A 121,896-nucleotide genomic window follows, 5' to 3' on the forward strand; every position below is an offset into this window, starting at 1 on the left:
TTATGGAACATGGCTGGAGATATGGCTACTGGGCAGAAGTCTTTGTCTGCAAGCCCAGATCCTTGTGCAAGCATGTTTGCAATCACCTCTGGCAACAGTGAGGAAGTACCTGTTGTGCCTGCAGGGGGTGCTAAGGAGTCAGCAGTGGCTTCTGCAGTTTCATCCCATGGCCACCAGGGAGAGTTGGCCAGTGAAAGACAATGTACTCAAATGAACATGGCAGTCCCTGTTACAGTGATTGGTAAGACTGTTGCTGGTAAATGCATGGAAATGATTGACTATGTGAATGTGCACACTGGAGTTGCAGTGACCCCAAATGGGAGATCCACTGTCTGTGTGGAAAAGGACTTGCCTTGCTGCAGTGCCCTGTTCAGTGGGGAGGCAAGTGGTAAACTTGAATATGACAATGTGATGGGTAAAACTGACAATATTGTGTTGGCTAAAGTTGATGGCCCAGCTGCTAATGGGCTAGTGCAGCTCACTAGAGATATAAATGTTGCTATGAATACAGATAAAGATGTGTTATCTCCCCTAGCAACTGTAATGAATGCCACAGAGGTGTCCCTAGAAACCCCCAGGGAGCTCTGCGTTTTGGAGCCGGAGGTTGCCTGGGACAGCTATGGTGCCATTCTGAAGGATAAGACGGTACCTGAACATAGTAATAATGAAATGTTAAATGCTAAAACTAATATGTTTGAAAACACTCATGATGGAAGTGTCTTAATGCAGTCTGGCAATGACAGGTGTGAAGGTCTTCATGCATTTAATGAAGCGCCACCAGAAGGTGAGAGTGTGGTATTGCAGCCTGCTTTGGTTCAAAATGTATTGCCTCAGTCTGGTTTAAACAAAAGTGACACGCACAAGGTGTCTGATGCTGTGCCACTCTGTACCTCTGATAGCGCAGAAATAATAGACTGGGACAGATGGGCAAAAAGCGTGTTGGCTTTGTTGGAAAAGGCCTCTGTTGGTAAGAGTGGAGCAGACATGATTTCTGCAGTGCCAGATGAAGGACCTGCAGAGCAACTTGTATGCAATGGTGCATTTGCTGCTGCAGATAATGTTGCTCACAAGATGGTAACGCCAAGTAACGGCGAACGCACAGAAGAGGTCATGTCTGTGATCCACAAAGGGCCTAATGATATGGTAATGGATGATGCCGCACCAAATGAGCTGGTATTGGTGGAAATGCCAGATGGCACAGCAATAAATGAAGTGATTGTAATCAAAGGTCCAAATGTTGTGTTATGCGATGTTCAGCGGTCAGGACAGTTGCTGGCAGAGGATCTCATGCCAATGGAGTTGGTGTATACTGAAGCTGCCGGAGACAACCACACCGTTGGGTGCAGTTCCTCTCCAGACACTGCCCTGCCAAACATGGGTGAAATGAAACATGACCATTGCATTGATATTTTTGACCATGATGAAAAATGCAGCATGTTGGCTATTTTTGATGGTTTGGTTGCCATGGGTGACATCAAAAATAATGGTAGACCTGATGGTCTTGGTCAAGTTGATCTGGTTGTAGCAAACCCTGAAAATTGTAGCAAGACAGGAAATGATAGGTTTGACACAGAGGTAAAAGGTAAAGCAGAATTAGGCCCCCTACAGGTTCAGAAGGGTAATTCTGGGGAAGGTTTCCTGAGGTTCGAGGAACTTCTAGGATCTGAGAAGGATCCTGGTAAAAAATGGTTGGAGGGAAAAAGCCCAAAACTTAGCAAGCTGTCACATGACTTAAAAACCTCAGAGTGGCGAGATAGTCAGGATGTCCTTCAAAGGGAGACTAGGACAAGGCTGCAGTCTTATGAGGATGTTGGTGATGAAACTGACAGAATGAAGCATGCAGTGTACATGGGGAAACAAGTGACGCCAAGTTTGGACAGTAAGGGGGTGCCCGTACATAGAGCTCAGAGAGGGACCAGTGTCGCCCCAATAAAAGAGCCCCCACTTATCGCTAAACAAGTGTTTGAAAATTTTATCCCTTCCAAATTAAATAAAGGGAAAAGGGGTGGTCTATCGGAAATTGAGGGAGACTTTGGTAGCCTTAATGGTATCGGACCCTCAAAGCTCAGAAATCAGCCTTGGGTGCAAAAAGGTGCCAAGAGTAGTAAACTCCCTACTGATAAGGTGGCTAGTGTAGGTCCAAGGGAAATGGGAAGACAGCGCTTTTGGAAGCGTACACGTAAAAAGGCATGGGAGTGTCTTTGCAGACCCCGAGTAAATGTAGCAGGGGGACGCGGAGAAAGTCACCGGATAGGAAAAGGTTTGGCCCATGTGGGTGGTAGCTTGCATGGTCATGCCAAAGTGAGGAGGTTGTACTGGTGTGTTCCGCCCTCTGGGTCGAAACAAGGGGGGGGGAGATATGTAGTAGTATGGTACCCCAGGGGTGTGGTGACCCAGGATTCTCAACCAGACAGGTTGAGGGGCTCCAGGGTATTTGCTGGTTTAAGAGGAAACTGGCTTTTCAGTTTCCTCTGTATTTACTAAAATCCACTTTGGGACCTGGAGCCCGGGGATTTCATAGAGATCCGGGTGGGATGAAATCCCCAGTCCTGAGTTCAGGCTTTAGAGCTAATCAGCACACTGATTGTGCAGGTGTGTGTGGGCCTGATAGCAGACTCAGGACCAGCATTCTGGGCTCCACCCTCCCGAGGAGTCCAGGCTTGCAAGGGAGAACTCAGAGAGTGCAGGTGTGCACTGTGAAGTGGCTAGAGAAGCTGGAGAGTGCAGGCTGCACTGTGAAACCCCAGAGACCTGAGTCTAAGGTTGCTGACAGGAGTCAGGAGAGCTCCATGCTGGAGCCTGAGCAGTTGTGCTACTGCTGACAAGAGCCAGATGGCTTGGTATTTTCTTTGGCACGTATAAGCCAGGAGGCTGAAGGTACCGTTCTGTGTGGACAGTGAAAACCCCCTGCGTGGGAAACCTATGTTTGGATTTTGTTTATTTTTGCCTTTTCAATAAAAGTGGGCCAACAAGCCCTTAAACATAGTTCCGGACTGGCGTGAATCGCTTAAAATCGCATATCCCACTTTTTGTTATGCAGTTTGTTAGATCTTTGTTAGATCAGGTTAGATCAATCATTGTTTGCGTTAGATCACACACAGAAGAAGCAATATTAACAGTTATTTGCTGGGGGGGCTAACCCATCATCAGCCCCCCCTTATCAAATTTTCTGGCCAAAAATCATTCAGGCTAATAGATATTCGTTAGATCCGGTAAGATCAAGTGTTTTTAACGTTAGATCTCATATAATTAGGGACTTATTAAGTGATTAATGAGGGGGGGCTGGCCCCCCCTTATAATTTTTTTTAACCAAAAATCATTCAGGCTAATAGATATTCGTTAGATCCGGTAAGATCAAGTGGTTTTAACGTTAGATCTCACATCGTTTCCGAGATATTCCACATAAAAAAATAGATTTTAGGTGGTACATATGCATGGACATATGGACGGGTTGGCCCCCCCTTATCAAATTTTCTGGCTGAAAATCATTTAGGCTAATAGATATTCGTTAGATCCGGTAAGATCAAGTGGTTTTAACGTTAGATCTCACATCATTTCAGAGATATTCCACATACAAATACAGATATTGGGTGTATACAAGGACTAATGAGGGGGGCTGGCCCCCCCTTATCAATATTTTGGGCCAAAAATCATTCAGGCTAATAGATATTCGTTAGATCCGGTAAGATCAAGTGTTTTTAACGTTAGATCTCATATAATTAGGGACTTATTAAGTGATTAATGAGGGGGGGCTGGCCCCCCCTTATCATTTTTTTTGGCCAAAAATCATTCAGGCTAATAGATATTCGTTAGATCCGGTAAGATCAAGTGGTTTTAACGTTAGATCTCACATAATTAGAGACTTATTAAGTGATTAATGAGGGGGGGCTGGCCCCCCCTTATCATTTTTTTTTACCAAAAATCATTCAGGCTAATAGATATTCGTTAGATCCGGTAAGATCAAGTGGTTTTAACGTTAGATCTAATATAATTAGGGACTTATTAAGTGATTAATGAGGGGGGGCTGGCCCCCCCTTATCATTTTTTTTGGCCAAAAATCATTCAGGCTAATAGATATTCGTTAGATCCGGTAAAATCAAGTGGTTTTAACGTTAGATCTCACATAATTTCCGAGATATTCCACATAAAAAAATAGATTTTAGGTGGTACATATGCATGGACATATGGACGGGTTGGCCCCCCCTTATCAAATTTTCTGGCCAAAAATCATTCAGGCTAATAGATATTCGGCTAGAATAAGGCTTACCTATAGGCAGTGGAAATATCTCCTAAACGTGCGCCGTTTAGGAGTTATTTCACTTGTAGTCCGCCGCAAATGTTAACGGTGCATGCGTGGGGAAGAAACTAAACTTAAGCCTCGTACACACGCACGGTTTTCTCAGCAAGAACCAGCAAGAAAACTGCTGGTAGAGCTTTCTTGCCGAGTAAACCGAACGTGTGTACGAGGCTTAGAGGTTTCTCGTCAAGAAAACTGCCCAGAATCTAGACGAGAAAAATAGAGAACCTGCTCTCTCGTCGTGAGATTCTCTGCAGTGTTTTCCTGCCCAGAAACCCAAGCGTGTGTATACTTACCTCTCCATGGAATCCCGCCCATGCTCGAAATGACTTTGACGCATGCGTGTTAGCTTCCAAGGCATAGGCAGGGTGAAGCAAGATGGTGGCAACGGCATCGAATGTGACGAGTGCATGCTCATCGTAGTCGATGACGTCACCGCGTTCGTGCCATTCAAAAGAACGGCGGTTCTTTTGAATGATGTCTGTACACTCGAATCTCTTGCCAGGAATCTCTTTAGGAAAAACAATGTTTTCCATGTGTACAGGACTTAAGTGCCGTTTCTTCCCTAGCCTGTGCTGTGAATTGCAGCTCTCGTGCGCATGCGTGGCAGTGACATCATGCAGCTCCGGCGAATCACAGCGCCAGAGTCCGCAGCCCGGAAGTAAGAGGAGACAGAAGACGGGCGCTAGCTGCAGTGGGGACATCGCTGGATTCTTTTGCAAGTAAGTGTCACATAATGGGCTGATATGCTTTACATTTGCAGGATGTTCATGTAGCAAAAGAGGAAGTAAAACCCATCAGGGTTTACTTCCTCTTTAAGTGACCCTTCTCTACAGAGACTTCTATGACAGGCACCTCAAGCACCTGCCATTGCAGAAGTTATAAGAGCTGGAGATATGGAGCATTGTGACTCAGAACTCCCCCTATGATGGCTATCTACTGGACAAGCTGACCTTCGATCCCTCCGTGGCTGGGAAAGCCAAGACTTTTGACACACTGGCAGTGGTCTGTCCTCGCCCACCAGGGGCCAGTAAGAGTTCTCTTGTCATAGGGACCAATACTGATCTTCTCAGAAGGCTGTTGACACCTCTTTGTCTGGAGCCGAGCACTTCAACTACAAGTGTGCACCCCATGCTGAGACAAGCCTACCAGCGCCTGGTACAAGAACAGAAGTCCCCAGCTAAAGGAGTGGGAAAGATCTGGCGCTTGGACCGGTGTGAGAAAGTGTTAGAGCCTGGTAAAGTGGCCTGTTTACTAGCATCTGTCAAGCTAAATTGGACACAACAAGGCTCTTTCATTGTCCTTGAAGTGGACAGACAGAGAGAAAACATGGGAGTGGAGATAATTCCGAGGTGGTTTCAACCAAAGGGTTGCAAAGAAGTCTCTCCAGTGAAGATGCCGGCTCAGATGTTGCTGGGACAAGTGAATTCAGACACCCCAGCCCTGCCGTCTGATTTGGTGGGGGGAGCAAAGGATGGGATCTCTGTGGAAGAGTTCTATCCAAAGAATTGCCTAAATGGAAAGAAAGGGCCAAGACTCAGCTCCTGAGATGGCAGGCTGCATTCTCCAAGAGTGAATTTGATGTGGGGTGTGCAAAAAGTGCTTAATACCGGATCCATCTCTTCAAGTGCAATTAGCTGTTCAGAGAAAGAGTTTGATGTATTCCTTTAGGGGACTTGGAGGATCTGCGTGAACAACTGGCAGAGTCGAAGAGGGCAGGTATCATCTGAGAGTCCCAGAGTCCATACGCTTCCCCAATAGTGGTGGTACGGAGGAAGAATGGGTCACTGAGGCTGTGTATTGACTACCGGACGCTAAACTAAAGGCCCATTCATGACCAATATACCACCCCAAGGATAGAAGATGCCTTGCAGAGCCTGTCAGGAGCGATATGGTTCAGCATGCTGGATTCAAAGAGTCGGTATTACCAAACTCCCATGCACCCTGAGGAGACCATTTTCATTACCCCGGAGGGGATCTTTAAATTCTACCGTATGCAACAAGGCCTGTTTGGTGCCCCAGCCACCTTCCAAAGGCTAATGGAGAAGACTGTGGGTGACATGAAACTGATCGAGGTGTTGGTGTACTTAGACGACATCATCGTTTTCGGCAAGACCCTGGAAGAGCACGAAGAGCATCTGGAGAAGGTCCTGAAGAGGGGGTTGAAGCTGTCTTCACCCCAACATATGTGGAATATCTTGGAAATTATGTGAGATCTAACGTTAAAACCACTTGATCTTGCGAATATCTATTAGCCGGAATGATTTTTGGTAAAAAAAAATGATAAGGGGGGGCCAGCCCCCCCTCATTAATCACTTAATAAGTCCCTAATTATATGAGATCTAACGTTAAAACCACTTGATCTTACCGGATCTAACGAATATCTATTAGCCTGAATGATTTTCGGCCAGAAAATTTGATAAGGGGGGGCCAACCCGTCCATATGTCCATGCATATGTACCACCTAAAATCTATTTTTTTATGTGGAATATCTCGGAAACGATGTGAGATCTAACGTTAAAACCACTTGATCTTACCGGATCTAACGAATATCTATTAGCCTGAATGATTTTTGGTCAAAAAAAATGGTAAGGGGGGGGGCCAGCCCCCCCTCATTAATCACTTAATAAGTCCCTAATTATATGAGATCTAACGTTAAAAACACTTGATCTTACCGGATCTAACGAATATCTATTAGCCTGAATGATTTTTGGCCCAAAATATTGATAAGGGGGGCCAGCCCCCCTCATTAGTCCTTGTATACACCCAATATCTGTATTTGTATGTGGAATATGTCTGAAATGATGTGAGATCTAACGTTAAAACCACTTGATCTTACCGGATCTAACGAATATCTATTAGCCTGAATAATTTTCGGCCAGAAAATTTGATAAGGGGGGGCCAACCCGTCCATATGTCCATGCATATGTACCACCTAAAATCTATTTTTTTATGTGGAATATCTCGGAAACGATTTGAGATCTAACATTAAAACCACTTGATCTTACCGGATCTAACGAATATCTATTAGCCTGAATGATTTTTGGTTAAAAAAAATTATAAGGGGGGGGCAGCCCCCCCTCATTAATCACTTAATAAGTCCCTAATTATATGAGATCTAACGTTAAAAACACTTGATCTTACCGGATCTAACGAATATCTATTAGCCTGAATGATTTTTGGCCAGAAAATTTGATAAGGGGGGGCTGATGACGGGTTAGCCCCCCCAGCAAATAACTGTTAATATTGTTTCTTCTGTGTGAGATCTAACGCAAACAATGATTGATCTAACCTGATCTAACAAAGATCTAACAAACTGCATAAAAAAAAGTAAATTTTTTTTATATGGGGGGGCTACCCCGGCAGAGGTTAATGCATTAGACTGGAGCAAGGTCAGATAAACAGGCAGAGGTTTGGCAACAGGGTATCAAGCAAAGATATAAGCAGGGTCAAAGGCAAGCCGAGGTCAGGATTGGAGATAACGGGTAGGTCAACAGAGGTGGGTCGGTACAGGTTATCAGATACGGGTTACAAGGCACAGAAGCTGCAGATCAAACAGCACTGCACAAGTGAAGCTGCTGTCCTTATAAAGGCCCATCTGTCCAGTGACTTGTGTGCGCATATGCGCACGCGTGTTCCTACTTCCCGTCATGGCAAGTCCCTGACACCCCCTTGATCTGTTTTATTTGGGGTGGCCTTATTTTGGGTGCTAGTGCTAGGTGTGGGTTCTGATGTTTTATTTTTACTGATAGTGGGCATACAGGCCCCTGCGGTATTTGCTCCTTCTACTTCGGGCCCTCTTACTTCCATGTCTTCATTCAGGGAATTATTATTTGAATTAATTAATACAGTAAAACCTTGGTTTGAGAGTAACTTGGTTTGAGAGTGTTTTTTTTTAGAGCATGTGCAGTAGGAAACGGGGAGAGAAGCAGCAAGCTTTACTGTTTCCCTTACTGAGGATGGCGGCGCGGGACCTGCAATAATCCGGATCAGCATCGGGGGGGCTGAAATGGCGGGCGCCTAGGACAGTTAAGTCTCCTTATTAAAAGTCAGCAGCTACAGTGTTTGTAGCTGCTGACTTTAAAAAAAAAAAAATTGCGGGTGGAATCCCGCTTTAAAGCAGAGTTCCACCCAAAAGTGGAACTTCCGCTTAAACCACTCCTCGCCCCTTTACATGCCACATTTGGCATGTAATTTTTTTTGGGGGGGGGAGTGGGGGCTTTGGTAGGAGTGGGGCTTCCTGTCCCACTTCCTCCTCCCCCCCCTGGGACAGCCTCTGCGATTTCTCTTATCGCCTTAGTCAGCCCCTTCCTCTAAGCGATCTCTAGGGACATGTGACAGGTCACAGGCAATCGACTGTCCACTCCTAGAGCGCAGCGTGGCTCGCGCATGAGCAGTGAGTCCCCGGCCGCAAAGTCGAAAGCTGTCACGGCCAGGTGCCCACAGTCTGAATGGAGGTGCTGGCGGAGAGGGGGGAGAGGAGCAACGCTCCAGACGGCCGTGTCGCTGGACAGTGGAGCAGGTAAGTGTCTGTTTATTGAAAGCCAGCAGCTACACTTTTTGTAGCTGCTGACTTTTAATAAACATAAAAAAGTCTGGAACTCCGCTTTAACTAAATACTCTTGTAGTTTGTTGGTCCTCCTGGTTTTGTAATCATCGATGGTGTTGATGCTGCTCTCTATTTTGGTTAATTTTATCCTTCTCCTATCAATGATGATATCTAGTAGTCTGTTCTCACATCCATTGAAGAAATCATACCACACCATGGTCAGTTCTTCACCCACTAGCCCATCATTAGGTCCCACATCCCACCTTAATCTCCTCGGTGTAATCTTAGCATCTCTGTCTCTCTCCAATGTGATGATGTCCCACCTAACTTTCATGCCGCGTACACACGATCATTTTTCGGCATGAAAAAAACGACGTTTTCGGCATGTAGAAAAAACATTGTTTTTTCCAACTTCATCATTAACCTCCCTGGCGGTATCCCCGAGCGTGACTCGGGGTTGGTTTTCAATGCTAAGATCGGTATCCCCGAGTCACGCTCGGGGTGGACGTGCAGCGGCGCGGCTTACCTTTCGCTGGATCCACAGGCAAGTTACTCACCTTGTCCCTGGATCCAGCGATGCCACCCCGCTGTGTGAGCGAGCGGGTCCTCCTCGCTCGATTCACAGTGTCCCCGTGTGCCGCCGATCTCCGCTCCCTGCGACGTTACGACGCACGGGGGCGGAGAACGGCACCAAATTCAAAAAAGTAAACAAACACTTTACATACAGTATACTGTAATCTTATAGATTACAGTACTGTATGTAAAAAATACACACCCCCCCTAGTGGTCTGCCCAGTGCCCTGCATGTACTTTTATATAATAAAAAATGTTCTTTCTGCCTAAAAACTGTAGATTGTCCAAAAGTGTCCCTTTATGTCAAAAATGGTTTTAGATCAGCTAGAAAACAGCGATAATAAATTATAATCACTTGCAGAAATGTGCGATAGCGATTTGCGGGGAAATTCGTCATAAAAAAAATAAAATAATGACAGCGACAATTCTGCAACTGCAAATTTCAGTGATTTTGAGTTGATTACATTATTGAATAATTTTTATTATAATTATATTATTATTTGTTATAATTATTTATAATTATTTATTATATTATAATTTATAATTTTGTTTTTAAAAAAAAATCATACCCGGGATGCCTACAAGACTCTTGCTTGGTCAGATTTACAGTGAGGAAAATAAGTATTTGAACACCCTGCTATTTTGCAAGTTCTCCCACTTGGAAATCATGGAGGGGTCTGAAATTGTTATCGTAGGTGCATGTCCACTGTGAGAGACATAATAAAATAAAAAAAATCCAGAAATCACAATGTATGATTTTTTTAACTATTTATTTGTATGATACAGCTGCAAATAAGTATTTGAACACCTGAGAAAATCAATGTTAATATTTGGTACAGTAGCCTTTGTTTGCAATTACAGCGGTCAAACGTTTCTTGTAGTTTTTCACCAGGTTTGCACACACTGGAGGAGGGATTTTGGCCCACTCCTCCACACAGATCTTCTCTAGATCAGTCAGGTTTCTTGGCTGTCGCTGAGAAACACGGAGTATGAGCTCCCTCCAAAGATTCTCTATTGGGTTTAGGTCTGGAGACTGGATAGGCCATGCCAGAACCTTGATATGCTTCTTACAGAGCCACTCCTTGGTTATCCTGGCTGTGTGCTTCGGGTCATTGTCATGTTGGAAGACCCAGCCTCGACCCATCTTCAAAGCTCTAACTGAGGGAAGGAGGTTGTTGCCCAAAATCTCGCAATACATGGCCCCGGTCATCCTCTCCTTAATACAGTGCAGTCGCCCTGTCCCATGTGCAGAAAAACACCCCCAAAGCATGATGCTACCACCCCCATGCTTCACAGTAGGGATGGTGTTCTTGGGATGGTACTCATCATTCTTCTTCCTCCAAACACGGTTAGTGGAATTATGACCAAAAAGTTATATTTTGGTCTCATCTGACCACATGACTTTCTCCCATGACTCCTCTGGATCATCCAAATGGTCATTGGCAAACTTAAGACGGGCCTTGACATGTGCTGGTTTAAGCAGGGGAACCTTCCATGCCATGCATGATTTCAAACCATGACGTCTTAGTGTATTACCAACAGTAACCTTGGAAACGGTGGTCCCAGCTCTTTTCAGGTCATTGACCAGCTCCTCCAGTGTAGTCCTGGGCTGATTTCTCACCTTTCTTAGGATCATTGAGACCCCACGAGGTGAGATTTTGCATGGAGCCCCAGTCCGAGGGAGATTGACAGTCATGTTTAGCTTCTTCCATTTTCTAATGATTGCTCCAACAGTGGACCTTTTTTCACCAAGCTGCTTGGCAATTTCCCCGTAGCCCTTTCCAGCCTTGTGGAGGTTTACAATTTTGTCTCTAGTGTCTTTGGACAGCTCTTTGGTCTTGGCCATGTTAGTAGTTGGATTCTTACTGATTGTATGGGGTGGACAGGTGTCTTTATGCAGCTAATGACCTCAAACAGGTGCTTCTAATTTAGGATAATAAATGGAGTGGAGGTGGACATTTTAAAGGCAGACAAAAGCCCCTCGGACTTTTGCCCAACCAACTTCAAAATCCGGCACTTTTCGTATTTGTCCGACCGTGTGTACGTTCCATCGGACCAACTTTTTTGGCTTCAATCGGACAAAAAGTTGGGTCTGTGAACGGACCAACTTTCTGTTCCGAAAAGTCCGATTGTGCAAAGTGCGACCGTGTGTACAGCAAACCATCGGACTTTTGGACAAAGTACAAATGCGCATGCTCAGAACCAATGTCAAAATCAACCAACAATAGCAGAAGTTAACCAAAGGGTGGCGGTAAAGAGCAAGTAAAACCACGTGATGTTGGGAAAGTGTTAGAAAAGTTTGCAGAAAAGTCCGAGCGTGTGTATGCTATGGGTGTGATCGGACAAATCAATTAAGACAAAAATCCAAGGGAAATTTTGTTGGATGTCCGACCGTGTGTACGAGCCTTAACAGGTCTTTGAGGGTCAGAATTCTAGCTGATAGACATGTGTTCAAATACTTATTTGCAGCTGTATCATACAAATAAATAGTTAAAAAATCATAAATTGTGATTTCTGGAATTTTTTTTTTGATTATGTCTCTCACAGTGGACATGCACCTACGATGACAATTTCAGACCCCTCCATGATTTCCAAGTGGGAGAACTTGCAAAATAGCAGGGTGTTCAAATACTTATTTTCCTCACTGTAAGTGAGTTATTTCTAAAAATTACAGGCCTACAGTATAAAACGCCAAATTTCCTTGCAAAATAATTGTACCGCTTTTGGTACGTAATTCCAGACAGAATCATACCGCCAGGGAGGTTAAAACAACGTTGCCTACACACCATCGTTTTTAAAAAATGCTCTAGCAAAGCGCGGTGACGTACAACACGTACGACGGCACTATAAAGGGGAAGTTCCATGCGGATGGCGCCACCCTTTGGGCTGCTTTAGCTGATTCCGTGTTAGTAAAAGACGATTCACGCTTTTCTGTCTGTTACAGCGTGATGAATGTGCTTACTCCATTATGAACGGTAGTTTTACCAGAACGAGCGCTCCCGTCTGATAACTTGCTTCTGAGCATGCGCTTGTTTTTCACGTCGTTTTAGCCCACACACGATCATTTTTTACAACCCGAAAAACGACATCATTTAAAACGTCGTTAAAAAATGCAGCATGTTCGGGGAAAAAATTGACGTTTTTCAGAACCCAAAAAATGATGTGAAGCCCACACACCATTTTAAATTACATTTTTTAAAAACTTTGTTTTTTTCATGCCGAAAAATGCTTGTGTGTACGTGGCATCACTTGTTTGTCCGTAGCATTTATTTAGATGTTTAAACCCTTGTTCTAAATTCGCTGAAAAAACCTCCATTAGTGCTGCCCGTGAAGTGTTTACCAATGTTAACGAGTGAATATGTGATATGTGTGTCATTTTAAACAATGAATCTTCTGCAGTTAAGTGTTTCCCACCAATATCATGGGGTAATTAATGCCACAAGAAAAAGGTGATAACTGCGCCAACCCTATATTACAATATATATAACTAATCGTTCAACAGTGAATGTTCAGTATTAATAAAATGGAAATCACGTGCATAGTCTAAGTGAACAGTAATAGAAAATAAAATATTAAAACGAGTGATATAAGTGACCATATGTTTCAAACATAATAAAAAATTTGAAAAATGAAATAGCAAAAATAAAAATATATAGTCCCAGTGTTGCTCTTCAAAGCCGATCAACTACAGTAAAACCTTTGTTTGAGAGCGTTTTGCAAGACAAGCAAAATGTTTTAATACATTTTGCCTTGGTATGCAAGCGATGTCTTGATATAAGAGTAGCGTCATGTCACAACTGAGTATAAAAAAGAAGAGAGGAGCCTCTTCTACATTAAACCTCTTGCTTACTGGGCACATATACCCCCTTCCTGCCCAGGCGAAATTTCAGCTTTCATCGCTATCACGCTTTGAATGACAATTGCGCGGTCGTGCGACGTGGCTCCCTAACAAAATTGACGTCCTTTTTTCTCCACAAATAGAGCTTTCTTTTGGTGTTATTTGATCATCTCTGCGGTTTTTGTTTTTTGCACTATAAACAAAAATAGAGCGTCAATTTTGAAAAAAAAAACACAATATTTTTTACTTTTTGCTATAATAAATATCCCATGTTTTTAAAAAAAAAAACGTTTATTTTCCTCAGTTTAGGCCGATACGTATTCTTCTACATATTTTTGGTAAAAAACAAAAAATCGCAATAAGCGTATAGTGATTGGTTTGTGCAAAAGTTATAGCGCCTACAAAATAGGGGATAGAATTATGAATTTTTTTTTTATATAATTTTTTTTTACTAGTAATGGCAGTTATCTGCAAAATTATCAGGACTGCGAGATTACGGCGGACAAATTTTGGCAAATTTTTGGGACCATTCATATTTATACAGCGAACAGTGCTATAAAACTGCACTTATTACAGTATAAATAAGTAATCAGTGCAGACCATTGGTCTCCTTTCCCTGACAGGACGTGGATCTCTGTGTTTACACACAAAGATCCACGTCCCTGGCTCTGTGACTGCCGATCGCGAGCACCTGGCAGGCATCGTGGCCGCCAGGCACGCGCATAGGCACCTGAGTGACACGGCGGGCACGTGCGCGCCCCCCAGCGGCCTGAGGCCCAAGTACGTCATAAGACGGCTTCCCGGCCCTGTAGAGCCACCTTGTGGCCGTCATTCGACAATGTCCCGGGTCCCAAGTGGTTAATAAATAGGGATGAGCCGAACACCCCCCATTCGGTTCGCACCAGAACCTTCGAATGGACCGAACGTTCGCACAAACATTTAGAACCCCATTGACGTCTATGGGACTCGAACATTCGAATTCAAAAGTGCTAATTTTAAAGCCTAATATGCAAGTTATTGTCGTAAAATGTCTTTGAGAACCCGGGTCTTGCCCCAGGGAACATGTATCAATGGAAAAAAAAGTTTAAAAAAAAAAAAAGGACTCCTGAAAAAACGATTGTTTTTTAAACTTTTTGTTCCATTAATATACTGTATGTTCCCTCGGGCAAGACCCGGGTTCTCAAAGACGTTTTCACAGGCATACTATAGACACCCAGCAGGTACAATATTTAAAGGAATTTTTCATTTTTTTTCATTTTTTTTACGGCCAGTACACACCAAGTAGCTTTAGGTGAAAACTACAGAGCACACAGGCAATAAACCACGGAAGAATATTGCAGCTAGCACAATCTCCTGCCTGCCAGTAAATTAGGAAGAACTGATCTAGCTAAACTATACAGTGTATAAATATATGTACAACACCTGGGATGTATATATATCCTCTACACAGAACCTTTCTCCTGTCAGCAGTGCGGGAGGAGAGACAGCGGCTCTCTCATTACTTTCGCCGCGTTGTAATCTTCTGGAACTACATGTCCCATGATGCTCCAGACTAGTGGAGCATCATGGGACATGTAGTTCCAGAAGATCAACAACGCGGGGGAGTCAATAAGTGAAGCGCGGTGAAAGTAATGAGAGAGCCGCTGTCTCTCCTCCCGCACTGCTGACAGGAGAAAGGGGGGGGGCGAAACATTCTGAGATCCTGTAGCTCGCCTCTCCCCCGCTCACACTGCCGCTATCACAGCTTCAATGATGGGGGTGGAGGGAGGGGGGCTTGACAGCACCCACTACAACTGCCAGCTTTCTTTATGGTGTGACCTGGGTGCCGTCCGCCACCCCTCCTCGCACTGTTCCCATCCCGCCTCCGGCCAGCCTCTCAGGAAAGAGACTACAGCTCCCAGCATGCACTCTGCTGGGGGAAAAAAAGAGAGAGAAAGAGATCCCATAACCCAGAAACAAGCCGGGGAAATGAATGATATACTTAACTGCTCCAAAAGACAGAAACAGAAAGAGAGGAGTGTACCGAGGGAGCCATGCTGCTGCTGCTAACCAGAACCACCAGAGAGTTCCACGCTGCTAACCAGCACCACCAGAGAGAGCCACGCTGCTAACCAGCACCACCAGAGAGAGCCACGCTGCTAACCAGCACCACCAGAGAGAGCCACGCTGCTAACCAGAACCACCAGAGAGAGCCACGCTGCTAACCAGCACCACCAGAAAGAGCCACGCTGCTAACCAGCACCACCAGAGAGAGCCACTCTGCTAACCAGCACCACCAGAGAGAGCCACGCTGCTAACCAGCACCACCAGAGAGAGCCACGCTGCTAACCAGAACCACCAGAGAGAGCCACGCTGCTAACCAGCACCACCAGAGAGAGCCACGCTGCTAACCAGCACCACCAGAGAGAGCCACGCTGCTAACCAGCACCACCAGAGAGAGCCACGCTGCTAACCAGCACCACCAGAGAGAGCCACGCTGCTAACCAGAACCACCAGAGAGAGCCACGCTGCTAACCAGCACCACCAGAGAGAGCCACGCTGCTAACCAGAACCACCAGAGAGAGCCACGCTGCTAACCAGAACCACCAGAGAGAGCCACGCTGCTAACCAGCACCACCAGAGAGAGCCACGCTGCTAACCAGCACCTGCTAACTGTAGCATTAACTGACTAGCCTGCCTGCTCTATCTACCTGCAAAAAATGACACTCTCTCTGTCTCTCTCTGTCCTCTCTTAACCACTGCAACACACTACACAAGGCCAACCTGCAGGCGGCCTTTTATAGTGTGGGGCGTGTACTAAACCCCCTGAGCCATAATTGGCCAAAGCCAACCTGGCTTTGGCCAATTATGGCTCTCCGTTTTTTGCAAGCTGTGATTGGCCAAGCATGCGGGTCGTAGTGTATGCGTGGCCAATCATCAGCCAGCGATGCCGCAGTGAATTATGGTCTGTGAAACATAACTCGAATTTGGCGCGAACGCCCCGTTTTGTTTGTATTTTGACGAACGATCGAACATACGATGTTCGAGTCGAACATGAGTTCGACTCGAATACGAAGCTCATCCCTATTAATGAAGTTACAGCATTTAGCAACTTATTGCTACACTTAGAGGCGCCTCTCTTCTCTTTTATACCCTGTAAAAAAAATGCTTTGATATACAAGTGCTTTGGATTACAAGCATGTTTCTGGAACGAATTATCCTCGCAACCCAAGGTTTTACTGTACTTCCCATGTGCTCAAATCCACATCAGTGACTGCGGAAAAAAAAATGTTTGCGCTGGTGACACACACATCACATAGATGTGCCACCTCAGGTGTTCTGTACCGGAACAGTAGGATTTTAAAAGCTGCCTCTCTCTGCGCCACACATCTGGAAACATCAGATGAGGTGGACCATACCTTGACAACCATTTTCGCAAATTGTTGTGCAAGTCTTCAGCGAGCGGGGGTGTTTCCCCCCTTTGACACAAAAAATGAGGCACCATTCCTCCCATTGACACCAATGTTGGGGCACTATTCTTACCATTGACACCAATGATGTGGCACTATTCCTCCTACTGACAGCAATGATAGGACACTATCCCTCCCATTGACACCAATGATGGGGCACTATCCCTCCCATTGACACCAATGATGGGACACTATCCCTCCCATTGACACAAATGATGGGACACTATCCCTCCCATTGACACCAATGATGGGACACTATTCCTTCCATTGACACCAGTGATGGAGCATTATTCCTCTTATTGACACTAATAATGGGGTACTATTACTCCCATTGACAATGATGGGGCACTATTCCTTCCACTGACACCAATGCTGGAGCACTAGTTCTTCCATTGACAGAAATGATGGGGCACTATTCCTTCCACTGACACCAATGTTGGAGCACTAGTTCTTCCATTGACAGAAATGATGGGGCACTATTCCTTTCATTTACATCAATGATGGGGCACTATTCATTTTATTGACACCAGTGATGGGGCACTATTCCTCCTTCTGACACCAATTATGAGGCACTACTCTTCCCACTTTAATCCTTCTGCTCACCAATCCTGGGGTACTTTTTAATCCCATTGACCAGCAATCCTGGGACAGTGTTTACTACCATTGGCCTCAGTCCAGTCCTAAAGTCTAATGGACAGTAAACTGGTGGGTGCTGTTTTTTTAGAAATGTTGAAAACCCCAGTTGTAAACCTTCTTCTCTGTTCGAAACCCATAGGGAAGTTGATTTATTTCACATAAAAAATAATAATAATTATGTAAAAATAAAGTCTACAATTTCCAGTTTAATGGTTATCACGGAGAACACCGTATGACCCAAATAGAAGAATTATAAGAGGTCATTACGCAAGCATGACATTTATACCAAAGTCTTATGATTGTTAAAAAAAGATCATACTAATTGTAATAAAAGAAGATCACGTTACCCGCCAGTATGGTGGCCATGAGTCATTCTACGCACAGCTGTATTGTGGTGAAACTTGGACGTCACCCAAATTTTTGGGGAAATCAGAAGATGGATATTCGTCCTTTGGAGGGCCCTTGACAGAAAACATGTCACCACAAAAAATATGCCTGGCTGTCGGATTGATGCCCGGATTGCAAAAGTACGGAGGTATTAAAGGCTGACAATGGCATGAAACAGCATGGGAGTCCCCATTGAACTCTCATGACGGTGCACTTTCCTTGTTCATGACCAGGGCCCATGAGTCAGTTGACCTATAGATCGATTTTTTTTTTAATATATACTTATTTCGTATTATTTTTTTAAACAATGTAGTTCCCTTCAACAGCAAAAGCCTGCCATCATACTGTGAGAGGCACTGTGGTGGCATGAGTAGACGAGTTTGTTGGTCCTGGACAGAAAAAAGACTTCCTGTCGTCAATGGTTGTTAAGGAAGCAGCAACCATTTTGTGACCCAGCCCATTCACTTACATGACCGGTGATCCCTGGCCACGTAAACAAAGGAACCAGGTGATGATAGGCAATAATATTGGCCAAATTTGACCATGGCCATCGTTGAGCAATGATGTCATTAAAGGGGAGTTCCACCCACAATTTCACTTTTTAAATATGAATACCCCTGTAATACACAAGCTTAATGTATTCTAGTAAAGTTAGTCTGTAAACTAAGGTCCGTTTTGTTAGGTTGTTACAGCATTTAAATAGTTTATAATCTAGAAATAGACCGTGGCCATCTTAAGTGTGGGCATCATGAAGCCAGACTGTATGACTTCCTGGATTTCAGCTTTGCATATCTCGCACATGCTCAGTGCACAAGCAATGTAATAGGTTTCAGTCAGGTTTGCAAGGACTACTGGGAAACATGATGCCTATCCCAGAAACCCTTGCAAATAGCCTAGGCAAATAAGGAGGAGGAAGTAATGAAGCACTACAAAATAAAGGTATTTACAAGCAACAAATTAAAAAAAATTGTCCATTCTGAACACTATGAGATTAGAGCATGCAGCACAGACAAACATAAAAAAATGGGTGGAACTCCACTTTAATATTCTTGCCTTTTCTATTGACGGTCATTGTTTTTCCTTTTCAACCGCTTGCCGAATGCCCCGATAAGGGAAACATTTCACTACTACAGGGCAGCAGCTGTGCGCCAGATCATGTATATATGTGCACTGATAATTTACAGTAGAAGCCAATCTGCGGGTGCCGGCCACTCTATGTCCTCAGGCATCCGCCAATTGTTGGTAAATTACACAGAGCGGAGATCTGCCTATGTAAACAAGGCAGATCCCTGTTCTGACCGGGGAGTTCCTGGCACTTGAATCCATCTCTTCTCCTAGTAAAAGCAGCACATATAGTCAACACAAACTCTGGCTAGGCACTGGCTAACCCCTTGATTGCACTAGATGTAAAATTGTTAACCCTTTTCCCACTGGTGTCATTAACACAGTGGCAGTGCATATTTTTAGCACTGATCACTGTATTAGTGTCACTGCTTGCCACATAGTGTCAAACGTGTTAGGCCTCGTACACACGATGGTTAATCAGAGGACAATGGTCTGAAGGACGGTTTTCATTGGTCCAAAACGATCGTGTGTGGGCCCCATAGGTTATTTAACCATAGGTTAAAAAAAAGCCAACTTGCTTTAAAATTAACCTATGGATTCCTAACCGATGGAAAAAAACGATCGTCTGTAGGCACGTCCATCGGTTAAAAATCCACGCATGCTCAGAATCAAGTCGACGCATGCTTGGAAGCATTGAACTTTGTTTTTTTCAGCACGTCGTTATGTTTTACGTCACCGCGTTCTGACACGATCGGCTATTTAACTGTCAGCTTCATAGGTTAACCTAGGACAATGGTCCTTCAGACCGTTGTCCTCTGGTTAACCTATCATGTGTACGAGGCCTTAGTGTCAGATTGTCCGTCACAATATCGCAGTCCGGCTAAAAGTCGCTAATCTCTGCCATATTAAAATATTAAAAAAAATCCATAAATTGATCCCATAGATTGTGAAAGCTATAATTTTTGCGTAAACTAATCAATAAACGCTTATCTTTATTTGTTTTACTAAAAACGTAGCAGAATACATATTAGCCTAAATTGATGAAGAAATTCTATTTTTTTTGTATGTGTTTTATAGAAGACAGTAAATTTTTTTTATTTTTTTTTCAAAATTGTCGCTCTTTTTTTGTTTATAGCGCAAGTAATAAAAATCAAATACCACCAAAAGAAAGCTCTATTTGTGGGAAAAAATTATATAAATGTTATCTGGGTACAGCGTCACATGACTGCACAATTGTCAGTTAAAATAAAGCATTGCCGTATCACAAAAAATGGCCTGGCCATGAAAGGGGGTAAATCTTCTGGAGGCCAATAAACGCTAATTGGGATATTTTTTTACCAGAAACATGTAGCAGAATACGTATTGGCCTAAATTGATGAAGATTTTTTTTTTTTTATTATTATTGAATGTGTTTTATAGCATAAAGAAAAACATTTTTTTTTTTCAAAATCATCTGCCTTTTTTTGTTTATAGTGCAAGAAATAAAAACCACAGAGGTGATCAAAATGTTATTTATAGTAAAAAAAAAATGTAATGAATGATTACTAAATTTGAGGTGCATATACTGAACAAGCGAGGGGACCCTAAAATGCACTTCCGGCGCCAAAGATCAATGAGTCAACTGATCCCAAGTGAAGAAAAGGATGTATAACATGTGACGGAGATATCAATAGTGATTAAAATTGATAAAACATCCAAAGAGCAGCTATTTTAAAAATGGGTGAAACCCACTAAAAATGTAAAACAAAGTATCAAGTGTACAAAGAACCGTGGTTCAAATGATAAACAGCGCTGAATAAATATTGTTAGATAGCCCCAGATGGGAGCTTAAAATCAAAAAACAGGGGTGGTGTGCTAGGTGATCATAAAACAAGACGTAAGTGCACCCTATATCTTATTCAAGATTCACCAAAATAAAGTGATGTAGTAAAGGCTGAAGTAAAGGCTTACCACAACCTGTCAGAGGATTTGCGTTTTTACTGCCTATCCTCTCAGGCACAACATCCACTGTTCTTAGAATCCGCAACGGTCATTTCTCATTAGGGGTACATAGAAGCAAAGGGGAGACACTCAATAGTGAAATACCGCTAAAAAAGTGACCCGCACAATGTAAAGAAAAGTAATCCCCATATGTGTATGCCCGTACAGATAAATCAAAAGGAATGAACAAAATAAAGCAAGCCTGTGGTTTCTGCCGTCACCGCCGTCCTCTGAGCACCAGGGGCCGCACAAGTGCTTCTAACGCTGGTATGCCAGTGGTCAGCTGTGGAACGCAGGAAGGCTTCTGTGTTGCGCTGTTGTAGCCACGTACTGACGCGTTTCGTCACTTCCGACTTCAACAGAGGGCGTGATTACTGTAGGTGTACAGTGTAGGTGTACAGTACCCATTACTCATTTACATGGAGGGGCTAGTATCTGGGTGCCCCATAATTTGCTATAAGAGATAAGCCCCTACCAAATACTACCAGGCCTGGGTTGTAGGGAAAAGGCCCTTGTCCTCATCAACATAGGGACAAGGGGCCAGATCCACAGTCAGCCGGTGTAACTTAAATATTCGGATTTAAGTTACACCGCCGGAAAATTTCTACCTAAGTGCCCGATACACAAAGCACTTACCTAGAAATTTTCGGCTGTGTAACTTAAATCCGGCCGGCGCAAGGCATTCCTAATTTAATGGGGCGAGTCCCATTTAAATTAGGCGCGCTCCCACGCCGGCCGTACTGCGCATGCTCACAACGTCATTTTCCTGACGTGCTTTGCGCGGTTTTACGTTGCGCCGGGTTTTGAGAACCCAAATTGCAAAAAGTGGCCCGGTCATTGGGCAGCCAAATCCTCCGGGGCTGAAGTGGTTAATGTTTATAGCATATATTGGTTGTTCCTTAGTTATGTTAATTATATTTTTGTTTACAGTTTGTATTATTAGGTTAATATGACCAGGAGGGAATATCCTCCTGTGGGGTATAAAGTATGGCCCGGATTCACGTAACACTTACGCCGACGTATCTCGAGATACGCCGCGTAAGTATAAATGTGCGCCGTGCCCACAGAACTAGATACGCCTGAAAATAGGCTTCCTACGAGCGACGTAACTTTCCTACGCCGTCGTATCCTAGGCGCATATTTACGCTGTCCGCAAGGGGTGCTTCCATTGATTTACGATTCGATTATGCAAATGAGTGAGATACGCCGATTCATGAAAGTACTTGCGCCCGGCGCATTAAGATACACGGTTTACGTAAGGCTTACGTCCGGCGTAAAGTTATTCCCCATCTATGAGGCGCAACTTATGCAAAGGTATGGACCAGGGAACAGCCGTCGTATTTTACGTTGTTTACGTAGTAGTACATGAATATGGATGGGCGTAGGTTACGTTCATGTCGTAGGCAGTGATTCAACGTATCTTAGGGAGTATTTCCGACGTGATTCTGAGCATGCGCACTGGGTTGCGTCCACAGGACGGCGCATGTGCCGTTCGTTCGGCCCATTATTTGCATGGGGTCACGCTTCATTTAAATGGATCACGCCCACTTCCACCTACTTTGAATTAGGCCAGCTTACGCCTACAAATTTACGTTACGCCGGCGCAACGTTGGGAGCATTTCCTTTGTGAATACTGTGCTCGCCGCTCTGTGCTACGTCGGCGTAGCATAGATTCGATACGCTACGCTGGCATAATTATGCGCCAATGTCTCTGAATCCGGGCCATTGGCGCATAGTTATGCCGGCGTAGCGTATCGAATATACGCTACGCCGACGTAACGCAGAGCGCATGCGCCGTCCCGTGGCCACAACCCAGTGCGCATTCTCAGAATCACGTCGGAAATAATCCCTAAGATACGCCGAATCACTGCCTACGACGTGAACGTAACCTACGCCGACGTAGCGCAGAGCGGCGAGCACAGTATTCACAAAGCACTTGCTCCCAATGTTGCGCCAGCGTAACGTAAATTCGTAGGCGTAAGCCGGCCTAATTCAAAGTAGGTGGAAGTGGGCATGATCCATTTAAATGAAGCGTGACCCCATGCAAATGAACGAACGGCGCATGCGCTGTCCCGTGGACGCAACCCAGTGCGCATGCTCAGAATCAGAAAATACTCCCTAAGATACGTCAAATCACTGCCTACGACGTGAACGTAACCTACGCCCATCCCTATTCACGTACTACGTAAACTACGTAAAATACGACGGCTGTTCCCTGATCCATACCTTTGCATGAGTTGCGCCTCATAGATGGGGAATAACTTTTTTGCCGGACGTAAGCCTTACGTAAACCGCGTATATTAATGCGCCGGGTGCAGTTCGAGAATCGGCGTATCTCACTCATTTAAATATTTGAATCGTAAATCAATGGGAGCGCCCCTTGCGGCCAGCGTAAATATGCGCCCATGATACGACGGCGTAGGAAAGTTACGTCGGTCAGATGAAGCCTATTTTCAGGCGTATCTAGTTCTGTGGGCACAGCGCACAGATACGACGGTGCACATTTACACTTACGCGGCGTATCTCGAGATACGTCGGGGTAAGTGCTACGTGAATCTGGGCCAATGTCTGTGAATCCGGGCCTATGTGTCTAAGTTTCAATAAAGAGTAATTTCTTTGGTTTTTACCTCACATCTTGTCTGTGTACAATGTTTGAGTTAAAGGCTGGTATTAGCTCTCAATCTGCTTGGAACGATTTGGAGGGGAGGAAACGCTGGTTGGTGGAAGGAAGCATATAGTCAGGGTGCCAAGTGGTTCCATCACAAGCCAGAAAACTGACCTCGCTGAGCTCTCATGCTTAGTGTGATCAGTTTTTATTAGAACGCAAAGGGACTGGCAGGAACATCAGGAAATTCACATAAAGGAAGAAATACAAAGAGAAGAGGATACTTTCTCATACAAGTACATGATACAGCAGGCACATATCAGGAATATGAGGTGTTGCGTTAATACAGAGCCTTGAAAAAGTATTCATACCCCTTGAAAATTTCCTCATGTTGCAACCAAAAGCGTAAATGTATTTTATTGGGATTTTATGTGATAGACCAACACAAAGTGGCACATAATACCCACACTCCAAAGACATGCTGATAAGTTAATTGGCTTCTGTCTAAAATTGGCCCTAGTATATGAATGTGAGTCAGGGACCTTAGATTGTAAGCTCCTTGAGGGTAGGGACTGATGTGAATGTACATTGTGTATGTAAAGCGCTGTGTAAATTGACAGTGCTATACCCTGTTTACCCGAAAATAAGCCCTACCCCGAAAATAAGACCTAGCGTTATTTTTGGGGATGGCTGCAATATAAGCCCTACCCCGAAAATAAACCCTAGTTAAAGTCGTCGTAAAAACATGTAATTCGTTTTGTAAAAAGATTATATAATGTGCAGTGTGTCTCCTTTTTGTAACTTTGTTTTGAAAAATACCTTACTTACAGTGCCGCTGGGCGCTCACGTGACCGGCTGGAGATCTTCTCCTCTCCAACGTCAGCGGTCCCTTCCTCTGCAGTGCTCAGAGTGGAGTAGAAGAGCTACGGCGGGTCACTGTGCTGGCTATCATGCTTTAAAGGATCAGGATATATTTTTTTCTTTTTGGGGTTACAACCACTCTAAGATCGTCATGATGACATGACTGTATTTGAATAAATGTAGATTATTGTACATACCGTAAATAAATAAGACATCCCCTGAAAATAAGCCCTAGTGTGAATTTTGTAGCCAAAATTAATATAAGACCCGGTCTTATTTTCGGGGGAAACACGGTATAAGTATCTAAATAATAATAATAATAATAATAATTCAGTGTAAGGAAAATTATAAATGGTTTACATTTTTTTTTTACAAATATATGAAAAGTGTGGGGGGCATTTGTATGGTGCCCCCCCGGAGTCAATACTTTGTAGAACCTCCTTTCTCTGCAATTACAGCTACAAGTCTTTTTGGGGGTGTCTCTACCAGCTTTGCACATCTAGAGAGGGACATTTCTGCCCATTCTTCTTCTTTGTAAAATATCTCAAGCTCTGTCAGATTGGATGGAGAGCGTCTGTGATCAGCAATTTTCAAGTCTTGCCACAGATTCTCAATGGGATTTAGGTCTGGACTGTGACTGGGCCATTCTAACACATGAATATGCTTTGATCTAAACCATTCCATTGTAGCTCTGGCTGTATGTTTCAGGTTGTTGTCCTGCTGGAAGGTGAACCTCCCCCCAGTCTCAAGTCTTTTGCAGATTCTAACAGGTTTTCTTCTAAGATTGTCCTGTATTTGTCTCCATCCATCTTCCCATCAACTCTGACCAGCTTCCCTGTCCCTGCTGAAGAAAAGCATCCCCACACCATGATGCTGCCACCACCATGTTTCACGGTGGGGATGGTGTGTTCAGGGTGATGTGCAGTGTAATGCCCTGTACACACGATCAGTCCATCTGATGAGAACGGACCGATAGACTGTTTTCATCGGTTAACCGATGAAGCTGACTGATGGTCCGTCACGCCTACACACCATCGGTTAAAAAAACAATCGTGTCAGGACGCGGTGGCGTAAAACACAACGACGTGCTGAAAAAAACAAAGTTCAATGCTTCCAAGCATGCGTCGACTTGATTCCAAGCATGCGTGGATTTTTATCCAATGGTTGTGCCTACTAACGATCGGTTTTGTTCTATCGGTTAGGAATCCATCGGTTAAATTTAAAACAAGTTGGCTTTTTTTTAACCTATGGATAAATAACCTATGGGGCCCACACACACGATCAGTTTTGACCGATGAAAACGGTCCATCAGACCATTCTCATCGGTTTAACCGATCGTGTGTACGCGGCATTAGTTTTTCGCCCACACACAGCGTTTTGCTTTTAGGCCAAAAATTACAATTTTGGTCTCATCTGACCAGAGCACCTTCTTCCATGTTTGCTGTGTCCCCTCCCCCACATGTTTGCTGTGTTCCCTCCCCCACATGGCTTCTCACAAACTGCAAACAGGACTTCTTACGTCTTTCTTTCACCAATGTCTTTCTTCTTGTCACTCTTCCATAAAGGGCAGATTTGTGGAGAGACGACTAATAGTTGTCCTGTGGACAGATTCTCCCCCCTGAGCTGTGGATCTCTGCAGCTCCTCCACAGTTACCATGGACCTCTTGGCTGCTTCTCTGATGAATGCTCTCCTTGCCCGGCCCGGTCAGTTTAGGTGGACGACCATGTCTTGGTAGGTTTGCAGTTGTGCCATACTCTTTACATTCTCAGATGATGGATTGAACAGAGCTCTGTGAGATGTTCAAAGCTTGGGAGATTTTTTTATAACCTAACCCTGCTTTACACTACTTTATCCCTGACCAGTCTGGTGTGTTCCTTGGCCTTCATGATGCTGTTTGTTCACTAAGATTCTCTAACAAACCTCTGAGGGCTTCACAGAACATCTGTATTTATACTGAGATTAAATTACACACAGGTGGACTCTATTAAGTAATTAGGTGACTTCTGAAGGCTATTGGTTCCACTAGATTTTAGTTAGGAGTGTCAGAGTAAAGGGGGCTGAATACAAATGCCCCCCCCCCCCACTTTTCACATATTTATTTGTAAAAAAATGTTGAAAACCATTTATCATTTTCCTTCCACCTCACAATTATGTGCCACTTTGTGTTGGTCTATCACATAAAATCCCAATAAAATACATTTACGTTTTTGGTTGTAACATGAAAAAATGTGGAAAATATCCAGGGGGTATGAATATTTTTCAAGGCACTGTGTTCTTCTATAAATATGAGTGTGACCTTTTACATCCACTAAAAAAAATAACATTGTGTCACGGTCACGCCACGATGATTTATTTCACCCTCTTCATCTCGTGGTTTTCTTGTTCCGCTATCTTCAACTTCTAAGCCACCAACTCTCTGGGTGATGATTTAACTCTTATAAAAGACGCAAATTATAGACCCCCCCCCCCCGCATCTCTCCATAAAGAGGACCTGTCATTCACTATTCCTATTACAAGGGATGTTTACAAAAAGTCATATGATGGCTATAATCTGATATTTTTGGAATGCATATATTAAAAAAATGATAAAAGGCCATTTATACCTTTTAAAAAAAATTCTCTGTGCTGGATCACAGGCACCTCTTCCTGGTCTTATGTTCCAGTCGCTGCGCTCCTCACCTCCAATGCATCCTATACATATGGTGTCTGCTCCTCTGCTGTCTGTGACACATTCATAACTTGTTCGGTTCGTTCTGGTTCGTTTTGTTCTCATTACAATAGTAACGCATTTAACCAATTAGCTGCTTGCCGACCTGCCGCCGTCGTTTTACGGCGGCAGGTCGGCTCCCCTGCGCGAGAGCCCGTAGCTCTACGTCGGCTCTCGCGCTGGCCACTAGGGGCAAGTGCGTGTGCCCGGCGGGCGCGATCGCCGCCGGGCACACGCGATCGCTCGTTACAGAGCGGGGACCGGGAGCTGTGTGTGTAAACACACAGCTCTTGGTCCTGTCAGGGAGAGAAATGCCTGACCGTCTGTTCATACAATGTATGAACAGAAGATCGGTCATTTCCCCTAGTGAGGCCACCCCCCCCTACAGTTAGAACACACCCAGGGAACATACTTAACCCCTTCCCCACCCCCTAGTGTTAACCCCTTCACTGCCAGTGGCATTTTTATAGTAATCCAATGCATTTTTATAGCACTGATCGCTATAAAAATGCCAATGGTCCCAAAAATGGGTCAAAAGTGTCCGAAGTGTCCGCCATAATGTCGCAGTACCGAAAACAAATCTCTGATCGCCGCCATTACTAGTAAAAAAAATATATTAATAAAAATGCCATAAAAATACCCCCTATTTTGTACATGCCATAGCTTTTGCGCAAACCAATCAATAAACGCTTATTGCGATTTTTTTTTACGAATAATTTATGTAGAAGAATACGTATCGGCCTAAACTGAGGAATTTTTTTTTTTATATATATTTTTGGGAGATATTTATTATAGTAAAAAGTAAAAAATATATATTTTTTTTCAAAATTGTCGCTCTATTTTTGTTTATAGCGCAAAAAATAAAAACCGCAGAGGTGATCAAATACAACCAAAAGAAAGCTCTATTTGTGGGAAAAAACGGATGCCAATTTTGTTTGGGAGCCACGTCGCACGACCGCGCAATTGTCAGTTAAAGCGACGCAGTGCCGAATCGCAAAAAGTGCTCTGGTCTTTGACCAGCAATATGGTCCGGGGGTTAAGTGGTTAAGGACCAGCCCCTTTAGATACACGTCGGCAGAATGGCACGGACAGGCAAAGGCACGTACAGGTACATCGCCTTTAAGATGACACGCGTGGCGCTCGCAACCCTGCCGCCTTCCCCGTGAGTCGGACCGCGGGTCCCACAGACTCGATCGCCGCGGGGATCCCCAGGATCGTCTCACGGAGGTATGGAGCGGGGAGATGCTTGTGTAAACAAGCATCTCCTTGCTCTGCCTAATGACACTGATCTCCGCTCCGTGTACTCGGCGCAGAGATCTGTGTCATGTGACATACAGCCCACCCCCCATACACTCAATAGGGAACACGTAAAGGTGTTGTAAAGGTTTGTTTTTTATTCTCTAAATTGGTTCCTTTAAGCTAGTGCATTGTTGGTTCACTTACCTTTTCCTTCCATTTCCATTCTAAATGTTTTTTTTCTTTGTCTGAAAACAAAGAAAAAAAACATTTATGCCGCGTACACACGATCGGTCAAACCGATGAGAACGGTCTGATGGACCGCTTTCATCGGACCAAACCGATCGTGTGTGGGCCCCATCGGTTAATTATCCATCGGTTAAAAAAAAAAGCCAACTTGTTTTAAATTTAACCCACGCATGCTCAGAATCAAGTTGACGCATGCTTGGAAGCATTGAACTTCATTTTTTTCAGCACGTCGTTGTGTTTTACGTCACCGCGTTCTGACACGATCGTTTTTTTAACCAATGGTGTGTAGGCGCGACGGACCATCAGTCAGCTTCATCAGTTAACCTATGAAAACAGTCCATCAGACCGTTCTCATCGGATGGACTGATCGTGTGTACAGGGCATTAGAAGGGAAATCGAAGGAAAAGGTAAGTGAACTGACAATGCACTAGCTTAAAGTAACCTATTTAGAAATTCAAAAACTAACCTTTACAACCCCTTTAACCCCTACAGCGCCACCTAGTGGTTAACCCCTTCACTGCCAGTGTCATTTTCACAGTTACCAGTGCATTTTTATAGCACTGATCGCTGTAAAAATGCACTGCATCCAATGATTTGGAGGGCCATCCCAATACTTTTGGCAATATATTGTTAGTAATTAATTTTAACCAATCTAGTGCAGCGCTTCCTAAACATCAACCAATATGTACATGGGATTGTGATATTGGTTGATGTTTAGGAAGCGTGGCATCGTAGTGGTTAAATCTGGTTATTAACAAATATTAAGGCCTATAGATGGTGCGGAATATCATAAGTAGCAAGTATGCTAACTCGGCTCCATCTAGTGGCCAAAGTGTGGTATTTTCCCTAGTTACACATTAAACTGCAGATAATGTAGCCTGAGAAACATTACTAATTACTAGGAACAGACAATCACTCTCTACTCCCCTGACAGGAGATCTGTCTGTTTACATTGGCTGTAATGCCGTGTGCGTGGTCACGCTCCATGCCTATATAAGTTGTTGCACAACGCGCACACAGCTTTACAGCGGGGGAGAGCGTTGCGTCAACATCAGAAGAAGAGAAGAGGGACGAAGACGATGGAGAAGACCGGGCAACTGCTAGTAAAAGAGCGGGCAAAAGAGCAGAAGATAGCGGAGGAGCCCAGTAGAAGGCAGAAGACTCCGGAGAGCGCAAAAAGAACCGGAGAGCGAGAGAAGAGGCTGAAGAGAGTGGAGAAGTCGGAAGGGACCCTCGAAGACGGAAGAGACCCAGAGCTGCTTAAAAATTACTTTAAGAACATTTGTAGTGTGTTTTTTATTGACAGGTGAATAGGTAGGGGTACGATGTACCACATACTCATTCACATAGGGTGGGGGTCCGGGATATGGGGGCCCCCTTAATAGATTCCGATAAAATATTGTTTTTTTTTCAAAATTGTCGGTCTTTTTTGTTTATAGCGCAAAAAATAAAAACCGCAGAGGTGATCAAATACCACCAAAAGAAAGCTCTATTTGTGGGGAAAAAAGGACGTCAATTTTGTTTGGGAGGCACGTCGCACGACCGCGAAATTGTCATTCAGCCCTGGTTCACACTGGGTACGATTTGGAACGATTTGAGATGCGATTTGACATGTCAAATCGCATCTCAAATCGGCGGCAATTGTCGGCAATGGCACTGTCCTAATCAGTGCGACGCCGCAACTGCAATTTCAAAAAGTAGTTCCTGTACTACTTTTTGCGATTTTGGGCCGCGATTTACATTAAATTGCGGCCGAAATCGCGGCAAAACCGCGGCAAATCGCAGCAAAATCGCGGTAAAATCGCGCATTTTACCGCGATTTTGAATTGACAGCAGTGTGAACCTAGACTCAAAGTGTGAATGACAATTGGCCTGGGCAGGAAGGGGGTGAAAATGCGCGGTATTTAAGAGGTTAAAGTTAAAGGGACGCACTGGACACCGAGCAAATGCACAAAGGCAGCTGAAGATATCCAGTGCATTGCCGCATGTTCATTGGCATGTCATTTCATTTCCATGCCCATCAGAGACCTGAACAGTAAAATGCAAAACATATTTTTATTTTAGGGCCCGTTCACACCACATGCAGAAACGCATGCAAAGTAGGTCATATGGTTTCCAATATGGTGGTCAAATGCATCAAAAATGCAACGGGCCCCAGTACAGAAAAAAAGCATCTGGAAAGTCATCAAAAACGCACTGGGACCTGTTAAAAACGCTCATGCAGAAAGGCATCCAGAACGGACCTGGCCTTTAGAGAATGTAGAGAGATTATAACCCCTGCCTTTTATTGCTGTCTATGTCCCCATTTAGTTGACCATACACAAATAGAATTTCAATGGAAACTGGTAGTTTTCGGAGAGATCATTCAACATTCACGCCGTTAGTGGACCCAACTTTACCGATGATTTCGACCGTGGGCCCAGCTAATGTCTATGGATCAGAAGCAAAAACTTTTACAGTTTCAACTAAAGTGTATACGTGTATGTTATAATCTAAACAAAAAGAATGTTCTGTCTTGTATAATTTATATGTTTTTATTGTTATGGAATGATCATGAAAACGAGTTTATTCTATCAGTTAGTGGACAATTCGCTTTTGGCACGACGAATAATAGTTAAGTCTGCAAGCGGCTGAAATACTATACATACTGCATATGGCTAGCACAAAGAGTAGGTGTGCGCCGGGGCTGATGCAGCACAGATTTCCCCTGCTGACGTTTCACCAAACCTCCCAATTAGGGATGAGCTTTGTATTAGAGTCAAACTCATGTTCGACTCGAACATCGTATGTTCGATCGTTCGTCTAATTCCGAACGTTTCGGGACGTTCGTGCCAAATTCGAGTTGCGTTTTACAGCCCATAATTCACTGCGGCATCGCAGTGCATTGCTAGCTGATGATTAGCCAAGCATGCACTATGACCCGCATGCTTGGCCAATCACAGCTTGCAAAAAACGGAGAGCCATAATTGGCCAAAGCCAGGGTGGCTTTGGCCAATTATGGCTATGGGGGTTTAGGACACGCCCCACACTATAAAAGGCCGCCTGCAGGTCGGCCTTGTATAGTGTGTTGCAGTGGTTAAGAAGGAACAGAGAGAGAGTGTCATTTTTTGCAGGTAGATAGAGCAGGCAGGCTGGCTAGTCAGTTAAAGTTACAGTGTGTAGAGGATATATATACATCCCAGGTGTTGTACATATATTTATACACTGTATAGTTTAGCTAGATCAGCTCTTCCTAATTTACTGGCAGGCAGGTGATTGTGCTAGCTGCAGTATTCTTATGTGGTTTATTGCCTGTGTCCTCTGTAGTTTGCACCTAAAGCAACTTGGTGTGTACTGCACGTGTGCTCTGTAGTTTGCACCTAAAGCTATGTAGTGTGTGTGTACTGTCTGTGTCTGTGCTATTTTTCTCAATGATTTTCATCCATATTGCAGGGACCAGACATTACATTAAAGCCGCAAGCAGTTTTAAATTACTTTTTTCTTATAGTAATCTCATTTTGTGTAGGGACAGTTCTAAACACGTGCCACTTCACAGGCATACTATAGACCAGTGTTTCTCAACTCCAGTCCTCGGGGCGCACCAACAGGTCATGTTTTCAGGATTTCCCTCAGATCAAACTGCTGTGGTAATTACTAAGGCAGTGAAACTGATAAAATCACCTGTGCACAATAATGGAAAGCCTGAAAACATGACCTGTTGGTGCGCCCCGAGGACTGGAGTTGAGAAACACTGCTATAGACACCCAGCAGGTACAATATTTAAAGGAATTTTTCATTTATTTTATTTTTTTATTTAAGCATCATTAAAATCACTGCTCCTGAAAAAAATACTGTTTTTAAAACTTTTTTTCCATTGATACATGTTCCCTGGGGCAAAACCCGGGTTCTCAAAGACGTTTTCCGACAATAACTTGCATATTGGGCTTTAAAATTAGCACTTTTGAATTCGAACGTTCAAGTACCATAGATGTCAATGGAGTTCTAAATGTTCGCGCGAGCGGTCAGCCCGTTCGCAGGTTCTGGTGCGAACCAAATGGGGGGGTGTTCGGCTCATCCCTACTCCCAATGGGGCTCTCAAAAAAATAATACAAAAATGAAATAATAAATATAAAAAAACTACTGGCACCAACCTCTGCCCTACTAAAAATGTCCATGTTTTAATATATTTTAAAATGTTTTTTACATTTATTTATAACAGTGTGTGTGTGTATATATATTACACATGAATACATACGTACAGACACACATGCACATAAACGCACGTTTGAGCTTTGGGGTGCACACCCTAATGCAATAGGCTGCGCACACCTTTGCTGTGGAGCAGCATTAGGGAGATTCAACTTCTCTCTTCATCCTGATGACCATTATCACCAAGAGTGAGAGAAAATGTTGGGTTGTCACCAGGATCAGTGGGGTAAATCTTCCAATGGGGACACTAAAGGCCCGTACACACGATACAAAAGTCAAAAGTAACATTTTGACTGACGAACAATCTGTCCATTTTCGGATCGTTAGCATGGTGCTGCCGACTCCTGTTTTTCGTCATACAAAAGCTGGATGTGCAGACTATAACATTTTTGTCATACGTGAACTCAACGTCCGATTTTCATTTACCGTATATACTCTAGTATAAGCCGAGTTTTTCAGCACATTTGTTTGTGCTGAAAACGCCCCCCTCGGCTTATACTCGAGTCTGTGCCTGCATACATAATGAGAGCCGTGTCATGCATACAGTCAGATGGCGGCCATCCATCCAGTGTTCAAAAGCCGCGCCTCCTCCACGTTCTCATCTGTGATAGGGGAACACTCAGTTTCCCAGCAGTGAGTTAGTGCTCAGTGTCCCGCCTATCACGGAGACGAGAACGAGGAGGAGGCACGGCTTTTGAACACTGGATGGATGGCCGCCGTCTGACTGTATGCATGACACGGCTCTCATTAGGTGTGCAGATCGGCACAGTGAGGCTGTAATGGGCACAGTAATGTTTGTAATGGGCACAGTGATCAGTAATGTTTGTAATGGGCACAGTAATGTTTGTAATGGGCACAGTGATCAGTAATGTTTGTAATTTGCACAGTAATGTTTGTAATGGGCACAGTAATGTTTGTAATGGGCACAGTAATGTTTGTAATGGGCACAGTGATCAGTAATGTTTGTAATGGGCACAGTAATGTTTGTAATGGGCACAGTGGTGTTTGTAATGGGCACAGTGATCAGTAATGTTTTTTAATGGGCACAGTGATGTTTGCATGGGCACAGTAATGTTTGCAATGGGCACAGTGAGGCTTGCAATGAGCACAGTAATGTTTGTAATGGGCACAGTGGTGTTTGTAATGGGCACAGTGATAAGTAATGTTTGTAATGGGCACAGTAATGTTTGTAATGGGCACAGTGGTGTTGGTAATGGGCACAGTGATCAGTAATGTTTGTAATGGGCACAGTGATGTTTGCATGGGCACAGTAATGTTTGCAATGGGCACAGTGAGGCTTGCAATGGGCACAGTAATGTTTGTAATTTGCACAGTAATGTTTGTAATGGGCACAGTAATGTTTGTAATGGGCACAGTGGTGTTTGTAATGGGCACAGTGATCAGTAATGTTTGTAATGGGCACAGTAATGTTTGTAATGGGCACAGTGATGTTTGTAATGGGCACAGTGATGTTTGTAATGGGCACAGTGATCAGTAATGTTTGTAATGGGCACAGTGATGTTTGCATGGGCACAGTAATGTTTGCAATGGGCACAGTGAGGCTTGCAATGGGCACAGGGGTGTTTGTAATGGGCACAGTGATCAGTAATGTTTGTAATGGGCACAGTAATGTTTGTAATGGGCACAGTGGTGTTTGTAATGGGCACAGTGATCAGTAATGTTTGTAATGGGCACAGTGATGTTTGCATGGGCACAGTAATGTTTGCAATGGGCACAGTGAGGCTTGCAATGGGCACAGAAATGTTTGTAATGGGCACAGTGGTGTTTGTAATGGGCACAGTGATCAGTAATGTTTGTAATGGGCACAGTGATGTTTGTATTGGGCACAGTGATGTTTGTAATGGGCACAGTGATGTTTGTAATGGGCACAGTGATGTTTGTAATGGGCACAGTGATGTTTGCAATGGGACTGTGAGGCCTGCAATGACCCTCTTATCCACTTACAGTAGCTGCTGCATTTCTCACCCTAGGCTTATACTTGAGTCAATAAGTTTTCTAATTTTTTTGTAGTAAAATTAAGTACCTCGGCTTATACTCGGGTCGGTTTATATTTGAGTATATACGGTAATTAGTACGATTTTCGTCCGAAAAAAATCGTAAGAGCAAGACTACGCATGCTCAGAAATGAAAGAATACATACACAACTATTCAACACATTACATCACTTCTGACGTTGTATTCTGTCGTACGAGAATTTTCGTATGATAGATCAGACAAAAGAAATACAGAAACTGTGCATTACCACAAAAGGTCACTAGATGGCAGCATGTAAACAAAACATAAGTTATATGGAAAATGGTTGAGAAACAATATTATATAACAAATCTATGCCCATTGGGCGGCACATGGTGCTTGTAATGGGCACAGTAATGTTTGTAATGGGCACAGTGGTGTTTGTAATGGGCACAGTGATCAGTAATGTTTTTTAATGGGCACAGTGATGTTTGCATGGGCACAGTAATGTTTGCAATGGGCACAGTGAGGCTTGCAATGAGCACAGTAATGTTTGTAATGGGCACAGTGGTGTTTGTAATGGGCACAGTGATAAGTAATGTTTGTAATGGGCACAGTAATGTTTGTAATGGGCACAGTGGTGTTGGTAATGGGCACAGTGATCAGTAATGTTTGTAATGGGCACAGTGATGTTTGCATGGGCACAGTAATGTTTGCAATGGGCACAGTGAGGCTTGCAATGGGCACAGTAATGTTTGTAATTTGCACAGTAATGTTTGTAATGGGCACAGTAATGTTTGTAATGGGCACAGTGGTGTTTGTAATGGGCACAGTGATCAGTAATGTTTGTAATGGGCACAGTAATGTTTGTAATGGGCACAGTGATGTTTGTAATGGGCACAGTGATGTTTGTAATGGGCACAGTGATCAGTAATGTTTGTAATGGGCACAGTGATGTTTGCATGGGCACAGTAATGTTTGCAATGGGCACAGTGAGGCTTGCAATGGGCACAGGGGTGTTTGTAATGGGCACAGTGATCAGTAATGTTTGTAATGGGCACAGTAATGTTTGTAATGGGCACAGTGGTGTTTGTAATGGGCACAGTGATCAGTAATGTTTGTAATGGGCACAGTGATGTTTGCATGGGCACAGTAATGTTTGCAATGGGCACAGTGAGGCTTGCAATGGGCACAGAAATGTTTGTAATGGGCACAGTGGTGTTTGTAATGGGCACAGTGATCAGTAATGTTTGTAATGGGCACAGTGATGTTTGTATTGGGCACAGTGATGTTTGTAATGGGCACAGTGATGTTTGTAATGGGCACAGTGATGTTTGTAATGGGCACAGTGATGTTTGCAATGGGACTGTGAGGCCTGCAATGACCCTCTTATCCACTTACAGTAGCTGCTGCATTTCTCACCCTAGGCTTATACTTGAGTCAATAAGTTTTCTAATTTTTTTGTAGTAAAATTAAGTACCTCGGCTTATACTCGGGTCGGTTTATATTTGAGTATATACGGTAATTAGTACGATTTTCGTCCGAAAAAAATCGTAAGAGCAAGACTACGCATGCTCAGAAATGAAAGAATACATACACAACTATTCAACACATTACATCACTTCTGACGTTGTATTCTGTCGTACGAGAATTTTCGTATGATAGATCAGACAAAAGAAATACAGAAACTGTGCATTACCACAAAAGGTCACTAGATGGCAGCATGTAAACAAAACATAAGTTATATGGAAAATGGTTGAGAAACAATATTATATAACAAATCTATGCCCATTGGGCGGCACATGGTGAGTAAACACTTCACTTTCGACATGAGACTAGCATGCAACAAAAAACGACCTAACGATCGTCCGAAAATCTGAATGTGTGTCTTTATTCTAAAGACAGATGTCTAAGGCCACTTTCACACAGGAGGCAGGCTCTACTGCCCCTCTGGTAAATGATTCATGGTGGATTGCCGTTCAGAGGCAGATGTGAGTGGTTCTTCCCAAAGTAATTTTCTAGCAAAACATTTTTTTTAACTTGTAAACAACAAATGTCAGAAAGAGGCTCGGTCCTCAAGTGGTTAAAGAAGAATTTGGCTATACAATACATAGTTACATTGTTCCAGAATCTGCTTCTAATTTACATAATTGTTTCAGATGGATGACTTCAAAGCACTGAAGCTTTTGGATCAACATGCCAGCCAGAGAATCAGCATTTTTAAAAAGATGGCGTCAGCAATGGCAGCCTCCATACTATGCCAGCACAGGTTTTCCTAAACATACAGAAGTTTGTCTGACTGCATTACTGAAAACTTACCACAAGATGGCAGCATGTAGCCAAGCAGGAAAGCTGAAACCAATGAATGTGGGAATTTTTACCATTAATATTTCTTATGACGCGTACAGACGATCGGACATTCCAGAATTAAAACCGTGGATTTTTTTCCGACGGATGTTGGCTCAAACTTGTCTTGCATACACACGGTCACACAAATGTTGTCGAAAATTGCAAACATCAAGAACGCGGTGACATACAAAACTACGACGACCCGAGAAAAAAGAAGTTCAATCAATGATTCCGAGTATGCGTCAAATTGATTCCGAGCATGCGTAGAATTTTTGTGTTGAATTGTGTACACACGGTCGGCACCTCTCTGGTTGCATCTAAAAGTGATCCTGCGGGGAATCCGCCACAGGAATCACTTTTATCTGAAAGACCGGCGCTTAAGGGTCCTTTCACACCAGCGGACCGTTCGTCCGTTCATTACAAGTCCGTTAACGGACTTGTAATGAATCCCTATGGGAACACGTCCGTTAGCGGATGAAGCGTCCGCGTCAGTCGGGTTCCGCTTTTCCGAACGGAGGAAACCCTATTTTTCTTCCGTTCGGCGGAACGGACCGGATGCAGACGGACAGACGGTCCGTCTGCATCCTGTCCCCCTCAGGGGACAGCGGAGCAGAGACAGGGCGGTCCCTGCACTGTGTGCGGGGACCGCCCTATCCGCCGACAGCTCAGCGGGGATCCCCGCTGAGCTTTGGCGGACACACGGAGCGGACCCAGAAACGGTCCGCTCCGTGTGAAAGAGCCCTAAGGGAAAAGAAAACACCGGGGTGAGATGGCATCTGGCTGCAGCCATAACTCCAGTATTTAACCACTTGCCGACCAGCCGCTGTCGTTTGACTGCGGCAAGTTGGCTCCCCTGCGCAAATCACTGTAGCTGTATGGCGGTCCGCATGACTAGGGTTCCCACCTTTTCATCAAGCCAAACCCGAACACTTTAGCGGCGCACAGTATATATTTTTTGTTTTAGTATACACTATAGGATTGTAATAGATGTGGGACACCTTAAAAAAGTGGTATTGGGACAACCCTAATTTGAAGTGACTCTGCATATGGACAAGAAGAAAGGAAAGTAGCGCCATCTAAGTGTAGCAGCAAGATATTACATAAAATTGGCAACTCTCATAAAAAAAAGTAGCCAAAGCGCTCATCAAGCATAGGTCATCACTGTAAAGATACCGATCCGGTCCCGCTGAGTATCTGTGCCTCTAATACTGTGGCTCCCAGCCATTCCTGTTCGGCGTGGGTACACGAGCAGGTGGGGATGATGTCACTCCCGGAGATGACAGTGTTGGGTGGGGCACACATTCAGGGCATGCGTGCTCCTTATTTAGGCCTGATGACAAAAAAAAAACAACACTAAGACCCCTTTCACACTGAAGCGTTTAAGCGTTAAAAATAGCGCTATTAAAACGCTCATAAAATGCTCTCCATGCAACTCAATGGACCCTTTCACACTGAGTCCAGCATCTTTGGAGCAGCTTTTGGGCGTTGAAAAAAAACGCTCCAAAAACGCCCCTTTCCATTGAAATGAATTGAAAGCGCTGTAAAAAAACGCCTTGTCCTTTCACACTGAGGCGTTGCACTGGCGGGGCGTTGAGAAAAGTCCTGCAAGCAGCATCTTTGGAGCAGCTTTTGGGCGCTGAAAAAAAAAAGCTCCAAAAACGCCCCTCTCCATTGAAATGAATTGAAAGCGCTGTAAAAAACGCCTTGTCCTTTCACACTGAGGCGTTGCGCTGGCGGGGCGTTGAGAAAAGTCCTGCAAGCAGCATCTTTGGAGCAGCTTTTGGGCGCTGAAAAAAACCGCTCCAAAAACGCCCCTCTCCATTGAAATGAATTGAAAGCGCTGTAAAAACGCCTTACCATTTCACACTGAGGCGCTGCAAAAACGCTCTAAAACGTTAGGGTCTTAGCGGTGCTTTACCAGCACATTGGGATTGCAGATGAGGCTTCGCTCGAAAAACGCTCGAAAAACTCCCCAGTGTGAAAGGGGCCTAAAACATGGAGGGTTGGGAGGGGAAAGCGATGTGGTGGTCAGATGAAGCAGTAGGACGATCCTGAAGTAACTGCTGGAAGCTGCCTTAGGGACAGGACATATAAAGGCTAAATACACAGAGATTGGATAGTTGTTTTCCCTCCAAAACATGAATCACCAATCTACCAGTAGCTCTGCTTGGTGATAGTCCGAGATCTGCCTGGTGACAGCACTTCTGCCCAGTAACTCCAAGCAGTTGGTTACCTGAGAGAAAAACAGAAGGAGCCAGAACATCTACACTCACCAGCCACTGTATTAGGTACACCTGTTCAATTGCTTGGTAACACAAATTGCTAAGTAATCAGCCAATCACGTTTTTATCTTAATAGCTTCCTTTACCTTAATGCAGTGCTGTTTTCATGTCCTCATTGTTCGTTTTTGCCTTCAAGTTGCTGTAATTCTTCTCTGATCTCCACACTTCCTGGTTGTCTGTTTCCTGATAACCACAGTGCTGGGAGCTTTCTCTCTGTGGTCACTAATCAAGGAGGTGTGATTACTGTGGCCCAGATTCTCGTAGATCGTTACGCCGCTGCAAGTTTTTCCGGCAAGTGCTTTATTCACAAAGCACTTGCGTGTAAAGTTGCGGCGGCATAACGTAAATCACCCAGGGGAATTCAAATTCGGCGGGTAGGGGGGCTTGTAGCATTTAAATGAAGTGCGTTCCCGCGCCGAACGAACTGCGCATGCGCCGTCCGTAAAATATCCGAGGGTGCATTGCTCCAAATGACGTCGCAAGGACGTCATTGGTTTCGACGTGAACGTAAATGGTGTCCAGCCCCATTCACGGACGACTTACGCAAAAGACGTAACTTTTCAAATTTCGACGCAGGAACGACGGCCATACTTAACATTGGTTGCGCCTCATAGACCCAGGGGCAACTTTTCGCCGGGAAAAGCCTAACGTAAATGTTGCAACTTTACTGCGTCGGCCGCGCGTACGTTTGGGAATTCGCCTATCTAGCTAATTTGCATACTCGACGGGGAAATCGACGGAAGCACCACCTAGCAGGCCAAAAAAAAATTGCAGTTAAGATCCGACGGCGTAAGAGACTTACGCCTGTCGGATCTTATGGATATCTATACATAACTGATTCTAAGAATCAGTCGCATAGATACGACGGGCCAGATTAGGACTTACGACGGCGTACATGGTGCTGCGCCGTCGTAAGCCCTTTGAGAATCTGGGCCTTTGTGTCTAAAACTCCTCAGTAGACTGGAATATTTTGTTTAGTTTTTTCGTTTCCGTTTGGAAAATAAATTTATTTCGTTACTCCCGAAAATCGTTTTGATTTATTTCGTTTTTCGTTGGGGAATAGCTTTCGTCCGAAAATCCAATAATACTTGGTTTCTGTCGAATGGTCAAAAGAATATTCGCCTGAACGTCGAATCTTTTTGATGTCTGTCGATTGGTCAGAAAATATTCGACGGAACGTCGAATCTTTACGTCGAATCGTACATCTCCGTTCGAATATTCCGCCTACAAGAATTCGAATGTTGTATGACTAGTAATAATGGCAAATCTATTCTCTATAATGTCGAATCTATTTTCTCATAAATCGAAATCTATTCTCTGTAATGTCGAATCTATTATTTCTATAGTGTCGAATCTTTTCTCTATAATGTCGAATCTTTTCTCTATGATGTCGAATCTTTTCCCTATAATGTCGAATCTCTCCTTATCAAATTTTTACCGCAACGAAAACGAAAATAAAGCATTTTTTATGTCGGATCTTTCAGTTTTTCGTTTCTTGCACTTTCGTTATCGTTTGTTAAAATGGTAATGAAAAAAACTGATTTTCGGACGAAAATGCATTCTAACGAAAACAAATGCACATGTCTACTCCTCAGCACCAATCAGTTTCGTTTTCCAAACCATCACTGCCTTGTATTGGCTCTGTGGCTCTGTACATCACAGAAGCAGGAAACAACATGCAAAAACCAAACTAGAAACTACAGGTACATTATATGATTGATTTTTATCTATTTTTAAAAGGAATCAGTTAACTATTATGTCTCTATACCATGTAAACAGACATTTCAGCATAACAATTTTTTTTATTTACAACTCCTTTAAGGCAGATGGGCTACAGCAGCAGAAGACCATATTGGGTGGGACTCCTGTCAGCTAAGAACAGGAAACTGAGGCTACAATTCACACAGGATCAAAATTATATAATAGAAGATTGGAAAAACGTTACCTGGTCTGATGAGTCTCGATTTCAGATGTGGCATTCAGATGGTCGGGTCAGAATTTGGCGCATGGATCCATCCTGCCTTGTATCACTGGTTCAGGCTGGTGGTGGGGGTGTAATGGTGTGAGGGGGGGGGGGGGGGTTGGCACACTTTGGGCCCCTTAGTACTAATTGAGCCTCGTTTAAACACCACGGCCTACCTGAGTATTGTTGCTGACCATGTCCATCCCTTTATGACTACAGTGTCCCCGTCTTCTGATGGCTCCTTCCAGCAGGATAATGTCACCATGTCACAAAGAGCCAATCATCTCATCACTGGACAATGAGGTCCCTGTACTCCAATGGCCTCCACACTCACCACATCTCACCCAATAGAGACCCTTTGGGATGTGGTGGTCCAACCTGGTACTAAGAAGGTGTACCTAATAAAGTGGCCAGTAAATTATATACCTAAGAATAACTAATCTGCTGTCCATTTCCCTGGTTCCTATATATTCATACAATGTCTCTCACCTTCATATTATTTCTGGTGATTGATGCCACTGATAAGTAGTGGCATTTTTTTCCACCAATGCAGGGGCATTTTTTTTACTTCCAGTGACACCACTGATAAAGGGCCTGCGAAGTGTGGTGCTTACATCAGTGCGATATGACATGCCCAAATTGCATGACAAGTCACACCTTATTGTCAGCAATGGAACTGTTTAACCACTTAAGCCCCGGACCTTTAGGCAGCTAAATGCCCAGGCCAGGTTTTGCGATTCAGGCACTGCGTCGCTTTAACAGACAATTGCGCAGTCGTGCGACGTGGCTCCCAAACAAAATTGGCGTCCTTTTTTCCCCACAAATAGAGCTTTCTTTTGGTGGTATTTGATCACCTCTGCAGTTTTAATTTTTTGCGCTATAAACAAAAATAGTGCGACAATTTTGAAAAAAATGCAATATTTTTTACTTTTTGCTATAATAAATATCCCCCAAAAACATATATAATTTTTTTTTCCTCAGTTTAGGGCGATACGTATTCTTCTACCTATTTTTGGTCAAAAAAAAATCGCAATAAGTCTTTATCGATTGGTTTGCGCAAAATTTATAGCGTTTACAAAATAGGGGATAGTTTTATTGCATTTTTATTAATTTTTTTTTTTTTACTACTAATGGCGGCGATCAGCAATTTTTTTCGTGACTGCGACATTATGGCGGACACTTTGGACAATTTTGACACATTTTTGGGACCATTGTCATTTTCACAGCAAAAAACGCATTTAAATTGCATTGTTTAATTTGAAAATGACAGTTGCAGTTTGGGAGTTAACCACATGGGGGCGCTGTAGGAGTTAGGGTTCACCTAGTGTGTGTTTACAACTGATGGGGGGTGTGGCTTTAGGACTGACGTCATCGATCGAGTCTCCCTATAAAAGGGATCATTAGATCGATACGCCGCCACAGTGAAGCACGGGGAAGCCGTGTTTACATACGGCTCTCCCCGTTCTTCAGCTCCAGGGAGCGATCGCGACGGAGTGGCTATAAACGAATAGCCGCGCCGTCGTCCCGGATCGCTCCCCGAGGTAAGCCGCCCGCCGCACGCAGCGGGGGGGGGGGTCCCGATCGGACCCCCCACCCGCTAGAAGGCAAGGACGTATATATACGCCCATCTGCCTGTACGTGCCATTCTGTGGACGTAAATAGGCGTGCGGCGGGCGTTAAGGGGTTAAATTGGTGCGACACTGACCTGGCGGTGCCACACTGATTTGAAAAAAAAGGTTCCTGCACTATTTTTGGTGATTTCATGTGCAGCATGCTTAGACATCTGTGCACAAAGTCGCACAGATGTCACCCAAGTCGCACTGATCTGCGGCTTTGAAATTGTGTGATTTTGGCCCCTTTCACACCAGCAGCAGACCAAGTGGGTCTGCCTGTCTGCTTTTAACCACTTCCCGACTGCCGCCAGCCAATATATACGTCAGCAGAATGGCACGGGCAGGCAAATGGGCGTACCTGTACGTCCCTTTGAATTTGCTGCCCAGCGGAGCGCACGCGTGTCCCGCCGGAGGCCTCGGGAGTGTGCTCCCGGGAACTCGAAGTTCGCCGGCGGCTTGCGATCAGGAGAAGCAGAACAGGGAGATGCAAACAAAGCATTTCCCTGTTCTGCCTAGTGACAGGACAGAGATCTACTGCTCCCTGTCATCAGGAGCGGTGATTGCTGTTATGTTACTGGGAGCCCATCCCCCCACAGTTAGAACACATCCCTAGGACACACTTAACCACTTCATCACCCCCTAGTGTTTAACCCTTTCCTTGCCAGTGTCATTTACACAGTAATCAGTGCAATATCGCAGTCACAATAAAAATCGCTGATCGCCGCCATTACTATTAAAAAAATAAATATTTATAAAAATTTCATAAAACTATCCCCTATTTTGTAGACGCTATGGGCTATATTCAGATAGCCCGCTGTAAGTTTGTGCGGGCGTAGCGTATCTCAGATACGCAACGCCGCCGTAACTTAGTGAGGCTGGGGCTGGATTCACAAAGAACCTGCGCCCTAAGTTACGGCGGCGTAGCGTAAATCTCCCAGCGTAAGCGCGCCAAATTCAAATTCTGAAGAGGTGGGCGTGTTTTATGTAAATAAAACATGACCCCACGTAAATGACGTCTCTAACGAACGGCGCATGCGCCGTCTGTGAACGTATCCCAGTGCGCATGCTCCTAATCACGTCGCAAATAGTCAATGCTTCCGACGTGACCGTAATTTACGCAAAGCCCTATTCGCAAATGACTTACGCAAACGACGCAAAATTCAACGCTGTCCCGACTACCATACTTAACATTGGATACGCCTCATATAGCAGGAGTAACCTTACGCCGGAAAAAGCCTAACGTAAACGACGTAAAAAAATGCGCGAGGGCGCACGTACGTTTATGAATCGGCGTATCTAGCTCATTTGCATATTCTACGCCGAAATCAACGGAAACGCCACCTAGCGGCCAGCGTAAATATGCACCCTAAGATACGACGGCGTAGGAGACTTACGCCGCTCGTATCCTAACCTAATTTAAGCGTATCTGGTTTCCAGAATACGCTTAAATTTACGACGGCGTAGATTCAGAGTTACGACGGCGTATCTACTGATACGCCGGCGTAACTCTCTCTGAATCTAGCTCTATAACTTTTGCACAAAGCAATCAATAAACGCTTATTGAGATATTTTTACAAAAAATATGTAGAAGAATACGTATTGACCTAAACTGAGGGGAAAAAAATAGTTTTTTTATATATTTTTTGGGGATATTTATTATAGCAAAAATAAAAAAATATTGCTTTTTTTTTTCAAATCTGTCGCTCCTTCTTTGTTTATAGCGCAAAAAGTAAAAAACGCAGAGGTGATCAAATACCACCGAAAAAAGCTCTATTTGTGGGAAAATAAAGGGCGTCAGTTTTGTTTGGGTACAAGGTCGCACGGCCACGCAATTGTCAGTTAAAGTCACGCAGTGCAGAATCACAAAAAATAGCCCGGTCATTGGGCAGCCAATTCTTCTGGGGCTGATCTGGTTAAGACAGACCGATCAGACCACCCATTGTTTCCTACGGGGTGGCGGATGTCAGTGTACATGTGTCTGCTGTCACCCACCGGCATCCAATCCGCTCCGCTAAAACAGACAGATGGGGATCCATTCCCAATCCATCCGGCAGATCGGATCGGATTACAATCAGATGGAAATGGACAGGCAGTGCGTTTCCATAAACTGCTCCATAGAAAACAGCAGGGCTGCGTCCTTGTCCGCTCTGCATAGCGGAGCAGACATGGACCTCTCATACATCTTCTCGGTGGGGATCAGCCAAGAGATCCACTGCTGAGCAGGCGGATGTACTTGGACAGTTTAACGTTCCATCTGAAATTTGAATTTGCACGATTTCAAAGTCAAATTCGGTGTGAACAGGGAAGAGCGCTGTACTGTAGGGGGGGTTGACCTGTGTGTTACCCACTACTGAGCCCTGCACCCTGTGTGACACACATGCCTTTGCCTGGAACAATATGCACTTCTGTGTCCTGCACCCTGTGCAATGCACACATCTGTTCTCTGCGTGACCCACATTCTGGAGCCTTGCACCCAGTGAAACAAACACTCCTTATACCCCTTTCACATGGGCTGGATGGGCCAGATTCACATAGAGATACGACGGTGTATCTCCTGATACACCGTCGTATCTCTGACTTAGGACGGTCGTATCTATGCGCCTGATTCATAGAATCAGTTACGCATAGATATGCCTAAGATCCGACAGGTGTAACTGTGTTACACTGTCGGATCTTAACTGCAATTTAAAAATGGCCACGGGGGGCGTTCTCGCTGATTTACGTTGAGAATATGTAAATCAGCGAGATACGCCAATTCACGAACGTACGCGGGCCCGACGCAGTGTTGTTACAAAGTTTACGTAGCGGTTTTCCCGGCGTATACTTAACCCTGCTTCTATGAGGCGCAGCCAATGTTAAGTATAGCCGTCGTTCCCGCGTCGATTTTTTTTTTTTTACGTCGTTTGCGTACGCCGATTCTCTAACCCGCTCGTCGCAAGTTACGCTCACGCCGAAACCACTGACGTCCTAGCGACGTCAGTGGGAGCAATGCACGCCGGGAAAAATCGCGGACGGCGCATGCGCATTTAAATTGGTGCGGGGACGCGCCTGATTTAAATAGTACACTCCCCCTAGCCGCGGAATTTGAATTCCGCCGGGGGATTTACGATCCGCCGCCGCAAGTTTGGAGGTAAGTGTTTTGTGAATTACCCACTTGCCTCTCAAACTTGCGGCAGCGGATCTTAAATCACATAGATCACGTGGATCTAAAGATCCGCTGATCTATGTGAATCTAGCCTGATATGTTTTTTCTAAGCAGGATGGGAAATAACATTTTTATGTAAAGTTGATACGGGGAAAATCCAATTGCCTCTCGGGGGATCAGGAAGGAATTTTTTCCTCCGCTGGAGCAAATTGGATCATGCTTTGCTGGGGTTTTTCGCCTTCCTCTGAATCAACTGTAGGTATAGAATTGTGTATATGGGATTGTATGATATTATTTTTCATTTTTTATTTCTTTTTATGGTTGAACTAGATGGACTTGTGTCTTTTTTCAAACAGACTATTAGGTAGATTCAGGTAGAGTGGATTAAACTTGCTGCGGCGTAGCTTAGCGTGTTTAGGCTACGCCGCCGTAAGTTAGCTAGGCAAGTACTTGATTCTCAAAGTACTTGCCTGCTAAGTTACGGCGGCGTAGCCTAAAGCGGGCGGGCGTAAGGGCGCCTAATTCAAATGTGTCTAAGGGGGCGTGTTTTTTGTTAATGGGGCTTGACCTTAGGTTTTTGAAGTTTTTTTTAAACTGCGCATGCGCCGGGCGCCTACATTTCCCAGTGTGCATTGCGGCTAAGTACGCCGCACGGGCCTATTGATTTTGACGTGGACGGAAACAACGTAAATCCCTATTCACGGACGACTTACGCAAACGACGTAAAAATTTCGACGCGGGAACGGCGGCCATATTTAACATTGGCTATTCCAACTAGGGCCTAGCTCTAACTTTACGCGGCCTATCTCTTAGGTAAACGGCGTAAAAGTACTGCGTCGGCCGGGCGTACGTTAGTGAATCGGCGTATCTACTAAATTTGCATATTCTATGCCGACCGCGGCCAGCCTCAATATTGCAACCTAAGATAGGACGGCGCAAGCCATCCTATCTTAGATATGTTTAAGCGTATCTCTGTTTGAGAATACACTTAAACATAAGTCGGCGTAGATTCTGAGTTAGGTCGGCTTATCTACTGATAAGCCGGCCTAACTCTTTGTGAATCTACCTATCTGTAACTATGTCTGCTGATATCCTGCTGAGCTGAGAGGCCAAAAGACAGGTCCGTGTCCACTCCACTTATGCATACCTCCCAACTTTTTGAGATGGGAATGAGGGACACCTACAGTGGGGATCGAAAGTTTGGGCACCCCAGGTAAAAATTTGTATTAATGTGCATAACAAAGCCAAGAAAAGATGGAAACATCTCCAAGGGGCATCAAATTATAGATTGGACTTTCTTATAATATGTCAAAAAAAGTTAGATTTTATTTCCATCATTTACACTTTCAAAATTACAGAAAACAAAAAATGGCGTCTGCAAAAGTTTGGGCACCCTGCAGAATTTATAGCATGCACTGCCCCCTTTGCAAAGCTGAGACCTGCCAGTGTCATGGATTGTTCTCAATCATCGTCTGGGAAGACCAGGTGATGTCAATCTCAAAGGTTTTAAATGCCCAGACTCCTCTGACCTTGCCCCAACAATCAGCACCATGGGTTCTTCTAAGCAGTTGTCTAAAAAACTGAAAGTGAAAATATTTGACGCTCACAAAGCTGGAGAAGGCTATAAGAAGATAGCAAAGCGTTTTCGGATGTCAATATCCTCTGTTCGAAATGTAGTTAAGAAATGGCAGTCATCAGGAACAGTGGAAGTTAAAGCAAGATCTGGATGACCAAGAAAAATATCAGACAGAACAGCTCGCAGGATTGTGAGAAAAGCAATTCAAAACCCACGTTTGACTGCACGATCCCTCCAGAAAGATCTGGCAGACACTGGAGTTGTGGTACACTATTCCACTATAAAGAGATGCAGCGCTAATAAAACTCTTATAAAGGTATAAAAGTGAAAAACATGCGTCAATGTGATAAGATCACAGTAGCCTGTGAATGAGTGTCCATTTAAAATGAAAAACACAAAACAAAAAGTCCATCAATAGGGGGTGTATGGCCACATCCTCATCATAGGAAAGACTTTCTGCACAATAAAAACAGGAGTAGATGGAATACTCTTACCGGATAACATGGATCTGCTTGTCAGCGACAACAGATCATAAACGCATGGAAGGACTCCACTCGAATCTGCTCGGCTGGACGATGGCCCGATAGTAGACTCACCACGGGATATCCCGATGGATGGCTGTAAGCTCACCGTGGGTGTACTTGCTCCAACTCAGATTCGTAGACAGGAACAGAAGGTCAGCTTGTTTAAAGCGACAAACGATGATGTAAACAGTGGTGTCCACTGATGGAAGGTGCGCACAAACATGGAGTATGAAAAACTTTGTATCCAAGCAGGTCATGCAGGAGAAAGAAAAAACAATGCTCCGGATGGTGCAGATAAAAGAGGATAGGTTTTATTGTAATAAAACCAAATTACATAAAAGTGATCACTTCAGTATAAAAATGGATAAAAGCAATATGGGGTGCAGGTATAGCAATCCGTCCAGCCGACAAGGGGGAGCTCTAGTCGTGCTGGACAAGGCTGATTATGTCAAGGAAATGGACAGAATATTGGGGGACTCCGAGACATATTCTCGGATCCATACCAACCCTACTTCCCAGTATAAGAAGTGCCTCACTGAGTTGATCAATGAGGGTTTCTCCCTGGGGATTTTGAATAAAAAAGAGCGTGATTTCCTGATACCAGTTGTACCCAGGATTCCCGCTATATACTACCTCCCTAAAGTCCACAAAGACCCAATTAATCCCCCTGGCCGCCCTATAGTTAGCGGGATCGATTCGGTCACATCCAGGATAGGCAAATATGTGGACTTCCATCTCCAGCCATTGGTCAGACTCATGCCGTCCTACCTTAAGGATACTGGTGACACTATTAGGTTATTGGAATCAGTTTCCTTCAGTGATGGTATGATTCTGGCCACTGCTGATGTGACTGCACTATATACGTGTATTCCCCACCAATTAGGCTTTGATGCAGTGGAGTACTACCTGTCCCTAAGCACTACCCTATCGGTGATACAACGTAATTTTATTATGCAGCTCCTCATTTTTGCAGCTCAGCATAATTATTTTTGGTTTTAAAACACTTTTTATTTGCAAACTAGGGGTGTGGCCATGGGGGCCAAATTTGCCCCCAGTCTGACCAACCTTTACATGGCCAAATGGGAGGAGGATGTCGTCTATGCCCTTAAGAGACCAGAATTGGTTCTCTGGGCTCGATACATAGACGACATCCTCCTCCTATGGAAAGGTGACCAGGAATCGCTTAATGATTTCATGTCGATATTGAACACCAATGACAGAGGTATCCAACTGAGCCATGAGGCAAGTTCTACCTCTGTGCATTTTCTAGACTTGGAGATTAAAGTAGTTGAACAACATCTTGAGTTTAGTACATATTTCAAACCGACCGACCGTAACGGTTATATCCCGCTGGACAGCTGCCACCATCCGCAGTGGTTGAAATCAGTTCCCCGGAGCCAGTTTTTGCGCCTGAGGCGGAATTGTACTAAAACGGAAGATTTCATTGCTCAATCCATGGTTCTGAAAGACAGATATGTAGAGAAGGGATATGAGGTGGGCGAACTAGAAGCTGAAATTGAGCGAACTTTACATATTGATCGCAGTTCGCTTCTGGAGGTCCGCCCAAAGAAGGCCACGGACGATAAGTTCCGGTGGTCTTTCTTTACCACATATTCTGTTCAGTCTAGACAAGTCAAAGAGATCTAAGCCAAACATTGGGGTGGTCTACGAAATGATAACATTTTGGGTCCAGCCCTACCAGACAAGGCTGGCGTCATTTTCAGGGGTGCTAGATCCATTCAAGGACAAATAGCCCCGAATGTTATCGACCCCCCGAAACAGGTTACCTTTTTTCAGGACTGTAAGGCTTTCTTCCCCTGCCGCAAGTGTAATGTGTGTTTGCATAACACGAGCGGCAGACGTAAAAGTGAAACTTTCCAGTCTACGACCACCTCAAAAGTATACCAGATGAAACACTTTACCACATGTGCTACCCGATATGTTGTTTACCTTTTAACTTGCCCTTGCAATAAACAATATATCGGACGGACCATCAGAACCTTCACAGTTCGAGTGAACGAGCATATAGCCAATATCCTTCTGGGCAAGACTAACCATAGTGTTCCACGACACTATTTACAATGTCATAATAAAAAACCCCAGGGGACCCAGTTTTTGGTGATTGATCGTTTTGTACCCCATTGGAGAGGCGAATCCCGTGTACGGGGCGTATCACAGTTGGAAACATACTGGATACACGAACTACGCACATACCAACCATTCGGTATGAACGTAGAATGGGATATAAACTCATTTATTAATAAGGCCTAATGTAGTTACCGGTGGGGGATATTTTCCATTTTATTTCTCCCCGCAATGTAAATTATAGACATATTTTTCCAACCTAATAGGGACCTTATATGGATCCAGGAACTGTGTCTTGTCTTTTAGTGTTTTTTGGGCTATATTTTTAGCCTACAGATTTATGTATATTTCTTTTCATTTAATCTTTCTCTCCCTATTTTATGGTTCAATGTGTCCTGGGGGTGTGTTGCCCTTTTTTCCCCCCTTGGGGGCGACATTCCTCTTTTGACTCCCCATGTGTGCTGCATGCCGGGAGCGCACAGGGGTGGCTATCCCATTGGCCATATATATAAATAAAAATTTTTGTGTAATTTTATTTTTCTTCCTGTCTGCGGACTGTCTGGCAGTATTGCCAGTACATCGCGACAGGATTTGGCTTCGACGAGCGCGGACGTGCGGCGTTTTGGAGTTAGATCCGCACGTCGGGCAGGCCGCGCTCCTATTGGCCATCAAACGTCACGTGCTTTCGCGCCGCGCAATGACGTCATGCGCGGCGCGACTTGCACAGTGGCGTTGCGTTCCAGGGTGGTTTCTGGACGTCTGGGGACGCTAGGCTTGCGCTGCATGGAGGATCGAGCGGCGTCCTGGCTGGTGTCCCCAGACGGAACATTCCGGATGGTTTCCTGTATCCCTGCAGGCCAGCCTGGCCTTAGTGGAGAGCCAATACAGTTAACCCTTGGTGGATATAACAAACGGGTGGCGATCACTGAGGACAGTTTCAATGCAGGTGGTCAGCGCCCCCTTTCCTCTCTACCCCCCCTCCTCCTGTTTATGCTCAAGGCAATCTATATAACATAAGAATAATATAGGTCATACACTAGGAATGGTGGAATGTTTTTTCCTTTTATTGTTATGTTTTGCGATATGGTTTTGTTGACACATGATTAATTTCCTGTTTTTTAAAAAAAAAACTGATTGATGATTGGTAGCCATTTGGGTCAGGAGTACTGCCTGATCCGATTGGCTATATAGAAGGGTCATAGGCCGCATGCATCATGTGACCTGTCGCATCCAATCACACTGATTAATCACTGAGCTTGCTTGATTGGTCCGCCTACTCAGTTTGATTAAGCACTTTTATTATATATATGTGGCAATATGGGGGTGAAGGTAGATGCCCCAGTTGAAGTCCACTTGGACGAAACGCGTCGGGCTTGCTATACCTGCACCCCATATTGCTTTTATCCATTTTTATACTGAAATATACACTTTTATGTAATTTGGTTTTATTACAATAAAACCTATCCTCTTTTATCTAAAAAAAAAAAAAAAAAAAAAAGGGCTTGCTATACCTGCACCCCATATTGCTTTTATCCATTTTTATACTGAAGTGATCACTTTTATGTAATTTGGTTTTATTACAATAAAACCTATCCTCTTTTATCTGCACCATCCGGAGCATTGTTTTTTCTTTCTCCTGCATGACCTGCTTGGATACAAAGTTTTTCATACTCCATGTTTGTGCGCACCTTCCATCAGTGGACACCACTGTTTACATCATCGTTTGTCGCTTTAAACAAGCTGACCTTCTGTTCCTGTCTACGAATCTGAGTTGGAGCAAGTACACCCACGGTGAGCTTACAGCCATCCATCGGGATATCCCGTGGTGAGTCTACTATCGGGCCATCGTCCAGCCGAGCAGATTCGAGTGGAGTCCTTCCATGCGTTTATGATCTGTTGTCGCTGACAAGCAGATCCACGTTATCCGGTAAGAGTATTCCATCTACTCCTGTTTTTATCGTGCAGAAAGTCTTTCCTATGATGAGGATGTGGCCATACACCCCCTATTGATGGACTTTTTGTTTTGTGTTTTTCATTTTAAATGGACACTCATTCACAGGCTACTGTGATCTTATCACATTGACGCATGTTTTTCACTTTTATACCTTTATAAGAGTTTTATTAGCGCTGCATATTTTTTCACTGTTTCTATTCAATTTTTGTCATATTGCTTGTGTAGCTGCTCACTTTATATTTCTAGATTAGCGCAGTTTTTTCTCTTTTTTACACTATAAAGAGATACCTGTAGAAATATGGTCTTCATGGAAGAGTCATCAGAAGAAAACCTCTTCTACGTCCTCACCACAAAAATCAGCGTTTGAACTTTGCAAATGAACATATAGACAAGCCTGATGCATTTTGGAAACAAGTTCTGTGGACCGATGAGGTTAAAATAGAACTTTTTGGCCGGAATGAGCAAAGGTACGTTTGGAGAAGAAAGGGCACAGAATTTAATGAAAAGAACCTCTGTCCAACTGTGAAGCATGGGGGTGGATCAATCATGCTTTGGGGTTGTATTGCAGCCAGTGGCACAGGGAACATTTCACGAGTAGAAGGAAAAATGGATTCAATAAAATTTCAGCAAATTTTGGATGGTAACTTGATGCCATCTGTGAAAAAGCTGAAGTTAAAGAGAGGATGGCTTCTACAAATGGATAATGATCCTAAACACACCTCAAAATCCACAGGGGATTACATCAAGAGGGGTAAACTGAAGGTTTTGCCATGGCCTTCACAATCTCCTGACCTCAACATAATTGAAAATCTATGAATAGACCTTAAAAGAGCAGTGCGTGACAGACAGCCCAGAAATCTCAAAGAACTGGAAGACTTTTGTAAGGAAGAATGGGCAAAGATACCTCAAACAAGAATTGAAAGACTCTTGGCTGGCTACAAAAAGCGCTTACAAGCTGTGATACTTGCCAAAGGGGGCAGTACAAGATATTAACTCTGCATGGTGCCCAAACTTTTGCAGACGCCAACAAAAGTATGCAGGCATAGGACACACCCCTTGTCACGTCCCTCTCGGCTTCCCCCGCCGCCATCCTCGGTAAGGGAATAGGGAAGTAAAGCGCTGTGGCTTCACTGCCTGGTTCCCTAATGCACATGCGCGAGTCGCGCTGTGCAGTTCCCACTGGTCCCTGTTGTGTTCTGGGAGCCGAGTGTTTCCCAGAACACAACGGGAAGGGGGAGTGACGCGGAGGTGGACGGACTCCCACAGGAGTCTATACCCAGAAGTGGTGCAAATACCTGTTTTATACAGGTATCTGCACCCCCTCCCCCCTGAAAGGTGTCAAATGTGACACCGGAGGGGGGAGGGTTTCGAAAAGCGCAGGTTCACTTTTGGGTGAACCTCTTCTATAAAATGTACCGGTGCTAGTTAAATTTAGAGAGGGATCAGAGTGTTAACTGACTCTGATCCAATTATTATGTTCAAAACTGGGTCTCTGTCTCAGCTTGGCTGTGGGCTGTCTATTGTTGCTGTGGAGTAGATCCTACCCCAGGGCAATGGGTGGCAGCAGTGGAGTCGAGGTTTGGGTGCTCTTCCCCAGCAGCCTATCAGGAGGGTTCAGCCTCGCTGTGCATGCTGGGGGTGGGTATTTATGAGGCAGACGCCATTGGTCTGGCTTCTTCTTCGGAGTGCGGCACCCACCTTCAGGGTGACTGCATTACGGCGCCCCGGCGTAATAGCCTTCCAGGCCAGGGTGCGCGTGCCACGCAATGTTCCTGGTTCTGGGACCATGTTGGTCCGGAACATTTTAGCTGTGGCAGGGAGCCCAGTAGTCGACTGGGTTCTGAATCCTGAAGATCCCTAGCGAAATAGGTGTTCGGTGGGGAGTCCATCTGAGGAGAGCAAATGAGAGGCTGGTGATCCAATAGGGTCTCGACAATCCACCGGGGATCAAGGTAGCTGGACACTGAGAGGCTGGTCACCTGCCAGTCGGTACATGAAAACTATCTGAAGGAGATCCAGGCACAATTCTATCAAGGAGGATCATCTCCGTAATCACAATCACAGGGAGGGCCTGTGGCAGAGGCTTTTCCTTCAAGTTCGAGCGATACCCTGGCTGCCAGGTCAGTGGGAGAGGCCTGTCCAGGTACGCTATACCCATGGGCGTCTGCTGAATTTTTTTCAGGGGGGGGGGTGCTTCAGCAGCAGCGATACACAGTCACATTTTACCCTTTCTTCGACCGCAAGCGGGGGTTAAAAGTGCCCCCCCCTCCCCATGTTAAAATGTAAAAACACCTTACTGTGCCCCCTGCATCTTTCAATATGTCTTTGTCACTACTGTATACCCCCTCTCCACATCGGCACCTCTGGACCCCTTTACATTACACAGCACCCCACAGCTCCGGACCCCTTTACATTACACAGCACCCCACAGCTCTGGACCCCTTTACATTACACAGCACCCTGCATCACTGGCCCCCTTTACATTACACAGCACCCTGCATCACTGGAACCCTTTACATTACACAACACCCTGCACCTCTGGACCCCTTTACATTACACAGCACCCTGCATCACTGGACCCCTTTACATTACACAGCACCCTGCATCACTGGACCCCTTTACATTACACAGCACCCTGCACCTCTGGTCCCCTTTACATTACACAGCACCCTGCATCACTGAACCCCTTTACATTACACAGCACCCCTTTTCCTTGACTGAAACACTACACTATATTGACAGTATATTTATTTCAGGTCTAAAAGAGGAACCTTTTGGAATGAGGGACAAATGGATTTGATTCCAGAAGAGGGACATGCACTCTAAATAAGGGACAACTAGAAACTATGCCGTAGGCTACAACTCTGTGTTGTGTTTGCTCTGCGGTTCCAGACTTGCTAAAAACACATCAGAAAATAGTCTAGTGTTACCTGTGGCAACAGATGTTGGAACAAACAAAGCACAAGCCTTGTAAACTATATAAAACGGCGCTCCCCTCCCTCTGTCCTCTGGCGCTCGTATCATATGTCACGGAGCTGGGTCTGTGTGCAAGGTCCCGCCCCCCTAGTTTGGCTCGTGTGATAGGCAGAACACTAAAAGACTATCAGATGAGCCGAACTAGGGGGGTGGGACCTTGCACACAGACCCAGCTCCATGACATACGATACGAGCGCTGGAGGACAGAAGGAGGGGAGCGCTGCAGTCGCCGCGTTAAGCGGCCCCAGTGCCAGTTCGGCCCTGCTCCTGGCTCTCCCTGTCGATTCCAGGGGGGGGCAAATGACCCCCCTTGCCCTGTGGAGCGGACGCCCACGGCTACACCCACTCTGGCTAGATTGGCGAAGAATACAAAATTATGTTGGGAGCAGGACTGTTTCCCTATTGTTGTGCCTAAATCTGCTACTTCTCCTTTTGTTTCACCTCTACTCTTCATCACAAGTTTTAATGTTTTTACCCGGCTGGGTAAAAAAGAGCACAGAAAAAGACACCTGCCGTGGACATTCCGTTACTGCTATATTCACTATACACCCCTAGGACGGCGGAGGAGCCATGAGGTAACATGCCACCCAAAACAAACCAGCAGCTCCTTTGGGGGTAGTGCTACATGTACAAAAAAACAAGATTGGTTAAACCCACAAGTGCTTTTTTTATCACTAATATTCCTTTATATTGGCTTTTGGAATTTACAAATGCAGCAATTTAGAAATCAGATGAAAGGTTTAGCACTGGGAAACACGTTTTGATAGATAAAAAGTGCATTTTATATACAACTATATAGATGAGATCAAAATGAGGGACAAATGAGGAGGAAAGATGGACAGAGGGACATTGCTCCAAATCAGGGACAGTCCCTCGAAATCAGGGACAGTTGGAAGCTATGGCCCGGATTCAAGTAGCAATTGCCCCTGTGTAACCATAGGTTACACAGCGCAATTGCTTACTTGCCCCGGCGTTACGAATGCTCCTGATTCAGGAACATCGTAACGCCAACTGCAGCCTAAAATCTGCGTGGCATAAGGCTCTTATGCCACGCATATCTTAGGCTGCATTCTAGCGATGACCGCTAGGGGGCGCTCCCATTGTGCTCAGTGTATAGTATGCAAATTGCATACTAACACCGATTCACAATGTTGCGCGAGCCCTGCATACGCAATTTACGTTGTTTCCGTACGGCAAGTTTAGCGTAAGGCTGCCCCTTCAAATAGCAGGGGCAACCAATGCTAAAGTATACCCGTCGTTCCCGCGTTGCGACGTTCGAATTTTACGTAATTTGCGTAAGTGATTCGTGAATGCCGCTGGACGCCATTCACGTTCACTTCGAAGCAAATGACGTCCTTGCGACGTCATTTGCCGCAATGCACGTCTGGAAAGTTTCCCGACGGAGCATGCGCTCTACGCTCGGCGCGGGAGCGCGCCTAATTTAAATAATTCCCGCCCCCTACGGGATCATTTACATTAGGCGCCCTTACGCAGGGCAAGTTAACACAGCGCACACACAATTTACGGAGCTACTGCTCCGTGAATTGCGGGCAGCGCAGTAAATTTGCGGGGGCGCAGGGCAAAAAGGGGCAAATCTACCTGAATCCGGGTCTATGTTTACGCAGTGCTGACACAGACCCAACCTGCTCTGCTCTATGGGCAGCTGGATGTAGATGTCCATTTACACCCGACTGCCCTCTGATCCAATCCAGCCAGAAGGAGAGGACCGGATCCCCTTAGTTTTTTTTGCCATATTGGATCAGACCCGGATGTAGCTGGGTGTAAACGGACACAAGTCTGTTTACATCCCACTGCCCATAGAAGAGAATGGAGGGTACCTTTGTCCGTTTTATATCGGACGTCTTACGTCAAAGGGGCTTCATCCCTGTATGACACATGTTCCTGACCTATGTGCCTTGCATGATATGCACTCCTGAACCTTGTGCTTTGTGTATTATGCAGTTCCAAGTAGGGTTGCCACCTGTCCAAAATTCACCCGGACAGTTCAGGTTTTGAATAATGTGTCCGGGTTTCAGTCCACCTGAAACCCGGACACATTATTCAGACCAGGCTATGGCTCCCCAAGTAACCGAGATAGTCATACACAAATCTGTTGACGCTGTGGGCGGCTCTTTGGGGGCAGGTTTTGGCATCACTGAAGGGTGGGGTGATGATGTCAGCAATAGCAATTTGGTCACACCCACTGGCACGTTCTGTGCGCTACATTAATACTCTCCTTGGGGCACCCAAAGGTCTTTTATAATCCTATATTGTCAAGGCTCCATGTACACGGGACCGCTTTTACAACTGCTTCTAAATGATTAAACTTGACAGAAAGTAGCCCACGTTTAAAACGTCAGTTTGGTCACGTTTACATGCCGCATTTAGCTGCATTTAGCGACGTTTGCGTTTTTAAATGGCCAAGCACGAAGAACGCCTATAAACGAAACACTGCTAAACGCGTGTTTGGCGTCTGAAACGTGGAAATCTTCGGCGTCTGAACCCATTTTTTTGCTTTCAAAGAAACGCTGTTAAACACAACTGCCTAAAAACGGCAATAAACGAGACTGTGTACATGGCCACATAAGATAACATTGAATGACAACAACTGCCTCTGAACATACGTTTAGCAGCGTCCCGTGTACATGGGGCCTAAGGCCTCATGTACACTGCTGCTGGTAAACGGACGTTTCGGAGCACTTGGGCATTTTTTTCAACTGCTCCTGAACTCCCCTCTATGTTATCTTATCAGTACATGTGCACATGTTCGTTTATAGTCGTTTCTAGGCAGTTGCGTTTAGAGGCTTTTTCTTGAACCCAAAAAGATGCATTCAGAAGCTGTGTTTAGAGGCAGTTGAAGCGACAAACGCAGCTAAACGCGGCAACTCACGTTTAGTAGCGTTTCATTTACAGACGATTGTATCGCTCACCCCCGAAGGAGCCGCTGGTTGATTTTGGGATCGGCCTACTAAGTTACCCTGGCGTTGTTTAGGGGTGTAGTTGTGAGAACAGAGGTAGTGAGCGAAGGTCCAGACAGTGAATAAAGGTTTTCTCAATACTTTATTTTCCAGGCCAAACACGGCCAACATCAACATCAATTGGGAAGGTCAAGGTTGATGAGGGAGAGAAAAAGAGAACCTTGCAGTATCAGGCCTGGATATTAAATGGAGCAGTCAGTACTGCTCTGCATAGTACCAATTTGTAACACGTCGCCACTCTGAGTGGGTAAAGTGCCCCCGGACAGACCCCTTTGTATAAGTCTGGCAGCCAAGGTGTCACTTAGGATCTCTGGGAGGATGCAGGCCTGTCTCACGGGCCAATTACAATAACTGAGCTAGGTAGATAAATGAAGCAAATCCTCCCAGTAAATTTCTGCACTGGTCACCAGATGACAGCAAACATACCTGTCGGTACTCTGGTCACCGGATCCCCAATTGGTTTGTTCAGGCTCTGTTGGACGACCTGCCTCGGGGTCCTCCTCAAACCGACTCCCCAATCGTACGGCACCCAGCCTGGGATCCTTTCAGTGGAACCGGGAACCCAGCAAGTCACTGGGGTCCCCTTGTACCTCCGGATGAGGGTTTTCGTAGACTGCAACTTTGGCCAGGTGGGCCACGCCGGCGGGGTCCATGGATGCGCGCACCCTGAAGGTGTATGCCGCACCTGCCGCAAAGATTTTAGAACACATGACACCCGTCACAGATATACCCTTCCCCAGCATGCCTTGCGAGGGGAAACTTCTCCAATTGGCTGCTGGGGAAAACTTGCTCTGCCAGAACCCCTCTGGCGCCAACTGCTGGCCAGGGATGATATTGCATCCCTGGACCACAGACTGACCCAGTGGACATTTCTGGAATGACAGAAGTCCCAAAATTTAAACAATTCACGAATGGGAGCAACATAACACTCCCATTCACCATTAACTTTAGCGTAGTGCCCATTCTGAAAGCAAGGGGGCGCTACACGATAAACGTGGCATGTAAAATGTGGCTAAACGGCCGTTTATAGACACTGGTTTCTAGCTGTCACGTTAAATTGTTCAGGAGAGGTTGAACAGCGTCCCGTGTACATGAAGCCTTAGGGCTCTTTCACACGGAGCGGACCGTTTCCGGGTCCGCTCCGTGTCTCTCCGTCGGCTCAGCGGGGATCCCCGCTCAGCTGTCGGCGGATAGGGCGGTCCCCGCACACAGTGCAGGGACCGCCCTGTCTCTGCTCCGCTGTCCCCTATGGGGAACCTGATGCAGACGGACCGTCTGTCCGTCTGCATCAGTTCCGCTCCGCCGAACGGAAGAAAAATAGGGTTTCTTCCGTTCGGAAAAGCGGATCCCGACGGACGCGGACGCTAGCGGATGCTCCATCCGCTAACGGACGCGTCCCCATAGGGATTCATTACAAGTCCGTTAACGGACTTGTAATGAACGGACAGACGGAGCGGACGTCTGAAAGGGGCCTAACTGCAAAAAAATCTAAAATTGCCCTGTGCCGCAAAAGGGTTTGGGTTTGGCTTGAAGAAAAAGGTGACAACCCTAGTTCCAAGGCCTGACCACCATTGCCACTTAGCTTCTCTCTCCGCTGGGTAGAGCATTGGCAATGGGGATGTGGGCACCTATTCTCTGAGAAAAAAAAGCCCTGATAATAATAATAATATATGTCACTCTCATAGACACTGCTCTGTAGCTTTAATTCACTCTGTGGGTGGGACGGCAGTCACATGACCAGGAAGTCAAACTATTTCTGACTGCGGAGAGGGAGTTGGAAGACTCATTATTGGAAGCAACTGAAGTTGATGATTCAGCTCTGTGGAGTCTCTGAACCAAAAAAAGATTTCTGAAGAAGACGATAACCCAAAGAGCGGTGAGATCATTATTTGAACTGATTTAAAAGAAATTATCATTGGAGACTTGCAGACGTGTTCACAACCTTGGAATGTGTTGAATCTACCCAGAGCTCCTACAAAGATCGGAATTCTGCAAACTGTGTTTGAGATCTTGGAGCGTGTGCGGACTGGTTCTTTGGCTAGTGGCGTTTTAGTGACTCTTCTTGTATATTATTCTACCCGTCTTGTTTAACCACTTAAGCCCCGGACCTTTAGGCAGCTAAATGCCCAGGCCAGGTTTTGCGATTCGGCACTGCGTCGCTTTAACAGACAATTGCGCGGTCGTGCGACGTGGCTCCCAAACAAAATTGGCGTCCTTTTTTCCCCACAAATAGAGCTTTCTTTTGGTGGTATTTGATCACCTCTGCGGTTTTTATTTTTTGCGCTATAAACAAAAATAAAGCGACAATTTTGAAAAAAATGCAATATTTTTTACTTTTTGCTATAATAAATATCCCCCAAAAACATATATATAAACATTTTTTTCCCCTCAGTTTAGGCCGATACGTATTCTTCGACCTATTTTTAGTAAAAAAAAATCGCAATAAGCGTTTATCGATTGGTTTGCGCAAAATTTATAGCGTTTACAAAATAGGGGATAGTTTTATAATTTTTTTTTTTTTTACTACTAATGGCGGCGATCTGCGATTTTTTTCGTGACTGCGACATTATGGCGGACACTTCGGACAATTTTGACACATTTTTGGGACCATTGTCATTTTCACAGCAAAAAATGCATTTAAATTGCATTGTTTATTGTGAAAATGACAGTTGCAGTTTGGGAGTTAACCACAGGGGGCGCTGTAGGAGTTATGTTTCACCTAGTGTGTGTTTACAACTGTAGGGGGTGTGGCTGTAGGACTGACGTCATCGATCGAGTCTCCCTTATATAAGGGATCACTCGATCGATACGCCGCCACAGTGAAGCACGGGGAAGCCGTGTTTACATACGGCTCTCCCCGTTCTTCAGCTCAGGGAAGCGATCCCGACGGAGCGGCTATAAACAAATAGCCGCGCCCTCGTCCCGGGTCGCTCCCCGAGGGAACCCGACCGCCGCATGTAGCGGGAGGGGTCCCGATCGGACCCCCGACCTGCGGAAAGGCAAGGACGTACATGTACGCCCATTTGCCTGTACGTGCCATTCTGTGGACGTACATATACATGCGGCGGTCGGGAAGTGGTTAACCACTTAAGCCCCGGACCAAAATGCAGGTAAAGGACCAGGCCCCTTTTTGCAATTCGGCACTGCAGCGCTTTAACTGACAATTGCATGGTCGTGCGACGTGGCTCCCAAACAAAATTGGCGTCCTTTTTTTTCCACAAATAGAGCTTTCTTTTGGTGGTATTTGATCACCTCTGCGGTTTTTATTTTTTGCGCTATAAACAAAAATAGTGCGACAATTTTGAAAAAAATGCAATATTTTTTGCTATAATAAATATCCCCCAAAAATATATAAAAAAATAGTTTTTTTCCTCAGTTTAGGCCGATACGTATTCTTCTACATATTTTTGGTAAAAAAAAATCGCAATAAGTGTTTATCGGTTGGTTTGCGCAAAATTTATAGTGTTTACAAAATAGGGGATAGTTTTATTGCATTTTTATAACATTTTTTTTTTTTACTACTAATGGCGGCGATCAGCGTTTTTTTTTTTTTTTTTTCGTGACTGCGACATTATGGCGGACAATTTTGACACATTTTTGGGACCATTGTCATTTTCACAGCAAAAAATGCATTTAAAATGCATTGTTTATTGTGGAAATGACAGTTGCAGTTTGGGAGTTAACCACAGGGGGCGCTGAAGGAGTTATGTTTCACCTAGTGTGTGTTTACAACTGTAGGGGGGTGTGACTGTAGGAGTGACGTCATCGATTGTGTCTCCCTATAAAAGGGATCACACGATCGATGATGCCGCCACAGTGAAGCACGGGGAAGCCGTGTTTACACGCGGCTCTCCCCGTTCTTCAGCTCCGGGGACCGATCCGGGACCCCAGCGGCGATCGGGTCCCGGAGTTTCGAAACGGGTCGCGCGCCCGCGACCCACGGCTGGGTAGATGTACAGGACGTACCGGGACATACATCTGCCCAGCCGTGCCATTCTGCTGACGTATATTTACAGGAGGCGGTCCTTAAAGCGGGGGTTCACCCTAAAAAAAAAAAATGTTCTATCCATCATACTGCTGACATCAACAGTATGCTGGATTTTTTTTTTTTCGGTCTTTACTTACCTTTTTGTGTCGTTTTCACGGGTTCTCGCTCCCCCGGGGAGTAGGCATTCCTAAGCTCTGCATAGATGAGTGACGTGCGCGTCATCGGCTTCCGAAAATATCCGTGTGGGACTCGGCACTTTACGGCGCCTGTACAGTCAGCTCTACACGGCAGGTGTAGGCGCCGTATAGCCCTGTAAAGAGCCGAGACCCCGTTGGATATTTTCGGAAGGCGATGACGCGCACGTCAATCATCTATGCAGAGCTCCCCGTCGGGGGGAAAAAGAGTGACACGCCCACTCCCCGCAAGGAAGAAGACCCGGAAGTGCGGCTGAAGACAAGTAAGTGTACACAAAAAAAAAATTGACAACGCTACAAGCCTTTATTAAGGCTAGAGATAGGTTAGGCAAACAATTAATTTTAGGGTGAACCCCCGCTTTAAGTGTTTAACAGGAATTGAACAAACTTTCACTTTCATTTCTCCTCCTGCAGGCTACAATGGCGTCTGCTAATCTGAGAGACGAGCTGAGCTGCTCCATCTGTCTGAACGTTTATACAGATCCGGTAACACTGAGATGTGGACACAACTTCTGCCGGGAATGTATTGACCGTGTGCTGGATTCTCAGGAGGCCTCTGGACTTTATACCTGTCCGGAGTGCAGAGAGGAGTTCCAGGAGCGACCTGTACTGTATAATGCTAGAGCTCTACGGAACATAGCGGAGATCCTTTTTATTTCTCAGCCCAATCAGGAAGAGATGGGAATCTATTGTACTTACTGTGTGGATTCTCCTGTACCGGCTATAAAGTCCTGCCTGCACTGTGAAAATTCTCTGTGCGGCAAACATCTGAGAGTCCACGCCAAGTCACCAGAACACGTCTTATCGGATCCCACCAACACCCCGGGGAACAGAAAATGCTCCATCCATAAAAAGATTGTGGAGTATTACTGCACCGAGGAAAGGGTTTGTATCTGTGTTTACTGTATTGCCGAGGGAGAACACAAATTACACCCGGTGGAAAAACTGCACGAGGCCTCTGAGAAGAAGAAGGAGAAGCTGAGGAAAGATCTGGAGATGATGGCCTCAAATAAAGCATGGGCTGAGAAACAAGTCCAGATTCTGCAGGAACGCAGGACAGACTTCCAAGAAAAAGCAGCCGGCGTAACAGAGAGAGTCGCTGCCCTCTTCAGAGAAGTCAGGAGAGAGCTGGAAGAACTCGAGAAAAAAATCCCAAGTGACATTTCCGTAAAGGCAGAGAAGATTTCACTCTCCCTGTCCAATCTAATCCAACAGCTGGAGATACAGAAGGACGAGCTGTCCGGGAAGATGAGACACATCGAGAAATTGTATAAAACCACCGACCCGATAACCATCCTGAAGGATCCGAACTCAGACGGAGAGGACATCTCTCATACCAAACAGGAGGATAATATGGACACCATGATTCCTAGTGAAGGCAACTTTCATGAGGATCTCATCGCAGACAGATTACACAAATTATCAGATTTAATAAAAGACATTCACGTCTCTATTCAGCAACCAGAAGGAGTTTTGCTTGACGAGGAAACCGCCGCTAATGATATACAGATTTTAGGAGATTTGAAAACGGCATCTTTGTCAGCAGTATCATTAAATCGTCCAGGAACTCCCCAAAGATGTAAGAACTATCAGGTCCTAAGCAGGAGAAGTTTTTCTTCGGGGTGGCATTCCTGGGAGGTGGACACGAGCAATTCCACTGGATGGAGAGTCGGGCTGTGTTATCCCAGCATGGACAGGAAATCCTTTATTGGGGATAATGAGGACTCCTGGTGTTTACGAAGGGGTTTAAATGAATATAACTATGTACATGAAACGAAACGTATGCCGATTCTTCACAAGCCTAACAGTCATATATTCAGGATCTGTCTGGATTATGAGGCCGGGCGGATCTCCTTTTACGAGCTGAGTGACCCGATCAGACACCTCCACACCTTCACCACCACCTTCACCGAGCCCCTCCATCTTGCGATTTGTATTTCAGATGGATCAATGGCAATTACCAGCTAGGAATATACAGTGGAACCTCGGTTTTACGAGTAACGTGGTTAACAAGCATTTTGAAAGACGAGCAACTTTTAAAACAAAATTCTGCGAGTGTTGTCTTGCAAATAGACATGTGCAGACTGGAATATTTCGTTTCGTTTTTTTCGTTGTCGTTTGGAAAATAAATTTATTTAGTTACTCCCAAAAATCGTTTTGATTTATTTCGTTTTTCGTTGGGGAATAGCTTTCGTCCGAAAATCCAATAATACTTGGTTTCTGTCGAATGGTCAAAAGAATATTCGCCGGAACGTCGAATCTTTGTTGGTTCCTGTCTAATGGTCAAAAAAGATTCGATGGAACGTCGAATCTTTACGCCCGAATCGTACATTTCTGTTCGAATATTTCGCCTACAAGAATTCTAATGTTGTATGACTAGTAATAATGTCGAATCTATTCTTTATAATGTCGAATCTATTTTCTCATAAATCGAAATCTATTCTCTGTAATGTCGAATCTATTATTTCTATAGTGTCGAATCTTTTCCCTATAATGTCGATTCTCTCTATATCGAATTTTTACCGCAACGAAAACGAAAATAAAGCATTTTTTATGTCGGATCTTTCGGTTTTCGTTTCTTGCACTTTCGTTATCGTTTGTTAAAACGATAACGAAAAAAACTGATTTTCGGACGAAAATGCATTCTAACGAAAACGAATGCACATGTCTACTTGCAAAACAAGCAGAATTCAAGCTAATGGGGCCTGCAGTACCTCCCTTGGCCTGAGGCGGGGGGCTGGAGCCAATTTGGCGCCATTTGGAAATGCACGGAAAGACCCGAGGACAGCTTGGCTCACCTCGCAAAGGCTCATAAACTGAGTCTTTCCGAGGTTTGCTGAGGTCAGCCCAACTGTCCTCGGGCCTTTCTGCCCGTTTCCGAGGCTCTCCGGTGCCCCCCGCCTCTGACCGCATGCGGTATTGCATGCCATTGAAGTCCATGCGGAACTAATTATTTTCGTTTCCATTGACTTCAATGGGGAAACTCGCTTTGATATGCAAGTATTTTGGATTACGAGCATTCTCCTGGAACGGATTATGCTCGTAATCCGAGGTTCCACTGTATTGTGCTGTATGTTTCATTCTGTGCAGTCAGTGGGAGTTTTGTCAGTTCACCCAAATCTGATAGTTCAGTTTGTATGATGCTTGAGCACTAAAGCCTAAGGCCTCGTACACGTGACCGGTTTCCTCAGCAGAATCCATCAAGAAACTTGGTGGGAGATTTTTTTTGCCGAGGAAACCGGTCGTGTGTACATTCTTCAGCGAGAAAACTGTCGAGGAACTCGACGAGCCAAAAAGAGAGCATGTTCTCTTTTTCCTCGACGGGAATGGAGAAAATTGGTTCGTCAAGTTCCTCGACAAGCCTAACAAGAACTCGACGAGGAAAACGATGTGTTTTGCCCGCCGAGTTCCTCGGTCGTGTGTACGAGGCCTGAGGCTGGCCATAAATTATATAATTTTCTTTTCGTTCCGCCTGTGCTTGATTCAATACGGTCAGTGTTGATGGGGGAATGCCTCCCGCCAGGGGTTGACAAATTTGCTTAGAATCTAGGAGCTAGCTAAAAAAGTTAGGAGCCAGAAAATGCACCCCGTCCCGACGAGCTTGCGCGCAGAAGCGAACACATACGTGAGCAGCGCTCACATATGTAAACGGTGTTCAAACCACACATGTGAGGTATCGCCGCGATTGGTAGAGCGAGAGCAATAATTCTAGCCCTAGACCTCCTCTGTAACTCAAAACATGCAACCTGTAGATTTTTTTTAAACGTCGCCTATGGAGATTTTAAAGGGTAAAAGTTTGTCGGCATTCCACAAGCGGACGCAATTTTGAAGCGTGACATGTTGGGTATGAATTTACTCGGTGTAACATTATCTTTCATAATATTAAAAAAAATGGGGATAACTTTACTGTTGTCTTACTTTTTAATAAAAAAAAAGTGTATTTTTTTCCCAAAAAAGTGCGATTGTAAGACCGCTGCGCAAATATGGCGTGACAGAAAGTATTGCAACGATCGCCATTTTATTCTCTAGGGTGTTAGGATAAAAAATATATATAATGTTTGGGGGTTCTAATTAGAGGGAAGAAGATGGCAGTGAAAATAGTGAAAAATTACATTAGAATTGCTGTTTAACTTGTAATGCTTAACTTGTAATACCAACGGCCACCACCAGATGGCGCCAGCTCACCAAAAAAAAAAAATAACAATTTTTTTTTTTTTTTTTTGCCCTTCTTCCAAGCCAAGTCGCCAGGACACTATTTCTAGTCGCCATGGCGACCTGGCGCCCGGGATTTGTCGATCCCTGCCTCCCGCTATAGTTGTATATTCTGGCACGGGGAGCATTACCGGCTAGCATAATACAATGGTTACTGATACCAGCTATAGTCGCTAGCAGTAACTATATGTGAAAAAATTCTACATGCTGGTTGTACTCAAGTTGATCAATAGATCAACTTGGGTACAATCAGCCTGCCCATAGATGGTTCAAATCTTGGCCAGCCCTGCTGAACCGGCCAAAACTCGAATCCGATTAAAATTCGTCTATGGCTGGCTTATGTTGTTTTTTTATCTTTCTCAGGAAATTCAGTGCCGAAATCTTTACAAGGGGCCCTTATTCTTCTGTTCATTCTTGGCTATAATGAATTTATAGTGGAAATATCACCACTGGAGCCCCTGAGAGATATAAAATCAGAAGGTGCCTAAGCCCACCAGACTCCACCTGTGAATAAAATATCATCTTTTGGCCAGAGCTCCAGGGAGAGTTCTAGTCGCTTAACCACTTCCAGACCTTAGGTGTTTTTCAGATTTGGTGTTTGCAAAACTAAAACAGTTTTTTCTGCTAGAAAATTACTTAAAACCCCCAAACATTATATATATTTTTTTCTAACACCCTAGAGAATAAAATAGTGGTCATTCCAATACTTTTTGTCACACCGTATTTGCGCAGCGGTCTTACAAGCGCACTTTTTTTGGAAAAAAATCACTTTTTTTAATTAAAAAATAAGACAACAATAAATTTGGCCCAATTTTTTTATATATTGTGAAAGATAATGTTACGCCGAGTAAAATGATACCCAACATGTCACGCTTAAAAATTGCGCCCGCTCGTGGCATGGCGTCAAACTTTTACCCTTAAAAATCTCGATAGGCGATGTTTAAAAAATTCTAGAGATTGCATTTTTTGAGTTGCAGAGTAGGCCTAGGGCTAGAATTATTGCTCTCGCTCGAACGATCGCGGCGATACCTCACTTGTGTGATTTGAACACCGTTTTCATATGCGGGCGCTACTCGCGTATGCGTTCGCTTCTGCACGCGAGCTCGTCGGGACGGGGCACTTTAAAAAAAAAAAATTTTGTTTTCTTATTTATTTTTATTTATTTTATTACTTTTTACACTGAAAAAAATAAATAAAAATTGATCACTTTTATTCCTATTATAAGGAATGTAAACATCCCTTGTAATAGAAAAAAGCATGACAGGTCCTCTTATATATGAGATCTGGGGTCAAAAAGACCTCAGATCTCATATTTAGACAAAAATGCAAAAAAAAAAAAAAATATTTGAAACTGTAATTTTTTCAAATGACAAAAAAAAAAAAATAGTCTCTTTAAGAGGCTGGGCGGGACTGACGTTTTGACGTCACTTCCGCCCAGCAGAGCTATGGGGACGGGCGAAGGAGATTTTTCCTTCAGTCTCGTCCCCGCTCAGCTGCCGAACAGTCCCGATCTCCTCCGATGCTACCGACGGCTCCGGTAAGCGGCGGAGGGCGCGGGAGAGCGGCGGGAGCCCCTCTCCCGCCACCGATAACGGCGATCTCGCGGCAAATCCGCCGCGGAGACCGCCGTTATCCTGTACCAGACCGCGCACACTAAAGATCGATACCTCGGTTGTGGCAGCAGCTGCTGCCGTTACCGAGATATCAATCTTTAAAAAAAGGACGTACATCGTCGTGCGCAGGTCTGGAAGTGGTTAAAGTGGAGGTTCACCCTAAAAACAAATTTTTAACATTAGAGACAGCATAGTAAGGGCATATACTTTCGGCAGGTTTTTTTTTTTGTTTTTGTTTTTTTTCTCCGTACTTACCTTTATATTCTGATTTGGTCCAGGGCTTCCGCGTTCTGATGACTCCGGGACTGGGCGTTCCTATCCCTGCCTCAGGGTTCCGATGACTGCGGGACTGGGCGTTCCTATCCTTCCGTCCGATGATTGACGGCTTGTGAAACGGGTGACCTGTCGCACAACGCGCGTCACCAGATTTACGGAAATAGCCGAGCTGCGATCGCCACTATACGCCGTGTGGAGCTGACTACGCAGGCGCCTGGGTTCACACTTCTGTGTTTTTTGCAGAAACGCACTACAGTTCATTTACATGTTTTCCTATGGGACACGTTCACATCCATGATTTTTTTCCGGCTGCTGCGTATTTGGAAAGGGCGAGGACTTTTTTTAATGCAAAACGGTGCAATTTTTTCTTTTTTTGGTTCAATATACCGTATTTATTCGAGTATAACGCGCAAAATTTTATACCAAAAAAAAATCAAAGTTTTGGGTGCGCGTTATAAACGAGGACTGGGGTGGGATGGCAGTGGCGGGACCGATACGAGTATTAGCGGGAGTACTCTTACTCCCGCTAATACCGCCGATACTAGAATAGAATACTTCCCCCCTCCCCCCGCCGCCGCCGCTACCGCCGCTGCTACCGCCGCCGCCACCAACGCCGCTACAACATTAATCACCGCGGCGCGGGGAACATTACAGACCGCTTTCGTTTGAATAGCTGTTTTCCCCCGCCGCGCATAGACACTCCCCCTTGGATGGATCTGTCCAATCGCGAGCAAGGGGGAGTGTCTATGCGCGGCAGGGAAAACAGCTGTTCAAACGAACGCTGTCTGTAATGTTCCCGCGCCGCGGTGATTAAAAGTAGGTGGCTGCATATACAGGGGACATGGCTGCACATACGGGGGACATGGCTGCACATACGGGGGACATGGCTGCACATACAATAAATACAATAAATGATTTTTGGCAATTACAATGATTTTATACCGATTTTTAATCGAAAATTAGGGGTGCGCGTTATACATGTGTGCGCGTTATACTCGAATAAATACGGTACTTCAATGGAGAAGCTGCAGAAAAGCATGTAATGTGTTTTTGCGGCAATTTATGTTTTTGTAATCTGCCCAACAACAAATTGGCCCCCAAAAAAATTGAAAATGCAATTTTTTTTTTTTCTAAGGCTATTATGCGATTAATCGAAACAATAAAATCGTTAGTTGCATCCCTACATTGAACTTATTTTTCTCGGGTCGTCGTAGTGTTGTACATCACCGCGTTCTTGACGTTTGCAATTTTCGACAACATTTGTGTGACCGTGTGTATGCAAGACAAGTTTGAGCCAACAACCGTCGGGAAAAAACTCCACGGTTTGAATTCCGGAATGTCCGATCGTCTGTACGCGGCATTAGAAATATTAATGGTAAAGATTTCCACATTCATTGGTTTCAGTTTTTCTGCTTGGCTACATGCTGCCACCTTGTGGTAAGTTTGCAGTAATGCAGTCAGTCAAACTACCGGTACTGTATGTTTAGGAAAACCTGTGCTGGCATAGTATGGAGGCTGCCATTGCTAACACCACGGCCCAGATTCTCAATAGAGATACGACGGCGCATCTCCAGATACGCCGTCGTATCTCTGCCTAGTGCCGTCGTATCTATGCGACTGATTCTTAGAATCAGTTACGCATAGATATCCCTTAGATCCGACAGGCGTAAGTCTCTTACGCCGTCGGATCTTAACTGCATTTTTTTTTTGCCCGCTAGGTGGCGCTTCCATCGATTTCCCCGTCGAGTATGCTAATTAGCTAGATACGTGAATTCCCAAACGTACGCGCGGCCGACGCAGTAAAGTTACGACGTTTACGTTAGGCTTTTCCCAGCGTAAAGTTGCCCCTGGGTCTATGAGGCGCAGTCAATGTTAAGTATGGCCGTCGTTCCTGCGTCGAAAATTTAAAAATTTACACCGTTTGCGTAAGTCGTCCGTGAATGGTGCTGGACGTAATTTACGTCCACGTCAAAAACAATGACGTCCTTGCGACGTCATTTAGAGCAATGCACGCCGGGATATTTTAGGGACGGCGCATGCGCAGTTCGTTCGGCGCGGGGACGCGCTTCATTTAAATGAAACACGCCCCCTAATTTGAATTCCGCCGGGTGTTTTACGCTACGCCGCCGCAACTTTACAGGCAAGTGCTTTGTGAATAAAGCACTTGCCTGAAAAACTTGCGGCGGCGTAACGTAAATGAGATACGTTATGCCCGCACAAGTTTGCGCCCATCTACGTGAATCTGGGCCCATATTTTTTAAAATGCTGATTGCCTGGCGATATTTTGTCACATCGTATGTGTGCTCCGGCATTTGTGCCAGCTGGTCGTCCGGGTCTCACTAATCGGCAGCTGCTGAACCGCATTGGTTATTATCACCAGAAAGCCGGCTGCCAACTCTAAAAAAAAACAGGTACTTTACCAAAGATGTGTAGCAGAATACATTTTGGCCTAAATTTTTTAAGAAATTCGATTTTTTTCCCAAACATTTTATTGGATGTTTTATAGCAGGAAGTACAATATATATATATATATATATATATATATATATATATATATATATATATATATATATAATAAAAAATAAATAACCCAGTGGTGATCAAATACCACCATAGGCCCGGTTCACACGGCTGCCTATTGAAAATCACACAATTTTACCGGCGATTCGCGCCCGCAATTTCAGGGAATGCCAGTCTATAGAGCTGAATTCGCATTGCACACAGATCAAACTCGCACAGGATCCTTTTGCAACGCATTGATGTGAACGGCACTCATGGAAAAACGATGTTAGTAAAATTACTTGCGAATTTGAGCAATCGCAACGGATCAAATTCGCAATTGAATTTGCAGCAGTGTGAACCGGCCCTTAGAAAGCTGTGGTGGAAAAAAATTATAAAAACGTAATTTGGGTACAGTGTTGCATGACAACGCAATTGGCAGTTAAAGTAGCGTAGTGCTGAATAGCAAAAAATGACACCTTTAGGAGTTCAAGTGGCTGCTCTCTCTCTTATGCCGCGTACACACGATCATTTTTCGGCATGAAAAAAAAAACGACGTTTTTTAAAACGTCATTTAAAATGATGGTGTGTGGGCTTCACATCGTTTTTTGGCTTCTGAAAAACAACAAAAAAAAAATTCGAACATGCTTAATTTTTTCATGTCGTTTTTTAAAATGTCGTATTTCGTGTTGTAAAAAATGGTCGTGTGTGGGCTAAAACGACGTTTTAAACCCGCGCATGCCCAGAAGCAAGTTATGAGACGGGAGCGCTCGTTCTGGTAAAACTAGCGTTCGTAATGGAGTAAGCACATTCATCACGCTGTAACAGACAGAAAAGCGCGAATCGTCTTTTACTAACACGGAATCAGCTAAAGCAGCCCCAAGGGTGGCGTCATCCGAATAGAACTTCCCCTTTAGAGTGCCGTCGTGTTGTACGTCACCGCGCTTTGTTCATCATTTTTCAAAAACAATGGTGTGTGAGCAACGTCGTTTTTAATGATGAAGTTGGAAAAATTTCGTTTTTGGACATGCTGAAAAATGACATTTTTTTCATGCCGAAAAACAATCGTGTGTGTGCGGCATTAGCTAGGTTCACACTGCTGCGAATTCAAAATCGCTGTAAAATTAGCAATTTTGCCGCGATTTTCTAACATTACATCCAGCTCACTCTCTACATTCACAGTATGCCGGGTTTTTTTTGCTGTACATACCTCGTACAGCTATTATATTCCCCAGCTTCCGGGTTGGGACTCCCGCGGGAGTGGGCGTTCCTATCCAGCAGGTGATTGACATGATGACGAAAACTACCTCAACTTGTCGCATAGGGATAGACGAGTGTTGTCGGAAATTCTGAGCATGTGTATGCGGCATTACTCTCTACTGCACCTGTTCACTTTACCACTGAGCCCCTACTGCTTTTCTACTGCCCCCTAAAGCACCAAAACACTTTACCACTGAGCCCCTACTGTGCCCTTACACTTTACCCCTGAGCCCATACACTTTAACACTGACCCCTACTGTGCCCATACACTTTACCCCTGAGCCCATACACTTTAACACTGACCCCTACTGTGCCCATACACTTTACCCCTGAGCCCATACACTTTAACACTGACCCCTACTGTGCCCTTATACTTTACCCCTGAGCCCCTACTGTGCCCATATACTTTACCCCTGAGCCCCTACTGTGCCCTTACACTTTACCCCTGAGCCCCTACACTTTACTGTGCCCATACACTTTACCACCAGGTTCCTACTGTGCCCTTACACTTTCCCCCTGAGCCCCTACATTTTACCACCAGGCCCCTACTTTATCACTGACCACCTTCTAAACATATCTATTTTACCATTGACCCTCTACATATCCCATACATTTTACCCCTGAGCCCCTACTGCACCCATGAACTTTATTACTAAGCCCCTACTGCACCTGTACACTTTACCATGGAAGGTGCATGTAGAGGTTATTGCTTCCCCAGCGGGGAGGTCAGGGGGTTAACCCCACTCCTGGGTTTTTCTAGGGTCCGACCCTCCGATCCTGTGTGCTATAAAAAGGAAGAGGGCCCGAACAAAAGAGCTCTCTAAAGTCCTGGAGAGAGGGGAGACACACAAAGTCTGTATGGGGAAGAGAGAGAGAGAGGAGGTTGGAGGGAGAGGGAGGGAGAGAGAGAGAAAGGGAGGGAGGGAGAGAGAGAGAGAAAGAGAAAAAGAAAAAGGAAGGGAAGAGAGAGAGAAGGGAGGAGAGAGGAGAGCAAAGAATGAAGGGAGAGAGAGAGAGAGAAGGAAGGGGAGAGAGAGGGAGAGGGAGAGAGAAGAAGAGAGGGAGAGAGAGAGAGAGAAGAAGAAGAGAGGGAGAGAGAGAGAGAGAGACACAGAGGAGAGGGAGAGAGAGAAGAAGAGAGAGAGAGAGAAGAAGAAGAGAGAGAGAAAGAAGAAGAGAGAGAAGAAGAAGAGAGGGAGAGAGAAGAAGAAGAGAGGGAGAGAGAAGAATAGAGGGAGAGAGAGAAGAAGAAGAGAGAGAGAGGAGAAGAGAGCGTGAGAGAGAGAAAGAGAAGAAGGAAGGGAAGAGAGAGGAGAGAGAAGAAGGAAGGGAGGAGAGAGGAGGAGAACAAAGAATGAAGGGAGAGAGAGAGAGAAAGAGAGAGGGAGAGAAAAGAAGAGAGAGAGAAGAAGAAGAAGAGAGAGAAGAAGAAGAAGAGAGAGAGAAGAAGAAGAGAGAGAGAAGAAGAAGAGAGAGAGAAGAAGAAGAGAGAGAGAAGAAGAAGAGAGAGAGAAGAAGAAGAGAGAGAGAAGAAGAAGAGAGGGAGAGAGAGAAGAAGAAGAGAGGGAGAGAGAAGAGAGAGAGAGAAGAGAGAGAGAGAGAGAGAGAGAGGGAGAGAGAGAAGAAGAGAGGGAGAGAGAAGAAGAGAGGGAGAGAGAAGAAGAGAGGGAGGGAGAGAGAAGAAGAGAGAGAGGAGAAGAGAGAAGGAGAGAGAGAAGAAGAGAGAGAGAAGAAGAAGAGAGGGAGAGAGAAGAGAGGAGAAGAGAGAGCGCGAGAGAGAGAAGAAGAGAGGGAGAGAGAGGAAGAAAGAAGAAGAGAGGGAGAGAGAGGAAGAAAGAAGAAGAGAGGGAGAGAGAAGGAAGGGAGGAGAGCAAAGAATGAAGGGAGAGAGAGAGAGAGAGAGAGAGAGAGTAGAGAGAAGAAGGAAGGGGAGAGAGAGGAGAGCGAAGAGAGGGAGAGAGAAGAAGAGAGGGAGAGAGAAGAGAGAGAGAGAGAGAGAGAAGAAGAGAGGGAGAGAGAGAGAGAGAAGAAGAGAGAGAGCGAAGAAGAGAGAGAAGAAGAAGAGAGAGAGAGAAGAGAGAGAGAAGAAGAGAGGGAGAGAGAAGAAGAAGAGAGGGAGAGAGAGAAGAAGAAGAAGAGAGGGAGAGAGAGAGAAGGAGAGAGAGAAGAAGAGAGAGAGAGAGGGGAGAAGAGAGAGAAGAAGAGAGGGAGAGAGAAGAGAGAGAGAGAGGAGAGAGAGAGAAGAAGAGAGAGAGAGAAGAAGAGGGAGAGAGAAGAGAGAGAGGAGAAGAGAGAGAGGGAGAGAGAAGAAGATAGGGAGAGAGAAGAGAGAGAGAGAGGAGAAGAGAGGGAGAGAGAAGAAGAGAGGGAGAGAGAAGAAGAGAGAGAGGAGAAGAGAGAGAAGGAGAGAGAGAAGAAGAGAGAGAGAAGAAGAGAGAGAGAGGAGAAGAGAGAGCGCGAGAGAGAGAAGAGAGATCGCGAGAGAGAGAAGAAGAGAGGAAGAGAGAGGAAGAGAGAAGAGAGAGAGAGAAGAAGAGAGGGAGAGAGAGAGAAGAAGAGAGAGAGAGAGAGAAGAAGAAAGGGAGAGAGAAGAAGAAAGGGAGAGAGAAGAAAGGGAGAGAGAAGAAGAGAGGGAGAGAGAAGAGAGAGAGAGGAGAAGAGAGAGAAGAAGAGAGAGAGAGAAGAAGAGAGGGAGAGAGAGAGGAGAATAGAGAGCGCGAGAGAGAGAAGAGAGAGAGAAGAAGAGAGGGAGAGAGAGAGAGAGGAGAAGAAGAGAGAGAGAGAGAGAGAGGAGAAGAGAGAGCGCGAGAGAGAGAAGAGAGGGAGAGAGAAGAAGAGAGGGAGAGGAGAAGAGAGAGAGAGAAGAAGAGAGAAGAAGAGAGGGAGAGGAGAAGAGAGAGAGAGAAGAAGAGAGAAGAAGAGAGGGAGAGGAGAAGAGAGAGGGAGAGAGAAGAAGAGAGGGAGAGAGAAGAGAGCGAGAGAGGGAGAAAGAAGAACTGCAGTCCTACCTGAAGATGCCAATTCCTAGACTCTGCCAAAGATGGACCTTTCCTATGCAGGTATGCTGGGGCAGGAAGGGAAACATGGAGGACATGATGATCACATGGTCACCATGACTGGTCCCTACCTCCCCCTTACATGCAAACTTCACCACTCACCCCCTTCTACACCTCTGGCAACTGACCACCAATACAAATGTACTTCCCATCCATGAAATCCCACTCTCTATCAGTCCAATGGATCAGCAGACATTTTCCAGTACGAATATACACACACCGGCCACTTTATTAGGTACCCCTTGCCAGTGCCGGGTTGGACCCCCCTTTTGCCTTCATTCTTGGTGGCAGAGATACAACAAGGTGTTGGAAACATTCCTCAGAGATTTTGCTCCATAGTCACATGATGGCATCACACAGTTGCTGCAGATTTGTTGGCTGCACATCCATGATGCCAATCTCCCGTTCCACCACATCCCAAAGGGTCTCTATTGGACGAGATCTGGTGAGTGTGGAGGCCATTGGAGGACAGGGACCTCATTGTCCAGTGGTGAGATGATTGGATCTTTGTGACATGGTGACATTATCCTGCTGGGAGGAGCCATCAGAAGATGGGGACACTGTAGTCATAAAGGGATGGACATGGTCAGCAACAATACTCAGGTAGGTCGTGGTGTATAAACGATTCTCAGTTGGTACTAAGGGGCCCAAAGTGTGCCAAGAAAATACCGGCGCCGAATAGAGCCGAGCCGACCCGAGCTTCCTTCGGGAAGTCGTGACGCGCTGTGTGCGCCGTCATTTAGCATGTCAATCAATTGGCATGTCAATAGGAACGCCCACTCCCGCGGGATTCCCTACCCGGAAGCCGCGGTGAATTCCACGGCTAAACGCTATCTACGGAAAAGAAAAAAAAAAGGTCAGTGTCATTTTATATGCTGGATGCAGTGTTAGAATTTTTTTTATAGGGTGAACCTCCACTTTAAGTTGCTGCCATGTGATTGGCTGATTAGCAATTTGTGTTACCAATGGCACAGGTGTAAGTGACCTATGAGTGAACATTTCCAAATAATATAAAAAGGTCTGAACACTCCACACCAAACAAGAAGCATTGTAACTTTCATTTGATATATAATAAACTCATATTCCTCCTTTCTACAAACTGATTGGCCAACACTGTACCCGCCCTCGTGGCGATTGGTCCTTCCTATGTCACTTTACAGCCCCGCCTCCGTCACATGAGCGCCTGACAGAAAAATACTGCGATTGGCTAGTGGGAAGGACAGACTTAAAAAAAAAAGAACCAATAAGATAAAACCAGACGTCAATGCTTGTTTACATCGTGTTGGCCGCGCCTCTTCCCCGTTCCTATTGGTTGAGCGGATCACATGGCCGCAGCCGATTGGCTGCCCAGGAGTAGGAACTGTCCGGCGCTCGGTTCTGAGTTTCAGTCTCCCGAGATGTCGCCAATGGCTGCCTTGTCCTACTGTGGGGTGTCCGTCCTTCTCCTCCTCATGGGGGCGCCCTCAGGCCGGGCCCACATCCCCCCACACAACGAGACGGCCCGGGTGGCGCGCTTCGTGGCCCACCACTGTGACTGGGGCGCCCTGGCCACCATCTCCAGCCACGAGCCCGTCAGGGGCCAACCCTTCGCCAACGTCTTCTCCATCAGCGACGGCGCCCGGGGCCACGGCAGCGGAGTCCCCTACTTCTACCTCACCACCATGGAGATCTCCGTCCAGGACCTGCAGGTGAGGGGTTACCATGGAGACCACTCAGAGAGAGTCAGTGGGGCAGTGGACGGTGACAGTAGGGCAGGGGTCGGTGTCAGTAGAGCAGAGGACGGTGTCCTTAGGACAGTGGGCGGTGTCAGTAGGGCAGAGGACGGTGTCGGTAGAGCAGTGGACGGTGTCGGTAGGGCAGAGGACGGTGTCGGTAGGGCAGTGGACGGTGTCAGTGGGGCAGTGGACGGTGTCGGTAGGGCAGTGGACGGTGTCGGTAGGGCAGAGGACGGTGTCGGTAGGGCAGTGAACGGTGTCGGTAGGGCAGAGGACGGTGTCAGTAGGGCAGTGGGCAGTGTCAGTAGGGCAGTGGACGGTGTCGGTAGGGCAGAGGACGGTGTCAGTAGGGCAGTGGACGGTGTCAGTAGGGCAGAGGACGGTGTCGGTAGAGCAGTGGACGGTGTCGGTAGGGCAGAGGACGGTGTCGGTAGGGCAGTGGACGGTGTCAGTGGGGCAGTGGACGGTGACAGTAGGGCAGGGGTCGGTGTCAGTAGAGCAGAGGACGGTGTCCTTAGGACAGTGGGCGGTGTCAGTAGGGCAGAGGACGGTGTCGGTAGAGCAGTGGACGGTGTCGGTAGGACAGAGGACGGTGTCGGTAGGGCAGTGGACGGTGTCAGTGGGGCAGTGGACGGTGTCGGTAGGGCAGTGGACGGTGTCGGTAGGGCAGAGGACGGTGTCGGTAGGGCAGTGAACGGTGTCGGTAGGGCAGAGGACGGTGTCGGTAGAGCAGAGGACGGTGTCGGTAGGGCAGTGGACGGTGTCGGTAGAGCAGTGGACGGTGTCGGTAGGGCAGAGGACGGTGTCGGTAGGGCAGTGGACGGTGTCAGTGGGGCAGTGGACGGTGTCGGTAGGGCAGTGGACGGTGTCGGTAGGGCAGAGGACGGTGTCGGTAGAGCAGTGGACGGTGTCGGTAGGGCAGAGGACGGTGTCGGTAGGGCAGTGAACGGTGTCGGTGGGGCAGTGGACGGTGTCAGTAGGACAGTGGACGGTGTCGGTGGGGCAGTGGACGGTGTCAGTAGGACAGTGGACGGTGTCAGTGGGGCAGTGGACGGTGTCAGTGGGGCAGTGGACGGTGTCAGTGGGGCAGTGGACGGTGTCAGTGGGGCAGTGGACGGTGTCAGTGGGGCAGTGGACGGTGTCAGTGGGGCAGTGGACGGTGTCAGTGGGGCAGTGGACGGTGTCAGTGGGGCAGTGGGCGGTGACAGTGGGGCAGTGGGCGGTGACAGTGGACGGTGTCAGTGGGGCAGTGGACGGTGTCAGTGGGGCAGTGGACGGTGTCAGTGGGGCAGTGGACGGTGTCAGTGGGGCAGTGGACGGTGTCAGTGGGGCAGTGGACGGTGTCAGTGGGGCAGTGGACGGTGTCAGTGGGGCAGTGGACGGTGTCAGTGGGGCAGTGGACGGTGTCAGTGGGGCAGTGGGCGGTGACAGTGGGGCAGTGGGCGGTGACAGTGGACGGTGTCAGTGGGGCAGTGGACGGTGTCAGTGGGGCAGTGGACGGTGTCAGTGGGCGGTGACAGTGGGGCAGTGGACGGTGTCAGTGGGGCAGTGGACGGTGTCAGTGGGGCAGTGGACGGTGTCAGTGGGCGGTGACAGTGGGGCAGTGGACGGTGTCAGTGGGGCAGTGGACGGTGGCAGTGGGGCAGTGGACGGTGTCAGTGGGGCAGTGGGCTTCCTGCTCATTCACAAACTGAAGAATAGTAAAAACAGTTTACTCTGCTACATTTATGGATGAGTGGACACAGGAGCGATCGGTACCTATCACTCACTGTGTTCATTCAGAAAAGGATTACATATTTATCGGCCTGTCATCCCGCTCTTTATCCTGAAACACCCCTGCAGCAGCTGGCAGGACAGGAGAGGAGGGAAGCTGGCAGTGCTGAGGAGAGTGACTTGGGAAGCACACAGGACCCAGGGCTGCCGAAAGAGGAGGAACAGGGACTGAGAGGTGGAGGAGGAACCCCTGTATTTTCCTCCTGCACTCACTGAATGCCGGCGAGGGGGAGAGGAGAGGCAACTTTCAGCAGCTGCAGGAGGAAAGGGGATCAGTACCAGTAGATGCTGTCCAAGATCGGTGGGTCGGCAAGGAAGGGTTGCAGTCTACCCTTCTCCTGCCCGTGATCGATGGGTAGATCTCAATCAACCCCCATTCTAGAATATCTACTTTGCCAGCCAACGTATGGCAGCTATTGCATACAACAGGCACATCCCGTCCATGACTAAGGGAAGGGAAGATCTCTTCAGAAGTGACAACTGACATGAGGGAGTTCCTTCCACCACAAGTACGACAGTTACATAAAAAGGACAAGTGACGGATCTCTTAGTGACGTCACCGGGTCACGTCTGTTTATCACACAACGCCGCGTGTAGGGAAGCTGCTTATCTCATGTTGCCTGATCACTGCACACGGGTCGTGTTTTATGTTACACAAGAACACATTTTTAAAATGTCTAAAATTAAAGGTATAGGGGCAGATTCACAGAGATCGGCGTATCTCTGTGCAGTGGCGTATCTCATTTACGTTACACCGCCGCAAGTTTTTCAGGCAAGTGCTTTATTCACAAAGCACTTGCCTGTAAAGTTGCGGCGGCGTAACGTAAATCACCCGGCGGAATTCAAATTCGGCGGGTAGGGGGCGTGTTTCATTTAAATGAAGCGCGTCCCCGCGCCGAACGAACTGCGAATGCGCCGTCCCTAAAATTTCCCGGCATGCATTGCTCTAAATGACGTCGCAAGGACGTCATTGGTTTTGACGTGGATGTAAATTACGTCCAGCACCATTCACGGACGACTTACGCAAACGACGTAATTTTATAAATTTTCGACGCGGGAATGACGGCCGTCGCATTCTTTTACGTCGTTTCCGTTCGGCTTTTTTCGGCGTATAGTTAAAGCTGCTATTTGGTGGCGTACGCAATGTTAAGTATGGCCGTCGTTCCCGCGTCGAATTTGAAAATATTTTATTTTGTTTGCGTAAGTCGTCCGTGAATGGGGCTGGACGTAATTTACGTCCACGTCAAAACAATGACGTCCTTGCGACGTCATTTAGCGCAATTCACGACGGGAAATTTAGGGACGGCGCAGTTGTTCAGCGCGGGGACGCGCTTCATTTAAATGAAACATGCCCCCCTACTCGCCGATTTGAATTAGGCGCCGCGAGAGATACACTACGCCGCCGTAACTTACGGCACAAATTCTTTCTGGATTCAAAGCTTTGAAAAGTAAGTTACAGCGGCGTAGCGTATCTTACATATGCTGCGCCCATGCAATTGTACGTGGATCTGCCCCTCTGGCTATAATTTAGACTGGGGTTGCCTTAGTTTTGTATTAGGTTTAAAAAAAAAAAAGAATAATAATCTGCAGCAGAAGTGGCGTGCGGCACGGTCTGTTTTTCCTGCATGCTTTTCATGCACGTTTCCAATGAGTCAGCAGATGACACGGCAGAATTTGGTGTTGTGAAATGCACTTCTGTGTCATGTGAGTCTGTGATAGCGACTGCTACTTCTCTGTTTTGCTGTGAGAAGCTGTACAGAGGTCATAGGTACATGATCACCCCATAATGCAGAACGCCGCAGCGCGCACTTTTTTTACATTGAGCTGTATTGCCTTATGGCAGCTCATTCAAAATGGGCCGTCAGTGCACCTTAACCCACAGACCATATTGCTGGTCAAAGACCAGAGCACTTTTTGCGATTCGGCACTGCGTCGCTTTAACTGACAATTGTGCGATGTGGCTCCCAAACAAAATTGGTGTCCTTTTTTTCCCACAAATAGAGCTTTCTTTTGGTGGTATTTGATCACCTCTGCGGTTTTTATTTTTTGCGCTATAAACAAAAATAGAGCGACAATTTTGAAAAAAAATTCAATATTTTTTACATTTTGCTATAATAAATATCCCCCAAAAATATAAAAAAAAAAAAACATTTTCCTCAGTTTAGGCCGATACGTATTCTTCTACCTATTTTTGTAAAAAAAAAAAACGCAATACGCGGTTATCGGTTGGTTTGCCCAAAATTTATAGCGTTTACAAAATAGGGGATAGTTTTATTGCATTTTTATAAAAAAAAAAAAAAAAAAATTTCGTGACTGCGACATTATGGCGGACACTTCGGACAATTTTGACACATTTTAGGGACCATTGTCATTTTCACAGCAAAAAAATGCATTTAAATTGCATTGTTTATTGTGAAAATGACAATTGCAGTTTGGGAGTTAACCACTAGGGGGCGCTGATGGGGTTATGTGTGACCTCGTGTGTGTTTCTAACTGTAGGGGGGTGTGGCTGTAGGTGTGACATCAGCGATTGTGATTCCCTATATTAGGGAACACACGATTGATGACAGCGCCAGAGTGAAGAACGGGGAAGCTGTGTTTACACACAGCGCTCCGCGAACCGATTGCGGTACTCCAGCGGCGATCGGGTCCACGAGTCCCGCGGCCACGGAGCTTTGGACCGGGTCGCATGCACGCGCGACCCCACTGCTGGACTTAAAGGGCAACGTACATATACGTTGATGTGCCCAGCTGTGCCATTCTGCCGACGTAAATCGGCGTGAAGGGGTCCTTAAGTGGTTAAAATAGTACATTAACCCTCCTATGTTTCCTTTTTTTTCCTCTTGCCTGTATTGCCGGGTGATCTTCAAAATGTATACTCGCCCGTACACAGTGTTGCCAATCTACCAGATTGGAATTTACTGGCACAACACCCGAAATTTACTGGCGCAGCCACGTTTTTCCTGGCATTTCACAAAAGTTACTAAATTACATTTTTAGGTGCAAATTTCAGTATTTAGGCTACAAACAAGTATGCTGGGCAAATAGCAATGCGATTTAAAGGGGTTGTAAAGGAATTTTTTTTTTCCCCCTAAATATCTTCCTTTACCTTAGTGCAGTCCTCCGTCACTTACCTCATCCTTCCATTTTGCTTTTAAATTTTTTTTTTTTATTCAAATTTTTTTATTTCTCATCAAAAAGTCGGTCCTCGCGAACCACCAGTACACACAAGTTACAGTAGTAAGAGTACAAATCAAGCACAATCACAGAGATATCTATAGGTCTTTGGTTTTTACAAGTAATGTCGCGGTGGGATATGAAGGCGTGACCGAGAACTCTCGGAACTTGTCTCTAAGAGGATACATCAGTCTTCAGTTGTCCTGGCATTGGGGCTCGATCGGGCCGACCTCTAGGTCTATTTTCCGTTTTCAGTAGAGAAGATAGAGTAAGAGTTAGAGAGAGGTATAGAGAAGTCTAACAGAGTGAAGATAGGGAGAGGGGAAGGGAGGCGGGTAGGGGCGGGGTGGGGGGGGGGAGGTGGTGGTGTCTGCACGAGCAGGGTCGGTGTAAAGCGCCCCCACGGGGGCGTAGTATGAGTCTAAGCCGTTCATGTACGTGTAGGGTGTCCTAAGGGATAGGCAATGTATCTGTCAGTGGGGTTGGAACTGGGCATTCGGTCCCTCTGAGACTCTGACCCTCATCTGAGTACTTAAAAATGTTGTAAAGCTGCCACGTCTCAGAGTATGTCTCGTGGCGTTGCTGGCTAGAGAGTATCAAGTCCTCCATTCGACTGATCTCGTCCACCTTATGTAGCCAAAGAGCAACAGTCGGGGGGTGAGGTGACTTCCATCGGAGAGGCACGCAGGCCTTGGCCGCGTCCAGGAGGTGGCGAACCACGGACTTCTTGTAGACTCCAGAAGGCATGTTGGTTGCGTGCAGGAGGAAGTAGCCCGGGTCGTCTGGTACCACGTATCCTGTGAATTTTTGGGCAATCCGTCGTACCTCTCCCCAGAAGCCCCTGATTCGTGGGCAGGTCCAGAGGATGTGTAGTAGGGTGCCCCTGTCCCGCTGGCATCTCCAACAGACGCCAGCAGAGTTGGGGAACAGTTTATTTAGGAGGTCCGGGGTCCTGTACCAGCGGGAGAGAATTTTATAATTCGTCTCCTGAGTTTTTGCGCATAGCGAGGATTTGTGTGTGAAGTGAAGTATGGTTTGTTTTTTGGCGGGTGAGAACTGTGTGTTCAGGTCCCTTTCCCATTTTTCCAGGGCTGGTAGCCGATATCCTTCAGATGGAGCTATCAGTATGGCATACAGTAGGGAGAGAGCGTGTGGAAGCACTCCAGATTCCTCGCACATCTCCTCCAGCTCAGTCATTGGAACTTGTCCCGTCGGTGGGGCAGGGATGCTACTTAAAAAATGAGACAGTTGATTTGCTCTCAAAAAGTCGAGGCGGTAGGCGCCGTTGGGGTCTGTCAGTTCTGCTGCTGATCTCCATTTCCCCCCCGCACTAAAATGGGATGCCTGGAATAGGCCCTCCCTCATGAGGTTAAGAAACCTCCTATCCCGTAATCCCGGAACAAAGAGCGGGTGTCCAATGATAGGTCTGAGAGGAGAGTCCCCAGAGGCCAGGGATCGCCGAGCCATAAGGTCCGCACAGATCCTAACTGTGTTTCCTATTAAGGGGTGGTTTCTGGTCGTAGGAGGGAGCGGGGCGGGGCACCAAGGTGCTCGTCGCAGGGCGATGTCAGTCTGATCTTGCTCTATTGTCGTCCACAATTTATTATGCCCGTGACGGCACCAATCAATTAGTCTCACCAAATGTACTGAGTGATAGTAAGTCCGAATGTCCGGTAGGGCCAAGCCTCCGTGTATTTTAGGGAGGGACAGGACCGATCTGTGTACCCGTGACTTTTTCCCCGCCCAGAGAAAGTGAATGAACGCTGAGTGTATTTGTTTAAAATACTCCCCGGGGATGCGAATCGGGAGGGCCTGCAGGAGGTACAGAAACTTGGGGAGGATCGTCATCTTTAAAATGTTAACCCTGCCTACCCACGAGTGTAGCCCGGTAGTCCACTGAGTTAATAGTTTCCGGACCTCTGCCAAGAGGGGTGGGAAGTTCAGTCGGTAGAGGTGCGAGAGTGTGGGAGGGATGAAAGTCCCTAAATATTTAAGCGCCACTGCCGTCCACCTCAAACCGAATCCTGTCTTAAGCCGCGCAAGGTGGTGCTGCGAAATCCCTATGCCCATGGCCTCTGACTTTGATAGGTTGATCTTTAGATTGGAGAGCTTGCCATAGCTATCAAATTCCCGGAAAAGGGCTGAGAGGGAGGTGTCGGGGTCTGTGAGGGTGAAAAGTAGGTCGTCCGCGTAGGCGGATACTTTATATTGCGCGTTCGTGGTAACGACGCCCTTGATGTCAGGATTCAACCGGACATGGCACAAAAATGGCTCTAGTGACAGAGCGAACAAAAGGGGCGAGAGGGGGCATCCCTGTCTCGTCCCATTAGTTATCGGGAATGAGTCTGACAGTACCCCGTTAGCTCTCACCCGCGCCGTCGGACCGGTGTATATCGCCGTCACCCAATTTCTCATCTTTTCTCCAATCCCCACATGTTCCAGGGTCGCCATCATAAACCGCCAGTCTACCCGATCGAACGCCTTTTCGGCATCCGTTCCGACCAACAGACTCGGGGTTTTATTGATAGTCACCATGTGTATCAGGTTAAGTACCTTAATGGTGTTGTCCCGGGCTTCCCTCAAGGGGACAAAGCCCACTTGATCCAGGTGTATCAGACTCGGGAGATACCTCTGTAGCCTCGATGCCAGGACCTTGGTAAACAGCTTGAGGTCGGTGTTGAGAAGGGATATGGGGCGGTAACTGCTACAGCTAGCTGGGTCTTTCCCTTCTTTCAGTATTACAGATATCTGGGCTTGCAGTGTGGTGGCGTGGAGCAGTTTCCCTGAGCCGAGGTCATTAAAAAGTCTCACTAGGTGGTGCCCCAGGGTCGGTAGTAACGTCTTGTAGTATGCTATGGTAAGTCCGTCAGGGCCCGGGGCTTTCCCCGGCTTGGCGCTCTTCAGCGCAAGCTGGACTTCTGGAAGTGTAATGGGGAGTTCCAGATCCTCTCGGGCCTCCGTGGGCAGAGAGGGCATCAGTGACGACGAGATATAGTCCCTTATTGTGGTATTTGGAGTAGGGGGTCTGTTCAGATTGTATAGCGAACTATAAAATTGCCCGAATTCCCGCGATATCTGTTGTGGAGTAGACTGTTTCTGTCCCGAGTTGGACAGCACGTGTGGGATGTAAGAGGCTAGCCGACGGGTTCGCAGCGTGTTGGCTAGCATTCTGCCACATTTATTGCCCGACTCGTACGTGGCCCGTCGGCATGTCTGCAGTGCCGCTTTGGCTCTAAAGAGTAAGAGATCTGTGATCTGTGCGCGAAGCACATCCAGTTCCGCGCCGATTTGCCTGCATGGGGTTATTTTATGTGAAGTCTCAAGTGTACTGAGCCGAGTAAGGAGCGAGCTCAGCTGTAGTGATCGCTCCCTCTTCAGCCTCGCGCCGTGCTTAATGAGCAACCCTCGGATCACTGCTTTGTGCGCCTCCCATACTGTTCCCGCCTCGCTGTCAGGTGTACTATTAGTGGTAAAGTAATGACCGAGTTCTGTGATGACTTCCATCATGACCTCCGTATTCTGGAGAAGGCTCTCATTGAGCCTCCACATCGACCTCCGGCCCTGTTTTGTCTCCGAAAGGGAGTACCTCAGGGTGACTGGGGCATGGTCAGACCACGTGATCGAACCAATGGTGATGTTCTGAATCGCGTCTAGTTGACTATGAGGTATGAGGAAGTAATCTATCCTCGAATACACTTGGTGAGGTTTAGAAAAAAAAGTGTAGTCCCTGTCGCCAGGGTGGAAAAGACGCCAGGCGTCTACCATTTGCATGGAGCGTAAAGCGGTGTCAATACACTTCCGTGCGTCTCGAGGCAGGGACGACCGTCCGGTTGACGTGTCTTCAGTCGGGATCAGGGGTACATTTAGGTCGCCCCCCAAAATCAAGTGGCCTTCTGTAAAGCGTCTGAGTTGTGTCAGGGACTTCCTCAGGAAAATATCCTGTCGGACATTGGGTGCGTAAAGATTAGCTAGGGTTACTGTCCATTTTGCTTTTAAATGTCCTTATTTCTTCTGAGAAATCCTCACTTCCTGTTCTTCTGTCTGTAACTCCACACCGTAATGCGAGGCTTTCTCCCTGGTGTGGAAAAAGTCTCTTGAGGGGGGAGGGGGCGAGCAGGAGTGTCAGGACGCCCACTAATACACAGATCCTTTCTCTATCTGCAAAGTAGAGAGTGTCCTGACTATCCTGCTCGCCCCTCCCCCCTCAAGAGGCTTTCTCCACACCAGGGAGAAAGCCTTGTATTACTGTGTGGAGTTAAACATAGGTCCAGTTTCCTGTCCTCCAGACTTTGCAGAGCTGAACTGGGAGTAGAAATGACCCTGGTGTCAGTACAACGCGTCTTTGGTATTGGGGTTCCCCGGACAAAAAACTTTACACAATTGTAGAGGAGGAGTGGGGCTATATACGGCCGGCCAGTACCGGGTCCCCAAAATCCGGGAGATCAGGCGCAAAGGTGACTCGAGTATAAGCCGAGGGGGGCAATCTCGGCTTATACTCGAGTATATAATATTTGGGAGTTCTAAGTCATTTTCTAACAAAAATTTGATTTAAAAAATAAATAAAATATTGGATATGTTATAGCAAAAAGTAAAAAAAAATATTGTTTTGTTTTTAACCACTTCCGGACCGCCGCATGTATATGTACGTCGGCAGAATGGCACGTACAGGCACATTGGCGTACCTGTACGTCCCTGCCTAGACGTGGGTCCGATCGGGACCCCCCACCCGCTACATGCGGTGGTCAGAAACCCGCGGGGAGCGATCCGGGACGAGGGCGCGGCTATGCGTTTCTAGCCGCCCCCTTGCGATCGCTCCCCGGAGCTGAAGAACGGGGAGAGCCGTATGTAAACACGGCTTCCCCGTGCTTCACTGGGGCGCGCTGCATCGATCGTGTGATCCCTTTTATAGGGGGACACAATCGATTCCGTCAGACCTACAGCCACACCCCCCTACAGTTGTAAACACACACTAGGTGAACCCTAACTCCTACAGCGCCCCCTGTGGTTAACTCCCAAACTGCAACTGTCATTTTCACAATAAACAATGCAATTTAAATGCATTTGTTGCTGTGAAAATGACAATGGTCCCAAAAATGTGTCAGAAGTGTCCGCCATAATGTCGCAGTCACGAAAAAAATCGCTGATCGCCGCCATTAGTAGTAAAAAAATAAATAAAACTATCCCCTATTTCTCTTTCGTTCATAGACGGACACAGCATCCTTTGACCTTAGGGTTATGCTTCTTCCTACCAGGAGATTTAGGCAGAATTCTACAGCACTTAAGGTGTTAAAAACTTTCCTTCATGCCGCTCCTCCCAGGGGGCGTGGCTCCCCCAGGCATAACCCCCACTCTGCTTTAGCAGCCTCAGTTTGTTTCTGCCTAACCGTCAGGAGAGTCAGGCTCTCTCTGGAGTCCTGGACTCTGGAGTTTTTTCTTGCAAATTTTTTTGCATTTTGCGAGTTTTTTTCCTCGCTTTTTTATTTTATTTTTATTTTTGAATCCTGCGATTCTTCTATCAACAGCCGACTGGGTGACAGGCTGGGTCCTCGACCCTTGTAGTCCCCCCAGGTTCGGCCTTCGAGCGTGTGCCGGCCCTCAGCTCCGCTTTGGGACGTCCACGACAGGCCCCATTGCTCCAGGGGCGGCCGGGGAACTTCGGTTCTAGGGCACACATATGACCGGTCTCTATGGCCTTGTCACAGTGTGTCTGGCTGACAGCCATGCCGTTCGCGGACGTTGGTTCTGTCTGGGATACCTCCAGCCAGGTAGTCGCAGGACAGGTAAGTAGTGGCCCCTTACTCAGGTAAGTGGTCTGGCTGGAATGTTTTCCCTTGGGAGGTCGACTGAGGGTTTTCCCCTGCTTTCCTCTCTCCCTTATTCCTCTCCCTCCTTTCCCCTTTGGGTGACGGCTGTGCAGGGGGTTTTTTCCCTGGGGCTCATATTTTTTTCACTCGGGTATGGCTGGGGCTGTTCTGTGTCACTGCAGGGGACTGTGGTGGACATTCTGGGCATTTTTGTGTGTGCTGTGTGCTGTTTTGGTGTACTGTCATTTTTGGGTACACTGTCTTTTTAAAACTGCGCAACGGCGGCCATTTTGCCGGAGCCGCGCTTGTATTATTCGGCGCCCATTTTCTTGTGGCCGGCGCCATTTTCAGCACTAGTTCGGCCTCTAGTGGCCGTTTCGGCGGGGAAAAAAGACCGCGAATCATCTGAGGGGACAGACGCAGCGCTGCAGCTTCTCCTCAGCACACACTTGCCTTCACAGACCGCGCTGTACCAGGGGGTGGTGAGTCTCAGGGGGCCCCATACTGTGCTCTAGCGGCCGGGAGGTGACCTGTGGGGGACTTTTTTCCTGCCCTTGGCAGTAGGGGTGAAATGGCAACGGCAATATGGAGCCTGAATCAGGCCCCTCATTTCTTACAATGCCGGAATTAACCCTTAAGCGCCCCTCCCCCTGCCACATCTGTTGAATCGGTGTCGGCTGTCCTGGAGTCTTTTCTCACCAGGTTTGAAGCAGCCAGTGCTCGGTTGGGGGGTAAAAAAGCGCTCCCCCCCGGAGGCTGTTTCTGGGGATATCTCTGACGCAGAATCTGATGCTTCTGGTTCTGTCATGTCAGAGGATGCGGGCTTAACCCACATGGACAGCGAGGATGACTCTGCTGCGGAGTCTGCTGATAAGGAATTTGTTGGAGCTCTTATTACTGCGGTGCGTGAGGCTCTTCATTTAGAGGATTTGGCGGAGACACCAGCGGTGTCAGTCCTTTTGGATTCCGCAAACCACCGCGTACCGCTAAGGTATTCCCCTGTGTTCCTTATTTAGACAATATGTTGTATAAGGAATGGGATACACCGCAAAAGGCTTTTACGGTTCCTAAAAGCTTTGCTACCGTTACCCCCTGGAGGAGGACTTTTTTAAAAAAAAAAAGTGGGTCACTCCTCCGTCGGTGGACCCTCCTGTGTCCAGACTGAGTAAGGCTACTACGTTGCCTGTGGAGGGGGCTCCTGCTTTCAAGGACCCCGCTAATAGGAGAGTGGAGGCCGTGGCCCGCTCCCTGTTCTCGGTGGTGGGTTCGGTGGTAAGGCCGGCTCTGGCCGGAGCCCTGGTAGCTCAGACGCTGACTGAAAGGGCGAAGCTCCTGCTGCAGGACCTGGAGGTCCAGGGGGCTTCCGAGTCCTCTAGGGACCTGGCTGAACAGTTGATTCAGGGTCAGAAGTTTCTCTGCGAGGCGGATATGGATTAGATTCCTTTGCTTTCCAGGGCTTCTGTCTACGCAGTGGTTCTGCGCCGCCTTATATGGCTGAAGTGCTGGTCGGCTGACCAGTACTCAAAAAAGGCCTTGGTAGATTTGCCCTTTAAGGGCGGACGGCTTTTGGGGGCATCCCTGGATGACATCATTAAGGATGCCACTGGAGGTAAGAGCACCTTGCTCCCTCAGTCGGGGAAGGGTAGGGAACCTCGCCGCAAGCAAGGTCCTACTTTTACTACCCCCTAAACGGTTTTTTTCGTGCGCCAGCGCGGCTGGAAAAGGTCCGCAAGGTGCAAAAGCCCTTGCTGCCGGGCGTAAGCGCCCCTGGTTCAAAAAACCGAACAAGCCTGCGGACAAGCCTGCTTCCGCATGAAGGTCTGCCCCCGCCCGGGTCTCGGGTGGGGGGACGGCTTCACGACTTCGTGGATCGGTGGAATTCTCTTCTATCCGACCGTTGGGTTTGCGAGGTGGTCGCCTCGGGGTACAAGATAGAGTTCCTTTCTTGTCCCCCAAACAGATTTTTTTTTTTTTTTTTTTTTCCATCCAACCTCCAGCTTCCTCCGGATCGTCGGCTAGCCCTGTCCGGGGCTGTCCAGGATCTTCTGGACAGGGGGGTGGTTGTGCCGGTCCCCTCGCTGGAACGGTTTCGGGGGTTCTACTCCAATCTGTTCGTGGTCCCCAAGAAGGGAGGGGTTCGCCCTATCCTGGACCTAAAGGCCCTCAACTCCTTTGTCAAGGTGCAGCGATTCAGGATGGAGTCGGTCCGTTCTATCATGGCGTCCCTCCACCAGGGGGACTTCATGGCGTCCTTAGACATCATGGACGCATACCTGCATGTTCCCGTTTGCACAAGCCACCAAAGGTATCTGCGCTTTGCGATCGGGGAGGACCACTATCAATTCGTGGCCCTCCCGTTCGGGCTGGCGTCGGCACCACGGGTGTTCACCAAGGTGCTCGCCCCGATCCTGGCCTTGCTACGGCAGCGAGGGATCGCTATCGTGGGATACCTGGACGACCTTCTCCTGAGAGCTTCTTCAGGCTCAGAGTTAGAGGAGGACGTGTCCATCACGTGTCGGACTCTGCAGGAGTTCGGCTGGTTTCTGAATCTCAGAAAATCAGTGTTGGTTCCGTCCCAGAGGCTGGAACCCCTGGGGCTGGTTTTGGATTCGGGGGAGACAAAAGTGTTCCTCCCATCGCAAAACCTGCTGACCCTGCAATCTGCAGTGAGACAGTTGTTGACCCAGAAGTGGTCATCTCTTCGCTTCTGCATGCGGGTTCTGGGTCTGATGGTGGCCTCCTTCGAGGCAGTTCTGTATGCCCAATCCACACCAGGGTACTACAGAAGGAGATTCTGTCACGATGGGACAGGGTCCCATCTTCTCTGGATCACCAGATTCGGTTGAGCCATCTGGCCAAGTCTTCCCTGGCATGTGGCTGACGTCTCCGGTGCTTCGGTCCGGGAAGTCTTTTCTTCCGTGCCGCTGGACAGTGGTCACGACGGATGCCAGCCTCTTCGGCTGGGGGGGCGTCTGGGGCACCCAGTCAGCCCAGGGGCGCTGGACTCGGGAGGAGTCCCGCCTGCCGATCAATATCCTGGAGCTCCGAGCAATCAAGCTGTGCCTTGTCAGGTGGTCGCCGGAGCTACAGGGCCGTCCTGTCAGGATCCAGTCCGACAACGCCACGGCCGTGGCGTACATCAATCATCAGGGCAGCACAAGGAGCTCGGCCGCGGCGACGGAGGTCGCTCACATACTTCGGTGGGCCGAAAGGTCCGTTCCGGCCCTGTCGGCGGTATACATTCCGGGAGTTCTGAATTGGCAAGCCGACTCCCTAAGTCGCATGACTCTGGATCAAGGGGAGTGGTCTCTCCACCCGGAGGTGTTTCAGATCCTGTGCCAAAAATGGGGCACTCCAGACGTGGACCTTCTGGCGTCCCGTCTCAATCGGAAGGTACCACGGTTTGTGGCTAGGTCAAGGGACCCGTGGGCAGACGCGTCAGACGCGTTAGTGGCTCCCTGGGTCAATATCACCTGATTTACGCCTTCCCTCCTCTAAGGCTCCTACCCCGCCTGCTGCGCAGGGTGGAAGCCGAAGGTATTCCAACGATCCTGATCGCCCCGGATTGGCCGCGTCGCTCTTGGTACGCGGACCTGGTACGTCTGGTGACAGACGCCCCCTGGCGTCTGCCTCTGAGGGAAGATCTCCTGTCTCAGGGCCCGATCTTCCATCCTGCTTTACGGTCACTGGCTTTAACGGCGTGGCTGTTGAAAACCAGGTACTGAAGGACCGGGGCCTGTCGGGCCCGGTAATCTCTACCATGCTGCGTGCACGGAAGTCCACTTCTCGAAAAATTTACCATCGTACATGGAAAGCATACATCTCTATGTGTGAGGAGATGAAGTGGCACCCCCGTACTTACGTGGTGTCCCGGATCCTGCTGTTCCTACAGCGGGGAGTGGACCAGGCTCTTGCCTTGAGCACGATCAAGAGTCAGATTTCTGCTCAGGCTGTTTATTTTCAGCGTCCCTTGGCAGCGAATTCTTTGGTTCGCACGTTTGTGCAGGGGGTCCGGCATGTGGCCCCCCCGGTGCGCCCTCCGCTACCTTCTTGGGACTTGAACTTGGTCCTCTCGGCGCTTCAGCGTGCCCCCTTTGAGGACATTCGGGAGATCCCCTTGCTGACTTTGTCGCAGAAGGTGGTCTTTCTGGTAGCTATTACCTCTATCAGACGAGTGTCTGAACTGGCGGCCTTGTATTGCAAGGCCCCCTACTTGGTCATCCATCAGGATAAGGCGGTGCTGCGCCCGCAGCCCTCTTTTCTTCCGAAGGTCGTTTCGGCCTTTCACATTAACGAGGACATTGTTGTTCCATCATTATGTCCTCAGCCGAAGAACCCGAAGGAGGCCTCTTTACATTCTCTGGATGTGGTTCGGGCCCTTCGAGTTTACTTGTCGGCGACAGCTCCGTTCCGGAAGTCGGACTCGCTGTTCGTGTCTGTGTCCGGTCCCAGTAAGGGCCTGGCAGTCTCGTCGGCCACCATTTCCAGGTGGATCCGACAGGTTGTGCTTCAGGCCTACGCCCTGAAGGGGCGGGCGCCTCCCTTTCGGGTCATGGCGCATTCGACCAGGGCGATCGGGGCCTCCTGGGCTTCCGACACCAAGCCTCTGTGTTACAGGGGTGTAAGGCAGCGACCTGGTCGTCGTTCCACACTTTTTCAAAGTTTTATAAGGTGGATGTGAGTGCATCTTCTGATGCCTCCTTCGGCCGCAGGGTGTTACAGGCGGCAGTTTAAGGTTGGAGTTCCTCCGTTGAGTAACTCCGGTTTTGTTTGGGGTGTAACCTGTTTTTGCTGTGTTATTTTCCCACCCCTCGAATTTTTTTGACACTGCTTGGGGACGTCCCTAAGGTCAAAGGATGCTGTGTCCGTCTATGAACGAAAGAGAAAAAAGGATTTTTGTACTCACCGTAAAATCCATTTCTCTGAGTTCATAGACGGACACAGCACCCACCCCTCCTTTGTTTGTACTGCTTGTTACGAACTGAGGCTGCTAAAGCAGAGTGGGGGTTATGCCTGGGGGAGCCACGCCCCCTGGGAGGAGCGGCATGAAGGAAAGTTTTTAACACCTTAAGTGCTGTAGAATTCTGCCTAAATCTCCTGGTAGGAAGAAGCATAACCCTAAGGTCAAAGGATGCTGTGTCCGTCTATGAACTCAGAGAAATGGATTTTACGGTGAGTACAAAAATCCTTTTTTTGTAAACGCTATAAATTTTGCGCAAACCAATCGATAAACGCTTATTGCAATTTTTTTTAACCAAAAATAGGTAGAAGAATACGTATCGGCCTAAACTGAGGAAAACATTATTTTTTTTATATATATGTTTTTGGGGGATATTTATTATAGCAAAAAGTAAAAAATATCGATTTTTTTTTCAAAATTGTCGCTCTATTTTTGTTTATAGCGCAAAAAATAAAAACCGCCGAGGTGATCAAATACCACCAAAAGAAAGCTCTATTTGTAGGAAAAAAGGACACCAATTTTGTTTGGGAGCCACGTCGCACGACCGCGCAATTGTCTGTTAAAGCGACGCAGTGCCGAATTCTAAAAACCCCTTGGGTCATTTAGCAGCATATTGGTCCGGTCCTTAAGTGGTTAAATTGTCGCTCGAGGTGATCAAATACCACCAAATGAAAGCTCCATTGGGGGCGGGAAAAAAAGAACACAAATGTTATTTATGTATAGTCCCGCATAACCGCGCAATTGTCAGTTAAAGTAATGCAGTGCGGTATAGCAAAAAAAAATACCCTGGCCACGAAGGGGGGTAAATCTTCCGGGGCTAAAGTGGTTACGTTTTGGGTACACTGGGTAAAGTTTAAATTGTCTGTCAGGTGTGTTGAATGCTAGTTTTATTATTATTATTATAATTATTATTACTACTATTACCTGCTTTTTCACATTCTTTCCTACCCGTATGATGATCAGTAAGTTAAACATTCCATTCTTTCATTTCAGGAGAATGCAAACGCCTCGCTGACCATGTCTCTGGCCCAGACTCGTTATTGCAGAGAGAAGCACTACGATCCGCAAAGTCCGCTCTGTGCTCATATTATACTCTCAGGAAACATGGAGAAGGTGAGGCTCCGGACTCTACCTATAAAAACTGCCCCACAGGTACAGACCTAGAGCAGCAAGCTCTGCGGGGGCGGTCCCACCCCCTTAGGCCTCTTCCACACAGGCGGACTCCGTCGCTACGGGAGATCTCTCCGCTGAGCCGGTGGATGACAGGTCCCTCTCTGCTCACTGAGCAGGGGGGGAGTGGCTTGTGCAGCGCCGCTGTCTCCTATGGGGAGATCGGATGAAAACGGACAGCATGTCCGTTTTCATCAGATCTCACTCGATCCGATCCGCCATGGACCTATAACCATCCGTCCGATTTTTAGCGGATTGGGTCGGATGTTCTACTGACATCCGACGCTCCATAGGACTGCATGGAGCGGCCGTTCAGGTCCGCCGTCAAAACTGACAGGCGTGGACCTGAACAGTCCGATCGCGTGATAGGGGCCTTAAATGTAAATTTGCGAAGGGACAATCTCCAAAAAATGTTTTCGTACGAGAACAGAACGTGCGATTATTTTTTATTTTTTTTCTGTTTTAATGTGTACTGTGTTGTACCGGTACAGTCTCCTGTATTGTCTTTGTCGCCATACACACGATTAAATATTCTGCAGATTTTTGTCTTCGGATTTACCAAAACCATATAATATGGAGGTCCAACCTTAACCACTTAAGACCCGGACCATTATGCAGGTTAAGGACCAGGCCCCTTTTTGCGATTCGGCACTGCGTCGCTTTAACTGACAATTGCGCGGTCGTGCGCCGTGGCTCCCAAACAAAATTGGCGTACTTTTTTTTCCCACAAATAGAGATTTCTTTTGGCGGTATTTGATCACCTCTGCGTTTTTTTTTTTTGTTTTTTTTTGCGCTATAAACAAAAATAGAGCGACAATTTTGAAAAAAAATTCAAGATTTTTTACTTTTTGCTATAATAAATATCCCCCAAAAAGATATATAAAAAAAAGATTTTTTTTCCTCAGTTTAGGTCGATACGTATTCTTCTACCTATTTTTGGTAAAAAAAAAATCGCAATACGCGTTTATCGATTGGTTTGCGCAAAATCTATAGCGTTTACAAAATAGGGGACAGTTTTATTGCATTTTTATTAATATTTTTTTATTTTTTTACTACTAATGGCGGCGATCAGCGTTTTTTTTTTTTTTTTTTTTTTTTCTTGTGACTGTGACATTATGGAGGACACATCGGACAATTTTGACACATTTTTGGGACCATTGTCATTTTCACAGCGAAAAGTGCTATAAAAATGCACTGAAAGGTAAAGTGACGAGCGCAATGAATATGACTAAGTAATCAAAGTGTTAATCAGTGAACATTGATAATAAACTAAAATTGAAACAAAGTGCTAAAAAATATTAAAAACATCAATAATGAATAAAAACGTTCAGCCAGCAAGTGGCCAGTGAAGAAAAAAAAAAAAAAAAAAGTGTGCACAAAAATAGCTGCAAAAGTCAGCAGGCAAACATAAATATGAAGCCTAAATCAGTCCTGGAATAATAGGCTAACAATACAGCCTTTATACGTGCATAAAAGTGTAGGAAGTTCCATAAAGACAAAAATAAATATAAACTTCTCCAATAGTGATAAACAAATGTTTGAAATCTTCTCATGTGGGTCTTCAAATAATGTGGGCTCACAATGCGCTTACCTTCCCAAGGTAGTAATCAAGCCTTGATTAAATGGATATCCACAAGGGGTGTTGTTGAATCTGCAACTAGCTGTGGATGTTCAGGGCGTCCTGTATAATCCAATGTTTGTAGGCTCCAGATTTCTATTTGGCAGCGGTGGTGCTCAGCATGGGGAAATAAAAAAGGTAGCTTCCCATAGTGTAGTAAACCAAGGCTAATTTATTGGTAAAAACGCTAACAAGTGCATTTTAAAAGATCAAAGAAAACGAAACTAAGAAACAGGTCTCTCTCCCTCTGATGAAGCCACGTGACGTGGTGTAACATGTAAGGGACGGACTGATTTTTGAAGCAATACATCAGTAAGCTGTCATCAGCTGTTTCTTAGTTTCGTTTTCTTTGATCTTTTAAAATGCACTTGTTAGCGTTTTTACCAATAAATTAGCCTTGGTTTACTACACTATGGGAAGCTACCTTTTTTATTTCCCCATGCTGAGCACCACCGCTGCCAAATAGAAATCTGGAGCCTACAAACATTGGATTATACAGGACGCCCTGAACATCCACAGCTAGTTGCAGATTCAACAACACCCCTTGTGGATATCCATTTAATCAAGGCTTGATTACTACCTTGGGAAGGTAAGCGCATTGTGAGCCCACATTATTTGAAGACCCACATGAGAAGATTTCAAACATTTGTTTATCACTATTGGAGAAGTTTATATTTATTTTTGTCTTTATGGAACTTCCTACACTTTTATGCACGTATAAAGGCTGTATTGTTAGCCTATTATTCCAGGACTGATTTAGGCTTCATATTTATGTTTGCCTGCTGACTTTTGCAGCTATTTTTGTGCACACTTTTTTTTTTTTTTTTTTTTTTTTTCACTGGCCACTTGCTGGCTGAACGTTTTTATTCATTATTGATGTTTTTAATATTTTTTAGCACTTTGTTTCAATTTTAGTTTATTATCAATGTTCACTGATTAACACTTTGATTACTTAGTCATATTCATTGCGCTCGTCACTTTACCTTTCACTATTTTATTGTATTTCTATTTGATATTTATACATTATTAGATTGAGCAGCATCATCACTTTTAGTTCATTACTATTATTTTACTTCACATCTTAAGCTTTACTAGGTAGGCGCAAGAGCACCCTCACTTTATCATATAAAAATGCACTGTTTACTGTGAAAATGACAATTGCAGTTTGGGAGTTAACCACTAGGGGGCGCTGTAAGTGTGACCTCATCTGTGTTTCTAACTGTAGGGGGCGGGGCTGGACGTGTGACGTCAGTGATCATCTTTCCCTATATCAGGGAACAGACGATCGCTGACAGTGCCACTGTGAAGAACGGGGAAGCTGTGTTTACACTCACCTCTCCCCGTTCTTCAGCTCCGGTGACCGATCGCGGGACACCGGCGAGCGATCGGGTCCCGCTGGCGCGGTCATGGAGCTTCGGACCAGGTTGCGAGCGTGCCGCCGGCGGCACGCTCGCAACCCCAAAGCTGGGCACTTAAAGAGGATGTACAGGTACGTGCCTGTGCTCAGCCATGCCATTCTGCCGACGTATATCCGCGTGAAGGGGTCCTTAACCACTTAAGGACTGCCTCCTGCACATATACGTCGGCAGAATGGCACGTACGTACGTACGTACGTACGTACGTCCTCTTTAAGTGCCCAGTCGCGAGCACGCGACCCGGTCCGAAGCGCTGCGGGACCCGCGGACCCGATCGTCGCCGGAGTCCCGCGATCGCTCCCCGGAGCTGAAGAACGAGGAGAGCTGTGTGTAAACACACCTTCCCCGTTCTTCACTGTGGCGCTGTCATTGATCGTCTGTTCCCTGATATAGGGAAAGACGATCAATGATGTCACACATCCAGCCCCGCCCCCGCTACAGTTAGAAACACACATGAGGTCACACATAACCCATACAGCGCCCCCTTGTGGTTAACTCCCAAACTGAAATTGTAATTTTCACAGTAAACAATGCATTTTTATAGCACTTTTTGCTGTGAAAATGACAATGGTCCCAAAAATGTGTCAAAAGTGTCCGATGTGTCCGCCATAATGTCGCGGTCAAGAAAAAAATGACGTATCGGCCTAAACTGAGGAAAAAAAAGTTTGTTTTTATATGTTTTTGGGGGATATTTATTATAGCAAAAAGTAAAAAATATTGAATTTTTTTTCAAAATTGTCGCTCTATTTTTGTTTATAGCGCAAAAAATAAAAACCGCAGAGGTGATCAAATACCACCAAAAGAAAGCTCTATTTGTGGGGGAAAAAAAGGTCGCCAATTTTGTTTGGGAGCCACGTCGCACGACCGCGCAATTGTCAGTTAAAGCAACGCAGTGTCGAATCGCAAAAACTGGCCAGGTCCTTTACCTGCAATTTGGTTCGGGGCTTAAGTGGTTAAAGCCTCGTACACACGATCGGATTTCCATCGGACAAATACGTGGATTTTTGTCCGAAGGGTGTTGTCCGTGAACATGTTCTGCATACAGACGGCAGAACTTTTTCAGCCAACATTCACAAAACAACGTGTTTTTTCAGCTCTTAAGCGCCACCCTTTGGGCAACTTCTGCTAATGTTGTCTGATTGTTAGCATTGCTTCTGAACATGCGTGTTTGTATTTGGATTTTAGTCAGACGGATTTGTGTACACACGATCGGATAATCCAAAGGAACACATTTGTTGTTGGACAATTTGAGAGCATGACCATCCAACATTTGTCGTCGGAAATTCCGACAACAATCGTCCGATGGATTATCCACCAAAAACGTCCGTCTGACAACTGTTGTCGGTATATCCGATCGGGTGTGAAGTTTTTAGTTTGTATGTAATCAGGCAGGCCCTTGCACTATATGGTTTTGGTAAATCTGAAGGCAGAAAATCTTATGGTGTGTATGGGGGTCTTTGTGTTTGTACAGCTGTCATTCCATACTATGATGTCCTGACGTCTGAATGTAATTGTATGCAGGTGGACGGGAAGGAAAATGCCACAGCGAAGCACGCTTTGTTCAGCCGCCACCCAGAGATGATCAAATGGCCCCATGACCACAACTGGTTCTTTGCCAAACTCAACATCACCAACATCTGGGTGTTGGACTACTTTGGTGGAATTAAAACAGTGACACCGGACGAGTACTACAAGGCCAAACCGTGGTGAGTGTATATCTTCTATCAATACAATTGTCTCATCTCCAGGCCTGAGCTATGACCTGCCAGTGAGGAGGAATGACCACTTGCAGGTCAAAGATTTTTCCAATTCTTTCATGTGTAGATGTTTGCTGTACCATATTCCCATCAGGGACGTCTTTAACATTGATTGGACCCTGGGCAAGAAAAATGTTGGGGGCGCCCCCCTCCATGCAATTTTGCACTCCACCTGGTTGCTAGAGGTTACAATACACATTACAGCTTACTGGTTAGTTGCTAGAGGTTACTGCACATGATTTCTCAAGCTTCACCTGCTCTGAGGCATACAATTAATAGAAGCTAGGTTGCGATTGGTTGCCAGAGGTTACAGTGTATCATTACCGCTCACATACTGGTTGCTAGAGGTTACAATACACATTACAGCTCACTGATTAGTTGCTAGAGGTTACAGCACATGATTTATTTTTGTTGATTTGGTTGCTAGAGATTACTGTACAGTAATACTGGACTGGGGAGGTGAGTGGAGCCATCCATAGACAGAAAACTCCCAGGGATCCTAGGACTCTTGGGATCAGTGTAGAGCTGCACGATTAATCGAGATAAGATCTCGATTCACGGCCTGTCGCCCCGGTCCCCCGAACCCCCCCCGCACGCGCAATCTCCAGGCTGGGTGACTAGCGATTTCTCAAGTCGTCTTCCAGGACGGCACCCTGAGGGAATCCTCAGCGTGCCGTCCTGTAAGACTTTACATAAATCCAGCTACCGGTAAGTAACTGGTGCTTTTCTTATCTCACCGCCAGTTCCACGTAACCAGCACCGATATCGGAACCAACGTCAGCAGCCTGCGCCGCTGGATGGATGCCTGGGCGTGGCCTTCTTTCTCTCAGTTCTGTACAACTGTAGTGTGTATCCATGCGCCACCCAGTGGTTGCCGGTGGTACTGCATCTGATGTATAAAAGACAGACCAGCGATATGTCTATAATGTTAAAGACCATATAACTCCTAAAAGTTTGATTCTGCTTTTTTCATAAGAGTTATATGGTCTTTAACATTCTAGACATATCACTGGTCTGTTTTCTTATACATTCATATTTTCAGATATATCACAGGTTTATTTATTTGGGGGGTTACTAAGGTAATAGAAGCATTCACAGTAACCACCAATGTAAGGAGGGATTTACACTGACCACCAATGTAAGGAGGGATTTACACTGACCACCAATGTAAGGAGGGATTTACACTGACCACCAATGTAAGGAGGGATTTACACTGACCACCAATGTAAGGGGGACCTTCTTACTGGCCACTAGTGTAAATGAAAGGATTGTACACCAAGCCCCAATGTAATGAGAAGATTTACACTGACCACTGAGACATCTACCCTGCGTTCACATTTGTGTGTCGGGAACACATGCAAAATCGCTTTCCTGACACCACAGAAACATGCTGCCCTTTCGCAAATACACAGCAGTGCCATTAATTGTTAATGCCACCCTCACGCATCTGATCAGATGTGCCATGGCACTGTGTGATTTTGAAAAAGGTTTATGGACTTTGTAGCGCATAGAGCAGCCCATTGAAATGAATGGGCTGTCCTACACGCTGCCTACATCTTTATCAACCCTGTCAGTACATCTTTGCATCCTAAACCCCCTGCTAACCTCTGCACCCCAAACCTCCCCCATCCTCTCCATTTCCAAGCCCCCCCCTTCAACGCTACCTGCCTCCTCTGCTCATCTTAGCACCCACCTTCCTTACCTCCATACATCCCCCCTTCTTGCTCACCTGTGCACCGCAGACTGTAATTCCTAATCTGCCTATCTCTGCACACCCCACAATACCTCCCCATTCCCCCCCCCACCACCACCAATTTGCTTACCTTTGCAGAACATGCTGATGGTAGGCCTAATAACCACAGTTGCAGGCAGGACTTTCAAGCATGTCCCTTTACCTCCCCAGTGGGCAGCATTCAGTATAGGTGATGGTGGATCCTTAGGGGGACATAATATACATATGAATGCCACCTTTATTTACATATGTATGCCTCCGGCCTGCAGCTATTTACATGCGACTGCCGACGCTATTTACATATCAATACAGGATATTTACACAGGGTCTGCAGGTGAGTCATCTGTGCACAACAATAGGGCAGAGCTGGGCAGCATAAGTGGCAGCACTTCATATTGGGACACAGGAGAAAGACTACAACTTCAAGGGAATTTACAGCAGGACAGTTCTCAAGTATGAGGCTGCTGCTTTGTACCCCACAACAATGACAGCTGCCCCTTTTGCCCTGCCTTAATTGGTTGGGCAAACCAGCCGCCGTCGTATTTCGACGGCGGCAGGTCGGATCCCCTGCGCGAGAGCACGTAGCTATACGTCTGCTCTCGCGCAGGCCACTAGGGGCGCGTGAGCGCTCGCTCCCGTGCCCGGCTGGCGCGATCGCCGCCGGGCACACGCGATCGCTCGTTACGCACACAGCTCCCGGTCCTGTCAGGGAGAGAAATGCTGATCTTCTGTTCATACAATGTATCATGTCAGTCCAGGACCCCCTACAGTTAGAACACACCCAGGGAACATACTTAACCACTTCCCTACCGGCCCATAGTAAAATGACGTCCACAAAGAACTTCTGCCGTTCAGAGTGGACGTCATGTGACGTCCTGGGCTTTCCGGGTGGTTATCTGAATGATGCCTGCAGCTAGAGGCATCATTCAGATATCCTTCTAAACTGCCGGCGATTCTGCACAACGTAAGAACGATCATAGCGGCGGTTCCGCCGCTAGATCGTTCTTACAGGCGGCGGGAGGGGACATCCCCCCCCCTCCCGCCGCCATCCGGTGCTTCTCCGGGCTCTCCCGTGCCATCGGGGGCCCGGAGAACGAATCGTCCGGCGCTGGCAGGAAGCATAGAGATGACTGGTGACCAGATGGTCACCAGTCATCTCTATGACCGTCGGAGGACCCGGGCGCGATGTGATGACGTCACGCCCGGGTCCCCGTAAGTAAACAAAGCCGCGATTGCGGCTGCTAAGCAACCACAAGCATGAGATCGGTGAATTTTTTTTCACCGATTTCATGCTTTCCAGCCTGGAGGAGAGATGTGGGGTCTTATTGACCCCGCATCTCTCCATAAAGAGTACCTGTCACACACATTCCTATTACAAGGGATGTTTACATTCCTTGTAATAGGAATAAAAGTGATAAAAAAAAAAAAAAAATTTAAAAAAAAAGTGTAAAAAAAGAAATAAATGTATATAAAAAAAAAAGAAATAAAAATTAATTTTTTTAACGCCCCTGTCCCCGGTAGCTTGCGCGCAGAAGCGAACGCACACGCAAGTCCCGCCGACATATGTAAACGCCGTTTAAACCACATATGTGAGGTATCGCCGCGTGCGTTAGAGTGCCAGCAACAATTCTAGCACTAGATCTCCTCTGTAAATCTAAACTGGTAACCTGTAAAAAATTTCAAATCGTTGCCTATGGAGATTTTTAAGTACCGAAGTTTGGCGCCATTCCATGAGTGTGCGCAATTTTAAAGCGTGACATGTTAGGTATCTATTTACTCGGTGTAACATCATATTTCATATTTTACAAAAAAATTGGGCTAACTTTACTGTTTTTAAATTTTTTTAATTCATGAAACAATTTTTTTCCCAAAAAAAGGCGTTTGAAAAATTATTGCGCAAATACCGTGCAAGATAAAAGGTTTCAATGACCGTCGTTTTATTCCCTAGGGTGTCTGCTAAAAAAACATATATAATGTTTGGGGGTTCTGCGTAATTTTCTAGCAAAAAAATTATGATTTGTACATGTAGGAGAGAAGTGCCAGAATAGGCCCGGTATGGAAGTGTGTATAACTGCCCGGTATGGAAGAGGTTAAACCCTTCCCTGCCCCCTAGTGTTAACCCCTTCCCTGCCAGATGCATTTTTATAGCACTGATCGCTATAAAAATGCCAATGGTCCCAAAAATGTGTCAAAAGTGTCCAAAGTGTCCGCCATAATGTCGCAGTACCAATAAAAAATCGATGATCGCCGCTATTACTAGTAAAAAAAAAATATTAATAAAAATGCCATAAAAATATCCCCTATTTTGTAAACGCTATAACTTTTGCGCAAACCAATCAATAAACGCTTATTGCGATATTTTTCGTAAAAAAAAAAAAAAATGTAGAAGAATACGCATCGGCCTAAACTGAGGAAAACATTTTTATATATATATATATATATTATATAATTTTTTTTTTTTGGGGGGGGGGGGTATTTATTATAGCAAAAAGTAAAAAATTCAAAATTGACGCTCTATTTTTGTTTATAGCGCAAAAAATAAAAACCGCAGAGGTGATCAAATACCACCAAAAGAAAGCTCTATTTGTGGGAAAAAAAGGACGCCAATTTTGTTTGGGAGCCACATCGCACGACCGCGCAATTGTCAGTTAAAGCGACGCACTGCCGAATCGCAAAAACTGGCCGGGTCCTTTTAGCTGCCTAAATCCCGCCAAGCTCGTGTGCAGAAGCGAACGCATACGTATGAAAAGGGTGTTCAAACCACACATGTGAGGTATCGCCGCAATCGTTAGAGCGAGAGCAATAATTCTAGCCCTAGACCTCTAGCCCTGGAATGGCCAGAAACTTTTACCCTCAAAAATCTCCATAGGGCAACGTTTAAAAAATTCTACCGGTTGCATGTTTTGAGTTATAGAGGAGGTCTAGGGCTAGAATTATTGCTCTCCCTCTACTGACCGTGGCGATACCTCACATGTGTGGTTTGAACGCTGTTTTCATATGTGGGCACTGCTCACGTATGCATTCGCTTCTACACGCAAGCTTGTCGAGACGGGGCACATTTAAAAAAAATTCAATTTTCTTATTTATTTTAAAAAAACATTTTATTTATTTTTTCCTTTATTGGAACAGAACAAAAAGGAAGGTGAGTCTCAAGACCTTTTCCATACATCTATCCTCAGTATAACAAAGTAGCATAGTAACATAATTCACTTATTCCTCCATCGGGATAATGGTTACATTTCAGACTTTACATACATTTTATTCAAGATCGCAAAAATAACCAAATAGAAAATACTTATCTATCTCTTCAAATGTATTTTATAGGGCTGTGCAAATTAACTTTTAATTAATCGATTAATCTTAATTTTTTTTGATCGATCAAAATCTTTTTTCGAATTAGTCGATTAATCGATTAAAAAACAAAAAGATTAATCGAACAGAAACATTTTGATCAGTAACAGCCCTAGTATTTTACCTTTTTTATTTTTTTACACTGTTCTTAAAAAAAAACAAAAAAAAAAAAAACTTGTCACTTTTATTCCTATTACATCCCTTGCAATAGAAAAAAAACATGACAGGACCTCTTTAAATATGAGATCTGGGGTAAAAAAAGATCTCATATTTACACTAAAATGCAATTAAAGAATAAATAAATACATTTGTCATTTGAAGAAGAAAAAATGTCCCTTTTTAAAGGGGTTGTAAAGGTACAATTTTTTTTTTTTTTTTCTTAAATAGCTTCCAGTCCTCCTTCACTTCCCTCATCCTTCCATTTTTGCTTTTAAATGTCCTTATTTCTTCTGAGAAATCCTCACTTCCTGTTCTTCTGTCTGTAACTCCACACAGTAATGCGAGGCTTTCTCCCTGGTGTGGAGTGTCGTGCTCGCCCCCTCCCTTGGACTACAGGAGAGTCAGGACGCCCACTAACAAACAGCTTCTTTCTCTATCTGCAACATAGAGAGCGTCCTGACTCTCCTGTAGTCCAAGGGAGGGGGTCGAGCATGACACTCCACACCAGGGAGAAAGCCTCACATTACTGTGTGGAGTTACAGACAGAAGAACAGGAAGTGAGGATTTCTCAGAAGAAATAAGGACATTTAAAAGCAAAATGGAAGGATGAGGTAAGTGACGGAGGACTGCACTAAGGTAAAGGAAGCTATTTAAGAAAAAAAAAATTACCTTTACAACCCCTTTAAGAGCTATGGGTAGAAGTGCCATTCTGATGTCACTTCTGCCCTGCTATGGTATGGAGACGGGTGGGGGCCATCTTCCCATTACTCGTCTCCCTACCCAGCCACAAGAAGGACCCGATCACCTCCCGGGGCCCCTCTCCCGCTGCCGATATAAAAGTGATCTCGCAGCGAATCTGCCGCAGAGACCACCATTATCTGAAACTAGACCGCCGGCTGAAGAGGAGGATACCTGTGTTATGGAAGCTAGCTGCGGCCATAACAAAGAGATCCCTCTTCGAACAGCCAACGTATATCGGCGTGCGGCGGTCCGGAAGTGGTTAAACATGTGTATGAAAAAAAAGAAATGCCAGCTCTGGCGGCGAAAAGGTTAAACGCATGCACCTGGAGTGAATGTTTGCTGTATGTCAGATTCAATGCTTGATAAATAGACCCTTTAGTGTTGAATGCTGATGAATGTGACGGAGGTGTACCAAGGGAACGGAAGGGAAGTAGAAGACTCGGGGCCACCGGAGGAGTGAGTAGAACACCTCTTCTATCTCGGGGACCTTCCTTTTAAATTTTTTTTTTGGACAAGTTTAGTTGTGCGCTTGAACGACTTACCTCCTGTTGTCTGGATCTTTTCCCATCCAACATTTTGAAGCCCTAATATAGGGTGCTTCTAAGACAGGGCTCGACAAATCCCGGTCGCCATGGCGACTAGAAATAGCGTCCTGGCGACTTAGCTTGGAAGGTGGGCAAAAAAAACAAAACATTTTTTTTGTGAGCTGGTGCCATCTGGTGGTGAGCCGTTGGTATTACAAGTTTTACCACCAGATGTGTGAGCTGGCGCCATCTGGTGGTGGCTGTTAGTATTACAAGTTAAGCATTACAAGTTAAACAGCAATTCTAATGTCATTTTTCACTATTTTCACTGCCATCTTCTTGCCTCCTAATTAGAACCCCCAAACATTTATATATATTTTTTATCCTAGCACCCTAGAGAATAAAATGGCGATCGTTGCAATACTTTGTCACCCTGTATTTGCGCAGCGGTCTTACAAGCGCACTTTTTTGGTAAAAAAATACACTTTTTTTAATTAAAAAAAATAAGACAACAGTAAAGTTATCCCCATTTTTTTTTTAATATTATGAAAGATAATGTTACGCCGAGTAAATTCATACCCAACATGTCACGCTTCAAAATTGCGTCCGCTCGTGGAATGCCGACAAACTTTTACCCTTTAAAATCTTCATAGGCGACGTTTAAAAAAATCTACAGGTTGCATGTTTTGAGTTACAGAGGAGGTCTAGGGCTAGAATTATTGCTCTCGCTCTACCAATCGCGGCGATACCTCACATGTGTGATTTGAACACAGTTTACATATGCGGGCGCTGCTCACGTATGTGTTCGCTTCTGCGCGCAAGCTCGTCGGGACGGGGGGCGCGTTTTCTGGCTCCTAACTTTTTTAGCTGGCTCCTAGATTCCAAGCAAATTTGTCAAACCCTGCGAGACCTTCGAAGTGCGTTGGATATTTAGTAGATGCTGTGAACAAATGATATCTAGACTCCGATCCCGTTCTGCCTCTCGCCTTCTATACTTCTGATAATAATAGAGGTGTCCTGGTTACATGTCTTCCCAACTCCATGTGGCCACATACCATGACAAAGCATGCTGGGAAATGTCATGCCTCAAGAAGTGGAGGACTTCGGGTTGCCTAGTCTTACTGTGGAAGGTTCATTCATTTTAAGTTTTTTTTTTTTTTTTTTTAGACCGAGATGTAGTTTTTATTTGATGCTCTCAAGTTCGTGAACTCTTTGAAGCCAGACACAGTGATAAGAGGCCCGGAGACTCTCAATAATATATATATCTCCTGTCTTATCTTCCAATATGCCAAGGCACTCGCCCCCTGGGTCAAGACAAAGCTCTAGTTTTCTATTTGCCCCCTCCGTGCCATCTTGCTTTGAGCAGTTCTCTCGCCATGCATGCAGGTCTGCTACATATTTCATTACCGCTAACCTCCCGCTGTGTTGGAGGGCAGGATTCTCGCAGACGGAGCAAACCTTCTGAAGAGCGCGTCTGATGCTTCGCCAAGGCACTCTCTATTACCCAGCATGCATCTGCTCTGGGTTCTGGGAAGATGAAATATTTTGTCTGAAAAGCTGCTAATGCATTAGGCAGCTTATCATTTTAGGTAGACGAAACTAGGTGACTGATTTTTGGAAAGTGGAGCAATCCTATTTTTTTATTTTTAGAAGGGTTAAAGTAAATGTATACCCAATCACTAAAATCTCACATAATCTTTAACACAATATAAAAGTACATTTCAATGTGCAACTTTAATAAGAGAACTACAGTAGTAATGTGCAGAGGAAGAGATGTTAAAACTCAAAGCTTCGCATTTATTTACATATATTCTGTGGCACATGTGTCAAACACAAGCCCCACGGGCGGAATCTGGGCCACCAGGCTATTTCATGTGGCCCTCATGCCCAGTGGCGGCTGGTGCTCCAAATTTTTGGGGGGGTGCAAATTCTGGAAAAAACACCCATCATTTGCAGCCTCACTGTGCTCATCAAACGCAGCCACTGTGCCCATCAAACGCAGCCACTGTGCCCATCAAACGCAGCCACTGTGCCCATCAAACGCTGCCACTTTGCCCATCAAATGTTGCCACTGTGCCCCAAATGCTGCCTCTGTGCCCCTAATGCTGCCACTTTGCCCATTAAACTGTGCCACTGTGCGCCAAATGCTGCCACTGTGCCCATCAAACTTTGCCACTGTGCCCATCAAACTTTGCCACTGTGCCCAAACGCTGCCACTGTGCCCCAAATGCTGCCACTGTGCCCGGCACTTACCTTGTCTCAGGTGGGCAGCGGGTGATTGTGAGCAGTGTCCGGGGTCCTCCATTTCTTCCTGAACTGATGTTTTCTCTCGCCCTCTCCTCGTCTGCTATGATTGGACGCGATAGGCGCGCAATCAGAGCATGCATGCTTCTTTCTCAGTCCGCAGAGAGGAGGACAGAACTCCTACAGATTCTGTGCCTCTCTGTGCAGTCGCAGCACCCCCCCCCCCCCCCATCTCCGCTTCCCCTTGTCTCCGCATTCGGCAGACTCCAGACCCTGCACTTATTGCTTTCCAGTTCTGCCCCCAGCTTCTTCCCACCATCAGCACATGTGATATGAGGGAGGGTGGGGGGACTCTTGTCTTCTAATGGTGGAGGGGGCTCTTTACACCTGATGTTGGGGCGGAGGGTGCTGTGTAAATCTAGCCTTACAGATACAACTGACCCTGTGAGGGCAACCATAATGCTGATGCAGCCTGCAAGGAAATTGAGTTTGGCACCCCTGCTTGATGGTCAAAATTTGTAGATTCCCGACTTCTAGGAAGGCTTTCTACCAGATTTTGCAGTGTGTCTGAGGGAATTTGGGCACAATTAGCAAGAAAGTTTTTTTGTTAGATACTGATGTTGGATGAGAAGACCTGGCTCGCAATCAGCTTCTAATTCAACCCAACTCAACCCAATGGTGTTCAGTAGGGTTGAGGTCAGGGCTCTGTAGAGGCCATGCAAGTTCCTCCACACTAAACTCCTTAAACCGTGTCTTTATGGATGGTGCCAGTAGGGTTGAGGCCAGGGCTCTGAGCAGACAACTCAAATTTCTCCATACCAATCTCATCAACTCATGTCTTTATGGATGGTGATCAGTAGGGTTGAGGTCAAGGCTTTGTACAGGCCATGCAAGTTCCTTCACACCAAACTCATTAAACCATGTCTTTATGGATGGTGTCAATGGGGTTGAGGTCAGGGCTCTGAGCAGACACCTTGGGTTCCTCCACACCAATCTCATCAACCCTCAACCCATGTATTTATAGATGGTAATCAGTAGGGTTGAGGTCAGGACTCTATGAAGGCCATTTCGGTTCCTCCACACCAAACTCATCAAGCCAGGTCTTTATGGATGGTGATCAGTAGAGTTGATGTCGGCACTCTATGAAGGCCAACGTTTTAACAGCAATTTATATAGTCTGCTTTTTCCTGCCCATTGAGCGCTGGATTTTTGTGTTTTTGTATATTCCTGTGTCCTAAGCTACGGTATTCCAGCAGCACTGGGTTCAGTGAGAATCTCCCCATGGATTTTTGTGCCCCACCCCCCACTACCACTTGGACTGCCCTCCGCCACTGTTTAGCGCTGGTGATTTTTTTTTTTTTTGTTTTATGGATGGTGATCAGTAGGGTTGAGGTCAGGACTCTATAAAGGCCAATTCGGTTCCTCCACACCAAACTCATCAAACCAGGTCTTTATGGATGGTGATCGGTAGGGTTGAGGTCAGGACTCTGTGAAGGCCATTTTGGTTCCTCCACACCAAACTCCTCAAACCAGGTCTTAAAGCGGATGTGCCATGGGAACAAAATATTAAAAGCCAGCAGCTACAAATACTGCAGCTGCTGACTTTTAATAATAGGACACTTGCCTGTCCTGGAGTCCAGCGCCGATCGCAGCAGAGCACGAGCGATCGCTCGTCACTCTGCTGCTCCCCCCGCCATCCACGCTGAGGGAACCAGGAAGTGAAGCGCTGCGGCTTCACTGCCCGGTTCCCTACGGTGCATGCGCGAGTCGCGCTGCGCCCGCCGATTGGCTCACACGCTGTGTGCTGGGAGCCGAGTGTTCCCAGCACACAATGGGCGACAGACGGGATGTGACGGAATGCCCGTCTTTTGCCCGTATCGTGTGGCCGGAAGTGGGTGCAAATACCTGTCTTTAGACAGGTGTCTGCACCCCCCTCCCCCCTGAAAGGTGTCAAATGTGACACCGGAGGGGGGGAGGGTTCCGATCAGCGGGACTCCACTTTAGGGTGGAGAACCGCTTTAATAGATGTTGATCAGTAGGCTTGAGGTCAGGACTCTGTGAAGGCCATTTCGGTTCCTCCACACCAAACTCTTTAAACCAGGTCTTTATAGATGGTGATCAGTAGGGTTGAGGTCAGAACTCTATGAAGGCCATTTCGGTTCCTCCACACCAAACTCCTCAAACCAGGTCTTTTTTTAGATGATCAGTAGGGTTGAGGTCAGGACTCTGTGAAGGCCATCTTGGTTCCTCCACACCAAACTCATTAAACCAGGTCTTAATAGATGGTGATCAGTAGGCATGAGGTCAGGACTCTGAGGAGTTTGGTGTGGAGGAACCGAAATGGCCTTCACAGAGTCCTGACCTCATGCCTACTGATCACCATCTATTAAGACCTGGTTTAATGAGTTTGGTGTGGAGGAACCAAGATGGCCTTCACAGAGTCCTGACCTCAACCCTAGTGATCATCTAAAAAAAAGACCTGGTTTGAGGAGTTTGGTGTGGAGGAACCGAAATGGCCTTCATAGAGTTCTGACCTCAACCCTACTGATCACCATCTATAAAGACCTGGTTTGAGGAGTTTGGTGTGGAGGAACCGAAATGGCCTTCATAGAGTTCTGACCTCAACCCTACTGATCACCATCTATAAAGACCTGGTTTGAGGAGTTTGGTGTGGAGGAACCGAAATGGCCTTCACAAACCAGGTCTTTATAGATGGTGATCAGTAGGGTTGAGGTCAGGACTCTATGAAGGCCATTTCGGTTCCTCCACACCAAACTCCTCAAACCAGGTCTTTAGAGATGGTGATCAGTAGGGTTGAGGTCAGGACTCTGTGAAGGCCATTTGGGTTCCTCCCCACCAAAACCATCAAACCAAGCCTCTATGGAACTGGCTGTGTGCATAGGTGCTGGAACTAAAAGATAAGACCTAGGCATGGGAACAATAAAATGATCCCAAAACCTGTTTATCATTATCTCATGTCTTTATTTTCCTCCTATATAATATCAATAAAAGCATTTGTGCCTCAACAAGAACAGTTTTCAATACAAATCTCTGAAGTCTTCATGTATTTTTTTTTTTTAACTGTCTTTGTTGAGATAAAGGTGTGTTTTTTTTTTTTTTTTTTTTTTTTTTCCCGTTTTTTTTTTTATCGATGGTTTATGGGAGTGATAAAGAAATGAGATGATAATAAAAAGGTTTAGAGATCATTTCATTGTTCCACTGGCTATGTCCATTAAGATCTGTAAACAAGAGTGAAGTGGAGGTGTATACAAGAAAGGACGTGGAGAGCAAATTCATAAGCCCATGAAGGTATTAATGCATACAGTATGTCAAGGTAAAGTACTCCCATATTTTATTTTATTTTTTTTAAAACGCATGCACATTTCAATATGTTTTTTTCCTGTAAATATCTTACCAGCACAGAAAAATACAAATAAACCACTCGGCATCTAATTTCCTATTGTGGACTGAGAACATGTAGGATTTTTGTGGTGTCGATCCTATTCAGTGTTCTTTCTCTAAACCACTCAACTACTCCCCATTGTATTTATTTTCAAAGCACGGGCAGTAAGGGCTCATGCACGAGCGCCTTGCTCTTTGAAGAGAGATACGTGTTCACATTGCTTTTCGGAGAGCATAAGAGGCTTTGTATCATCCCCTATCTATCGCTGCCTGTTTTAACCCATTTGACCCCACCCTAAGACCCCATTCACACCTGGGCGTTTTGTAGCTTGAAGCCTTAAGCTACAAAACGCTGGAGGGGAAAAAAATTGAATATTCTCTATGGAGATGGTTCACATCTCCACTCTAAAACGCCTGAAGCCAGAAGTTCAAAAACACCTGAAGCTCAAACAAGTTCTGGGACTTATTTTTAGGCAGATTTGGGTGTTTTTCTGTTCTTAACATTGGTGACCCTAGACCTGTCCAAATTCATGACAAAACGCGGTAACAAAAACCGGGGTAAAAAAACGCAGCAAATATGGCAGGAAAACGCAGTAAAAAATCGCGGTAAAACGCTACGCTCAGGTGTGAATGCAGCCTAACACACCTCAACTGCATGCAATACCTTGAAAAAGTATCCATGCAATACCTTGAAAAAGTATCCATACCCCTTGAACTTTTCCACATTGTGTCATGTTACAACCAAAAACGTAAATGTATTTTATGTGATAGACCAACACAAAGTGGCACATAATTGTGAAGTGGAAGTAAAATAATAAATGGTTTTCAACATTTGTTACAAATAAATATGTGAAGTGGGGGGTACATTTGTATGGCGCACCCCCCGGAGTCAATACTTTGTAGAACCTCCTTTCTCTGCAATTACAGCTGCAAGTCTTTTTGGGGATGTCTCTACCAGCTTTGCACATCTAGAGAGGGACATTTTTCTCATTCTTCTTTGTAAAATATCTCAAGCTCTGTCAGATTGGATGGACAACGTCTGTGATCAGCAATTTTCAAGTCTTGCCACAGATTCTCAATGGGATTTAGGTCTGGACTGTGACTGGGCCATTCTAACACATGAATATGCTTTGATCTAAACCATTCCATTGTAGCTCTGGCTGTATGTTTCGGGTCGTTGTCCTGCTGGAAGGTGACCCTCCGCTCAAGTCTTTTGCACACTCTAAGGCCTCGTACACACGATAGGTACTGAAGGACCGTTGTCTTAGGTTAACCGATGAAGCTGACTGATGGTCCGTCACGCGTACACACCATAGGTTAAATAACCGTTCGCGTCAGAACGCGGTGACGTAAAACACAACGACGTGCTGAAAAAAACTAAGTTCAATGCTTCCAAGAATGCGTCGGCTTGATTCTGAGCATGCGTGGGTTTTTAACTGATGCTTTTGCATACCAACGATCGGTTTTGCCCTATCGGTTAGGCGTCCATCGGTTAAATTTTAAAGCAAGTTCCTATTTTTTTCTTAACCGAAGGTTAAACAACCTATGGGGCCCACACACGATCGGTTTTGACCGATGAAAACGGTCCTTCAGACCATTGTCCTCTGGCTATCCTATCGTGTGTACGAGGCCTAACAGGTTTTCTTCTAAGATTGTCCTGTATTTGGCTCCATCCATCTTCCCATCAACTCTGACCAGCTTTCCTGTCCCTGCTGAAGAAAAGCATCCCCACAACATGATGCTGCCACCACCATGTTTCACGGTGGGGATGGAGTATTCAGGGTGATGTGCAGTGTTAGTTTTCCACCACACACAGCGTTTTGCTTTTAGGCCAAAAAGTACAATTTTGGTCTCGTCTGACCAGAGCACCTTCTTCCACATGTTTGCTGTGTCCCTCACATGGCTTCCTATAAATGGGACTTCTTATGGCTTTTTTTCAGCAATGGCACGACGAAGGCCCCATACACACTATTAGATTTTCAATTTGTATGCCCTTGCACTACACGGTTTTGGTAAATCTGAAGACAATAGTGTGAATGGGGTCTAATAGTTGTCCTGTGGACAGATTCTCCCACTCCCTGTAAATCTCTGCAGCTCCTCTAGTTACCATGGACCTCTTGGGTGTAATTCCTGCTTCATCGCAAAGCATCATGGCCACAGCATGTGTACATACCTGACTGCTGCCCCTGCAGCTAAAGAGCGGACAACAGGGTTTTATCTCCCTCCAGCCGATAGTGTGAACAAAGTGGTCTGGCCGGCCACTCCTGGAAAGGTTCACCACTGTTCCAAGTTTTCCCCTTTTGTGGATAATGGCTCTCACCGTGGTTCGCTGGAGTCCTGAAGGCTTAGAAATGGCTTTGTAACCCTTTCCAGACATACCTGTCAGCAGGGCTGATACAAGGATTCTTTGACACCCTAATTTTGATGCTCCACCCCTGACTCCACCCCCTTTGCCCTGCCCATGTATACCCCACCTTTTTAGTGAATCTCCCATCAAATGCAGCCTCACCAGCGCCCATCAAATGCAGCCTACCAGCGCCCATCAAATGCAGCCTACCAGCGCCCATCAAATGCAGCCTACCAGCGCCCATCAGTGCAGCCTACCAGCGCCCATCAGTGCAGCCTCACCAGCACACATCAATGAATGTTTGCTTGTTTCCATTCATTCGGGAAGCTGGACACAGACACAGTTCACCGCCACCTCTGATACTATGTGCGAATGGAGCGTTGGCTGCCTGCTGATGCTGAGATTTAATTGCTTGCTGCAGAGAGAAAAGAGTAGGAGCACCAATGGCCAGGTGCCCTAGGGGGCTGCCTAGTTTGCCTACTGGTAGCACCGGCCCTGCCTGTCAGTTACTTTATTTATTATCTGTTCTTGAATTTCTTTAGATTGCGGCATGCTTCACTTTGTCAGACTTCTATTTTAGTGACTTCTTCATTAAACAGGTCCGGCAGTAATCAGGCCTGGGGTGTGGCACGTGCAGTTTAACTCCGCTTTCCCCAAAAAGTTGGTTATGCACCGTTCATTCATGATTTAGCGGGGGGAGGGGGGGCAATAACATATTCACAGCACTGTATGCTCTGTTGCTGAAACAAATGGTCTGGTGACAGGGTCTCTTTAACTAATGAATAAACCATGTCTATATGGGGCTGGCTTTGTACACAAGGAACAGTCATGCTGGAGCAGGAGAGGCTCTTCCCTAAATGGTTACTACATACTGTAGATACAAGACCACCGTTGTCTAAAACGTCTTTGTGTGCTGTAACACTGACATTAAAGGGGTTATAAAGGTTCTTTTTTATTTTCTAAATGGCTTCCTTTAAGCTAGTGCATTGTTGGTTCACTTACCCTTTTCCTTCCATTTCCCTTTCAAAATGTTTTTTTTCTTTGTCTGAATTTCTCACTTCCTGTTTCTCCTCAGTAAGCTTGCCCCCATCATCCGAGCCGTTCTGGCTGGGGATTAGTCAGCGTGCTCGCCCCCTCCCTTGGGACTACATCCCTGCGGGGAGACGCTGTGATTACAGTGTCTCCCCGCGGGGATGTAGGCCCAAGGGAGGGGGGAGCACGCTGACTAATCCCCAGCCAGAACGGCTCGGATGATGGGGGAAATCGAAAAGGTAAGTGAACCACCAATGCACTAGCTTAACCACTTGCTTACTGGGCACATATACCCCCCTCCTGCCCAGGTGAAATTTCAGCTTCCGGCACTGTGTCGTTTTAACTGACAATTGCGCAGTCGTGCGACGTGACTCCCAAACAAAATTGACGTCCTTTTTTTCCCCACAAGTAGAGCTTTCTTTTGGTGGTATTTGATCGCCTGTACGGTTTTTATTTTTTGCGCTATAAACAAAAAAAACGCGTACATTTTGAAAAAAAAAGAACAATTTTTTACTTGTTGCTATAATAGCCCAATTTTTTTAAAAAAACATTTTTTTTTCTCAGTCTAGGCCGATACGTATTTTTCTTCATTATTTTGGTTAAAAAAAATCGCAACAAGCGAATGGTTTGCAAAAAAAGTTATAGGGGACAGAATTATCATTTTTTTATTTTTTTTTTTACTAGTAATGGCGGCGATCTGCGATTTTTTTTTTTTTTTTTTTTTTTTTTTATCGGCACTGCGACATTATGGCGGACACATCGGACACTTTTGACACATTTTTGGCACCATTCACATTTATACAGCGATCAGTGCTATAAATATGCACTAATTACTGTATAAATGTGACTGGCATTGAAGGGGTTACCACCAGGGGATGAGGAAGGGGTTAAATGTGTGCCCTGCATAGTGTTTCTAACTGTGGGGGGAGGGGACTGACTGGGGGAGGTGAACGATCTGTGTCCCTATGTATAAGGGACACAGATCGGTCTCCTCTCTCCCTGACAGGACGTGGATCTATGTGTTTACACACACAGATCCACCTCCTTGTCTCTGTAACCGCCGATCGCGGGTGCCTGGCGGACATCGCAGCCGCCAGGCACGCGCATCGGCATCTCAGTGATGCGGTGGGCATGTACGCGCCACCGTCGGCGGCGCTCGCGCGCCCCCCAGTGGCTGGAGGCCGTTGGCCGTATATAGACAGCCTCCCAGGAATTTAGATCCACCCTGCGGCCGTATAAAGCCATACGGCTGTCAGGAAGTGGTTAAAGGAACCTGGGGATCAGCATCCTTGGAGCCCTAAATGACGGTAGATCCAAGGATCTGTACCTGGCGATTCGAGAACATATATCATAGACTTTATTTCACAGAATGGCTCGGAGTTTTTCTTCTGCAATTCCATTGATTGTATGTTCTGTGATCATTTCTGATGTGCTCTAATAAGTTCCGAGCATTCTGATATATTGAAATGTTTTCTTCTCTTTCAGGTTTGGCTCTCTGAACATTGAGGATTAATTTCCAGCCATTGAAGAATACCGACGTGCCTTGTATTTTTTTCTGTTTTATACTCTCTACGCTTCTGTCTTATGGTCTCATTTTGTTAACTTGAATGTAAAGAGAATTACCTTTTAACATTAATAAGGGTTAAGATGGTGACAGTATATTTCTGATAGGAAATTACAGCTTCTGAAAATCTTATAGTGAAAACAATCATATTTGGATACATGGGGGGGTATAGCAGTCAAGATCTGGCTAATCCCTCAAGTTCTCAGCACCTAGTCTGTGTTACCTCATTCCCTCTTATGAGGGGCCAGCCCTTATGAGGTTGTTTTCAAACATCATTGGTAGCAGAATGGTGGCTTCAGCACCTAGAAAGTGACAAATAGCTAGGTTCATGTAGTTTGCCGCAACTTTAAGGCGGCGTATCGTATTTGCGCTACGCTGCCTTAAGTCAGAGAGGCAAGTACTGTATTCTCAAAGTACTTGCCTCCTAACTTACGGCAGGGTAGCGTAAATGCGGCGGGCGCAAGCGCGCCTAATTCAAAATAGGCTGAGGGGGCGTGTTTTATGTTAATATGCTTTGACCTGATGTGATTGACGTTTTTTTGGAACGGCGCATACATTTTCCAGTGTGCATTGCGGCTAAGTACGCCGCACGGTCCTATTGATTTCGACGTGGACGTAAATTACGTAAATCACTATTCACGGACGACTTGCGCAAACGATGTAAAATTTTCTAATTTCGAAGCAGGAACGGCGGCCATACTTTAACATTGGCTACACCACCTAGGGGGCATCTTTAACTTTAGGCGGCCTAACTCTTACGGAAACGGCGTATCTGTACTGCGTCGGCCGGGCATACGTTCGTGAATAGGCATATCTAGTGATTTACATATTCTACGCCGACCGCAATGGAAGCGCCACCTAGCGGCCAGCCTAAATATTGTACCCTAAGATAGGACGGCGCAAGCCTTCGTATCTTAGATAGGTTTAAGTGTATCTCTGTTTGAGAATACACTTAAACTTAGGTCGGCGCAGATTCTGAGTTAGGTCGGCGTATCTACTGATACGCCGGCCTAACTCTTACTGAATCTAGCTATAAGTCTTTATTTGCATGCATGTGATCAGAACCTTTACAGCTGTCCCTACCAGGCATACAGTGGATCAGGGCTCAAAATGTTAAGTCCTGAGCTACTAGACAAGCCTCAAGGGTTACTCGCCAACAGTTGCCCCACCAAACCCCTACCATGCCCCGTCCTAAACACGCCCTCATAAATTATCTCATGAGATTACACTTAAATGTTTTATGCAGAATTAAGTTCTAAAAATAAATATTAACAACTTTATCTGTGCCCACCAATGCAGCCTGCCCGTGTCCGCCGATGCTGCCTATCTGTGCCCATCATGCTGCCTATCTGTGCCCATCATGCTGCCTATCTGTGCCCATCATGCTGCCTATCTGTGTCCTTCATGCAAGGAACAGAGGAGATTACTGGGTGGATGATGAGCGCACCGAGGAACATCACAGCTTTCATTTCGATTTTGCTGTGTGTTCCCGCCGCTCGCCGTCACATACAGCCCGCCCCCTGTCCGGGGAACTTTGTTACACATCACTCGTGATTGGACGGGTGATCTGTCTATCAAAGTCCCGGGACCAGGGGGCGGGGCTGTGTGTGAAAGCAAGTGTGGGGAACACACGGCAATTAAAATGAAAGCCGCCAGTGATGTTTCCTGCGCTCTGATGATCTGGCCTCAATAAATATTCCAATTGCACACCTTCCTGGAGAGCAGCCAATAAGAAAAGAGGGTGCTGAAGCGATCACCAGCTGGGAACTGGAAAAGCAATCATGTAAATATATTCGCCAGCACACGAGGATCGTTTAAAAAAACGTCCAGAAAATTTTATTGCAAAGAAACGATCACAAAAAAGGCAACGTTTCGAAGTCGCACAGGACCACTTGCCTGACGAAGAGGTCCCGTGCGACTTCGAAACGTTGCCTATTTTGTGATCGTTTCTCTGATGATCCGGCCGCCCTCTCTCCTCTCTTCCCCTCCACGAGCGCTGGGAGAAGGACTCCCATACAACCCCGCATGCTGGCGGTGCTCGCCCCCCAGCTTCTCAGGCAGATCTTCCTCGCCAGCCCTCAAAATCCACTCGCAAAATGCGAGCAGGCAAGTCAAATTTTTGAGGGCTGCAGTGGATCATACATTACACAGCAAATTCTTTTGCTGAGTTGCACATCACTGTGTATGATATAAGTTGCTGAACCCCTGACTGCTTCTCTGTAAAGCAGTGGTCATCAACCGTCCTCAGGGCCCACTAACGGGCCAGGTTTGCAAGATGACTGAAATTCATCACAGGTGATATCATTTGCTGCTCAGTGATTGCAGTATTCTAGTCTGCATCTCCCCAAGGTAAAACCTAGCCTGTTAGTGGTCCCTGAGGACAGGTTTGATGACTGCTGCTGTAAAGGGCACAAAGAGGCATTAGATCTTCTACTGTTGGAATTCAGGATTGCCTCCCACTAAGTAGTTGAGGAGCATGTGGTAGGTGAGTATCTGCATGGGGAGGTTTTTCTTAGAACCAAAACCGTGATGGGCAAAATGACTGTCTATTTTAAAGTCCATTTTTTTAGTAGAGTAGGGAAGGGTAAAACCACTTTCAATTTATTTTCCTTTTTTTGCTGTCTGTGTCCCGTTTAGAAGAGTTTCTTCTCGTAGACAGTTGTCACTGGAACCCATTGGGAAGAATTTCCTCTTGTAGACAGTTGTCACCAGAACCCATTGGGAAGAGTTGCTTCTTTAAGACAGTTGTCACCAGAAACCATTGGAAAGAGTTTCCTCTCAGACAGTTGTAACCGGAACCCATTAGGGAGAGTTACAGTTGTCACCAGAAACCATTGGGAAGCCTTGCCTCTTGTGGACAGTTGTCACCGCAACCCATTGGGAAGAGTTGCCTCTCGTAGACAGTAGTCACCGGAACCCATTGGGTAGAGTTGCCTCCCGTACAGAGTTGGCGCAGGTACCCATTGGGAAGAGTGTCCTCCTATAGATAGTAGTCACTGAAATCCAATGGGAAGAGCTGCATCTCGTAGACAGTTGTCACTGGAACCCATTGGGAAGAATTGTCTCTCGTAGACAGTTGGCTTTAGAACCCATTGGGAACAGTTGCCTTGTGTAGACAGCTGTCACCTGGAAACCATTGGGAATAGTTGCCTCGCATAGACAGTTGTCACTAGAACCCATTGGGAAGAGTTTCCTCCTGTAGACAGTTGACACCGGAAACCATTGGGAAGAGTTTTCTCTAGTAAACAGTTGTCACCAGAGCAAGTGCCCTCATTGGAAGATTTTCCCTCTATTCTTGGTGCTAGTCCAAAATGTTTGAATTTTCCTTCACTATCTGTCCTGATGATAATGATTCTTGGATCAAATATGGAGGGTGATCCTTCCCAGGTTGGACACAGACGGCTATATATACACCTGACAGCGGGTTCAAACGCTTCCTGACTGTCCAAAAAAGCATATTTGGCTTTAGATACAATTTACATTCTCATCATTGTGCATGATTACTGATGAAGATTTTGCATTTGCACCAATATTTAGCTTTACTTTACTATTATATGTAGCAAGAGTTGCAGGAATCAAATGTCACCTGACAGCCTGGCCTCGCACCTCATCTCCGGGCACTAGAGAGTGCATAACTTTGTACTACTAGAGCCGGGGTCTCCAAAATAACACTGCTTAGATTGGGAATTCTCTTAAAACTTACCTCATCAGCTTGTGACACAAGACCACTTACCTCATCAACTTGTGTCAAGTTGTCTCCTGGAAAAAATGGGAACAAGTCAACCCTTGACATGTTTTTATGATTCTGTTGTGTTGTAAAGGGTCATAAAACAGAAAGCAGTACACTTATGAAGAACGCATCACAAGTAAGGGAGGAATTGCATCGTAGTTGTATTTTGTGAGGTCTCGTGACAACCACCCCCGCCCTTTTGCCTCAAAGTAATTGAGAGGTGATCACCGACAGTAGAAATGTTGAAGATTTAATGATCTGCTAAGCAGTGATTTCCAAAAAATATTTTTAATGACCTGAAAATGGTAAAACATTTTGTATGTACGTGTGAGATTGCATGAAATTGATATAAAATCTTAAATAAATATAACTTTATACAAATTGCAAGTTTGGTTATTTTGTTTACTCACAGACCTCTGTAGCTATAGGCACAGTGGAGCTATTCAGTTCCCAGCAGTGACTCCTAAGCACTCGATTGTTACATAACGACTGGCACATGGTGGGGCAAGAAACGTACACACCTGGAAATGTCAGATGGTGAAGATAAAAATGTCTGTATTGCCCAAACAGTTTTTACAGGTTTTGTCTATATTTAATAGGCGAATATATATAATATATAATCTTGATTTTACAAATAAACAATTACTGGCAGATTTACTAAATGTTTGAATGATAGAAGGGCAGGGTTGAACATCTTTGGTGGTATCAGGAGGGCTTGTTCCCTCCTTGAGTTCCTCAGCTCTGTACATCCTGATAGGCTGCTGTTCAGGTCCATTCACAACACAGGCTACTCACAGTAAAGTAGTAAATGAGCCCTCCAAAAAAAACCTGTGCGAACTACCTTCTACTTCTGACTGGTACATGTAAAGTATTCATATGCAATAGTTCACATAAGAAACATAATACAAGCATTCTATATTTTTGCACAGGGCAGCTCTAAATACAAAGAAAGCCTACTGCTCAATCCCCGACCCCACTATGGCTATAACCTCCTCCACTCTTCTGGCTTCTCAGTTTTATAGTAGTAGGTTGTATACCTCCTATAGATGCACCACTTCAGGCAGAGTAAGGGAATCCCCCAGGCCTATTGTTTAAAGTGCTACTATGGGTATGTTTTTTTTTGTTTTTTTAAATAACAAACATGTTATACTTACCTCCACTGTGCAGCTCGTTTTGCACACAGTGGCCCCGATCGTTCTCTTCTGGGGTCCCGCGGCGGCTCTCGCGGCCCCTCCCCGCAATAGATAACTCCCCCTCTGGGAAGCTCTCTCCCAAAGGGGGCTCCCTTGCGGGCACGCTCCGGTGTCATATAATCGGCATCCATAGCCGCCGAGTGTATAACTCAGCCCTGCCCGGACCGGCGGTCGCGTCATTGGATTTGATTGACAGCAGCGGGAGCCAATGGCTGCGTTGCTATCAATCTATCCAATGAAGAGCCGAGAAGCCGTGGGGAAAGTGACGCGGAATCGCGCCCACGGAGATACGGGGCTCAGGTAAGAAAAGCGGGGGGCTGGGGGGCCGGACACTGCAAGGTGTTTTTTCACCTTAATGCATAGGATGAATTAAGGTGAAAAAACACGAAGCTTTACAACCCCTTTAAGGCTGAACTCCAGGACAGGTGAAAATCCTTGCAGTGGGACAACACACACACACTGCAAAAATGTACTTCTAATTTCATGTCTAGGGGGACTGGGAACAGCAGTTTTACTTACCTGATTATCCTCAGTGCTAGACAGTTCCTTGCAGCCTCTTCTCCCCAATACTCTGACATTATAAGGTCCTCTGACATCAAGACCGATGCAGGGACCATAGCCCTGTATTTGACGTGAAGATGCTGAAGGACAGTCCACTGAGAGCGCCATTTGACTGGGGAGTGGAAGTTTAGGTAAGTGCTTTTACCGTCCTCTAGACTAAAGGAGAACTTAACCCTTACAGTGCGAGGGCAGCCCCACTACAAGAGAGGACTTTACATTTCCTGGAGTTGGACTGTGAAGGAATTTTTAATTTAATGTTTCACTCTCAAGCGGAGGTCCACCCACCTCTTCAAAAATTAAAAGCCTTTTAATAATAGGACACTTACCTTTCCTGGAGTCCAGCGATGTCGGCACCCGCAACTGATGTTTCCATCAGCTGTCGGATGCCACCGCCCCCATTGCGGGTAAGAGGAACTCGGCAGTGTAGCCTTATTGCTTCACCCTGGGAAACCTACTGCGCATGTGCGAGGCTCTGCACCTCTCTCCTATTGGCCTGGCGGTGGGGGTAGGAGGAGGGAGCCGAGCAGTGACATCCAGGACCGCAGCACAGGCTCCTGGAAGTGGGGACAGGATACCTGTAAAAAGAAGGGTATCCCCCCCCCCCCCCCCCGAAAGGTGCCAACTGTGGCACTGGAGGGGGGGGAGGAATCCGATGAGTGGAAATTCCATTTTTGGGTGGAACTCCAATTTAGGCATTATTAAAACTGCTGCTCCCCACCAAATGGATTTTTTATGAGAACAGATACTAATGTTGGACAGGAGTATCCGGATTATAAAGGGCATTCCAAT

The 121,896-nt window shown here is 46.0% G+C and overlaps 3 protein-coding genes across 3 annotated transcripts; all 3 read left to right on the forward strand.

Moving 5' to 3' along the window:
• Positions 1-59,755: 59,755 nt before the first annotated feature.
• LOC120928016 (E3 ubiquitin-protein ligase TRIM39-like) lies at positions 59,756-64,263 on the forward strand. The gene is made up of 2 exons (XM_040339077.1): positions 59,756-59,916; positions 62,637-64,263. The coding sequence occupies exon 2, from the start codon at positions 62,643-62,645 to the stop codon at positions 64,188-64,190; it is 1,548 nt and encodes a 515-aa protein (XP_040195011.1). The 5' UTR covers positions 59,756-59,916; positions 62,637-62,642; the 3' UTR covers positions 64,191-64,263.
• Positions 64,264-73,092: 8,829 nt separating this feature from the next.
• LOC120928713 (trichohyalin-like) lies at positions 73,093-74,757 on the forward strand (the record flags this gene model as incomplete). The annotated part of the gene is given in 5 exon segments (XM_040339709.1): positions 73,093-73,356; positions 73,478-73,850; positions 73,910-73,992; positions 74,040-74,536; positions 74,577-74,757. Coding segments are annotated over 5 exon segments (1,398 nt in total), but the record flags the coding sequence as incomplete, so codon positions are not given.
• Positions 74,758-76,461: 1,704 nt separating this feature from the next.
• On the forward strand, positions 76,462-115,710 carry CREG1 (cellular repressor of E1A stimulated genes 1). Its single transcript, XM_040339078.1, has 4 exons — positions 76,462-76,826; positions 93,561-93,680; positions 98,292-98,476; positions 115,545-115,710. The coding sequence occupies exons 1-4, from the start codon at positions 76,464-76,466 to the stop codon at positions 115,570-115,572; spliced, it is 696 nt and encodes a 231-aa protein (XP_040195012.1). The 5' UTR covers positions 76,462-76,463; the 3' UTR covers positions 115,573-115,710.
• Positions 115,711-121,896: the final 6,186 nt, after the last annotated feature.

This window comes from Rana temporaria, chromosome 2 (genome assembly GCF_905171775.1).
Source record: "Rana temporaria chromosome 2, aRanTem1.1, whole genome shotgun sequence".
Taxonomy (NCBI): domain Eukaryota; kingdom Metazoa; phylum Chordata; class Amphibia; order Anura; family Ranidae; genus Rana; species Rana temporaria.

Coding starts and splice junctions, on each gene's coding strand:
- LOC120928016 (XM_040339077.1), top strand. CDS start 62,643: ATGGCGTCTGCTAATCTGAGAGACGAGCTGAGCTGCTCCATCTGTCTG.
- CREG1 (XM_040339078.1), top strand. CDS start 76,464: ATGGCCGCAGCCGATTGGCTGCCCAGGAGTAGGAACTGTCCGGCGCTC. Junction 76,827..93,560: donor TCTCCGTCCAGGACCTGCAG/GTGAGGGGTTAC, acceptor CTTTCATTTCAG/GAGAATGCAAACGCCTCGCT. Junction 93,681..98,291: donor TCTCAGGAAACATGGAGAAG/GTGAGGCTCCGG, acceptor AATTGTATGCAG/GTGGACGGGAAGGAAAATGC.